At 42.8% G+C, this 143,886-nt stretch overlaps 3 protein-coding genes and 1 long non-coding RNA gene across 7 annotated transcripts; 1 reads left to right on the forward strand and 3 right to left on the reverse strand.

Moving 5' to 3' along the window:
* Positions 1–23,356: 23,356 nt before the first annotated feature.
* LOC122495631 (cytochrome b-c1 complex subunit 7) lies at positions 23,357–27,796 on the reverse strand. The gene is made up of 4 exons (XM_043601427.1): positions 27,673–27,796; positions 25,450–25,521; positions 24,239–24,405; positions 23,357–23,566 (listed from the first exon to the last, which is right to left on the reverse strand). Exons 1-4 carry the CDS (start codon positions 27,689–27,691, stop codon positions 23,489–23,491), a joined length of 336 nt encoding a protein of 111 aa, XP_043457362.1. The 5' UTR covers positions 27,692–27,796; the 3' UTR covers positions 23,357–23,488.
* Positions 27,797–31,075: 3,279 nt separating this feature from the next.
* Positions 31,076–50,713, reverse strand: MTERF3 (mitochondrial transcription termination factor 3). 3 transcript variants are annotated; one of them, XM_043601424.1, is made up of 9 exons: positions 50,375–50,707; positions 48,465–48,610; positions 47,629–47,976; positions 45,505–45,657; positions 40,436–40,625; positions 36,070–36,217; positions 35,617–35,688; positions 34,263–34,424; positions 31,076–31,364 (listed from the first exon to the last, which is right to left on the reverse strand). In XM_043601424.1, exons 3-9 carry the CDS (start codon positions 47,960–47,962, stop codon positions 31,170–31,172), a joined length of 1,254 nt encoding a protein of 417 aa, XP_043457359.1. In that variant the 5' UTR covers positions 47,963–47,976; positions 48,465–48,610; positions 50,375–50,707; the 3' UTR covers positions 31,076–31,169. The 3 variants fall into 3 exon arrangements, with proteins under 3 accessions (XP_043457359.1, XP_043457360.1, XP_043457361.1); XM_043601425.1 differs by lacking the exon at positions 48,465–48,610 and having other exon boundaries at positions 50,375–50,713; XM_043601426.1 differs by lacking the exons at positions 45,505–45,657; positions 47,629–47,976; positions 48,465–48,610; positions 50,375–50,707 and adding an exon at positions 41,595–44,121.
* A 69-nt stretch (positions 50,714–50,782) lies between these two features.
* On the forward strand, positions 50,783–115,432 carry PTDSS1 (phosphatidylserine synthase 1). 2 transcript variants are annotated; one of them, XM_043601421.1, is made up of 13 exons: positions 50,783–51,101; positions 62,335–62,426; positions 74,274–74,318; positions 77,334–77,458; positions 81,528–81,686; positions 85,161–85,312; positions 89,458–89,599; positions 91,519–91,631; positions 94,460–94,525; positions 102,440–102,539; positions 111,479–111,547; positions 112,284–112,353; positions 114,328–115,432. In XM_043601421.1, exons 1-13 carry the CDS (start codon positions 50,923–50,925, stop codon positions 114,435–114,437), a joined length of 1,422 nt encoding a protein of 473 aa, XP_043457356.1. In that variant the 5' UTR covers positions 50,783–50,922; the 3' UTR covers positions 114,438–115,432. The 2 variants fall into 2 exon arrangements, with proteins under 2 accessions (XP_043457356.1, XP_043457357.1); XM_043601422.1 differs by lacking the exons at positions 111,479–111,547; positions 112,284–112,353; positions 114,328–115,432 and adding an exon at positions 106,999–109,027.
* LOC122495632 lies at positions 68,636–72,923 on the reverse strand. The gene is made up of 2 exons (XR_006300519.1): positions 72,813–72,923; positions 68,636–68,872 (listed from the first exon to the last, which is right to left on the reverse strand). It is a non-coding gene; the product is annotated as an uncharacterized LOC122495632 (long non-coding RNA).
* Positions 115,433–143,886: the final 28,454 nt, after the last annotated feature.

Here is a 143,886-nt window from a genome sequence, read left to right on the forward strand (position 1 = left end):
CTCACCCTCCAACACCAGGTCCTACAGCCAGGTGCCCCATCTCAGCAGCGGTGACTCTGCTCTTAGATCCTGCTGGCTTTACCTTAACATATTCAGAATCTGACCCTTCTCACCACCTTCACTGGCCCACCTGGTCCTAGCCACCATCTTTGCTCACTTGGACCCCAGCAATTGTCTCCTGTCGCCCCTGCTTCTGCCCCTTGTGTCCCACACCCTAACATAGTCCCCAAGCAGATTAAAAAAAAAAAAAAAAAATTCAGATCATGTTGTTCCACGACTCAAAACCCTCCAATGGTCCCTGTATCACTCAAAGGATAAGTCACATTTCTCAGGGTGACCTCACAGGCTTCAGTATGACCTTTCTTAGGCCTCATGTAACAAATTACCACCATCTTAGTGGCTGAAAACAACGGAAGTGTATTCTCTCGCCATTCTGGAGGTCAGAAGTCTGAGGGTGTTGACAGGGCTGCTCTCCCTCCAGAGCTCTAGCAGAGCATGCCTTCCTTGCTTCTTCCAGCTTCTGGTGCCTGTTGGCGCTCTTTGGCTTGTGGTACACCTCTCTGCTCTGTCTTCCCATTACTTCTCTGTGTGTCTATCTTATTTTTTTTTTTAACATTTATTCATTTTTGAGAATGAGACGGAGCCTGAGTGGGGGAGGGGCAGAGAAAGAGGGAGACACAGAATCCGAAGCAGGCTCCAGGCTCCGAGCGGTCAGCACAGAGCCCGACGCGGGGCTTGAACTCACGGACTGCGAGATCATGACCTGAGCCGAAGTCGGACCGAAGTTCAACCGACTGAGCCACCCAGGCGCCCCTCTGTGTGTCTATCTTATAAGGACACGTGTGATTTCATTTAGAAACCACCTGGAGAATCCTAGATAAGCTCCACCCCACCTCTCAAGATCCTTAACCATATTTTTGGCAGATAAAGTAATATTCATCACTTGCCATGTAAGAGAACATTCACAGGTCCCAGGGATTAGGGGATACAATTCAATCACTAAGGCCCCTACATGATCTGTCCCTGTCACCTCTCTGGCCTCGTCTCCTGCTCCTTTTACCCTTGTTCTCTTCGTACTCACTGGCTTCCTTGCTGTACCTTATGTAAACCAAACTCATTCCTGCCACAGGGCCTTTGCATTTGCTGTTTACTCTGCTAGAATTCCGGCTCCTTCACTTCCTTGAGGTCTTAACTCAAAAATTGCCTACTCAGTGAGGTTTCCCCTGGTCACCTTATCTAAAACTTCAATACCCCCTAGCATTTCACTTATTCCTTCCTTGCTTTACTTTTCTCCTTAGCACTTATATTATAGACCTTACCATTTCATCTTATTACAGATTTTATATAATTGCTTATTATCTGTCTTCCCCCACCAGAATAAAGCTACCAGAGGGCAGGGTTTTTTTTGTCTAATTCACTGATATGTCCCCAGAACCTAGAAAAATGCCTAGCACATAGTCTTTCAGTAAGTATTTGTTGAAGGCATAAAGGCACTGGAACACAACTTTTTGCTAGACACTGTGCTGAGGGTCTTACATGCATTGCTTCACTTTAATTCTTACAACAGTATGAGTGAAAACTGTTATTCCTGTTTTGCAGAGGGCTAAATGGAGGCTTCCAGGTTTATCAAATCACCCAAGATCACACAGCCAGGAAGAAGCCCAGCCAGGATTCAAACCCACATTGCCTGACCCTAAAGCTTGTACACACAATGATTACAAATACCCGTTGTATTCGTTAGCTAGAGCTGTCCTAACAAAGCGCCACTGACTGGGGGCTTAAACAATAGAAATTTGTTTTTTCATACTTCTGAAGGCTAGATGCCAGATGCGTTGGTTTCTTTTCTGGGGCCTCTCTCCTTGTCTTGTGGATGGCTGTCTTCTTGCTCATCTTCACATGGTCTTCCTTATGTGCAGGCCTGTGTCCTAACCTTTGCCTATCATGACGCCAGTCGTGTTGAATTAGGGCCCACCCATATGACCTCATTTTACCTTACTTGCCTCTTTAAAGCCCATGTCTACACACACTGTCACGTTCTGGGGTAGTAGGGATTAGGGCTTCAACACAGGGCGTCACACAAAAGAAGGAGAGGGCCCCTATTCTTAAATCTTTGGTTCATAGTTCATCTTTCTATCATTTTTTTTTTGAAAAATTTTTAATGTTTAGTTTTGAAAGACAGAGGGAGATGGAGCGCTAGCAGGGGAGGGGCAGAGAGAGAGGGAGACACAGAATCCAAAGCAGGCTCCAGGCACTGAGTTGTCAGCACAGAGAGGGACGTGGTGCTCGAACCCACGAATGGTGAGATCATGACCTGAGCCAAGGTTGGTAGCTCAACTGACTGAGCCACCCAGGTGCCCCTCATCTTTCCATCTTCGGTGGCTCCTTCTCTTCAGCCCACAAATACACATAAATATACCCAATTAAAAACAATTCATCTGTTTCCATCCCCTTCAGTGAGTATGCCCTCTCCTTCCCTTTGCTTCCAAACTCAACAGAGCTTCTTTTGGTCTTCTTTCATTGCTTGAAATCATCATTCTCCTCCCAGTGTCCATCAGCACCACTTTTCCAGAAGTCGCAAAGCCCAGGCCTGTGGCTTCTTCCCAGTCTTCATCATCTCTCCGCTCTCCATTGCACACCATCCCCCATGCCTTTGGGTTTCACTCCACACCATATGTTTATCTCTAACGCCTGTGATGCTCTTGGCTTGGCAAAGGGGAAAAGGAGGTCGGAGGGTAGTTTTTGGTGGTTGGTGTAAGAACAGAGATGTCTGTTTAGGGCTTAGTATTTAGGGTTGCCAGATAAAATACACATTACTGTGCACTAGTTGGGACATACTTATACTAAAAACTCCTCATTGTTTATTTGAAATTCAAATTTAGTTGAGAGTCTTCTACTTGCTAAATCTAGCAACCATGCTGGTATTCAGTTCGGGGGAATGGATTCTCCTTGCCCTGAACCTTCAGTAAAGTCTGCTACTCCCAACCAGTCATAATTTGGGGAGTAAGGGAACCAAGGGTGTGTTCTAAAGAAGCAAGAGTTTGAGGAAGGGAGAACACTCACAAGAAACTAAATTCAGAGACAGAAGGACAGATATAAGCCCAGAGAGCCCCTCAGATCTAGAAAAGGTATATTGGGTACCCAGCTTATAGGAAAAAAAATGTTCAAGCCAATTGATTTCAACATTAAAGGAAACAATCATTCACATATTGTCTGTAATGTAATTTAGAATACTGCAGCATAGAAAGAGTGATATGTATGTAATCTACACCCTAGGAATATCCTATCAGAAATATAGTTACCATTGGAAGAACCCATTAGGCATCCACACTCTAGAAACAGCTACTACAAGAGTTTTAATGTTACAATTGGTTCTGTAAACTAGCATTAAGAATGTTATAAAAATATCTTACAGTGGAAATGAGTGGTGCTGACGATATGGGGATTGGCTAGAAACATTGTAGAGGCATTTTGCATGAAGAGGGTATCAGATCTGGTGAATCCAACACTTAATGCCTTTGGAGGGGATTATTTTAATCACCTTCTATTCACCCCATTGGTGAAGGAGGCATCCCTGTCCTAGGGTTATGGAGATGACCAAGTGTGTGATACTCGACACTGGACAACATTTTATAAGTCATGTACACTCATAGCCTGAGGGAGGAGGACACAGAATGTCCCACAGGGGTTGTATTCCGGAACAGAGTAGACAACCAGGGACTGTAGGAGGCAGGCTTTGTAGTAACAAGAGGGGGAAGTGGCCCATGGCTCTTTTTTTTTTTTTTTTTTTAATGTTTATTTATTCTTGAAAGAGAGAGAGAGAGCGAGCGGGGGAGGAGCAGAGAGACAGAGGGACACAGAATCCGAAGCAGGCTCCAGGCTCTGAGCTGTCAGCACAGAGCCCTGTATGGGGCTCAAACTCACGAGCCATGAGAGCATGACCTGAGCCAAAGTCAGATGCTTAACCAACTGACCCATCCAGGCATCCCGCCCTTGGCTCTTTTGACACGATGTGCTTGGCTTGTTTGAATAATTCCACAGACTGGCAGGGAACAGAAGACTGCTACTGGGAGGCAGGAACAGTGCCTGGTCCTTGTGATAAGGTTTGTTTGGCCAGAGGACCTTATCCGCAGGAGTAGAGTGGGGAGTGGAATTTGTGGCTAGGCCATTTGTGGCGTTCCTGATTTTACAATATGTCAAGGCAGCATAAACTATTGGGCCTTGATGTTAGTCCACATGGCCCTTGGCTTTCAAGCTCCACTTGGTCGTATGTGTCCTTACTTCAGGGAGGATTCATCCCATCAGCCTAGAAGAAAAGATGATCCCACCACCGTTCTCACATCTGCTGCAGAATCAGACCTATAAATACAGACAACAAACCGATGGTTGCCAGAGTGGGGGGCGAGGGTGGGAAATAGACAAAATGGGTCAAGACCAATGGGCAGTACAGGCTTCTAGTTATGAAATGAATAAGTCATGGGAGTAAAAGGCACAGCATAAAGAATACAGTCAGTGATAATTGTAATAGCATTGCAGGTGACAGACAGTAGCTCCAATCACGATGTTGTATACCTGAAACTAATGCCATATTGTATGTCAACTATACTTAAATTAAAAAAAATTTTTCTAAAAAGAGAACATTACATGCAAAGTATTGTTGGAGAGCTAGGACTTCACCAAACCTGAAAGAAAAGGTTGGGTGAATGTCTTTCGCTGTGCCTGCTGATAAATGTGTGTAGTCTAATTCCTCCAAGACTTGCTTTTTCCATTGCAACATACCTGCTGATGGAGACATTTTGTAGGAGAGACCATATATTTCTCATGTATGTCTAATCCTCAGATTTCTCTTCAAACCAGCCTGGCATTTGTGAAAGGACAACAGGGGCCCTGGGGGTCTGGAAGGCTGGGGGACGCCTAGGGGATGACACAAATGTGTGTTTAGTACCTTCTCTTCTCACTCATACTCTCCAATGTATCCACTCCCAGGGCTTTAATTATAATCTCTGCAGGTTTTCCTGGGACCGTTAGATCCTGGCCTCCTCTGGAACACCAGATCTACTTTCCCAACAGTATGGTGGACATCTCCACGTGCTGCCATTGATTCATTGGTTCCAGCATTTACAGACAGTTACTGAAAGTAAGTGTTCTAGATACAAACACACAGTAGGTCTTGCTGTCTTCCTGGGGTTTATGGTTGGGTAGAGGATGTCATGCAGACCCATAAACTCAACACATCCAAAATATTATTACCATCTTCTATCCCTAAATCGACTCCTTTTTCAGTTAAAGACATCGCCACCTCACCACCTGCTAAAATTTACAACTCAAGTCATGCCTGTTTCCTGTCTCCCTCTCTCATCCCCACGATTCCCTGTTACCTTTCTGCCTGTGACCCCACTCACTTACCATTTGCTAGGCAAGCTCATAGCAATATAATCGCAATAAAGGTTTGTTGGGTCGAGCCTGAACCTTCACCTTCAAAGTCGCCACTTTAATATTTTACTAAGTTACCCTCCTTCGGGTCCCCCTTAACACCAATTGTCACCTACAAAGGGTAGGGCTTTGTACTTTAACATCTGCCTCACATCTTTAACACATATTTTAAAATCAAGGTTCTCATTATTTTTAAGGTAAAATTTCTAAGACTTCAAGATGTCTGAAAACTCCATTGTCTGCAAGACCAAAACAAGCCAGTGGCCACGGTCTGGTTTTTTAAGGCCAGAGCTGAGGTAGGGAAAGCAACATCTTTGCTGTTTAGAAACATGCTGATGGTGCTATTCAAAAAAAGGACCCCAAGGGTTCCAGTTTTAAACAGACTCTAATAACAGAAAACTTCCAGCCAAAAGAGAAAGCTGATCTCCCGACCCAAAAGGTGCCAGCAGTAGCTCCTTCCTCCCTCCACGAGGCTGCTGACGCGCGGTGACGCATCCTCTACCCCATTTGTGGGAGAGCCAATCAGTTGTCTTTGAATGAAATCTTTATTCCACTGTTTAAACACTCCTGGGGGAAGGAAGGGAGAGGACAAGGGAAGCATTTCAGAAACAAATGGAGACCCAAACGCCAAGTTTCTGTTCTTGTTACTGTTCGGGTTTTGGCCCCGTAAAGACGGTCTCATTTCCATGTTTTTCGTTCAGCTGGTTTGTTTGGCAAAATTCACTGATAAATACAGAACTCTGAGGTCAGTCTCACCTTACTCGGAAAGCTCGAGCTGGGGAGTTCAGCTTTCTGTGGTCGGGGAAACTTTGGAAGCCGCTGATCTGCTGTTTTGACAAGGGCAGGCAAAGATATGGGCCAGATAATTTTTTTTTCTTTACAAATGTATGAATCTGGGACTTTTCCCTCTCAAAGACCCAACATACAAGCAACCCTTTGTTGATAGTTCAGTGCTAGTTGCCGGGTCGGGGAGGAGGAGGCAGGGTGGATGTTCAGGTGGAGGGAACACGTGGAATTCACAGATAGGCCAGGGCCTGTGCCTCTTCCCCCGTTTTCCTTGTCCTCAGCTACTCATAGGCAATCACACCCCAAAAAGGGCAAGACATTGAGGGTAGATGGGAGGGAGCAGGGGCCTGGGTATTGAGAGACCAGATGGTCAATCTGCAAGAAGCGATGCTGATTTCTAGGACCCAGATCTGCTTCCCTGGCATTTCCCTCCAGGTTATGTGTCCCCAGAGCAGCTTTCCTCCAGGTCAGTTAAATAAGCCCTTTTTAAATTCCTGCCCTGTCAACTCCTCTCCCTTAAAAACAGAGTCTAAACCTGAATCTGTTCTAGTGCAGGAAATAGGAACACCAAGGTGAACGTTGAGTTTCGTTCAAACCTATGAAATCCTAATGGGCAACAGGTACTGAGTGCTTACTAAGTGCCGGGCACTGTTCTTCGTGCTTACCTAGTTAATCAAGCAATCTTATGAGGTGAGTAATATCATCATCCCGTTTTTTTACAGATGAGGAGACAGAGGCACAGAGAGACTAAGTAACTGGCCTAAGGTCCGACAGCTGGGATTTGAACCCAGGGGGTCTGACTTCAGTGCCCTTGCTCTTAACCTCCACCCCACCCCCACACAGACCTGACCTGTCCCCTAAGTAAGGTTATGTGACCAATGGCCAAGTGGGCAGACAACACTTCTCTCCTGCATTTATTTCCATGGGTAAAGGGCAGCAAATGAAGGCAGCTGGGAAGGGCAGAGAGAAGGAGAGGGCAGCTGCACTGGTGACTCCTTGGACCGGGTCCTGCTAAGAGTACAGATCTCACTGTGCTGAGCCTGGCATGGGGCTCCTATGTGCCAGCGTGCCAACCTACCAAGCAGAGAGTGTTGCAGGATTTTTTAACCTCAATACCTAGGATTCATGGTCTTGTTGCTTCAAAGAATGGAGAGGTGGACACAAAATGAGCAGCAGGCATTAGTTAATTAGAGTAGAAGGTTAGAAAGTAAGAGTAGTAGGAAAGATCTCTTTGCAGAGAGGGGGCGTTCGAAAGTGAATGTCTGAGGACTATAGGCAAGGGTCCTTGTTTTATAAAGTTCTGGTTGCCCTCCCCCCACCCTTCCCCCTGGTTCCTTCTCAGGTTCTACCCTTATTGGCTGGATAACTAGGTGTTGGGTTGTCCATTCCTGACTGGTTCGTTTCCATTGTACGAGGGTCTGTGGCCACACCGTTCCTTGTGGGTCATAAGGTTTTATGGTCGACTACTAATTTTAGTCAGGCCTTTTGTGAAATTCCTGAGGGAAACCTGAGGGGGAGTAGGTGGGGTCTGTTATATTCTCATGAGGAATCTTATTCCTGAGGGGGCTTGCTGTGGTCAGACACTCCCAGCATTGTTCCAAAATACTTGTTTTTTTTCCGCACCCAGGGACCTCAGGTCCTAACCTTTCCCTCTCTGCCTATTTCATCCTATCTTTTCCTATTATAAGAGGACTAAGAGGTGCTTTCACGCTGCATTGTTGTTGGTGGGTGCCCACCCTGATGGGACAGAAAACAAAGCTAGCACACTGGCCTCAAATGTGGATGATATTGAAGGGCCAGTGCTGGGCATTTTATATGTACACACACACACACACACATGTATTATTATATTATATTATATTATATTATATTATATCATATCATATCATATTATATTATACTATACTATATTGTATTAGTCATTCAGTGACCCACTGAAGACATGAAACTTGGGTTCAGTTTGTGGACCAGAAAATAAACACCTTGATGATCATAATACAACCAAAAGATCTCTTAGCTGTTACCTTAGTCACTTTGGGTGACTATCACAGAATACCATAACACAGACTCTGTGCCTTAAACAACAAACATGTATTTCCCTCAGTTCTAAAGGATGGGATGTCCAAGATCAAGGGGCCGGCAGGATGGTGTTTGATGAGGGATGACTTCCTGGTTTATGGGCAGTTGTTTTCTCATATCCTGAGCAGAGGAAGAGGAAGCAAGCTCTCTCCTGTATTTTCTTACGAGTTCCCAAACCCACCGTGATGGCTCCACCCTCATTACACAATTACCTTCCTAAAGCTCCATCTCCAAATACCATTACACTAGGGTTTCAACATATGAATTTGGAGGGACACAAATATTCAGTTTCTATAAGGCTTCACAGGCACCACAAAAAATTACACACACACACACACACACACACACACACACACACACACACTATGCAGGCCCAGACCAAGCTTAGAGATTCAATTACCCCATTGTTCCCAAATGGCTTACTTAATGTCACTGTGTCACTAAGGCAGACAGCTTATCTGTTTTGTTCACCATGTACACCCAAGTTCATGGCCTGGAACTCAGGAACTGAATCATTGAATTCAGTTACTCGGATTTTTCCATTCCTCCATGATATCATAGTCTGTCTTTCTGTACCTTTGTATCTTCTTCCCAAAGCCTCCAGTGTGTCCAAACCTCACACAGCGTCTCTAGATTCTGACGAGACTAATCTACCTCTGTTGACTCACAGCAGAGACGGACACAGTTTTTAGTCATGGCCAATATTTTCATAATTAAAAGAAAGTAAAGGTTTTTAGAGTAAAAGTAATTCTGGGTCAAGATTAATTCAAAGATTTCCCAACCTATCAGAGAGAAACCTAAATGCGCTAGACCTCTATTTTTGTTTAACACTGGCACAACCCCTATACTTAAAAAAATAATCTTGTTTGTCCAGTGACAGATTCTCTTCAAACGTTCCAACAGCTGCCTTCATCCATCCCTACACTCTCAGACCCTTATCTTAAATCTCTGAACCAAAGTCCCCAGACCCTTTTCTCCCAGGAATGACGAAGTTGTGGAATTGAGGTTATAAATTCAGTCAAGCCCCAAGACCAAATTCCAAGTTGGAGTGTTAAGGTCTAATGTTGATATTTTGCTTTTTAAAGTCAAAGTCATAATTTGAAACAGTTGTTCATCAGCAAATCAGTTTTCTTACTTTTTCCTGATCTTCAGATAACAGTCTCAACAGTTAAAAGATTGTAATGTGGGTTAGTGAGCTAAGCTATGTTTTTAGTTCTCAATACTCAAGTTAGTTAACTTATAGCATCTTATACCAAAATTTCAGTGTGGATTAGAAAGAAAAGCAATTTGGGGAGAAAAAAGAAAAATGAACTACTGCCCAAAAATGTCTGTTCCTTATTTCGCCTCACCCATTTGTGCTGTAAATATTTGAGGAAGGTAAAGATATCAGGCACTTTCTCTAATCCAAGGGACAAATTCCAGCAAATGGTTGAGCATGTTCTTTGCCTTCTCATTCAGTTTCCAGTAGGAAGCTCATCCCTGCAAAAAAAAAAAAAAGGCATGTGACTGTTGCTTTTATATAAAGTTTTGCTCACTGAGTTAAGTGAGCCTTGCAATTTTCCAATTAAGGACATTATGATTTGATCCTTGCTGTGGAAGGCAGTATAGGACTTATTCTTTCTGCCATCCACAAACTACTGCCAGACTTCCAAGGATGGGCTGGTAGTTGGGTATTTAACATAATTTAAATGGTGGCAGGTGTGCCTGGGTGGCTCAGTCAGTTGAGTGTCCAACTCGGGCTCAGATCATGATCTCATGACTTGTGAGTTCCAGCCCTGCGCTGGGCTCTGTGCTGACAGCTCAGATTTTGTGTCTCCTTCTCTCTCTGCCCCTCTGCCACTCATGCTCTCTCTCTCTCTCAAGAATAAATAAACATTAAAATAAAAGTAAATAAATAAATGGTGGCAAAACAGCAGTGGCTTGCTATATTGGAGGACTCTGCCAGCAAGTTCAATCCACAACACTTTATATGTGATCACAGTGACACATGACTTATTAAAGGGCAGGAGATTTCCAAGGTATAGGTTAGAATAGTGCTTTCTGGCAGATGCACGCTATTAAGAAGAGAAAGAGGGGTAAAGAAGTGACAAGAAAGAGGGTAAAGGACCAGCAGATATATCAGGAAGAAATGAAGAGAGATAAGGCATTAGCGTCCAGGGAGGTTAGAGTTTGTTTTTCCATATGAGAAGTACATACATGTTTGGAATTAGTAATCCTTAACCAGGGGCACCCAGATGGTTCTGATGTTTTTTGGTTGTTGTTGTTTTGTTTTGTTTTTTTCTGCATACTGAATCAGGATCTCTGGGTGGGAGTACATTGTGGAAAAGGCCCCCTCAGGTGGTTCTAACGTATACCGTGGCCAAGAAAATGTGTGCTGCAAATATATTTTTCCTTATTTATTTTCTCCTAATATCACAGTTTAATTTTTCCAATGCTGTTATTTTTTAGTATTCAAATTATAAAAACAGTTCATTGAAAATCTGGAAAACATGAAAAAGTACATAGAAAAAGGCTAAAATAATCTCTAAACTGATTAGCCAGACATATCTTTTTTAGTCCAGGGGTCTAAATCTGGAACTCTGGATGGATTTCAGAGGGCCCATGGCCTAAACTTCTGAAAACTTACAGAACATTACTATTTTCTTTTTCTTACCCAAGCATATATATGGCTTTTATAATATCAACATCACATGTTTTGTTTTGAAACTGTTTTGTTTTTAGTTAACAAGACCCATCCTTAATATCCCCATAGCCTTAAGTACCCTTTCAGAATACCACTTTTAAAGGGTGAATAATATTCCAACTCCCAGCTCCCCCTTCTTGACAGTAATATCATCAGTGTGTGCCACAATAAACAATGCTGGAATAAACATCCATGGACATAAATCTCTGCATCAAAAAAATTAATGTTTACTTATTTTTGACAGAGAGAGCATGAGCGGGGGAGGTGCAGAGAAAGAGGGAGAGAGAGAATCCCAAGCAGGGTCTGCCCTGTCAGCATAGAGCCTGACGTGGGGCTTGATCTCATGAATTGTGAGATCATGACCTGAGCTGAAATCAAGAGTCGGATCCTTAACTGAACCACCCAAGCACCTCTACATGTTATGTCCTTTTAAAGGCTCTTGGCATCTATTTCTTTTGAGAAAGATCTTATCAACTGCACACCCACTAGGAATGTATTAAAGCGAGGGACCCTAGTGTTTTATCTGTATGCTTTTAGAACATATTGTGTCTGATTTCTTTTCAGATCCCCTTTATTAGTATTAGTCCCTTTTCTTTGGGAAAATGATGACCTGATAAAGGGCCAAGTGTCCTTAAATGAGCCACCTGAGGAAGGACAGAAGAACTCACCGGAGTTACTCTAACATCCTTCTTCGGGCCAGCAGCCCACGCATCTCCCTCAGGAAGTCGCACCTGGTGATTGGTTCCTTCCTGGGGTATAGATGTGTTAGTGTGTCCACACCATAGCCACTAGCATCTGGACATGCTCCTGGCAGGCTGTGGGAAGGAACACTCTAGTATGAGTCCTGGAAGGCAAACCCAGGCCTCAGGTTACCAGAGCTTCAGGAGCAATACGCCTTCTCCCCACAGTCAGCATGGGGTGCCTGAGCCAGTCTCCACCACCTGGAATGTTCCACCTCACGATACTGTCTTGTGGGAGCAACACAGATGTGGAGATAGCTGAGAAATTATGCAGGCCAGCAGCCCAGAGGCCAGCAGCTGCAGTGGCCAGTACAGAGCTTCAGTCTGTCCTGGGACAGGAACTTGGCTGTGCTTGAGTCCATCCACTCTTTCTGGAGGTTTCTCTTTTGCCTTCTGTGGTAGGCTGAATAACGACCTCTATCCCCAAAGAGGTCCTTGCTTTAATCCTTGGCACCTGTGAGTACGTTACCTTATCTAGCAAAAGGGACTTTGCAGATGTGACTTAGTTAAGAATCTTGAGTTGGAGAGATTATCCTGGATCATCCAGGTGGGTCCAATGTACTCACAAGGGTTCTTACGAGAGAGGAGCAGGGAGGTCAAAGATAGCAGAAAGCCATGTGCTAATAGCATCATAAATTGAAGTGATGTGGCCATGAGCCAGGCAATGCTGGCAGCCTCTAGAAGCTGGAAGAGCAAAGGACAGATTCTCCCCCGGAGCCTCCAGAAGGGACCAGCCCTGAGGACACCTTGATTTTAGTTTCATGAGACTTATTATGGGCTTCTGACCTCCAGAACTGTCAGACAGTACATTTGTGTGGTTTTATGCTAAGTCTATGGTGATTTGTTACAGCAGCAATAGGACATTAAAACAACTTCCACTGATTCCATGATATTCTCCCAATACAAATGTCTGCTTAATTTAACCACAATCTATCCCATTGCTTATTACCAACCAAATGTCACCCACCTGCAGCTCCCCCAGGGTTGGGTGAGTCCTATCCTCCATGACCCCTCCCCATCCCCTGCTTTCCCCAGAGAAGCCCTACTCAACCAAAGTTGTGACTGTTCCTGTACCGGGCTACATCCCCTCCAGACCTCAGACACAATGAGGACAAGGATTCAGTGGTTCATCTTTGGACCCCAGCAGCCAGCACGATGTAAGGAGTAAATATTAGTTAAAGGAACACATTAAAACTTATTTGTACACAGACGTGTACACAAAAGGTGGAAATGCCCTAAGTAATAAAAAAAAAATTGTTTTTTGAATGGATGGAGAAACACTCACCTTAGGCACCTTTTCTTTAGACAATGGGAAATCTAAAAACTAGTATGCTTATCTACCAAAAAGGAAAATTCTGTCCTGATTTACGACAGGATTTCAAAAAGCTGACTTTTATGTGAACATAAAATACTAAACATACAATATGTTAGCTAAATCACTTGGATAGAACTGAAAGCAGAGCAAATGTAATCAATTTATGATATTATTAAAACCTAAGGGGAAATGAAATGTTCGTTTCAGTAACGCTGGGTGTGTCCTTGTTTCTCACACTTCGGTGTTATTGTAGGACACTCCAGCGGCTAGTTGCAAAATCTTGATGGTCTGCTAAACCTGGCTATATCCTGGCTGGTGTGGAACACGCATCTGAGACACTTGGGCTTAAAAGATCTCTCTTGCTTGCATGACAGGGAGTTTTAAAGGATTTTCTCCCCTCCTCACCAAACATGTCCCCTGTCTAAATTTTTTAAGCCTTTGGACCCTATCCTATAAAAATGCAAAAAGGCACAAGTGCAGAAGGATATTCACTGAGGCTCTATTTGTAATAGCATTCCGTTGGAAGCAACCCAAATGTCAATCAATGAGAAAGTGGTTGAATACATTATTGGACACCCATAACCTGGAGAGCTCTGCTTTCCTTAAAAAGAATGAGGTTGTTTTATACATACCACTTGCTTTAAAATCATAGTTCACTGCTCTGCTTAAAAACCCCCGGGGCCTCCAGTTGCATTTACACAAAATTCGAATTCTTTCCCCTGGTCTAAAATGTCCTCCACCGGATGGCTGTGCCTGCCTCTCTGACTTCAGGTTTGCACTCTCTACTCCTCTGCTCAGATTCAGCGCAATGGCCTCCATCAGCTTCCCCTCAGCTGCCCCCAGCTAGCTACCACCACAGGTCCTTTGTACTTGCTGTTTTCGCTGCTGGGAATGTTCTTTGCTAAACCAGTGTTTCTCAGCCATAGTGACTTATTAAAACCACCTGCATTACAGGCTGCATCCAAATCCGGTCAATTAGAATCTCCAAGGTGGTTCCCAGGCATTGGGTCGTTTTGGTTTGGGTTACGTGTTTGCTTTTAAACTTCCCTGGTGATTCTCTGCACAGTTCAACTTGAGAATCAGGGTGGCTTCACAGGGTGGTTCCTCTCTGATATTTAGGGTGTAGTTCAAATGACACCTCCCCAGAGAAGGCGTGATTACACTACTTTTAAAACTAAAGTTCTATCATTCGGCTGATAGAATTTAAAAAGAAAAATATAGGCAAAGGATGAGTATGAAATGGAATTGAATTTGTAAATGTAAAGATGATAAATATGAGATGGCATATATGGAAAAGACAGCATGGCAATTTCAAGGCAGACAGAATTTAAATTTCAGTTTGCTCACTTGTGATCTTGTACAGTTACCTAACATCTCGGAGTACATATGAAAAGTTTAAAGAGTTTTTTAAGGAGGGGCACCTGGGTGGCTCCGTAGGTGAAGCGGCCAACTTCTGGGATTCTCTGTCTCCCTCTCTTTCTCTCTCTCAAAAGTAAACAAACATTAAAAAAAGAGTTTTTTAAGGAATAACAAGACTGCTAATAGCACATAGTGAACACTAGGTAAATGGTTTTAGCTAATTTTATTTTTAAAATATTTTTTCATGTTTATTTTAGAGAGAGAGAGAGAGAGAGAGAGAGAGAAAATGAGTAAGGGAGGGGGAGAGAGAGAGGGAGAGAGAGAATCTCAAGCAGGCTCCGCACTGTCAGTGCAGAACCTGAAGTGGGGCTCAAACCCATGAACCCTGAGATCAGGACCTGAGCCAAAACCAAGATTCAGACACTTAACAGATTGAGCCACCCAGGCGCCCCAAATTTTAAATAACAAATGATTGGTTGAAGCAGTCAGTGCTTCAGAAATTCCAAGAAAATAGAAATGTCAGGTGTTTTGGGATCTGGGAGGGCTACTTTGAGTAGGTAGAATTTAATTTTTGTCTGAAAGTAAAGCTAGAACTTGGGCAGAGGGGATGGTGAGGTTTGTGAGTGGCATCCCAGGAGACAGGGAGCAGGGGAGACAAAGACTAGAGATAGAATTTTGCAGTGTGTTTGGGGAAGAGGGAGTTAAACAAGAAGAAAGAGCTTGCCCAGAAAGACAGTGCAGCAGTATGTCAGGATGGGTGAACCTTCTGTTTTCTGTCATACAGCATCTTTTTAGCACTGGCATTTCCCTGAATTAAATTGTGTAGAAGAGTAAGTCTCTGATTGGAAGCAGATCCATCAGGCATAGAGGCAGAGAGGTGAGAGTAGTAGGAGACAGGCTTTGGAAGGTCATTCCCTTCGACAGGAACTTGTGTGGTCCCTTAGAGGCTGACACTGGGCCATGAGTTGGCCAACCTCAAAGAAGCAAGCTTGTAAACTTTTCCGGGGATGGACCACAACCCAGTTCCAGTGGTGGCACTTGGTGCTCCCACAGGAAAACCCAACCATTCTTGAGAGGAGCCCAGCTCTGAGTCAGGGTCCTTGGTTCCCAGTCAAATTCCTGCAACCAAGGACTATTCAGTGAAGAGACTACTAACAAAGGGCAGGCAGGGTTAAGGGGAACCAACAAAGGACAGGAGTGGGGAGGCAGAGAGCTGTAGGAATCCTGAGAGGCACTGACAAACCTAGCCCAGCAGGTCGTGGGCCAGGTAAGTAAACCCCAGTGTCTCTTATCTGCCCTCTCCTGCAGGTGACTTTCCATTGGCCAACCTTAAGCCAGAGGGCAAGGATGTCTATTGATGCAGTCCATATAGGTCAGCCTCCCAAGTGCAAAACAAGATGGAGAAGTACAGAGAGTGGATCTGGAATATCCAGCACAGCAAACAGTCTTACAGAATGACAAGCTCACAGAATGGGCTGATTACCAGCCTGCATTCCCCCCTAGAGCATTCCCTTCAGTGGATCCCCTCCCTCTCTACCTCCTACCTTCACCTTCTGCACATGTAATCGATCATCCAGTCTTGCCAGTTGGACCTCCTAGTATCTCTCAAAAATATGCTCTGCTCATACCATATACCTAAATTCCTTAGAGATTAAAGATTTATGGTTGTACTTCTTACAGCTAAAAGCACTGGATGAAAACCTCACTAGATATTTATATAACCTTGGAGTAAAGGGAGGACTTCTCAAAGTATGACCTCAAAGGCAAAACCACAGAGGAGAAGACTGATAGATTGTACTACATAAAAATTGGAAACTTCCATTTGACAAAAACCACCATGAACAAAGTTGAAACGGCATCAAAAATAACCCAAACAAAATTCAAACAATGAAATAAGAAAACATCATCTCAACAAACTTAAGTAAAAGGAGTACTGTATAAATACATAAAGGTCTCACACAAATAGATAAGAACTGACCCAAATTGGGGGGTGGGGGGGGGGGAACAAAGAAGAAAACTAAACAAATAAGGAAAAAGCTATAAAAATAAAAATAGAGGCATAGGCAAAGGACATGAACAAGATTGATTAAGGAGGAAAAACAACTTGATAACAGCATATGGAAAAATGTTTAACTACTCAATCCAAGAAATGCAAATTTAAACAAGAAACTCTCCAACCAAGTTCACAAAGATTGTTCTTAAGGGGAGCATTCAGTGCAAGCAGGGGTGCTAATGGATTGCTTAGAGAAGTATAAATCATTACAAAGTTTCAAAAAGCAAATTGGGGGGCGCCTGGGTGGCACAGTCGGTTAAGCGTCCGACTTCAGCCAGGTCACGATCTCGCGGTCCGTGAGTTTGAGCCCTGTGTCGGGCTCTGGGCTGATGGCTCAGAGCCTGGAGCCTGCTTCCGATTCTATGTCTCCCTCTCTCTCTGCCCCTCCCCCGTTCATGCTCTGTCTCTCTCTGTCCCAAAAATAAATAAAAAACGTTGGGAAAAAAAAAAAGCAAATTGGCAGTTCAATATTGAGAAACTAAAATTCATCCCTCTTGACCCAACTTGAAAATTCTGGGAATTTTCACTTCTCAGAATTTTTTCAAATACTTTCCTGCTCACAAAGTCCAAGCATGTCGATAGGGAATTACCTTCCAAGTTTCATCTCACCTCTTCCAGCTGACATTTGCCACTTCATTAATGCAAAACTGCCTGTTCTTCCCTAGACATACACCTTGCACTTCAGTGTCTCTGAGCATGTCCTTTTTATTTCCCTCTTCTTGGAAAGTCTCCACCACCTTCTTGGCCTGCCTGGCTGTGCTTACTCTTCTGGAACCAGCTAAGCTGTCAGAGGGTCTTCCCTGATTACCCTCCTGGTTGAGTAAGTTTCCCCTCTTCCATGTTTCCATAATACCTGATACATATATTTTTGCTGATAATTTACACATTTACATATCTGTTTACATATTTATATATCTATTTACATATCGGTCTCCACCATTTTGGTTTCTCTCTTTGTATCCCTATACTGATGGTTTTCAACTGGGGACACTTCTGTCTCCCAGGGGATATTTGGCAAGTTCTGGAGACATTTTTGGTAGCCACACTGGGGGGATGGGGGAACAGGGGTGCTACTAAACGTCCTAAAATGTATAGGAAAGCCCACACAGCAAGGAACTATTAAACCCCAAATGTCAATAGTACTAATTTTGAGAAATCCTGTCCTATCCCTAGCTCCCACCTAGTATAAAACATATAAAAAGCACACACTAAACAAAAAATTTTTAGGGCCACCTGGGTGGCTCAGTAGGTTGGGCATCTGACTTCAGCTCAGGTCATGATCTCGCAGTTCATGGGTTCAAGCCCCATGTCGGGCTCTGTGCTGACAGCTCAGAGCCTGGAGCCTGCTTCAGATTCTGTGTCTCCTTCTCTCTCTGCCCTTCCCCTGCTTGTGCTCTCTCTCTCAAAAATGAATAAACATTTAAAACAATTTTTAACTATATAATGAACAATAGTAAAATGACTTTTCAAGCCCAATTTCTTTATCTATACGGTAGATGTAATAATATCTATGTCAAAGGGTTGCAGAGAGGATGCAAAGAGACAAATATGAACAATGCCTGGTACAAAGCTGATGCTCCATCAAGAGTACTTTTTCTTAACTATAACGTGCATAAGTTAAATCACAGACCCAGATTGTTTTGGTGCTGAAATGTCTTAAAGCCTTTGCAGTTAAGCCCCTTCATTTTATAGCTGGGAAACCCCAATCTATATAGGCTAATGACTTGCCTAAATTGTTGGCATCAGATCTGAGTTTCCAGTTTAGTGGCAAACCACATTTTAAATGCATGCATAAGAAAGGAATTATAAAGTGACTCTTCTGTAAGCCAAAGAAATTACCTTTCTTGGTGGGGGGATGGCTTGTAAATATAATTTTCATATGTATGTATAAAATTTTCTTTAAAATAGTTAGAATATTAACAGAGCAATGACTCAATTGAATAGTGTTACCAGAATTTTCACAGGGATTTATTTTGAAATTAGATTTTTGGCATTTATGCAAAAATAGTCAAATGTATTAAAATACAAAGTAAAACAAATAATACATTCTTTTGACTGTAGGAGAGATATAGTCAGAATCCAGAATAACAATTTAAATAGTTTGTCATAATACATAAGCCCCTCAAATATTAACAGACTTTCTGGAATCTATGCTAAAAATTAACTGCCTTGTAACGATTCCATTCTTCTTCCCTGCTCAATTGCTAATACATACAATGACATTTCTTAGCAAAATATAATTCGGAGGCACCATCCAATCTGAGATCTCAGATTCTAACATGTTATGACTTTTAATATGAACAGTATAACCAGAATTTAAACAAATTATGGCAAATAAATTAAAACATTCATATTTTAACATCTATAGACTTTATTAGGTGTTCCTTATACAGTCATCTGGTATGTTTAAAGAGTGAGCAATCATATAAAAGGAAATATGGTCATAACTGATTGAAGTAATAAAATCCTGAAACTAAATAACATCTCATAATTCATTGCACAGCATATATTAGATTTCATTACATCAGTATATAGCTTAGTTGTAAATTCTCCTGATGGTCATAAACCTCTAAGGTGTTGTCATCCTGAAAAATGAAGGGGAGGGAGTTGGGGCACAGAATGGATAAATCTTCAATTGCACTGGTGTAGTGGACCTTGAAGTTGTAAAGTTGTAGTGTATTGCCACCTAGTGGCAGAATTTAGTACCTATTCCAACAAGGGACCCTTTCCCTGTATTTTCTAGAGTTCTGTGTTTCATTCGCCCTTCAACTGTGTTCATCTCTGATACCGGTAGTTCCTAAAATTCATGTTACTCATTCAGTGTAAACTCAATTCCCTTCATCCATCAGGTTGTCACGGCTTTGCTTAGTACAGTTTTTATGTTCACCTAACTTAAAAATTCCAAGTACTTTGGGTATTTTCAACACTACACACAGGATGTCTATATTAACAAAACCCCATCATGTTTGTGAATATAGAAGGATTATTATGGCTATAGGAACTTTGGGCTTTGGCCCAGTTTTTATTTTTATTAATGAATCTTTTAGAAAGTCAGAATTAGTGCAGAATTAATGCCTTAAAAGGGAACATTATCAAAATCTACACTTGGGACTTTATTAAGATTCTAGAGTTTTAAAATATGCAATGGTGCTACCTGTGAACATTCCTTCACTAACATGTTGGTTCTGGAACGCCTGGGTGGCTCAGTTGGTTAAGTGTGGGACTCTTGATTTCAGCCTAGGTCGTGATCTCATGGTTCTTGAGATGGAACCCCATCTCAGGCTCTGCCCTGACAGTGCAGAGCCTGCTTGGGATTCTCTCTCCTTCTCTCTCTGCCTCTCCTCTTCCCTGTGCGTGTGCCCCCTTCTCTCTCCCAAAATAAATAAATAAACATAAAAAAAATACAACAAGAAAAAAAAATATGTTGGTACCATTCATAGAGCATCACATAGATGTTCAAGCCATGAGAACGCCATTTGGGAACATTACCAAACATTGCTGTGCAGTTTGGGATTCGAATCAGAGTCAGTATTTGGGGACCTGAGGCCCCACCATTCCTTACTCTGCTTCCTACACCTCAGCAACATGAAGGTTGACTGATGTACTACAACAATGAACATAAGCCAGGTGTTGGATGGAATTGCAAAGAACAGAAAGATAAAGTAAACCACTTCAGAGTAAGGAATCTTTCTTCAAGGTCTAGGAAATTATACATTTAAAACTTAAATCAACCTCAAACTTTGATCGATAAAAAATACCAAACATTTTACGCTGTACAACACAAACTAGCAGGATGTGAAATTTTGAAAGTTTAAAAAAAACAAGCTCAACTCAAAAGGCAAAACAAGGAGACAGCAAAGTCTTAGCTGGGCTCCATCCCAGTGAAGCTGTCATACAGGACCAATTCCATCTGTCCTCATCTCGGCTTATGGGTACCTTCATTCAAGGTCAGACAGCCAAAGGAGGCAGATGGACCAGAAATGAGAGTGCCACAGGGGAGATTGAGGAGACGTGCCCAGGACCTGGACCTCAAGTCAGCTAACCAGACTTGATGGCTGAGTGCATCTCCCCAGAATATTTATTCTTTCTATTCACCTAAAGGAGCACAGAAGCTAAGCCTCCTAGTGCTAGCCATGTGCCAGGAAGTAGTCTAAGTGCTTGACATGTAAGGAAGTCAGGTAATTTTCACAATATCCTTGTAAAGTAGGTTCCATCATTAGCCTCATTGTAGAGTTGAGGAAACTGAGGCACAAGGAGGTTAAATCATATTTCTGAAGTTACACAATGAGTCATGGACTCATCTCTGGGCAGTCTAACCCACAATCATTTCTGAATCACTCTATTCTGTCTATAGGATGATAAGCCTCTGTATTTCAGATACGCCCATGCTGATTTTTCAAACACTACAGCTTTTGGTAGCAAAAAGGCCCTCTCTTCAAATGAAAGGATTTCATTGACCAATTAACAAAATTCTCACCCCTTCAACTATTCTTTCAATGGCCAAATACTCCTTCTACTGTCTTATTCCTCATAACAAGCAGAACAATACTAATAATTATAATTAACAGTAAAAACTTTGATATAGCGTTCATGGTTTTCTAAGAACTTTTGCATACCTTTTCTATTTAGAAGAATCAGGTAATTGACATAGAAAAGCCTTACAGTTTGGCTATAGAGCTCTCACAAAGTCACAGATCACCCTACTGTCATGCCTCATTTTCTACCTTGAGCAGGTGGATGACCCAGCTGTTTGTTACACCTTAACCTTGGCCAATTGTTTGCCCCCATCTTTCAGGGGAGCCTTTAGGCTTGCTTTAAATATCAACAGCATTTGCAAACATAGTTCCTAAGCTTAGTACCTCAGCCTCCCTCCACTCCATCCTTCTCCGCACATACCATTGTAGAGGTCCAGTTTGAGATGCTTCAGCTCTGGTCTCCTTGCAAAGGTACACATTGGCTGCCTAGTTGAATAATTATATATAGACTCCTGCAAAAGTGATCTTTAACTTAAAGGAGCCTCTGGAGAGTCCTAGTCAAGGAAAATCCAAATGGTTTTAAAAACAGGGGTTCAGGACAGTCTGTTTTCTTAGTCTTTTTCTGTGAAGCAGGACTATGTTGAAACCTCCTCCAAGTGTGGCCTGATCTTTAAAAGCCCCCAGGGAATCTTGATCTTGCCTGAGTGGTTTTCAATCCTCGCTTGTACTAGGAATTCACCGGTGACAAAGGAATACAAGGGCACAACCTGCCTGCTGTTCTTCAGTCCAGTCTTCCCTATTCAGCCTGAACATGTTTTAGAAAAATTGTTCAGTCTTATTGTTAGCTACCATTTCACCCATAAGAGCCCCTGGGGCAGGGGGCTCAAGCAAGTCAAGAGATCCTATGACCTACAGCTTTTGTGCCAAGAACACAAATATCTGCGATTTCCTTTTCTACTGTAAAAGTGACTGCTGTTCAGTTATAAAAAATTGACTATTAGAGAAAATGAAAAATATAAATGCTACCTTTATTCAGTAAAAGATAACCACTGTTGCCATCTCAGTGTTTCCCCAGTCTTTCCTTAACCAAGAGTCGGGGATTTTGTTTCACCTGGTTACATCTTTCTTCATTTAATATCGTAAGAAGTTTCCAAGTTTTTACTTTTTTTTTTTTTTAATGTTTATTTTGGAGAGAGAGAGAGACAGAGCGCAAGTGTGGGAGGGGCACAGACAGGGAGACACAGAATCTGAAGCAGGCTCTAGGCTCTAGGCTGTCAGCACAGAGCCCGACACGGGGCTTGAACCAAGGAACTGTGAGATCATGACCTGAGCTGAAGTCAGACGCTTAACCGACTGAGCCACCCAGGTACCCCGAAGTTTCTAAATTTTAAAACTCTCTTAATATACTTTTTCCACTTAGCACAGCTTAGTCATGTCCTATTACTGAAAACTTTCATTGCTCAGTTTTTCACTCTGATAAGCAGTGCTGCAAAAACATCCTTTTCATAAAGTATCATTCCATCACGGTTTTGGAGTCCTACACTATTTCTGTGGATGCATGACCTTGGACAAGTTGCTTGATCTCTGTAAGCCTTTCTCAATTTGTAAAGGAGTAATAATCCTATCTCACTGCATTGCGGTAAGATCAATGATCACAAAGTGCACAGTGTCTAATGTAAAATAATCACAATCACTCAATATAATGGTGGCCACTACTGGAATTATTTAGAAAAAGTTTGCGGTTCTTGATACATATTGCCAAAATGTTATCCAAATGGGTTATATCCATAGAACACCCATCAGCAACGTATGAGATTCAAATTAATTTGCAAAGGTGTGAGAGAGGAACGAAACTGAATCACTGAAAACAATGGTCCTTGGTTGTGAGAATTTGTCTTAGTTGCTTCATTGGGCCTGATAGGGAAGCACCTTGACACAAAAATCTTTACTAATCTCATATAGTCCTTCACTAAACCACATCCCAATACTAGCATCTGTCAACATCCTCAACCATTTCTCTGTGATCTGTGATACTGTACCAATAACAGAACTCAAATGGATTGCAAAATCAAATCATAAATCTTACAAAATATTAAGTATGTTAAAGGAGAACTGCTTTGCCATGACCAAATCCATGATCAAAGGAGGATCTAGGCAAATTGCTCTATACCATCCCTGCGAGTTAGGCGCTGAGGGGGCGTCTAAGTATACTGCTAATCTACAAAGGCAATACAAAGGTGACTGTTCTACTTGGAAGAATGTTATATCCTTCAGTACATTAAGAAGTTATCCACTCAGTGAGGAAAACTGATTAAAGTAGCTTTTTTAAGCTCCAGGAAGGAGTAAAATGCTAACTAAAAAGTATCTTAGAATTGTAACAGGGAAGTAAATTCGGTAGTTGCTCAGAATAGGGTTTAGAATTCAAACATCCCAACAATAATTACAATAGACATTTATTTAAAGTTAATACATTTGCAGCTCAAATAGTTCCAAATTGTATATTTTGGGTTTACCCAATCTCTTAAAAATATCTGAGGGCAGCTGCAACCACAGATTTCAACTCCATGATTATTTCTTTGCCCATTCTTCTCTTTCTTTTCTTTCCCGAATAACTTCTTTCAGATATGGTTCAAGGTAGAACTTATCCTAAAGAATGAATAAAAGAAAAATATTATATGCCAATATCACACACTGATATATCCCTAACACTCAACAGGTCTTCGACAAAAGAAATCCATCAAAATTAATTTTTATTTCTAACTTAAAAATATATATATATTGAAGCAGGCTAAAAACGGTCTGCTTTTCTAACATGTAAAAGCCCACAAAGATACTGTAATAAGTTGCTTTGATAGGTTATGAGAGGAAAGTCTGCCAGAGAAGAAGAGATGAGAGTACAAGCCTTTGCCTAGTTTCAATGCAGTTCAAGAGGAGGGGTACTTCGGAGTCCTTCCTGGGAGCTAGAGGGCCACTCCATGGGCTGATCACATGCATATCACCAATTTTTTCATCTGAGCAGAAAGCAGAGTGCAGAGGGAGAACAATGGGCTGGAAGAGACACGATCTGGATTCCAGCCCTGGATCTCTACATTAGAGACTTGCTTAGGGATTTTGGAACAGTCACATCACCTCTAAGTCTCAAAGTGTTTATCTCTAAAATGGAGCTAACATTTGCCCTACTAACCTCACTGGACTGCCATGAGGATATTTCTTTGACATCACCTTGAGAACCCTAACTGTACAAATGAATGTGTTTCTCTGTTTCTAATGCTCAATCCTTGGAGGCCAACATTGTCAGATACATAAAAACTGTGCTACCTCCTCATATTTTGTCCACTGCTCTTTAGGCAAGATCTGGTGCCTCATGGTCAGGTCCAGTGCTCTCTTAATGCGAAACATCCTGTCATTATAAAGGTTCTCAGGAAGCCTTCTTATGGCCTCTTTCACATCATCATTCTCATATATTGTATCATCTCGCATTAGTCCTATGATAAAAAACAAGAGAGTCAGATTGAACACACATCTCAAAAATCAGACATTTAAAAAAAAAAAAACGGGTAAATATGTTTATGACTTATAACTTAAGACTCAGGTGAAATATGTATGTATTTCATACATAATAATGGGTTATTTCTTAAACATACTATAGAAACAAAATAAGAGCCTTTTAAAATACACTGCGACAAAACTCACATTTCCTCTGAAACAATTTTAAAAATATTTAAAATATTTACTTTATTTTTAAACACACATCAATAAACCACATGTCTATTTTCTTATACTTTACATCTGAGATCAAGGTATTAAAGAATCTTAAGATGACAGTGTACTAAAGAACCAGTAACATTTTTTTTTTTTATTTTTTTTTTTTTAACGTTTATTTATTTTTGAGACAGACAGAGACAGAGCATGAACAGGGGAGGGGCAGAGAGAGGGAGACACAGAATCTGAAACAGGCTCCAGGCTCTGAGCGGTCAGCACAGAGCCCGACGCGGGGCTCGAACTCACGGACCGTGAGATCATGACCTGAGCTGAAGTCGGACGCTTAACCGACCGAGCCACCCAGGCGCCCCAAGAACCAGTAACATTTAATGACACTTCCATCAAGCTTCAATTAATAAAAAGATGAAGTTCATGGCAAATTATAAAATTTTTAAAAATTTCAGGTATCAGATGATTGTAAAAATGCCAGACAATTTTAACATTGAAAAATCTCTTTCGAAGTTCCTATAACTTAAATTTTCAAATGCTAAGTGGAGGAGTTGGGAGAGGGAGTGTATAAGGAAAATGTACTGTTACCATATTTCAAGAACATAATTTATTTCCATCTCAAACATCTGAGATGATTCTATTACTCTCTTCTCAAAATAATAAAAAGGAAATGACTTAACAATAAAATGTGGCTTAATTTTAAAATTCTCTAATGTACACAGGTACAGTTAAACTGTTTTTGGGAATCTTAACTCTTGCAAAAGCACTACTCTCAGATAAAGCAAAACAAGAAAACCGAAGAAAACTCAGATACTCACCCAGTTTATTGAACCCTGCAGCATTGTAATACCATTTTCGAATACCCTCCAGCCACCGACTTGATGCTGCAACTGATATTGTCACACTGTTAGTTGCTATGATTCACTTATTATACTATATGAACATGTAGACAGGCAAGCAACCAGTACTTTTATTACCTTGTTAGAGAATGCAAACATTGGGAGGAATTTCCTTTTAAAATCGCATATCCTATATAGATAAAAACTGCTTATTGTATCTATGAGCAAAAGTGATCACAGGTTAAAAAAAGGTGGGCAGCAAGTCATGGGAAAAAGGGTAAACTCAAGTATCTGATGTACAAAAGATCTATATAGAGGTACTTATTACCACTCCAGCCTCTCCATGTCAAGTGTCCCATCCTTTTATGTACCTGTTACCATCAGAACTGAAGGGGTAGGATGTGGGAATGGTACTTGGAACTCCTACACCTTTTGTAGTTTCAGAAATTACAGGAAGGAAGTATAAACTTTTCAAAGGAGTTGGAGTTATATGAAAAGAAGATAAGACTTCAGGATAGGCCGGCAGGTCTCAATGACCCTCTTCCTCCAAAATCTTTATTCCACATTACCTTTACTTCACTTGGCTACCCTCTCTCTCTATATATCTATATATCTATATCTATATCTCCCGAATATATATATATATATTTCTGGGAGGATTTTGATACCATTAGCCTGTCATTTAATATAGATTATGGTAGAAGCAGCCCACTTTCCTCCTCCCAAGTAGCTAATTTTCCAACAAGGAAATGGATGAGAAGAAATAGGTAGTGTTAAAGCCTAGCAGGACTGAGCCTGATGGGATAACCCAGTAGAGGCTAAGGGCAACATGATAGTGCCTGACGTATTCGTAGGAGAGAGGTGGTAAGAAGGGGAGGAAGAGCATGTTTAAATTTTCTTTTAAAGTTTTGTCTGGGGCTAGCCCCTCACTAAGGGACGAAAGCAAACTTCCCTTTTATTTCAATCCCTCCTTATCCCTACTCCTTAGTATATCACAGATTACACAACTTTGGTTAAGTCTCCTTGAAAATTAAGCACCATGTATAAAATTGCTTCTAGAAAAACAAGTGCCAAAGAGTCAACAATCTACAAACATACTTGTAGAGGACAAATTATCTGTAAACATATTTACCATTGATGGTGGTAATGATTAATATCCATTGAACACCTACCTGCATGCTAGGCACTATACTATCTGCTTTACCCACATTAGCTCTGTTTATTTACAACACACCTGTAGGTCTATCTAGTTCTCAAACACAGGATAGAGTGGAGTGCTTTCTACGTTTGTCAAACTATGAAACAATGAGTTCTTAAATGTCTCCCCGCCACCAAAAAGTTCAGTGTCATTTAAATTAATGGATTTTTCGGGCAACCTTATGTTTCCTAACAGCTTCGACCACTGCTGGGGGCGAGGAGAAAGGGATCAATAGTTTTTAAAAGCTACTCCAATGTATACCTCCAGAGGGCAGAGACTGGCAAAAAATAGTGCTGGGGAGGGAAAATCCTACTTGGTCCTCACGATCTGTTTTAAATACTCTGGTAATTTCTGTATTCTATTCCATTAGGTATGTTTGCGCCAGTGCCTACAGTAAATACAAATTTATCCAAACCTACAGATCGAGCTGCCGTCCCAAATAAGCCAAGGTTAATCTGAAGTTTGGCTGTAACCTTAGCTCAGCTGCCCCTAATTTCCGTTTGAGAAGCGTGAGGTTGGGAACCGAGTTTGCAGACCTATTTCCTCCGGCCACTCTGCCTTGGTTACCTGATCTGCAGAAAAGGGAAACTAGTACTAATCTCTCACGTCTCACTGGCAGGAGAATTTATCACACATGATAGGGCTTGACTCACGGCAAGCACTCGGTTCATTCTGGTTGAAAATCCTGCACTAATTATCTCCTTGTGCCCTTGAACTTTTTTAAGGTCGAGCGGAAGGACTGCCGAGCACGGGCAGCTGGAATGGCAGGGCTGTGGAGCCACCGCGGGCACCTTCACCAGCAGCAGATCCACCTCCCGACCCTCCAGGTGAGCCCGGGGACAGCAAGGGGATGAGGGAAAAGGTGTCCTTTAGGCTAGAGCAGAGCCGCCACCTTCTCATCGCCGCACACCTGGCCCCTTAGAGCAGAAGAAGTGGAGCAAATTGCTGCAAGAATAAAAGGTTGAGTGTGGCGATGCCTGGCAGGGTGGTCGCCAATAACTTACCCGCAGGCCGGCTCGCCATTTTGACCCGATACTGGAGCGTTGCCTGCTGGGTAAGTCCTGAAGGACGCGCTGGACACAATGCGCAGGCGCCACCTGTCGCGTCACCAGGCGAGGAAGGACGCCCGCGCAGGCGCAGTTTTGGCGCCGACTTCGGGCGCCTGCTGGCGGCGCTCTTCCCCTTGGGTCAGGGCGCTGTAGTAAGTTTGGCGTTTTGCGCACCCTGTTCCATTAAACATTTCATGTGACCTGGTGGGAAGAACATTAGGCAAGGAATAAGGACACTGGGGCTTTAGCCTGGATTCTATAATGGACAAGCTGTGAGAATTTACGGAGTATTAATTGAGCCCTTTGTACATAGTAATGCGCTAAGCCTTTTACCTGCATATTCTCATTTTCTTTCATTTAGTTGTAAATCTAAGGTAGGTACTGTCATTATCCCCATTGTAGAGAGGAAACTGAGGTTCAGAAAAGTTGGATAAATTGTCCAAGACCACAGAGCTAGAAAGAATCCAGATCATCTTCTGGTATCAGAGTATCTAGGTAAAACTTTGGGACTCCTTAACTCTAGGACCATGTACTTAACTACACTACTAATCCAGGCACCCTAACCTTCTCTGGACTTCCGTTTCTCCAGTTTAAGATCTACACCAAGCCATTTTAGTGGAAGGGAAGGCTAGATAAGAACAACAACAACAAAAATTGATGCTAAAACTAAGAGATAGAGCAGAGTTTGTGTACAATTTTAAGATAGAAATATACTCTTAAGAGCTCAGCTCCAACATGTTAAGTCTAAGGGATTAAAATCTTGGGACAGAAAGCAATTAGAATTAGTGTGACTGATTCAGTTGCTAGTGAACCTCTAGCAGCATTACTGTCATGGTCAACTTGAACTGCTGTAACAAAACACCAGAGACTGGATAGCTTAAAAAACAAAAGTATTTCTCACAGTTCTGAAGGCTAGAAGCCCAAGATCAAGGTGGCAGCACAGTTTCAGTTGAATGGTCTTCCTGTGGGTGGTGCAGGACTGCAGTCTCACTGTGTCCTCACATGGCAGAGAGAAAGCAAGCTCTTTTGTGCCTATATTATAAGGGCATTAAATCCCATTATGAAGGCCCCACCCATATTACTTCATCTAAACGTAATTATTTTCCAAAAGCTCTATCTCCAAATGCCATCACCTTGGGAGTTAGGGTTTCAACATATGAATTCTGGAGAGACAATTCAATCCATAGCAAGTACCCACAAATATCTACTTTTGTTTTCTTCAGGCTTAAGCTGAGAACTGGAACCATATAGAAAGCCATCTCATTGTAAATTCAAAAGGTTAGATTTAATGGTCTTGGTCACATTCCAGTCCTAAAATTTTACTGCCTTCCCCTTTTTTCTTTTGTGCCACCAGATTCTCAACACTACTCAGTCCTTATGCAGCACTAAAAACTGACGAGGGCTGCTCCCAGACTACACTAGCCAAAGTGAAGTCTGAAAGATGTGAAGAAATGCAATACATTTTACACTGGCACATTACTTTACCAGTGCTCTACTAAACTCTTTTTCCTTCCTCATTACCCTGAAGTTTCAGCTTGCTGGTTATAGGGTGAAGGCAGTAAGAGAAGGAAGACCTTGTCAAGAGGTCAGATATCCAAGACTGTTGCAAAATCCAGCTCCTAAAGGTATTGAGCCTAGAGATCCTGGATGTTTGCTGGCAGTCATTAGTATTGATTCAAAAAATATGTTTGATTTCCTCCAGGCACATGGGTAGGATTGCACTTCTCTACTCCCTTAAAGGTAGGCATGGCCATGTGACACTTTGGCCAAGAAAAATGTGAGAAGTTTTTAAGAACAATTCACATTCCTTTCCCCTTTCATGGATTGGGCTATAGTTAAGACACAGTGGAGGTTCCATCAACTTCTATTGCTAAAGATGATATGGAGCACAGCTCTTTTGGTCCCAAGTTGGACATGTAGGAGACAAATTTTTCTGTGGTTCTAAACCATTTAAGGCTTTAGGACTATTCATGAGAGCCTATTCTGACTGATATGAGTGGTTTTTTAATAAGGGCAAAATGAGGTTCTGAGCCATAGACCAGTTGTTGTTTAGCTGAACCTTCTTGTTTTCTTTGTATTGATCTCATTCATTAGAGAATTCCATGAAGGCATGTATCTATGCCACACTCACCACTGCATTTTATGAACTCAAAAATCTGTTGGGCAAATGAATAAAATACCTAACAGGAAGGCTACTATACTTAGCCCCGATCAATTACAAATCTAGTTGCTCATGAGGTTGCGGGACATACATACAGCACATCACAGAACCCTGGAGCACAACAAACTACCCCCAAAGTTAGTGGTTTAAAACACTTTATTATTTCTTCAAATTTTGAATTCAGCTGGGTAGTTCTGCTCCATGTGGTATCTGCTGAGGTGAAATATCGGAGATAGTTTCATCCCTCAAACATGTGGTGCTCTGTTGGCATGGCTGGAACAGCTGAGGTTTGACCAGGCACGTCTTTCTCTCCACCTCCTTTCTCTAATAGGGTCACCCGACCTCCTTCCATAGTGGCTCAGGGTTCCAAGAGGACAAGCCCCAATGTGCAAATACTTGTCTAGCTTCTGCTTGAGAATGCCTCAGGGACCAAATCTCATTGGCCCAGGGTCAGTGTGGAAGGGGACAAGGAGTGCAAATACCAGGGTGGTTCACTGGGAACCACCAGTGTTACCTAGCCTGTGATCCCAAAGCAGATAGCTAAAGTCACAACACCTTGTTTTTTACAAATAAGAACTAGACCCAGAGGTTAAATTATTGGCCCAGGATTACATGTCTAAATGACAAATGGGGGAAAAAAGTATCCGCTCATGCTGTAAATCTTTGCATACTGGCAAGAAGTCAAAGGTTTGTTATAGCCTTTTTCTATGTCTCATTGCCTTCCACTTCCCTTCAAACTACTTTCCGCTCCTTTTTCCTTTCCTGATTCTCAGTAGCCAATTGTGGGCAACTTTGAATATCTATGCTCAGGAAGATAACAGTGCAGATAATCCAAAATAGAATGTGTCTTGTAGCATTATCTAAATGAATAATAGATATTAGGTGAATAATAATATAGCATGCTCCAGAAACTCATTATATTTCAAAGAAAATAAAGATGTCTTGTGACAAAACCACTTTAAAAGACCCGTAAACATCAGAGGAAAACCTCTGTTCTCATCTTCACCAGAATGACAATGTGCCAGCCTATAGTAAAGTGACTCTCTCTCTCGAAGCTTGCTGTATTTTAAGTTCTGTTCTCCCTGAGAAGGAAGGAAATGGTTGAGTTAAAGAAAAATTATGTCACTAGGAACTTGTAAGAAAGATGTACTGTAAGTGTAACCAAATTCACAATATCAAGAAATTGCGCCAGTATCAATCGAGGGCTGGGCATTTATTTAAAACTAAATATATATCATCCATTCATATACACGTTCATTTTACATTATTACATCTTAACATTCATCACACACTAGAGAGTTTTTAAGAATTTTTCAAAGTCCTGTACTGAGGCTTTGGCAACCTCTTCACAAAATATTTCATCAGGCACAGACACTAATTTGTCCAAAGAAATGTACTTAAGTTTTGTTGGATCATACTGTGCTCTTCCTAAATAGGTAAGAAACAAATGTCTTTCCTTGATTTTAAACAACCTTGTATTAAATACCTAGAAAAGAAAAAAAAAAAGGTTAAAAAAAACATTGTGCACTGAAAGATGAACTATTAAAAATGTCTATTTCACTAAAAATTAAAAAAATTTTTAATGTTTATTTTATTTTTAAGAGAGAGGCAGAGCGTGAACAGGGGAGAGGCAGAGAGAGGAGACACAGAATCAGAAGCAGGCCCCAGGCTCTGAGCTGTCAGCACAGAGCCCGACATGGGGCTCGAACCCACAAACCATGAGATCATGACCTGAGCTGAAGTCGGATGCTTAACTGACTGAGCCACCCAGGCGCCCCTTCACTAAAAACTTTAATTAGGCTAACAACTATAAAGTACTGACTACATACTCAATAACTATGATAAATGCCACAGGGTTTAAACCATATAGCTTCTGCTAAGAAATTATGATTAAAAAGGGACTCAAAACTAATAAACAGAACAACTATAAAGTAATTAAGGGCTATATTGTAGGCAAAGAACATTGACTAATCCAGATAGAGGACATGTTGTTAAAACAGCAAATCCTCAGGCCTTGCCCTAAAAGTACTTAATCAGAAACTTTGAATGGGGTTCACAGGTTCTCCAGGTGAGTCTGATGACTGCCAAGTTTGAGAACCGAGGTTAGAAATCAAGGTCAATGGTACCAAAAAATTTGTAAGATTTCACAATCTGTGAAGCTTCCTTATTATTCTTGTAAAATTCCTGCTTGCTCCCTCTCTCTGATTAGCATCAGAATGAAATGAACCTGGCCTCTAGGAGAGCAACTTGGGAAAGCATGTCTTACCCATCTTGGGTTAAAACTCCTAAGAAGTAGCATAAGTGGCAGCAACTTTAAAAGGGAATCAGAAATAGACCAACCAGAACTGTTTTTTTCCAGAGAAAATTTGCTTCACACCACTGGTTTTAAAGCACCAGCCAAAACTTTAAGGTCTGTATCAGTTCCCTCACAGCCCTGTGAGTTAATGTATTTTTCCATTATTATTATTATTTTTAAACAATATTAGCCAGACCCCTAGGACTCTGAGAATCCCAAGAAGGAAGTCACAGTTTTATAACTGGGCTTCCCAGAAGTTAGGGGTCAGCATGCCTAAAAGTCTGTGTTTTTAAATAAGTGATTCTGATGCATCTGGTCAAGTTTATAGTTTCCTCAGAAAGCTTCTGTCCATCTTTGAGACCCCACTCATTCTACGGACAGTGTCAGTTCTTAGAGTGATAGCATATCCTAGTTAAGAGGATGGGTTTTTAAACTCGACTGCCAGAGTTGTAATCTTGGCTCTGTCCCTTGTTACCTAGGTAGCCTTTGGACAATTCTTTTATGCTTACTTGCTCCACTTGTAAAATGGGGATAACAGTACCCATCTCATATGGTTGCTGTGAGGGCTAAATGAATCAATACAAGCAAAACAGTGAAGACAGAGCTGGCACACAGTGAGCACTTAGTAGCTATCATTATTTCTATGATTTTCCTACTTCTTCTAAATTAAATTAATAGCTCTACAAGGTATCTGGTTAAGACTCTAACATTATGTAAATTAATTACATTTTAGAAGCTTGTCTTCCACACTAGATTACAAATTCCACAAGACTACAGACCGTGTCTGATTGATTTTTGTATCCCCAAATCAGATTATTTATCATGCTCTATCACTGAATTATTTAACCACTCAGGGGAAAACTAATTGTCATTGCTTTTTAGTTGAAGATCACTTACTTTATAATTGTTCCAATGAGCCAAATTTGTAACACCACTGCAGGCTTCTGACACTTTTAATAATGAATAGATACGCATTTGATGAAACAGAAAAATTCTCTATTAAAGGCCCATTCATAGTGAAGTATGATAGGTAAATAAACATTGCTATTTGTGAAGGAATTGTACCAAATGCAATCTAGTTCTGAACTGTATTAAAGTCATGTTTCTTTTGCCTATCTTTGTATCAAGAACATATATAGCAAATAGGGTACGGGGATCACTTTAATGAAATTCAATCATTCATTTGTTCAGCAAATATTTATCTAGTGCCTACTAAATGTCCTGGTTTAGTTCCAGGCACTGGGAATCCAGTAGTATATAAATCAGACAGGATCTCTACTTTCAAAAAGTTAACATTCTTGTGAACAAGCAGATAATGTCACTTACTAAAGACCAGGAAGTCTGATTAGATTAGAAAATAGAAATACGGCTTTGGCACAATGGCAAACTAGAACTGTTTCATGCTTTGGGAGGTGATCATTACAATATGGCTTAGCTAGTGGATTTAGATAGATTGTGAAATAAAAGTATACATAGAATAGAAAGGACCTTTAAGGGAAGTAATCTATTTCAGATTTAAATGGAGAAAAACACAATAGGGAATACCTTAGATTCCAACAGGCAGAATGACCAATATATAAAAACTATAGGGAAATAGATTCATCATTTGTGTCTCCTCTGGAGATGTCCATGTGTGTTCCAGAAGTTGTAAACATTTTTTTTTTAACATTCATTTATTTTTTTTTGGGGGGGGGGAAGGGGCAGAGAGAGGGAGACACAGAATCCGAAGCAAGCTCCACACTATGAGTGCAGAGCCTGATGAGAGGCTCAAACCCATGAACCATGAGATCATGACCTGAGCTGAAATCAAGAGTTGGCCACTTAACCGACTGAGCCACCCAGGTGTCCCAGACATTGTTAACTTTTCACAAGTGATCCCTCAACTTTGTTTGCTAGATGTGTTCTTGATTAAAAAGATGGGCAGAAGAAATATGATCTTACTACAATGGTCAGTCTCAGAAGCAGACTATATTTGGTCCGATTCCTTTCCAAACAGCAAGTCATTTTTGCAGTGGAACAGCACTATGCACACAGACAGCAGTTCTGGATGAAGGGCAAGGACAGCTCTTCGAGTTGTGCGCTTGTTACCTGTGGGAACCTGACAATGAGGTGGTGGGGAATGCTCATCACATTGTGCACATAGTCGAAAATCTCTGTAAGTTTCCTTTTATTTGCAGTTAACATCTTTGGGACTTGGGTGATCATATGTTGAATTTCATTATGTTTAAAACCTAGTTCAAGACGATAAACCTAAAAGAAAGTAGAGTTGCTATGAATCATGAATGGAAATAGTTTTTTGGTAATAGGCCAGAGGACACACGGATTCCTTCAAAATTTGAAATGAGGACCTTAGAATCTGGAGACGGCTATGCCAATGCCCTCAAGGGTTCATAACTTCCTGCTTCTGGGGTCACCTGAATTTCAAGCCCCTCTCCTGAGGATGAACTGCTCATGCCATGGTGATCATCATGAAGATCATAACTATGGTATAACTATCATAGCTATGAATAGAATACTGGTTGGATGTGGAAGGCCTGGTCAGGCTATCTGGATGGGCCCTATAACACAGACCAGCAGTTAAGATTTTCAAAGTGTTTTTTGAGCCTCTGCTCCCAAACACTCATATACATGTTATCTGGAAAACCTACATCTCAAAATTCCAGACAGAGATGATAAAACTAAATACCCAAATGTAGGTTATTGTACGCACTTATAGTATCCTATGCTCCCCCACCAATCGACTGCTCTTATTACTCTGTTTATTATGCCCCCACTAGACTATAAGCTCCATGTGAGCAGGGACTATCTCCCCTAGCACAGTGCACAGGCAGGTGCTCAATAAAAGTTTCCTCAACAACTGGACATGAAACACTTTTAGCACCTCAGAAAAAGAGGCCTTATATCATAATTTCAAATACTACTATAGCTTTGCTTACTTGTCAGCTGCCTTTGGCTTTATACTATCCTCTTGAAGGAAGGACAGTAAAGAGTGTCTGGTATGTTCTGTGATAGAACTGGCAATTGGCACAGTTCTAAGAAGAGCAATGTGCTGGCTACTAGTTTCTTCACAGAAGTCTTTTGGATCCAGCCTCCAAAACTCATCCCCCACCGAGATGACATAAACCTGGGCAACAGACGCCCTCAAGTCTCACACTGGGCAACAGATGCAGTTTCCAGGCATCAGCCAGGTACCTAATTCATTACTCCAGGGTTACGTTTCAATGTCTACAAGGGGATTCACTCCCATAACACCTGGTAAACATGTGAACAAGTTATTAACTAAAATAAACTGCTTGCTAGATACTTATTGTATCATTTCCTATATCCATCTTTTTAGAAATAACTTCTTTCACAATCTAGTTTTCTTTTAAAATGACAGTACAAAATCCATCCTCTTCTTAAGCAACAAAGCTGATTTCTGAAAAGCTTAAAGTCATCCTACCTTCATGTTTTCTTTCACAGGTTCCAGACTTCCAGTTAGTAGCCTTGGGAGACGAACTATCAGATCTCTAGTCTATAGTTGTAAAACAATCTATTATTACTATGTATGCATATTTAACTAGTTTGGAAAAACAAGGCATTACTAGGAACTAGGAAGGAACACAAAACTAATTTAAAAATATGACCCATTAAAAAAAATGCTAGGAAGCCTGATAACACATAAACTTAATACTGTTTGAGGAGAAAACAAACACTGAAACCAAACTTAAGGCACCACCTTGATGGAATATTATAAAATGATATGGCTATATATTTAACATAGCAGGGTAATTCATTCTGGTACAAAAATACCAGGCATTTATAGAATTCATATGGGCTAGGTATCTGTTAGAAACATGAGAGATTTAAGTTACTAAATGAAGCTGACACGGAAGTATACAAATTCTCCCCTTACCTTCTTCACGCTAAGTTCAAGTTCTTTCTGAAAAAATCCCAATCTGTTATCCAATCTTTCCACTGAAAAACTCAGCAAAAATGGTGCATTTCTGACCATCTGTGCAATATGTGCCTTACTGAAATTTTTTGACTGTAGATAAGCCACTCTAGAGAAACAAACAAAAAACACACGTACACATGATCAACATTTACTAATGTCATGCTACTTCCCAAAGTAACAAACCAAAAAAGGAATAAGTAAAAACATTCTATAGTAATGGCCCAAATATGGTTAAAGCAAAACAAGCATCCATCCAACTCTAGAATGGTTCCCATTTATACTTAGAAACCAAATAATTCTGAAATCTACTAACAGACTGATTCTCTTTTCAGTTAATCTGACTTATTTTATTACTTGATAGAAGAAAATCAAATAGTTTCTGTTTAAGAACAGAAAATCCATAAATTAAGAAACTAAGAGATTCCAAACTCTTTTTGTAAAGACCCTCAAGCATGGCTAAAATCGGGAGTTGTTTCAGTTAGTCAATTTCCTGAGTATTTATTTTCATAAATAATTTTTACCATGGTTTCCATTGTGCATTTTGTTAACAACTGAGAAATTCCTGTTCAGTTTCTGGGAACAAAAGTAAGGTAGTAAAATATAGAAAATATGACTATGAAATAACATTATTGATTTTAAAAACTTATAAGCACAGTAAGAAGCAGTTTTATTAAATGCCTAAAATATAGGAGGGCATGTTTAATTCTCACCAGAAAAAACAAAAAACAAAAAACATGTGAACCAGGTAAGTTTTCCACATTGCATTTGAAGAAACACAGATTCAGAGAAGTTAAATACCTTCTTTAGACCACAAACTGATTAATGACCAAGCTGAGATTTGAACTTGGGCATGCCTACATTGAATGCCACCATATGGCATGGTATATTCTATACCGTATGCCACCAGAGCTTATATTTTAAAGTGACTACTACTCCTTTAAAGGACTCCTTAGAGTTCATGAGAAAAAAGACCAATAAATTTAAGTATATAAATATTTTAAATGCAAGGCAAAAAACAACAACAACAAAACCACCATCGACAAAGTCAAATGACAAATATTTACAATATGTCATAGAGAAACAACTACTTTTATTAAAATATAGAAGAATGCTTACAAAAGACAGAAAAAGTCCTAATTTTAAAATGGCAAAGGTGGGGCGCCTGGGTGGCGCAGTCGGTTAAGCGTCCGACTGCAGCCAGGTCACGATCTCGCGGTCCGGGAGTTCGAGCCCCGTGTCAGGCTCTGGGCTGATGGCTCAGAGCCTGGAGCCTGTTTCCGATTCTGTGTCTCCCTCTCTCTCTGCCCCTCCCCCGTTCATGCTCTGTCTCTCTCTGTCCCAAAAATAAATAAACGTTGAAAAAATAAAATAAAATGGCAAAGGACGTATGTGATTTATGAAAAAGGAAATGTAAATGGAAATTTCGCATACGAAAAGATACTCCAAACATTTCTGGAACAACACTGAGGCAGTTTTTATGTACAAAATGAACTGAAACCATAAAGTTAGATGTCACAGTATTAGTGAGGGTACTAGAGAAACTGGCGCTTCTGTAAGATGTTGGTGGAAGTGTAAACTGGAAAACAACCTGACAAAGGACCACCTGTCAATACCTATTAAAATTATAAATGCACATACCCTTTGACCTAGCAATTCCCTTCTAGAAATCTGTCGTACACTTATATACCACTATGTGTGAAATGATACATATGATAACGAGAGTCACTGCAGCCTTGTGATTACTAGTAGAGATTGGAAACAACCGCCATGTTTATCATAAGGGACTAGATGATCCTCAGTATGAACTATACTAGCATTAAAAAGATAGGAAGTGCCAATACAAAACTATCTCTAACATATAGTTAAGGTAAGAAAGTGGAGTGCAGAATAGTATGCATAAAAATGCTGTCAATTGTATGTATGGAGATTCATGTATATTTGTACACACAGATCTACACATATGCTTGCATATGATAAAACATTCTTAGCACGCTGAACACAAAATTGGTAATAGTACTGCCTCCACAGATAGGTCTCAGAAGGTTGATGAGGGATAGGAAATAAGTGGGTGGAAAGTAGGGTTACTTCCATGCCCCCCCCCATTTTTTTTTGGTCATAGCAGAAATCAGTATCTGACTAAAACATTATCAAAACCTTTGTCTACATGGTGATAAGTTTTCTAATAAAAAATTCAGATATAAGGCCCAGCCAAAAAAATTTTTTAAATGATTTAAATGCAGATTATTCACTTGAAAATTCTTATGAAGAATCAAATAACTTTTTTATACATTTGAAATTTTCCGCATTCAAAAGACAAAAAATATATGAAACCAATGCTATTACAGAAATCCTAGAAAATAAGACTGCTGTACATACCAGAGACAAAAGCTAGTAAGTTCAATTAAATAAAGATTATCTTACTCTCGACTCTTACAGCAGAAGCTTATTTGTTGTCGTATGTGGATAAACTACCTATTAAAAAATTCCAAGTAATTAAAACAAATGCTCCAGAGTTTTGAGTCAGCTAGGTTTAGGGATCATTAGACCATGCTGTCTACAGGAGAATATCCCTTAGTTGTTAGGAGCATGCATGATCTACAGCAAGTAACGTCAGCTTCTTTTAAACTTAGGTTTCCTTCACAGAATTAGGAATGGGGAGACAACATGGTGTAGTAGCCAGGACTCTGCAGTTAGACTAAGTGGGCCTGAATCCCAGCTCTGCCACTTATACTACCTGCGTAATCTTGGGCAAATCATTAAACCTCTCTGTGCCTCCTCTGTAAAATGGGGTTATTAGTAATATGGTGTAATAGTTAATGGTACTGAAATAGTGTTGTATGGTGATGGATGGTAGCTACACTTGAGGGGAGCACAGCATAACAGACAGCCTTATACAGACTTGTTGAGTTACTCTGTTGTACACCTGGAACTAATGTAGCATTGCACATCAACTATACTTCAATTAAAAAAAATAATATCAGTGCAGTAGGCAGCATCTGAAATGGCTCCCAATCCCCACCTCCTAGTATACACACTTCTTTTGAATACATCTTGAACAATAGGGCAAACTGGTGTTGGAATGGGGAGAGATCAGTGTTCCAGAATCAGAAGCAGAGCTGGATACATCAGACTGCGTTTCCTTCGTTCTCTCTCCTGTATTCTAATAGCCTATTTATATTATACCAGACTGTAAGTCCCATGAAGAGACAGTGTGCATGTATATCTTTTGTGGCTCAAGTCTAGCTAGGTGCCTTACATATTTAACCGCTCAAATTGTTCAATGTAAGGAATCCAGTTTTTTGTTTAGATTTTTCCTATTCCAGAGACAAGACACTGGACTCTGAAGCTTCAAGGAACTGCACAGTTCTCTGAAATGCATCAGTGTAAGAATAATCTGGAGGTGAAGACTAGAGGTGGACCAGTTAGGAGACTACTGCAGTAATCTTCATGTGAAATGATGGGGACCCGAGGTAACCTTCACAGTGAAGATTAAGAGAAATGTGTTGACTGATTTGAGAGAGATAAAAATGGAATTCATAGGTGATTTATTAGATGTGGATACTAAAAGAAGAAAAGTCAAAGTCAATACCAATATTTCTAATTTGGGCAACAAGGTGAGCAGTGCTTTATCTAGGAATACAGGGAAGAACTGACTCTTGGGTGAGAAGTGGGGATGAGGGTAAATTCAAAACATGAATTTAGGGACAGGGGCTCTGTCTTGTTCTCTGTGGTGTTCCCAATGCCTAGCAGGATTCTTATCTCACAGATCAATACTGTCTCATTTCACTGTATTGATTCTCACAGATTTTTCTTTGAATGTTGAATGAAGTACAAAGATGTTTATAGAAGTGCTTTTTAAAGAAGAAAAAAGGAACAACCAAAATAGCCAATGTACGGAAATGATTAAGCGAATTATACAATAATGTGCCAAGAGGATGCCAAATGTCTACCATCAAAAATTGGCCAGAAAAATTAAAAAAAAAAACACAAAAAAGTTCAGGCTTTCATAATTTAAGTGCACTCTCAGAAAATTCAGCCATCTGCTAATGGATTAAAAATTTTTTTTTATTCTGGTCTCCAAAGAGATACAGTTAAGTATTGACTCAGCAATAAGCTTAACACATAAAAGTATGAAGTTGAATAGTAAACTGTCTTAGATACTTAATATTGATCAAAGAAAATCTATAACAACAACAAAATAACATTCATGTTCGTTATCAGTCAATCCTTACGCAGCTGAGACTTAAAAATAACTTACATATACATTTCCTTCATAACCATAACCACTTGTTGGGTTATGTGAAAATCATTGTAACAGCCCTACCTGGTCTTAAGATTTTCAAGGTCTTCAGAGAAAATAGCATAGTTTTTAGTCAGGTATGTTCCCAGTTGGTTATCCTCTATACCCAAATCTTTAAGAAACACGAGTATTTGCTTAATGTCTTTTTCAAAATCTAGTCTCAGAAGGAGGTTGGCTGCATCTGGATGTTTTTCTATCTTTGAGAGATCCACTCCTATAATAAATTGCAAATACTGTTTGAGGAAAACAGTTTAGGTAGGTCATTAAACTTCATACACAAAAACACAAAAAATTACTGATGAAGACCAACAACCTGTCCAAAGGAGAACTGAGATAGGCCAATAGCAATTTCTAAATATATTTCTAAATATATTTCTAAATTTCTAAATATATTTAAACTAATCTGGTTGCAGAAATAAAAATAAATTAAAATGAAATATAGTACTTATTTCAAAGTCATCTATAGAGGAAAACAGTGCATTTGGGGCTAAATGTCTACCCAAAACAAATTTACCAAGTCATACTGACCTAGCTAGGATCATCACCTTTATCTATGCTTTCTTGAATATTGTTTGAAGGATGCTTATCAATCCCTGGTGATCTCCACAGTAACTGCTTAACTGGTAATTCTGCAGTGTAACAAACCCTATAAATGATTGTCACTTTCTTCGAAGTTTGTCATTTTCTTAGTTATAATCATTATTTTAAAAATATACTTCTGATGGGGCATTTGGGTGGCTCAGCTGGTTAAGTGTCCAAATCTTTAATTTTTTTTTAACATTCATTTATTTTTGAGAGACACAGACAGAGAACAAGCAGGGGAGGGACAGAGAGAGAGGGAGACACAGAATTTGAGGCAGGTTCCAGGCTCTGAGCTGTCAGCACAGAGCCTGATGCGGGGCTTGAGCCCACGAGCCATGAGATGTTGACCTAAGTCAAAGTCAGACACCTAACCTACTGAGCCACCCAGGTGTCCCTAGTGTCCAACTCTTGATTTTGGCCTGGGTCATGATCTCTAGGTTCATGAGTTCCCACCCCGCATCAGGTTTTACACTGGCAGCATGGCTCCTGCTTAGGATCCTGTCTCTCCCTCTCTCTCTCTCAAAATAAATAAATAAACTTAAAAAAATATATATACTTATGATCCCCTCCAGAGGGGAATAAAAATAACCTGATGTCTTACTCATTGTAATCTCCAGGTCTTCAGCATAAAGACAAGTACCTTGAAGGAGCTCAAGAAATATCTGTGTGAGAACAGGTGAGCATATACAGCCCTCAAATATGCAACACAGCAGGAAGTATACAACCCATAACCCTCACATATCCTTATAATCTTAGGTAGTCTAAGAAAATGAGACAAAGGGCAGGAGAAAGGAAGAAGGAGAAAGCAAGTTGTTATTTTAAAGTATTCTCTGGTTATGGATATAATTAGATGTCAACATTAATTAGGCAGGGAATCAAAGTAACCTGTAATTCAAAATTCTCATTAAAACTGAGTGTTTTATTCTCTCATTTTTTTCCTTTTATCTGGTTAAAAAAAAAAAAACAAGAATAGGAAAGGCCTATTTCTTACCTTTAGAATAAACCTTTGAAGATAATGTAAAATTTCAAGGTTAGACTTAAATTTTATATTCTTAAAAATATTTCTTCAGGTTAAAAATACTCTAAAAACTAATTTCCAGAAGCAACTGTATAATCTTAAATATAAAAGCAAAGAAATAAAAACATTCTTTCTTTAATGGTATACACAACCAGAAAAATAAATTATTATATCCACACATATTTGTAAACCCATATTTATTGATACTAAACAGGCATTGATATAAGATGATCATGAACAGAAAAACAGATTACACAAACACGCACACAGAACGAAAACCAGAAACAGATCCAGGATGAGCTAAATAAATAAAAAATTAGCATAAATGACATTTCAAATTAATGATGAAAAGATGGACAATTCATTAAAATATAATGGGATCACTAGCTATACATTTGAAAAGTAATTGTTTTCATAACTACACTTATCATGGTGAATATGATATAATGTACAGAACTGTTGAATCACTATGTTGTATATCTGAACTACATAACGTATGTCAATTATACTTAAATTTAAAAAGTTCCTTCTACATCTGATATAAAATTTCAGAAAGATTAAGAATCTAAATGTGTACTAACTCTACAACTACTAGAAGAACACAGAGTTTTAACTACATAAAAATATAAAACCCTTGTATGGTTTTCTGTAATAAATTGCAGAGAAAAAGGTGGGGAAAGCTATTAACAAATTGGTGATAGGGTTACCTTTGGAAAGTGGAAATGGATATGCAGAGAAGGTGAGAGTTCTTTCTCTTATGATACTTGCATTATTAACAACTAGATGTAATTATTTTATAATTTAAAAATAACATTACTGGAAAAATAAATTAAAATTGTTAGATGAAAAGATAAGACAGAAACTAGTTCTAAAAATCTGTGATAAATGTGGGAAGAGGTGCTTTAAAAACAACATAAAGGGTTCAGACTTCAAATTTAATTTAATATTACAGGTGACATGTGCTGAAGTGCCTTGCTCAGCGTGAGCCGTCACACCCTGACTGTGCTGAAACAGAAATCCTGAAAAGCTGCTTTTTAACAGCAATAGGAGAGCAGAATCTCATCAGGAGAGCACGCTGCTGTCAGCACAAATCACTTGGGCTTACTCAAGATTTCATTAACTTGAAAAAATAATCACTGAATGCGTACTATGGACCAGGCACTCCTGTTAGGCTCTGGGGATATAAAAAATGAATAATACACGACGCTAACATCTAAGTGACCACAGTCTAAGTTGGTTTTATCTGTTCAGTAACTAAAAATATTACCACTGTATTCAGTTATGGTTATACATATTTAGTGTATCCACCAAGGTCTGGCAGGATTGCCCTAGAAAGTGCAAACAAAAAGAACTTTAATCAAGAGACTGTACAGTGTGGTGTCACAGAGTTGAGGGAACCGACAAGGGCACCCCTAGTGCTAACGAGACAGGCAACAAAAAGTATTACCCAAACCCACAGGGAGCTGCAAGCTATTGAGAAAGGGCTGCTCAGTTGGAGCTGTTGTCATGGAGCAAGGCAGTTATAGGACCCAAAGCTGGGAGGGAACAGGGAAGACAGTACTCCCACCTGCCCTCCCTCTCCTCCTGCAAGTGCCTCCCACTGGCTGAAGCTGCCCAGAAGCCAGCTGGCAAAGGAGCTCTAGTGCACAGAGGTTAGCCTCCTAGGATACAGACAGAATGGACAGAGAAAGGCAAAAAATAGATCTGAGAAGCAGAGAGGCACCAGGACACTAGGGTCCTTAAAAATACTGTTTGACCATGTAATCATGGGTCCTCTGTTCTGTCATTTAAATTACTTCCAAGATGTGCTGTCCACAAATCAACATACAGATGAACAGCTGAAACATATTCTAAAACTGTTAAGTATGCTGTAAATTATTTAAAGGCAGGGCAACGTCTTCTGTTTATCTTGTGTTACCCATAGTACTTCTCATAAGGTTGGAGGAAGCTGTTCCAAAAGGAAGGGGGCTGACTCTTCTGTTTGCAGTAGATGTCATCTTTCTCTCCCCTTTGACCCCACGAAACACTTTATTCATATGTCTTCTGTGGCACTTACCACTTTACCTTTCATCCTTGTAGGCTGGTTATTCTTATAGATGTATATTTAGATGCTTCTAAAGACTTGAAGCTTAGTGAGAACAAAGGCCATTCCCTGTACATTTGGGTCACTTGCATAGGAACAGGTAAGTAAGCAACTGTAATACTGTTATTAGCACAAGAAAGGCAGTAAGCTGCGGGTGATAGGAACGCCCAGCGAGCGGAGGGTCACTGAAGACATTTTAGAAGTTACTTGAACTTGAATTAAGTTTTCCAGTTGTCAGAGCTGGCCAACCAAAAGGATGGAAGGGGCAAGCAGTGAGCAGGGGCCAGACCAGACAGAGCTCTGATATCTTGGGAAGGCTTTGAAGGACTTCAAGTAGCTCACTGATGTAGTCAGATCTGCATTTTAGAAAGAGAACTGATATTAGGGATCATCAGGGTAATGGTGCTGATAAGACGAATATCAAGTTAGAAAACTCCTCATTTTCCAGTGAAAAATAAGGATCTAAACTATAGCAGCGACTGGAGAATGAGAGTAGCACATGGATTTGACAGAGAATCCCTCACCTACCCTGCTCCTCTCAATCCCCTAGGAGAAAGGTTTGTCATATGGGAAAACGAAGCCTGAGAAGTGCCAGACCCAGAGATAATGAGAAAAGCAGAAGGCTGAAATAAGATGCTGGACTGAAAATGAGAGGACCAAGTAAAAAAGCCTGTGGTGGGGTCCCTTGGCTGCCTTCAACTCTCCAGGCCCAAGTATGTCCTCCCAACCAACAAGCTGAAATACTCTGGAGTAGGCCTAGAGAGAAACCATCGAAATTAGGGGGGCAGTGGGCTTCAGGAGGAAGGCTGTTGGGGGGGTGGGGAATGGAAGTAATTCCTCACCTGATAGGGTTTACTGTAGGAAAAACTGTCCTGAGAGGCTATTGGAAGGTGTGGGAAAATCTGGCTCTAGAAATAAAGAAAACGAATCAAAGGAAAAACAAGAATTATCATTAACTATGGAAAAATGAAAAGTTGTACAGGAAGGGAAACAATCCCAGGACAGCAAGCAATATTGATAGTCATAATGTTAATTGATGACTGATGATTCATCTAAAATTTGTTACCATAAACATACTGGGCAAATTGAGTAGGGGAAAGGTATGTGTGTACATACAAGAGATCAACTAACGTCTAAAGCTGATGAACCAAGAAATAACAGTATAAACAATTATATAAACAAAGGTTAACTGCAAACAGAGCCGTAAAAGTTGAGTGGATACCTCTGGGGAAAGGCATGAAGGTCAGGAAGGATGAAGCAGAGAATATGGGTTTCCACTAGAGGGCTTTTCACACTATTTGACTTTTGTTCATCTTGATAAAGATTAAGAATGCTGATTTGAACAAAGTAAGGCAAAATAACACAAATGAAGACTACACCAAGAAGTACTTGTAGGTTATTCAGACTTACCTAGAAGCACTAATTTCTGCAGAGTCTCAGAATGATCCACATAGTCTCGAAGTGTGAATGTATCTGGGGGCAATGGAGGGTCTGCAATAATCTGAATGGCCTCCTCCTCAGAAACTGGCTGCAACGGAGACAATGGAGGCAAATCGTCCAGTGCTTTGAAGCCAGCCATGTAGAAAGAAAGAAGCAGTTAGCTATCCAGTCTGTACAGCTAAAGCTAAACCCCTTCTTTTTAAATCTTGGAACCATTTCAGAATTAAAGATCTGAGTTCAAATATTTTCCACTTTCAGAGAGGTAAGGTTAAGACTATTTATAGAGAAATCAACTGCTGTTCCTCCAAGATAAGAAATCTGTTGGTAAGTTTCTATTCATAAAGAGGTCCTATACAAAATTTGTTTCCTTTGTTTTACTTTTTTTATTTTTTATTTAAAAAAAAATTTTTTTTAACGTTTATTTATTTTTGGGACAGAGAGAGACAGAGCATGAACGGGGGAGGGGCAGAGAGAGAGGGAGACACAGAATCGGAAACAGGCTCCAGGCTCTGAGCCATCAGCCCAGAGCCCGACGCGGGGCTCGAACTCATGGACCGCGAGATCGTGACCTGGCTGAAGTCGGACGCTTAACCGACTGCGCCACCCAGGCGCCCCTCCTTTGTTTTACTTTTAATCAACAGGTAAGAATGCTAAAGGTCAACTGACCTTCAAGTATATTTTGAGATAGATTCTACCATAGCTTGTTAAACTGGACCAAAATACAACATATTCTACCAGCCTGATTTGTATGAGTTAAAATCATTATCTCCTGAAATATCTTTTTTTTTAATGTTTATTTATTTATTTTGAGAGAGAGCAAGAGGGGGAAAGAAAGAAAGAGAGAGGGGGAGAGAAAGAAAGAGAGAGAGAGAGAATCCCAAGCAGACTCTACACTGTCAGTGCAGAACCCAACATGGGGCTCAATCTCATGAACCATGAGATCATAACCTGAGCCGAAATCAAGAGTCAGATGCCTAACCAACTAAGCCACCCAGGTGCTCCCTGAAATGTCTTTTGATGCAATCCCCTTTCCTCCAAGTTATTCTCAAGTATGTTGGTTAAGCGTCTGACTTCAGCTTAGGTCATGACCTCACGGCTCGTGAATTCGAGTCCTGTGTTGGGCTCTGTGCCGACAGACAGCTCAGAGCCTGGAGCCTGCTTCGGATTCTGTGTCTCCTCTCTCTGCCTTTCCCCTGCTCATGCTCTGTCTCTCAAAAATAAATAAACATTAAAAAAAAATTTAAAGAACTTCTGATAGAAAATCACCTGTAGTCCTTCCCTAAGGACATGACCCTCTCTGGTATAGTCTTGATTCTGATATTTTCTTTAAACCAAACAAGGTATGGAAGACACTGGGAACTGTCACCAACCTTAAGCTAAAGAATCAAGACTATGATTTTTTTGTTCTATTTTTTGCTTCATAACACTACCCTTTCTTATTTCGTATAGCCAGTCTTTCCTCCCTGCCCTCCTCAACCCAGCTATCTTTCTTTCATATTCTGCTTAACCTAATATTACCTCATTGTGATGAAATATTCCTTTTACAGAAATATTCCTAAAATAGAAAACATAGAAGGGAGAGGACTGACTAAAAAATGACACAACGGTGCTTTCAGGGGTGTCCCATTTGTGCTCTTTTTGGTTTGTTGATTATGGGAGCTGTTATATAACTAAATGTGTATGTCAAAATTCGTAAAACTGTATATTCAAAAGCAATGAATTTTACTTGGATAAAATTATATCCTAATCAGGCATATAAAATTAGGATAAATTATTCCCTAATAAACCTAATTACCACCTGAAAATTTTTTTATAAAGATTCTAAATAATAAAGTTTTTAGAAAGCAACTGTTATACATATAGATAGCTATAATGATATATATACATATATATGTGTATATATACACAAATTTATGAACTTGTTTTTTTAGTTAAATAAAGATATAATAGAAATAAATGAACAGAACCAGCATTGTTCTTTTCCTTGTGTGGTACAAAGTTATAACTTGAAATGGGCTAACAGACTATAAACAGTTAACTTGTTCAAACTAACAAAGTGGGGCAAAGGGGACTTTTTTGGAAGTTCAGAATTACCTTCTAGAGACAGCTCAGAATCAAAGCTGGGTATCTTTTGTGTCTTCTGTGTCTGCTCATTGACGGAAGGAAGCAGAGCACTCTGGGCAGAACTAATCTCTTGCCTACTTGAGTTCGTAGACTGGGAACTATTCCACAAGGAGGAAGTCCTATAAGTCTTAAATCCCCACGGGAGAAAGCAATTGTCAGAGGACATCTGTGGCTGAGCAGAAAAGCCATGCGACAATGTTCTTCCTCGTCTCTGAAACTGTTTTCCGAGTTGTGTAGCTGTAATGAAGCTACTCAACTTAACTGAATTGAACCATCTGGGTATCTGTTGGGCTGACAAAGCCATCTTTTTTAAGTAGGCTACAAAGGAAATATGTAACAGTCAAAAGAGAGAAACTTACTTTACTTAAATGTTTAAAACAGTATTCAAACAACAAAATGATAAACTGGAGAATCTTTTTTCTAACTGAAAGATGTTTAATAAATCTAGATGATTAGTCAGATGTTTCCTAAGCACAAGAAAAGGCATAAGCAAAGCAGTCCCAGGTATAAACCAAAAGACAGGAACTTCTGAACTGGAAAAATAAAGATTGCTTTACAATTAAAAAAAAAAAAAATCATTGGTATAAGAAAAACACTTAAAACAAAAATCTGTAAATGTTTAAATTACAGCTGAACCCAATAATCTGTTTATTTAATATTTAGAGGAAATAAGGTGATATTAAGTGTTCTTGAAATTTGGTTTGAAAGACATTTAAGAAGCAGATTGTTAATCAAAACACTGACTTATTCAAATGCATTTTATGTATGTACATTAGTCACAAAATAAAAAACAATAAAAAAACTACCTTGTCCTAAATGAATTATCAAAATATTATCACTGTTATCTAGAAGATTGTTTCTTGCTTTATTCTCAGGGCTGAACACTGTTAAGATAAAGCTGTTCCTCAAAAGGGAATTAAACAAAATCAGTTTTGTCAAATTTTGTTTTTGGCTGTAGAAAAAGAAAAAGAAAAGCTTTGAAAAACAAAAGGTCAAAACTAGCAAGCAAAATGAAGTGACAGAAATACATATGCAACCAGCAATGAATACATGAATATTTTTACTGAAAAAGCAGTGGTTTTTAAAAAAGATTTTTATAAGGAAATTATGAAGAAATCTTGTCTACATCCAGCTTCATTAGAAGAGTAGACTTGCTGCATATAATTTTATGTTAAATAAGATAATCCACATAAAACACAGCCTGGAGTCCAGCATATGGAAAATGCTCAACAAATGTTAGCCATTATCACTATTATTGATTACACATCCAAACAGAAATGAATTCTGAATTAATTGCAGCATACAATTTCTTGTTTTTCTACATATTGGAATTCAGCTTGTTTTATGATCTGAATTAGAGCAGATATTGAAGGTCTAGCCTCCATCTGGAGATTTGTAGTTTAGGGAAATTTCCTGAAAGAGATTTACAAATGTCAAAGTCTGTCATTCTGAAATGATTTTAGAAAGGAAATAAGTATGCACAACAACCTTGCGGGATTGGTGCTTTTTGTTAAATTCTGGTAGGAAATGATCCTGCAAATCTGTCAAGTTTCCACTAAAACCTACAACATTGATTCTCTGCACAAAGTCATAAGGGAACTAAACTGGAAGCCAGAAGGCCTCAGTTGTACTAGTTGACAAGACTATTTCTTGTGGTGCTGGGCAAATTGGCCCATGAAGGGGGTTCAGTAACTATTCTTTAAATAACATGTTTTTTAAAGGTTATAGGTACAGTAAGATGATTCTTAAAGTCCCTAGCAGCTCTAAAATGTTTTTTGACTTCTAAGTTTGTCGAAGCATTTCATACTACTTTGATTTCAAAGCAAACTCCTTAAATCCCACATTCACTGTAAAGACTTTCCAGCCTCACATATCGCGCAGATGAGCTTTTGAATTCCACCCATATTCATTAAAAGACCTTTTGCGTACAACTAATGTTTATCCCATTTGTATTTACAAGTGCACTAACCTCTCTTCCTCAACATTTCATTGCTGTAGATACCTTTTAACAATTGATGAATTATTCGGTCATGGGAGCTGGGATGGGTCCCCTCTCTCCACCCACCCTCCCATTAGCCCCAGGGCCTTGCACTGCTCCAATGTGTGTTGGATGGAAGTGAATCAGTTCCAACTGTGGCTAACTCATTTGTCTAGCTTGGTATTCAAAAGAGGATAAGGCGCTTGCAGACGTGCATAAAATTCAGCGTACTGGTAACAGTAAATATAACACAACTTAAGGAAGATCAAAGAAAAAAGCCTTAAAGAATTCTGTAAAGTCCATTAAAATATCACACACTACTTCTTGCTCTAGTTCCTCGCTAGGAATAGTAATTGGGACTGAAGTACTGTTTTTCCAGGGTTCAAGATTTCTACCTCTGTAAGGCTAATTAGCGAAATCAGGAGGTGAAAAAGGGGTGAATGGGAGAAAGGCTTCGTTATAAGGGGCCTCTCCTAACAAGCCTCCATAGCGAACTTCCGCAGGAAGCCAGCTGACAAGCTAGGCTTCCTTCCGCAAAACACGCTAATAGACAAGCATGGTTGAGATTTCGCGTCGTCGACCAGGGAAAAAAACAAAACAAAACAAGACTAATTGCCCCCGATAGGGTCGCGGAGACCCGAGAGCCCTGAGGCCCCGGGTGCGGCCTAGACGTGGGCAGATCCGGACCGGAACCCCACCAGGAGCGCGCCCCTCGCGCTCCGGCGGCTCCCGCTTTACCTGTGGCGAGGCCCAAGCTCGCGGTTTATTTTGGGGTGGCCTCCAGGCTGGCCCGGCGGACCGTCCCGCAGTACCCCACGCCAGCCGGTCAGCCAGCCCCGCCACCCCTGCCGGCCACCACCGCCGCGCACCCTAGCCCACGTGGACTGCGGCCGGAGTGGGCGAGACTATCTGCGAGGCTGCGCGGGGGGAGAGCGGGCGGCAGGCGGTGGGAAAAGAGCCGGCCAGGGGCCACAGCTTCTCTTCTCTCGCACGCCACTTCCCTTAGGCCTTGGCCACTGGGCATCTGAAATACCACGAGTCCGTAGAGATGCTTCTGCTGGAACGCCAGCGCGGGCACGGCCGGCGCCGCCCCCCGCCTGAGTCCGCGTTGGCGGCGCCTCGACCCCGCCCTCCCGCGCCTGTCCTTCCCTCGGCTCCCAGCTTGTGCTCCGCGCCAGACTCGGCCCCGCCGTCCGGCTGCCCGCTCGCTGCGGCTCGTCACCTCCCGGGTCCCAGCCTTCACGGGCCGGGGCCGCCGCCGCCGCCGCAGGACGGGGAGGCGGGCCATGGCGTCCTGCGTGGGGAGCCGGACCCTGAGCAAAGATGATGTGAACTACAAGATGCATTTCCGGATGATCAACGAGCAGCAAGTGGAGGACATCACCATCGACTTCTTCTACCGGCCTCACACCATCACCCTGCTCAGCTTCACCATCGTCAGCCTCATGTACTTCGCCTTCACCCGGTGAGGCGGGCCGAACCGCGCGGAGGGAGCGCCCGTGGGCGAAGGGAAGGGGCCCGCGGGAGGCGGTGGTGAGGAGCATGGGCCAGTGTAGCTCTGCGTGAGGAATCCGTCTGGCTGTTCCACGTACACCCTCGCAGACCCTCCACCCGTCAGTTCCTCCACCGGCCCGGTGTCTCACTGCACACGCAGCTAGTTCTGCCCTACAGCTCCTCTGGACTGGCGTTGGCCCTACCCTCCAACCCCCACCCTCACCCCCCACCCTATACCACCTCCTCCTGTACAGCGCTTTGGGCCGTATCAGGCGTACTCGCGAGTCACCTAGAGCGATCCCCATCTCTCCTATCGCACCGAGCATCCTCCCCGCACACATCACGACACGGCCCCTTCCTCTCCAGCCCCCGTCCCTACCCAGCACACCGCATGAATCATCTCCTATGCACCACTTTCAGCACATACCGCTACATGGCTGAAAGCACACCTGTCCACAGCGTCTCCACGTACCATACACGGGCCCAGGGCACAACCTGGATCCCTTCCCTTGGATCGCCTCCAGTTTTCAGCACTACGGGCCATGCACAAAATGCACATGTGAGTTGCACTACACAGCCTTTCCCATGCAGCACCTCCTGTAAGTGTGGCACACAGACCATCTAGCATAACCCTTCCCCCAGCCTGAAACAGGACTATCTATATACCACAACACAAATGATGTAGACACCTATCAAAGCTGACCTTTCCCCTTCCAGCGCAGCCAGTACCTGTCACCTCTTGTGCACATTGCTATACAAACACCAGCCCACTGCGTATCACACAGTGCACACTCTGCCTGGTTCATCATCTAACACATATGCTGAAATGAGATATCCTCAAGCAATTGTAGCAGCGTCTGGTGCATAGTAAATACTGTGGAAGTGATACGTAAAACACATAAACCTCAATATAGCACAACTCTCCTTTCTCCCTAAACACACACACACATCCCCATACGGTCAAAGCTCTTCTAATATATACTTGTGCATAGGAACTACCCAGCCCAACTCTTTTTTTTTTTTTTTTAATTTTTTTTTTCAACGTTTATTTATTTTTGGGACAGAGAGAGACAGAGCATGAACGGGGGAGGGGCAGAGAGAGAGGGAGACACAGAATCAGAAACAGGCTCCAGGCTCTGAGCCATCAGCCCAGAGCCTGACGCGGGGCTCGAACTCCCAGGACCGCGAGATCGTGACCTGGCTGAAGTCGGACGCTTAACCGACTGCGCCTCCCAGGCGCCCCCCAACTCTTGATACCTACATCATATAACTGTCCCTCAACTGAACATATGGCCCCTCACCCCCAAGCAAGGGAACCATTCTATCCCTTGTTCATAATGACATGCGCACCATGGGTCGTACTTACAAGGACTTGTATTTTCTGAATGAACCTCTTTAAAGAAAGGAAAGGCATGCCTATCACGCTGCTATGTTTTAAAAGATCAACCCAGGGAAGTGTAGTTTTGGAGCCAGATTGTTGGCTTCAGAAGTGTCTGTGTGTCCTTAGTTGAGTTACTTAACCTTTCTCTGATCCACATTTGTAAAGTGGGGATAAAATATGTACTTACCTCATACAGGTTTATGAGTATTAAGTGAATATGTGTGAATGCACTTAAGAGTATCTCCTACACGATGCGCAATTAATGTCAATTACTTCTCTTAGTATTTTTGTCTGACAATCAGTGGTTCTCAGTCCAAGTCAGCAGACAATGTGCAGAGGTATATTGAGTGGTCACAAGCATTGGAACTTCTGGTGTTTTGTGGGTGGGGATTAAGGATGCTAGATGTGTTATGACGCATGGGACAGCACTGTACAGCAAAGAATGAATTGTCCCCTATATAAATGCATGTGTGTGCATGTACACATACAAGATAAACACACATGCACACATGTTAAGTGCCAGTGGTGCCTCCACTAAGAATCACTGAAATTTTTCACATTTTCATAAAACTAATAATATTCTTCCACATCACACTTGTTTCTTACCTCCAGAATCCAGTTGACTCTTCATTCCTATTTTGTGTTCATCTATTTGCATAAATCTACCTAAAGCAATAAGGAATACATAACAATAATTACTCTTAATGATTACTCTTAATGATTGAGGGATACAGTTACTATTATTGTAAAGTCTTCTGCTAATGCTATGCAGTGTGTTAAGACCAGATATTTCCATAGTATCCAACCAAGAACTTATTTCTAGCCTTGGAGAATACTCATTCTTGTCCCTAATTGTGGTTCCCTTCAAATACTTCATTCGTCATGTCATCTGATTTACCACTTAATAGTAATGTGGCCACTTAGTTTTGCTAAGCCATAGTTTACTTATTTATATGTAAAATGAAAATATCTAATAGTACTCCATAGGATTGTCTAGCATGAGGGTTTAATTCATTTTTTTAGGTAATCTGTGTTTAGCTCAGTTCATGACAAATAGTGCTTAGTAAACATTATCTATTACTATTACATCATTTCATTGTATGCTAATGCCTTCTAGATTATATTTCTCATTGAATGAGGATGAAGTATGCTCTGTTATTGACAAAAGGGATGAAGGCATTGGAATAGTGGACGTTGCTTTGCTTGGATAACATACATGCCTGTTTAGTATTAGCTTTGGTTTAACTCATCTCCTGTGTGGATTGGCAATGATGTAATTAGTGCGGGAGTTTCTTTGGAAATAAGAAAAGTAGTTACGGTATTTTATTCTAAATGAGAAGCAAGAATGAGCAGTTTGTTTCCACCTTTTATCTTTAATGTTACTCTAGGCCCCCTAAGAATAGATCTCTCTTCCTTTTTTCTAATACAGAAAGTTGCAGTCTTCTGTAACTTCCCCTTTACAGCATATTCTGCCAAAGCAGTCGATAAATTGCAGCAGAGAATATGAATTTTGACAGCTTGTCAAAAGTAATGGAAAAGGCATAATCTAAACCTCAGGCTATGGTCTTTTCCAAAAATCCTCATCATTTTATTTCTTTGAATAATTTCATAAAGAGAAGTCGTATATTGAAGAACTCATTAATAACCAGTTTCTCCTTATATAAAATCATAAGCACCATTAATGTAGTTGGTACTTATTATCTCTTATTCATTTTTTGTGTGATTTGTGATCCTTTAAAGTGGGACCTTACAGTGATCGCTCTTTCTCCATAAAGATTGAAAGTAATGACTTAAATGAAAATTATTCATTCTGTGCTCTTTTGTAATGATTGTCTCTAGTACCTTGTACTTATTTTACAACAGGATTTTAGTTGGATGACTGTTCACTGCAATTCTTTCAGTAAAACTTTCAAAATATGCCTTAGCGTTTGCTTTTCAAAGACTAGTGATCTAGAATACTTTCAGGGTGCCATAGCAGCAGTCGGTGAGAAACAGTACTGGATCACGTCACATGCTGTAGAGACACAGCAAGAATTTAGGGTCGTGAAGAATTAGATACCATGCACAGAAGTCGGAGACAGGGTTGGATTTGTCAAGTAGTTCTTTTGTTAAATAGCAACTAGGTCAACTCACTCTTAAATCGTAGCGTTTAAATCTCCTGTCTCTTTCACTGTCATTAAAAATGAAGCCGGGTACCATTGAATCATTCTCCCTAACCTCATTTTGCCACATTTTAGGATAAGTATTTTTATAAGATAAATGCTTTGGCACGTATTTTGGAAGTTTGTTCAGCCACAATGGGGTCAGGAGAACCTTTGCCTTGAGCTCAGAGTATAATTGCTAAGGTGCCTCATATTTGCTCTGCTTTCAGAGGTTGGCGAACTTGGAAATAGTGAATGGCTTTAGGTTCAAAAACTCGAAACGTTAGATTTGAAAACACCCAAGTCTACTTACACGTTCATAGCAGCCCACCCCCTCCTTAAGAGGCACTTGGCAATGAACCAGTGGCATCCACCTGTCCAGGAGCGCTCGTCCGACAACCATGCCGGTCGTCCCTTACGCAGAGGAGATTGCCCTCCTACAGCTTGCTGTACCTAAGCGCTTCGCTGTCCGTCTGTGCTAGCTTTCTCCTTGATAGGAGGCTGAGGACGCAGGTGAGGGCAGGGAAGTGGACAGACGTTTGATTTATTTATTCTTATTTGCTTGTTAATAATGGTTTTTACCTTATTTCCCTTCGGTGGATTTGGAGGAACTATAGTTCTGCCTTCTTTGTCAGCTTCCCTCATGGATATCTGCCAGTCTTCCCTGTTCTTTCCCTTTTAGACCATATAAATCCCATCAGAAAACATCTCCTGGTACTGCTGACTCAGTTGTCTTGGTTCTGTTTCCTTTATGTACATCATGTTCTTTCTCTCTCATTAACGGAAGGCCTGGATGTCCTTGTTCCCTGACACCAGCTCTATGAAGTGATGGTCCACAGGGCTGTGTGCTGGGGTTCAACCAACCCTGAGGTCACCAACCATTGTTGGGTGGTGCCCTCTGAAGAGGTTCACCTAACAGTGATCTTAATATTTCTCTTTTCCACTTCCTATTTGGATTTTATTTTGTGATGGATTTAAGTAAGCATCTTCTATATCCTTTCTTATATTTATGTCTAGTGTTTTAGGTCCCCAATAAGATTACAAGGTCCTTGGAGGGGAAGATGTATCCTATATTTCTTTGGGGTCTTCTGTAGGAAATAGGTTCCTGGGTGACTTCACATGTTCATTTGGTTTTGATGCTGCCTTACCTCAGAGAGATTCCATGCCTAGGGATTGCTACGTGGTGTTTAGCATTTGAGCTGTAATTCTGTTAATTAAGTATAATACAGTTAGTCTTGTGATATAATCCCTGTAGCCTCAGATTTCTCTGAGTGAAGTTAGCAGGTTTTCAGCCTCCCTGAATTCAGAAACCAGACATTGTCCAGTCAGCCAGGACTGCTTCCTGAGCCTTTGGCCCTGGCATCCTGTTTAATTCAGTTCAACAATTCAGTAGTCCAGGTCTCTGCTCACCTGGAGTACACCTAGTTTATCTTCACCAGGTCTCACAGGGTCTTCACGCCTTTCAGAGCTGTGTTCCCTCCCAGGCCCAGGCCAGGGCTCGGCAATCCTCTTATCCTTTGGGATAGTATGCTCCCAGACCTTTACTCCATCTCCCTCCCACTCAGCCTCCACACTGCTGCCTTCATGACCTTCTAAGACAAAGGGGAGACCCGATCTGTCCCCTGCTTACTGTCTGTCACTACGTCCCCATCACCTGTAGGAAATGCTGGCTGGACTCAAGCCTTCCGTCACGAAGTATCCCTGCCTCTCCAGCCTTGCCTCCCCTACAACACCTGCACACAGGGCACACGGCAGGCCCGGACGGCTCACCAGCCCCACAGCCAGTGCCAGGCTGGCAGCTCTTTCCCAGGGGAGAGCGCCTCCCGGCACCTCCTGCCTGCCCATGGCGTCCTGAGCTCCTTCCTGAGCACCTTTCTTGATTGTTTCAGGAAGCACAGGGAAGACATGTTTATATACTTCCAAATACCTTTTATTATTGTGTGTCTCTTATTGGTGTTGTAATAGTTGTTAACTGCATCAGTTTCTTGAGCCCAAATATCTTAATCACCCCAAGATACACACCCAGAAAATGCTAAATGAATAAAAATGCAAGAAGTCATTTATCCAATAAGAACTTAAAAATCACTCTTCTCCTTTAGTTGTTATCTAAGTTATAATTCTTGACAAGGACTGTAACTTACTGTAAAATGAAATGAATATAGTCTTTAAAGGTAATACCAAAGCTAGTTAACCTCGATCCACCATGTAACCGAGGACTAAGTTCTCCATCCGGAGAGAGGATCCTTAACAGTGACCAACCTTATAAACATGACCCTACCTGTGTGTCTCAATTTCAAGGACTCCTATTAGAGGGAAGGGAAGGAGAAGATGTGGGGAGGGAGGACAACCCACTTAGCAGCCTTAGGAGTCATGATAAAGGGTTCCTGTCTGCCCGGCCCCCGGGAGGAAGCCTTGTCTAGATGGTCTGTGAGTACGTGGAGTTTGTTTCGCTTTCCTGAAGTCTTCCTCGCCCACTGCCTATGGTCAGATATTAAACTGACACAATCTGAGTCCAAAACTTTTCTGAGTGCAAACTTTTTTAAAGTTCAGGGCTTGTCTTAAACCTTTCCTGCTTTTAGGACATTCTCTCCTCTCTGGGTAGAAACAGCATTCTGCAGAAGGAGTTGAGGTGTTTGAATATTTGGCCCTTCAGCACTGGGACAGTAAAGTCACTGTTAGTGGACTCTATGGCCTCAGGCTGTGCTTCACTCCTTCGTGACTTGAGTCGCTGGGCCCACTCAGCCATAGCGTCTCTTTCATTCTGGCACCCACCATATTGAGAATGCCTGCCGTGTGCTAAAGCATTGTGCTGGGCATGGGAGGTACCTCAGAGGAATGAGATGGGACCTGTGCCCACTGGCACTTAAATTACAATTTTATTATAATCTGCCCATTCAGTAGTTTTACTGTATGTGGTTGGGGCTACCCCCCCCCCACTTCTGGAGCACCTCCTAAATTTAGCAGAGAGAAAAGGACTTTGTCCCCCCTCCCCAGCTTGTCTGTTTGTATCATTTTGGTAAATGTAGCAATCTTGACCTAGAGCCAGCATTCCAGAAGCCCTGGCTCCTACTTCCACTCTGCCTCCTATTTGTGTGTAACTGTGGGCAAGATAAAGAAAGAGCTTTATCTTCTTCATCCTTCGAGTAAAGATAATACTTCCCCACAAAACTGTGAAGCAGTTAAAAGAAAATGCCAGCTGAGGAAGTTCTTTGGAAAGTTCAGAGCACCAGAGATTGAGACATTTGTCGTTGATGGCTGCACTAGACCTTGGGAAGAAGTCAGGGCTGTGGTCAAGGTTGTCAGGGCAGGGAGAGTTGACGGGGCAGGGGTTGGGGGTGCTGGGCAATGCCTTCATTCATGCATTCAGTTCTTTCTGTGCACCCACCTCTTGTAAGGGGCTGTTCTAGGTGTGGTGGGAACACCCTCTCCACTCTCCAGAAGCTGCTTGTGAGGCTGAGCTCAGATGGGGCTCACATTCCTTCTGAAGATCACCTGCTTACGCTTCAATCATTGGTCACAGAAGTCTGATCTTCCTGTACTGTACATTTTCAGTTTATCTAACAACCCTGCTGTCTATCTTTGCTATGCTTTTTTCCCCCTCATTAGATATAAGGCTGCCAACTTTCAGACCCACTGCTACTTTTTTTCAGATTTAATCAGCCTTTTTTTTTCCTTCTGAAACAACTAAGCCATCCCTTTGATCCTTTCTAATATAGCTGCTCAAAATTTACAAAATTGCAGTTTCATTTTATAAGTGTTTATTTATTTACTTTGAGAGAGACTGAGAGAGAGAGAGAGAGAGAGAGAGAGAGAGAGAGCACAGGAGGAGCAGAGAAAGAGAATCCCAAGCAGGCTCTGTACTGTCAGCGCAGAGCCTGATGCTGGGCTTGAACTCACCAACCATGAGATCATGACCTGAGCTGAAACCAAGTCAGACTCTTAACCTACTGAGCCAGGTGGGCACCCTGGTTTTATATCCTTAGTTACTACTGATCTTAAGTTTTTATGAATTTCATGTTGATGTATATTTTCAAGCATTCTGACTAGCAAGTAATTTCAAATAGAGACTGATTTTCTGGTTTGCTGTAGCCGTTTGTTTAGGGAAAATTTTAATTACCTTTTTTTTGGTAAAGAATAATGGATACACGTTGCCTGAAATCCATTAACCAAAGAGTATGTGGAGAAAAGTCTCCCTCCCTCCTTTTTTCTTGGAGGAAACAGTGTTGCCATTTCTTGGGTAGATTTCTGAGACCTGCAGCTATCTGTACAAGTTGCAAGTTAACATGCACATAGTGCCCCCTTTTTTGAACAGAGAATATTTGCTTCCTAAACTCACTGTTCTACAACTTGCTTTATTTATCTCATGATGTCTCTTATTCTGTAGTAGTTAACTTACAGGAAGCTTCTTCAGTCTTTTTTTGGTTGCCCAGTATTTCATTATGAGATGGGACCATAATTGATGTTATCAGTTCCCTTTCAGTGGACACTTATTTAGCTTGTTTCCATTCTTTTGCTAATGCAAATAATGCCACAGTGAACAACCTTGTACATATGTCATTTTTGCATAAATGAAGGTATAGCTGTGGGATAAATTCTCATTCATGGAGTTGCTGAGTCACAGGGTATATGCATTTATAAAGTTAATATGTTGCCAAATTGCCCTACTTTAAAGTGGTTTCAATCTATACTACTACTGGCAATGTGAGAGAGACTTCCTGTTTATCCTCTCCAGCTCAGTCATTCAATTTTTACCTTTGTCCATAGGTTAATAGAGACCGGTCTCTGGGGGTTGTTTTAGTTTGTCCACCTCTTAACCATGAGTGAGACTCGGCATCTTTTCACTTGCCTGAGAACCACTGGATTTCTCACTCTGAACGGTCTCTTCATATCCTTTGACCATTTTTCTATTTGTTTTTCTTTGTCCATTTGTTGTTCTTTCTGTTAATTGATTTGGGGAGGAGTGCTTTGTGTATTAGGGAAGTTAACTCTTTGCCTTGATAGAAGTCCAAAGTTTATCATTTTTCCTTTGTTGATTCTTTGTTGTGCAGATTGACCGGTTTTTTTCCTTTATGATTTCTGGGTTGTGTCATATTTTAGAAGGGTCTTCCCTGCTCTGAGATGGTTGTGTTTTGGTTTTGGTTTTTTAATTTGCCCATTGTTTCTTCCAGAACTTTTTTCCATTCTTGTTTGTTTTTAGTTTTTTTATTCTATGAATGTCCGGAGTATATTTTGGTATAAAGTATGAGTTACAATTCACCTTTTCCCAAGCAACAGTTATTTATTTCAGCCTTGCTTTTATTTTATCTGGAACTTACAAACGTTATGTCCTGTCAAACTCTCTTCTACCATCCTGGTACATCTAACATGAATCAGATTGATTTAGGATGACAGATAATTTTTTTAGGAGGCAATTTGGCATTGTCTTCAGAGTCTAAAAGACCTGGTTTCAAATGCAAACTCTGTATCTTCTTATCTGTGTAGCCTTGGGCAAATTAAAATTGCATAACCTTTCTGAGCCTTTGTTACGTCATTTGTAAAATATGGTTGATAGTACTCCATTTTGCAGAGGGGGGCGGTGACAATTAGCAATAATGTTTAGAAACTGCCTGTTCAGTCCCTGGCACACAGTAAATACTTGATAAACAGGAGCTGTTATTATGGTCGTTATTGTTGCCAATATCAGTAGTGTGATGTTGGTCTGAATGAAAACATTGTGCCCCCCCCAATCCCTGTATGTATTTGTTCTTCAGTACAAGCTGGTATTCCTGGAAATTGGATGTGGGGCTTCCCTGCCTAGGCCAAAAGGCATTGCAAATACCCTAGTAATAATTGGGCTAGCATTTTTTAAGGCCATACTCATAACTTCTGGGCAGATGTTAAATTGTTACGGTGTACTTTAAAATAAGATTGCGCCTTGCTGCAAGAGAAAATCTGTCTGATTGTGTAGTTTGGTTTTATAAGCAGATCTGTGAAGTTAACAGTTAAGCATTGTTTGTCCAACATTAACATGAGTGCTGTTTGGCCAGATGATGGTTTAAGAAATGGAATCTGTATGATCTCTTACCTCAGAGCCTTATGTTCAGTCGTCTCACGAATCTGGAAATCACTTAATTGGGTGCCTGAACAGAAGTTCATAGTAATTCATTATTGTTTTATTCTATACCTCTCATGTATCCCGATGCTCTAGATTTTTTTTTGTATGTTAACTTGATTTTCTTATAAAGTTTTTATCTTCTTTTTTCAGTAATGTTTAATCTTTGTCTTTTGAAAGCTCTTTCACTGCAGTCCTTCCACTGATAAACTCAGCCTTCAAAAATCCGTTTTAAATTTATTGCTCGTAGTCTTATTATGTCTAAGTATCTCCTTCTGTTCCGTTTTCTTATTTTCTGTCTACTCATCCTGCATCCTTTTAAACTGAAACCCTGGACTTTCCTCTCTCAAGCTTCTTAATAATGATCAACAATTCACAAAATCTTGCTGTCTTATACTTCTGTTTTCCCTCTTTTGTTGGTTTCTCTTGAACCCCAAATATGTTACTAGACTCTCCTTTTTTTTTTTTTTGATTTTTTTTTTAACGTTTATTTATTTTTGAGACAGAGAGAGACAGAGCGTGAACAGGGGAGGGGCAGAGGGAGAGGGAGACACAGAATCTGAAACAGGCTCCAGGCTCTGAGCTGTCAGCACAGAGCCTGACGTGGGGCTCGAACTCACAGACCGTGAGATCATGACATGAGCCGAAGTCGGACGCTTAACCGACTGAGCCACCCAGGCGCCCCTCCTTTTTTTTTTTTTTTTTTTAATGCAGTGAGAACCTTAATTTTTTTCTGCCATCAGATTTCCCAAAGGGAATTTTACTTGGTTTTATACAATAGATTTTCTTCCTAATAAATAATCAGTCCACAAACATCTATTAAAGGTTTACCATGTGCCAGCCTTTAAGGATACAATGAGAGAATAATCCCCTGCTTTCACGAGTTTACTTTCTATATTGAAGACAGACAACATATCAACCAACAAGTGGAATCATTTCAGTTACTAGGGTTATGGAGGAGATAAACACAGCAATAGATTAGAAATGACCAAGCGCAGAGGGAAGAAACTCATTCCCTTTCTTCATAGTTCTTTTGCTTCTGGTCTGACTTTAAGTCTTATATTCTGTTTTTAATGATTTTTCTTTTAATAAGTATTATTTTCTGGTGTTTTCTTATTGCCCAGAATTTTTGCCCTTTTTGTTCATCCCTTAGGTAGTCAACTGCCTGTTTTTAAGAATTGATACATAATCTCATTGCATTATGTTTTCTTCTTTATAATATTATGCTTTCTTTCTGACTTCTAAAAGATTTCTTTGCACAGTCTATATCATAAAGGTCATCTTTAGTGATTCCTGAAATCAAAAAGCATTTACCTTTTGACATCCTGGGCATTAAAAAAAAAAAAAAAAAAAAGAACAGTGATTCTCAAATGTTTGTCTGAAGAGAATGTATGTTGGTGTGCAAGGTTGCCAATGGCATTTTTTGTAAGAACTGGACTTTATTATAAGATGGTATTATTTTAGGAATTGATAGTGAATCATAAGTAGTATTTGTAATGACTTTGCTCATCAAAATGAAGTTAACAATCCCAATCATGTCGTCTGTTTAGATCTGAAAATGAATACTCAGTGTTTTCTTTTCTGCTTTCAGGGATGACTCTGTCCCAGAAGACAACATCTGGAGGGGTATCCTTTCTGTTGTTTTCTTCTTTCTTATCATCAGTGTGTTAGCTTTTCCCAATGGTAAGTGACGTATTTCTCCTGTGCATGGTATCCTTTTGGTGTTTTTGAGATGCATGCCACCTAAAAGGTGAAACTGGAAAGTGGAGTAAAAACTTAATCTGTGGTGGTTAGGGCACAGGCCCTGGAGGCAAACTGCCCCTTCTGCCAGTTGCTAGAAGTGGTCCTGGGGAAGTCCCCTAGCATTTTCACCATGCTTGAGTTTCTCTTTTGTACGTTGGAAATAACAGGTAGGTACTGTTGAAAGGGTTAAATAAACTAATACATGTTATATTCTCTGAGTAGTGACTGACCAATCGTAAGCTCTTAATAAGTATCCACTGTTGTTCTTGTTGCTATTTTTGCTGTATCAGCTGAGTCATAAAAATACACAATTATTATTTAGTCCTTTTTGCTAATGACAGGGTCAGTACTGTGATGAGTATTACTTAAATAACGTGTTGTTCCAGATGATCTTTTTATCACAGTAAACTTTGCTGATCATGCATTTGGGATATGAATTTTCATCATCGGATTAAAAAAAAGACAATTATTACAGTGAATTTTATCTCCCATCATGATTATAGAGTGAGGCAAAGTCTGTTAAAAAAAAAAAAAATCTGCCATACTCAGGATTCATCCCTTTCCTCTGAATTATCCCTTGCTTTACTTTTTCTTATTTCTCTTTTGTACCTTCTCCCTGGAATATGCTTACTTATTTTCTGTAACCATTTATAAATGCTTCCTTTTTGTAGCCTATTTCTTTTACACTTTAGATATTTTGAAATTGTTCAGTCTTAACCTATGAATTATGCTCCATGGGCCGTACTCAAACATCATACTTTAGGGTGTGTTTCTTCTCTATCCTCCTGTCTCTTCAGTAGATGTAATGTATAATATAAGAAGCTCATTGTGAATGTTACTCATTGCTGCTTGCAAATGTACCATGGTAATTACGTTCTAATGCCAATTCCAAAATATGTGTGTTGGGGGATAGTAGCAGGCCTGGGGCGGGGGGAGGTGTTCCCCCATCAGTAAGCAATTTTCAGACACCAGCTGGTTGCCCTACAGTTCAACTCAGTTCTGACACTGTCTACCCAGAGTTAGCATCAGATCCCACAGGTTAAGGGCTCAAGCTTAAGGCTGTCCCCAATGTCAGATGCCAATTGCAAGTCCAGAGTGTCACCTGTGCTTCTGACCGAATGGTTATAAATCAGAGGTTCCCATGACCCCTCCTTGGGTTCAATTAATTTGCTAGAGTGTCTCACAGGATTCAAGAAATAAGTTTACTCGCTAGATTACAGTACCAGTTTATTACAAAGGATATTTACCAACAGCCAAATAAAGAGATGCATAGGATAAGACATGGGGGAAGGGGCAAGGAGCTTCCATGCCCTCTCTCCGTGTACCACTTTTCTGGCATCAGAAAAGTGTTCACCAACCCAGAAGCTCCCCAGACCCCATCCTTTTGGATTTTTATGGAGGCCTAATTTACATAGGCATAATTGATCCAATCATTGGCCATTGGGGATCCAACTCAATCTCTAGCCTCTCACCCTTCCCTGGAGGTCTGGGGGTGGGACTGAAAGTTCCAACCCTCTAATCACATGGTTGGCTCTACTGGCAACCAGCCCCATCTTTAGGTGCTTTTGAGTTCTCATTAACACAGCAAAAAACATTCATTACCCTCATCACTTAGAAGATACCAATGGTTTTAGGAGATCTGTGCCAGAAAAGGACACAAAGACCAAATATATATTTCTTATAAATCACAGTATCACACATGGCAAGGCCTTCAGTCTTTTCAAGATCGTGGCAATAGTGTTTCGTTCTGTATGTTTGCTTAATCTTACATAACACTACGTGGTTTTTGCTGATAACATAATCCAACCAGTAAAACCATGACTGAATTCTTAAGAGAATGAGTTGTTTTAGATAACTAAGTTATTTGACAGCTGAGTTGAACTCTCCAACCACTCACGCTTCTAGATTAAATTTTATTTTTAGTGGAAACCTTTCAAGATATGAAAGCCTGCTGTCTCAGTCAGTGCAGGCTGCTATAACAGAATGCCCTAGACTGGATGGCTTAAACAACACAAGATTCATCTTGTGGCAGAATTCCCCTCCAGCTGTAAACCTATGAAACCAAGCACATGCTTACAAAATATAGCAGTGGGACAAGCTCTTTTCTTCCAAAAGGGAGAAATAGGAAGGAAGGAAGGGTGACAAGTCCCAAGCAAGTTCAAAATCAGGAAGGCAAACTCTGTGAGATTTTAAAGCTCAAGAATCATCAATCCTGGGAGCACCTGACTGGTTCAGGTTGGTGGAGCGTGTGACTCTTGATCTTGGTGTTGTGAGTTCTAGTCCCATGTTGGGAGTAGAGTTTTCTTAAAAAAAAAAAAAAAAAAGAAGAAGAAGAAGAATCAATCCTTTTTGGATCAGTGCTCTGCCTTCCAGACCTACTGGGGTAATAATAGTCCGCTTCCATAGCTCTGCCCAGCAAGGAGTCTAGCCTGCCCCCATGGGTCTGCTGGGTGTTTATCTTGCCTTTAGAAACCAAGGTGGAGCTTCCCTTCCCCCCGCCCCTGCCCCCCCCCACCCCCCACCCAGTGGCCCATGCACTCTGAAGCCTGTGGTGGAAGTGACAGCCCAGATAATCTCCCAATTACCTTTGAGGTCTTCTTCCTGTGTCTTAAAAAATAGCAAATTTTCACAGCCAGGTAGCCTTATGGTCTGGTCCTGTAGGGTCCAAGAGTCCCAAGAGTACAAGAGTCCAACAGAAATCTTCACTTTAGGGGTTAGGATTATAACATAATGCATTTTGCCGAGAGTCTGTAACACCTGCACACCCTATGCAGATATGACAGACATAGTTTGGCCTTTCCATGATGATTGAGAGTTCTGGTAATGCACAATTATTGGAGTATGACAATAAGATATCCATGACATTGGCTGGGAAAAGTCCCCGTTGTCAAACAGCGTTTTGGCTATTTGCCAACTTTCTTTTCCCTTCCTCTTCAAACACACAAAACCTCAGAATTTTTGGTTTAGAGGAGAGCTTGGACATTATGCAACCCATCCCCTCTTTCACGGGTCCTATGTTGTAGGATAGCTAAGTGATCACTTGCAACATGAAGCATTTTACATACATGAACCACCTAAGTCTGTGGTTGGTCTCCTTGAGCTCTGAAACCTGGCCTTTTCGTGCAAAGGTGACATGAGAACACAGCCCAAAGCAGGGAGATGGTGAGCCCCAAAGGAGGGTATATAGGTGACAGTTCAGGTGGGGTGACTGCCATTCCTCCCCTTAGCCATTCTACCTCTCCTGTCCCGTGAGGGCCCACTGCTTACTTCTACGTCATTAGTCAGTGCCATGACCATTATTGCTGTGTACCCTTTGTTCTTATTTCTTTCTTATCTAGTCTTTCCCTGTCCTACTTTTTAAATATCAGTCAAGGCATGATAGGTGCTCAGAGAACTGATCAAAGGTGTCAGGTCTGTTCTTCAAGTCTTCAGCTTTTCTTGGCTGGGTGCTAATTGTTGCTTAGTTCTCAACAGTAACTTCTTCATGGCTTTGACGGTTTCTTTTCTGCCTTTTTTTTTTTTTTTCTTTTACACTTACTTTTTCTGAGTCCAGTGTCATTTTAGAAGTCTGAGGATTCTCAAAGATTAGTCTCTCAATAACCATGATTTTATAGCCATCCCTTCAATGAGGCTTCAGCAAGAGCTGAATTTGGGGCTTCATTAGCAGATGGTTTTCTTCAGGTACCAAAGGCCCTGAGGACTAGGGGATTAAGTCTATTGCAAGGAACATTTTATATGATTTCTGCTCTTTTTTTCTTCTGTTCCTAATGAAGTCCTCTAATCTTCAGAGTCCACCTACTCAGGCTCATTGTGAGACTGTGCTATTGTTTTCCTTCTGGGAAGATAAAAGTGAAGTTTGTTTTATGCTTTTCTTATCCTGGCTTGTGGACTTTGTGGGGAGGACCCATAAGGCTCATCTCATTCAGCCTGCTCAGTTTACAGCTGTGAAAGCTGAAACGTGTTCATCCATGAAAGGTCACCCAGCCATTTGATGTCAGCTTGCTGGTAGGGCCTTGGCTCCTGTGTTTTCCTTTAGTCTCTGTTGTCCTTGTCATTTCTCCCTATTAGATCCACTGGCATGTGTTTTTATCTCTGTCTTCCTATGTGGTTTTGTCTTCTTTTTCTTCTGTTCCTCTCTGTTAGTGTCTAGCTTTTCTTTTGCCCAGGTAAAAGGGTCTTATGGTATTAATTGGTCTGTACTTAGTCGGTCTTAGGGTCTTAGTTGGTCTGTACGCAGTGGCTTTCGATCCTGCGGAAGTTGGTTGGTGGTGGTGTCCACGTTCCTGTGTTGCCCAGATGTCATCTGTGACCAGCCGGAGTTAGCAGATCAATCGGAACCTTCCTTCTTTTTCTTTTTCTCATCACTTCCTGCCTTATCCTTCCCCTTCCATGTCTGTGTGTGCCTGCAGAACATGTAGGCAGAGCATGCCAAAAGAGAAGGTTTTAGGTGGATACAGAAAGGGGCAATGGCAGTTTAATCTTCTATGTAAGAAGGATTAGGACGCTAGTGTAGCATGTTTTTAGAGGGATTCTCTTGAAGCCCTGTGTGCATAGCAAACACGTGTCTGCCTTGTTTTCTAAAGATCCACTTATCCACACTTTCCAAAAGATTAGTGAAACTAGAAGTTTTCCGCATTGAAGAATGTTGTTGTTGAACAACAAGTGCAGGCTGGCTTTAGGGGGTGCTGGTGTTGATGGTGGGGGAACTACAAGGCCATTGGGAAAGGGTGGTCTGGGCTATGTGGTCACTTAGACGTCAGGCCTTCCTGGGAGCCTCGATGCCGGGTGACCGCTTCCTGAGCTGAGTGCACACGCCCCCTCTTGCTCCAGTCCAGTCACCTTATTTTCCGTTCTCCTCCCCCTTGGCACGAATTGTTAGATTAAGTAATGAAAATGAATGGGAGAAACAGAGCCCAACGTTAGCCTTCTCCTTGAAAGGCAGTTTTGGGGCAGTGCCTGCAGTGGATGGCATTCCCAGAATGACTCTGTTTTGGCAACTTCAGATGCATTTATCCTTGACCTAGCAGAGGCTGCCCTGCATGTTTGACTGCAGGCCTGAGTTTGATGCTATCCATATGTCTCATTTGTGTGAGTCCAAATGTACTACCTGTGTGGTAGCATCAGGCAGCTCCTTCAGGAAGGGGGGCCCCGTGATTCTTTTTGTAGAGTCTCAATAAGAAAGAAAGCCCTTGACTTTCTCCATAGAGTTCTATAACAGGATGCTTTGGGCCACCAAGTAATAGGAAGCCCATTTCAAAATAGCTTGAAGAATAAAGAGAATGTTTACTGGAAGTTGTGAGATAGAGTGGTTCCAGGGTTGACTAATTCAGCTGCTCGGCAGCATGTGAAGACCCAGGCTTTCTGCCTTCTTCTGCTCCCCTGTCGTCATGTTGGTGCTGCTCTCTGCTGTGCTAATGATCCTGAGATAGCTGTTGAGTGCTGAACATATGGTCACGGTCAACATCCAAAGGAAGAGGAGGGCACCTCTTCTGTAGATCTTTTTTTTTTTAAATTTTAAAAAAAATTTTTTTTTTTTAACGTTTATTTTTGAGACGGAGAGAGAGCATGAACAGGGGAGGGGCAGAAAGAGAGGGAGACACAGAATCTGAAACAGGCTCTAGGCTCTGAGCTGTCAGCACAGAGCCCGACGCTGGGCTCGAACTCATGGACCGTGAGATCGTGACCTGAGCCTAAGTCGGATGCTTAACCGACCCAGCCACCCAGGCGCCCCATTTTTTAAAATTTTTTTTAATGTTTATTTATTTTTGAGACAGAGAGAGACAGAGCATGAACGGGGGAGGGGCAGAGAGAGAGGGAGACACAGAATCTGAAGCAGGCTCCAGGCTCTGAGCTGTCAGCACAGAGCCCGACACGGGGCTCGAACTCACGGACCGTGAGATCATGACCTGAGCTGAAGTCGGACGCTTAACTGACTGAGCCACCCAGGCACCCCACCTGTAGATCTTTTTAAAAGTAAAGAAACCTTTTCTAGAAACTCTCCAGCACACTAGTCCTCACTTCTCTTTGACTAGAATTGAGCCCTGTGCCTCTTCCCCAAGCAGACCTCAGGACAGGAATTCGTATTGTCCAAAGGAGTAGGCACTGATAGATCTTCAGTGACCAAAGGAATAAAAGGGAAACAGGATTACTTCCATCGGCTTAGACTTTACCACTGAGTCATCTGGGAGAGGTGTGGACACTCAAAACAGAATTTCACTTGGCGTCAACAGGGTGAGTGGCTGGGGTGGGTTCTCGAGTTCCTTCCTTCAGGCCTGGGAACAGATGTGGAGGGAAAGACCCTGAGGCGAGGCCAGGGAAGGAGGATCTGATATTGACTTCATGCTGCTGCTTTCCTGCCATCTTCTCTCATGTTCTCTTTCAGTTCTCTTAAAAAAAAAAAAAAAGTTTCTTAAATGCTGCTTTCATCTCATTATAGCAACTGACACTCAGGTAGAAGTGAGCTTTTAACTCCACCCCTGTATCATTAGAGCGTGATTATAACTGTATCACTCTGTCAGTGCAGTGAAATCTAGAAACCTGTTTGGCTGTGAGGTTTCTTTCAACAGGTGACCTTCAGGGGTACTTTTCCAGTGTCTGAGGGCTTCCTTGAACTGTTTCTCCCCCTTGCACCCCCACCACCACCCTACCCAAACTGCGCAAGCCTTATCCTCACCCACAGCTCCTGGCCCACAGGGGCCTCTCAGTAGGTAAATGTGGGATTAAGTCATGAGTCTGCTGGGAAGAAAGCTCACAGAATCAGCCCTGTCTTCCCCATTCCTTGTCTGCAAGAGGAATGCCATTCAGCACTTCTTTAAGGTATTTTGAGAAGAGTGAAATACTAGTATGTCTTGATTTTCCCGAGTTTATCCTTTTGTCTGTCCTTTGGCCTCATTCGACTTCTCTGAGCTAAGATGGTGTTAACCACATCTCCTTGAGGTTTGAAGGGGATCCAGAAGGCTCCCTGTCCCCTAAATTTAAAACAAAAGCCTAGTCTTCTCCCCCCTCCTCCCACCATTCTGTTCCCTGCTCCACTACTCCTGCTTTAAAAAATGCTTAGGTTTGGGGCGCCTGGGTGGCGCAGTCGGTTGAGCGTCCGACTTCAGCCAGGTCACGATCTCGCGGTCCGGGAGTTCGAGCCCCGCATCAGGCTCTGGGCTGATGGCTCAGAGCCTGGAGCCTGTTTCCGATTCTGTGTCTCCCTCTCTCTCTGCCCCTCCCCCGTTCATGCTCTGTCTCTCTCTGTCCCAAAAATAAATAAACGTTGGAAAAAAAAAAAAAAAATTTAAAAAAAAATGCTTAGGTTTGAAATTTGCTTAAAGATAATTTTATTCACCTTTTCTAGGTTTTTCTTAGAGGAATTTAAACTTTTCAAGTAATACTCCTTGTCAGTTATACCTCATTAAAGCTGAGAAACAGTGGTAATGAAGAGAAGATGTGGTTGAAGAGGCCCAAGGACACAGGTGTACAGATTTTGGAGAGGCAGCTCCTGAATTTGATTAAAGGAATTATTCTTCCCTGAGGTTCGGTCCCTTAAACCTAGTTTTTCCCTGGGACTAACAGGCTGCTGGCAAGTCAAACTGTGATCTTCTTTTCTTTTCTTTTTTTTTTTGTGTGTGTGATTTTCTGATTTCTAATTTTCTAATTTCTTTTTTTTTTAAATTTTTTTTATTAGTTTTCTTTATTTTTGAGAGGCAGAGAGAGACAGAGCACGTGTCTGAAGGGCAGAGAGAGAGGGAGACACAGAATCGGAAGCAGGCTCCAGGCTCTGAGCTGTCAGCACGGAACCCGATGCGGGGCCCCAACTCACGAACTGTGAGATCATGACCTGAGCCGAATTCGGACGCTCAACCTACTGAGCCACCCGGGTGGCCCTCTAATTTTCTAATTTCTGAGGTCGGATCTTTTAAATGCTAGCTCTTCTCATGACAAAGACATTTGATTTCTGTTTCTTTTGGAATCAAACTCACTCCTAATATCTGATTGAAAATTCACATGTTCTAGATGGAGGGACTGATAAAAGAGAAGCAACCATGCCATGTTTAAATGCACCCCGTAAGAACACAGTCCAAAACAAAACAGCACGTCTTTTTCCCTTGCGACCTGGCCAGGCCTTCCCCACTTCTCCCACATAATCAAGAAGAGTAACTCTTGCAGGCAGCTTTTGTCAAATCAGAAATGAAGTATAGACAGATACACACACCAGGATATGGAGCGCCCCTAACTTCTTGACCATGCGGAGGAACACGGGGGACCCTGCCTGTACATGCCCACTGAGAAAACAGTCTGTCGGGAAAGAAGATAGAGATAAAGTGAACGTTGCGGGAAGGCTGTAGGCAGTGTTAACATGTCTGGGCAGATGAACACTGTGAGAAGCATGGCTTTAAAGGTGACCTGACTGGATTAGCCAAATGTGAGTAATCTGGTGAGCATAAGTGTCAGGGTTTATAATAAAATATAGAAAGACACCAGCCTCATCCTCCATTTTTAAAAAAGCAAAATAATGTTTTCAGCAATATTAACATCCTTGATGATAAAGTTGGTAATCTTAGTAATGCTCCTAGTGTACTTCTTAAAATATGACATCAAAATATTGAAAGTGTCTTCTCTGAAAGAAGTGGGCAGATTTGATCATTGAAATAAAGCCTGGATTTGGTTTTGCAGTTAGCTGCTGAAGGTGTCACCTTACTTTCCAGGGCCACATCTCACCTTTTGGAGGCAAAAGATACCACTACTCCCCACCTACTTGGTTCAGGGCAGAGCAACATCTTTTCTGAAATCTACCACACCAGATTTCTTAAGCCTTTCTCAGATCCCTTCAGTGCATTTCGATTCGCAAAACTGAAAGGCCATTTTAAAAATTAGCATTTTTTTCCGGAAATATTGTGATGTGATATTACAATGTGTAAGTGGGAAATCTGGAGAAAATGGGGAAAGATTCAATAGGGAGGAGTCAAGACAAGACTTAAAAAAAAAAAAACAAAAAAACCCAAAAACAACAACAACACCAACCAACTGCAGTAAGATGAAAATTCTCATCCTGATTCTGGAACAACATGTGCCTGTCACAGGAATCACAGACTGGTGGAGAGAAACACCCTGGAGCTGGAGCAGGTCCTGGTTGGGTTAAGGAGAGCTGCAAAGCCCCGTCAACCCCAAATTCCTCCACCACCCCCTCCTCTTATTTACCCTGGACACACTGCATAGGGTGAGGTAAGAGAGGGCCAAGTTCTGTTTTCAGAAGACTACTCTTCAAGTGATCATGGGCTGAAGATGACCTTGGATGGACTTACGAGGGAACTTACATCAGTTCCCCATCCTGTCCCTTGTCCTTCCTGACCTTGTGTTTCCTGACCTTGCTTATCAGTTCCACGTAGCAGCACCTCCAAACACCACTCACTAGCTTGCTTCTCTCCCCTCACTCTCCTGGCCTTGAGACAGTCCTGCTTCAAACCTTAAATGCCCCACCACCCCCACTCTGTCCTCTTCAGCTGGCCCAGCCTGACAGAGCTGATCAGAAAGCACAGAAAGTGCTCTCAGGCCAAAAGTGGAGTCCTGTGAGCGGTGTGACCTTGGGAAAGTGCCTATGCCTCAGTGTCCTCATCTGTAAAGTGGGAGTGACCATACACTCTCATCAGCCAGTTGTCAACTGAGGGGACACCTGAGAGACAATGGCGGTGTGGGGTGGGGGGTCTCTTACCCTCCAAACTGCTCCCCATTATGTGCTCAGCAAAGTACTATTATGAATGCTCTTGAGAGTAACCCTTCTTTTATGATTTTGAGTGTTGATTGGGCATGGAATTCTGTTTGCAAGCCAAATAATCATACCATTTTTGACTTTCACCTTGCAAGAGGAAACTGTGGAGAAAGCTGGGATCCCATGTTATGTCTAAAAGGTTAATTCAGTGGTTTGGATGAAGTAATACTTGCAAAGCAGACAGCCACCATAATACAAAATTCATTCATGGTGACAAGTTGAGCTGTCACCTAACAGCAGTGAAGAAGAGAATTTGGAAGAGAAAATAACTTAAATGATGACCATTTTAGCCATCATTTTTCCAGTGACTTGAAGAAGGGTAACCATGTTAAGTTACCTGGAAACGGATCCTGGTTTCTGTGCCTCACTGTGCCTTTCTGAGAAGAAAGTGGTCAATTAAAAAGAATGCAGGTGTTCCTTGCTATCTGAGCCTTTGCTATAAGAACTCAGAAATGGATCAGATTTTGAGACATCTTATTTAAATCCCTCACTCTGAGCCCTCACTACTTGCCATCTGAAACTCAGACATCATATTTCTGGATAAAGAAGGGTCCTGCACGAACCTAACTCACCTTCTGAGCTCCCACTGTGTAAGCTCCAGAACTGACTAGATTTGGATGGTAGGGGATCCTTGTAACTCACTGCTTTTCCTAACATGAACTTGATCCATCAAAAGAAAGCAGTTACAATATGTTTCAAAGCCATCTTTTAAAAATGAGGTGGATAATTCAGGATGAGTTCCAGAATAAAAATTACAATGTCATGTTTCCTTCAGACAGGATTCCAGGTTGCCAGCAACAGAAGCCGACTGCTGATTAAAAAGACTTCTAGGATGTTGGCTGGAGGATTCCTGGGAGGGCTAGGAGGCTGGGTCCCAGGCTAAGCTCCTAGAAACTGGCACATCACCCAGAGCTGGTCTCATGAGGAAACCCCAGTGTGCACCCTGCAGTGATTTGCCACCATCATGAGTGTCCATGCCAGCCCCGGCAGAGGGACAGGTTGGGGAGAGAGCTCAGCATACTTAACATCTGTATCACCAGCTCCTGAGATCAAGTCTGGCTCAGGGGCAACTGAAAAACTAAGCCCCAGTTATGAAGAGGGCAAGGCAGCGAGTTCTGGCATCTCCCTGGGAGATGTGGGATTCATAACATTGGAAGTGCGCCCAGAGTCTGTAGGAAGGCCGTTCCAACGGGGTGGGCAGCCCCAAGTAGGTCAGGTGCCCATGAGAGCAGTGTTTTCAGCATTTGCGAACTATGTAACCTTTCAGTGGATGGTAACTCAGTTTAGTGGATCAAGGCCCAACTTGCTTGCTTCTCTTTTTCTTTTCTTTTCTTTTCTTTTCTTTTCTTTTCTTTTCTTTTCTTTTCTTTTTATTGAAGGAATAAAGTAGAAGAGAAAGTATTGGTGTGTCACTTATAGTAAGAGTAAGTTTCATCCTGTAAAACTTGTTTTCGTGGTGCCAGAGTTGCATCTGTGTGTCTGCACTGGGTTGCTGTGTCCAAAGTATTTTGTTACCATGGCTCATGATCAGAAGCCACAGCACTAGTGTGTTCCAGTGCTCCAAGGATTTGTTTTCCATTTCAAACCCCACCTCACTTGTTTTCAAAGCAGTGTTTCTCCTGTTTAATTTTTAGAACCTACCCCCTGCCCTGTGTCAGGCTACACACATGGGCACGCAGGAGATTTCGCTTGTGAAACTGTAGTATTTTCCAAACCCTTACAGGGCATCCTGGTAACCTGCTCACTGTGGTAACGTTGTTTCCGTGGGAAATTATGGTCTGAGTTCTAAAGACAAAGCTTTAAAAACAGAAACCTCTGTTGTGGAGACTGGTACCTGTTAACAGTTGTAGTGACAGTTGCTACAATGCGAATAAAAACATTTCAACCTAGACTTCAACCTAAAAGTATTTATGTGGAAAAAAAAAATTAACAGTAGAGAGCCTTTTTTTTTTTTAAATCTCTGTAGAGAGCACTTTGCTTTTAGTTTTTGTTTAAAACCAGTTCGCTTTAACCCAATGTTTTTCCATCTGCAGGTCCATTTACTCGACCTCATCCAGCCTTGTGGCGAATGGTTTTCGGTGAGTTACCCATTGGTAGATTTAGAGATATATCCTACTTAAAATCCTTTTTCTGTGTATCATTATAGCAGTTTTACTTACTGCTGTACAGTAGAACTTTATGACCTTTTACTTTTTGGTGTTCTTAATATAAATTTTTATGAAAATTCCTTGCCATGAAGCAGACGTGCCGGTGGTAATTTCAGATTCTCATACGTGTGAACTGTCTCAGATCTCCTCGCCACCCCCCCCCCCCCCCCCCCCCGCGCGCATGCTGTCGTGTCTTACTGTGCACAGGTCTGACGTAAGGGGATGCGGCTTGTTTTTCTTTATGCACCTTTACGTTGCTCTTGGCTGGTACAAGCTCCGGTGTGTGCTGTGAGCCCATTTGTCCTGTCAGCAGCCAGGAGGTACTGAAAACGGGAAAGATCCTAGAGAGGGAGAAGTTCTAGACAGAGAGTCCTGATTTGAAATGAGGATTAGTGATAAACATCTGTAAATATTGCGTGTCTTATTTTTACTTGATTTCTAGTCCACAAATAGATCCCCTAAATGGACTTAAAACAGTCTTTCAAATGTTGGCTGTTGGCTTCGTCCTGCCTAAATAAGACATCAAATAAATTATTTTAGGCTCAGAAAATGTAGTGTTACAAAAAGGACCCTAAAAATGGATATTTTGCTCAAGGTCACCTATTTTTCTTTGAACTTTCAGACATCATAAGTAAGTCTGTGTGTGGAGCGGGGCGTTATTCATAACCACAGTAGGTGTTTATTCTGTGTGGCAGGGATGCTGTGGTCCTGAGGCTGAAGGGGAGGGCCACACAGACAGGGGACTCCCCTCAGGAGCGGCCCTTCCTCACAAGGAGGGAGGACAGCTGTCGCAAACTATTAAACAAATCAACAACCAAAAAATATCAGATGCCACTAAGTGTTAGGAAGTTAATTAAAACCATGTGAGGTGACGATGACTCAGTGGCTGGTTTCACTTGAATGTGCAAGGAGGCTTTGAAGGAAGGATGCTTAGTGGAAACCTGAATGCCAAGAAGGATCTAGCATGCAAGGATTGAGGTCAGGGGAAGCCCGGCCAAGGGAAGGGCTACTGCAATGGTCCCCAGCCAGAAAAAGTATGGTGTGTTCCAGGGCACTGTGGCCACAGCAGAGCAGACCCTAGGGCTGCAGTAAGAGGCCAGAGCTGGGCATGAATGGAATCCTGCAGGGCTCGTGGGCCAGTAAACAGTGCAGATAGGAAGGGCAGTGGGAAGTTCTAGGAGGATTTTTTGCAGAAAAGTGACCATTTACATTAAAAAACGTTTATTTATTTTTGAGAGAGAGACAGACAGACAGACAGAATGCAAGCAGGGGAGGGGCAGAGAGAGAGGGAGACAGAATCCAAAACAGGCTCCAGGCTCTAAGCTGTCAGCACAGCCCGATGCGGGGCTCGAACCCACGAACTGTGAGATCATGGCCTGAGCCCAAGTCAGACGCTTAACCGACGGAGCCACCCAGGTGCCTCCATTTACATTTTTAAATAGATTATTCTGGTTGCATCATATTTACATCTCATGAGCTTAATATTGCTGTGTGAAATTATAAGTTTTCAGCTGGCTGGTTACATTTGAATTTTTTCTACTTCAAATGATCCATTATAGGTAATTAGCAGTATAATTCTTACCTGAGATCTTTTTGGGATCATGGAGCCCTTTGATAATCTGATGAGGACTATAGACCCTTCCCAGCGTGTGTGTGCGCGCGCACGCACACACACACACACACACACACACACACACACACACACACATTACATCTGGGGCTTCATGGACCTTGAAGCTCAACCATGAATTCCAGTTTAAGAAGCCCTGCTCTACCCAGATGGTTTTTTTCTGTCTTAGAATAATTGTTTTGAAAGGATTATTACAAAAGGGTATAGTGGGGGGCATTTGAGGTGAACAATTTTAAAAACAGCTGGTGATAAACCTGAGGAGATCCTCATACTAACATGCCTAATGGGTGTGCCCCTGGGGCCCTGGGATGTGCAACCAGGTCAGCCATGCTCTGCTCAAGTCCCCTGAACTCCCTGAGGGTTGAGAGAGGCCCTGTCGGAGGACCTGGTGAGTAGATGTTCCAGGGTACTTCATTCCAGCCCTGGACACTGTCTCCTCTGGAACAGCTCATTGGAGATTAGCGCTGAGCCAAGTTCACATGATCCAAGGTCGTTTGTATCACCGTGTCTGGGTGTCCTACACAAATGTTTCAGTTCCAACAGGTTCAGGAGAAAGAAGTGATAAAGCCACTGATGGGGTTTTTCAGATATTTCTAAAAGGCTCTTGCTGTTTTAAAAGTAGGTTATTGTAATATGGGGCGGTTATTAGGGTACCAGTTATGATATGATGTGACGGGAACCCCAGAAGGGCCCACATGGGGTCTAAACCGTGGATGTGTGGCCACGGGCCACCTCTTGGCACGTCCCACTTGTCTCTACTGATGTTGCCCCTTGGCTGGGCTGTCCACACCCAGCCTTGCCCACCTCCACGCACTCTGCACACAGCAGCCAGAGGCCACCTTGTAAAACGTTACCCAGATCAACTTCTTGCCCCCATGTAAAACCTGTCATGTGTTCCTAGTTTCACTGAAGGTAGAATCTGAAATTCTTGCCGCGGCCCCCAAGCCCCCTCACTTCAGTGCTGCCTTGCTCTCTCGTGTTTGCCAGCACCCCAGCCACAGGCTGGCCCCTGAATGGTTCTCCTTCCGAGGGCCTGCCTGGATGCCTTTTCTCTGCCTGAATATTGCCGGTCCTTGGTCCTTCAAGACTCAACCTGAGCATCATTTTCTGAGAATATTACCGAGCCTCTCAGCCTGAATTAAGACTGTGTATCAGACTCACTCATCAAAGGAAATACTGGATTGTAGTGAGGATCTCCAGACGCTACGTCACAATTTCACTGTCTGCTTTGGCCATAAGTGACTTGAGTCTAATGTGTGTCATGCATCTGACCCCCAGATCTTTCCTAAACATAAGAATATTTTTGTTTCCCTTAGGACTCAGTGTGCTCTACTTCCTGTTCCTGGTATTCCTCCTCTTCCTGAACTTTGATCAGGTTAAATCCCTAATGTACTGGCTAGATCCAAATCTCCGGTATGCCACGAGGGAAGCAGATGTCATGGTAGGTACTTGTCAGTCCTCTCTTAGAGAAATTGGTAGACTGTTGGGTATAGGAGATAGTTAACTTCACGTTCTAAGTTGTTCCTTCTCCATATCTCCTGTGTAGATATCTAAAAGCCAGGCCTCTGGGAAGGTGAAGCATGTGGTTTCCACGAGTGATAACAGTCCAGGGAAATGGTATCTTCTCTTGGAGCAAAGGGGGATGGTAGGAGGAGTGTGACTGTTATCGTCAGACAGCCTTGGGTGTGAATTCTGCCCCTGTCACTTGTTAGCTGTAGGATTTTGGGCAATGTACTTGCTAGCCTGATCATTTCTTTGTAAAGTGAAATAATAGTACTTATTTGGGGATTTTATTGTGAACTCAACAAAGTAGCACTATCTATGAGGCCCAGCATGGTGCCTTGCACACACCAGGTCCTCAGTGATGGTGGTGGTGGCTACTCTTATCAGTGTCACCCTCAGCAGCTCTGCTCCCCGCTCTGGCCCTGATGCCATGAACTTTCCACCTGCTCGCCATGAAGGGGCCAATTGTAATGATCTAGGCCATTTCGGTCATTATTTTTTTTAAACCCACAAAAATAATTTTATTCTTGGCAAAAGCTACTCTGTATTTTGGCTTTTAGTGAAGAGACCATTTTATGCTCCAAGGCCATTCCTTTTTTGAAAATTTTTATTAATTTATTTTTAAATAATACATAACATTTTGTAGACTGAAGGAAAAACCTAGTGATGCTCAGAAAAGGAGAGCAGGCATTTGGGCTATAGGCGGGTCCTTGTTTAAGAAACAAGACAAATGGACTTAATAAACGGTCCAAGAAGTGATCATTTCTATTGGAGTTAAGATAGGTCAGACCCTTCTCGAATGGTGTATTAGGATTTTCTCTTTAATTCTTATAAAGGACATGCTAAAGGCAGAAGTAAGAATGCCAAAAATTATTTAAAAGTCTCAGGAAGAAAAGTATGTTTGGGGGGTTTCTTAGTTTATGGAAGAGAATGGCATGGGTGACTTCAAGCTTCTGCTGATGGAGAGGGTGGTGGCAGTTACCAACTATGGGCTGTCTATTCTGCCAGACATTTAACATATAATCTAGGTAAGCCTCCCACATGCATGCTAGGCATTAATATCCCCATTTTATCAAGGAGGAAATGGAAACTTAAACAGGATAAATATCTCATTGAAAGCAGAAGCTGGTAAGATCTCTCTGACTTCAGAACCTATACTTTTCCTTTGCTCTATGCCTTAAGTATGTAGTTATAATAATGACAGTGCTTTGACACTCACTGGAGCCTCATGAAACAGAGATTGGGAGGAACGTATTCCAGATACGATATTTTCCCCTGAGAATTTTCTTGGGTTTTTGAGCAAGATTGGTTATATCACAAAGTAAACTGACCTGCAAAATGGATAAGACTTGGTATTTGGTGAAGCGTTAAGCAATTGGGGGAGAGGATGGAGCCACCAAGATCAGCCCTGCGAGCATTTGGGAGGTGGGCACAGTCTATCTTTACCTACCATTTACTCGTGTGCACACACCTTCCCTTTCTGGACTCCCTGGCTCCGGGATGTCCTCATTTAATGCCTCTTCCCCCTGCTTCCCAGGGTTGTGCTGCATCTGGCTCCCTGGCAGCCCTTAAGCATCATGTCCTGCATCCCTCCCACAACCAGGACCTCGAGATCTTCCTGATGTGATCATTGGCAAATCTGCTCATTAATAATTACAATGCTAGGGGCGCCTGGCTGGCTCAGTCGGTGGAGCGTGGGACTCTTGGTCTTGGGGTTGTGAGTTCCAGCCCCACATTGGGTGTAGAGATTACTTACAAATAAAAAAATCTTAAGAAAAAAACCAGTAACTATAATGCTAATAGTTACATTTGGCTCTTTATGATTTTCAAAGTGACTTTCCATCTGTTGAAGCACAAAAATATCCTCACGGAGAGTAAAAAGGCCTCCAAAGTCATCTTTAACCCATGATCACTTGAAGAGTAGCCTTCTGGAAACAGAATTTGGCCCTCTCTTACCTCACCCTATGCAGTGTGTCCAGGGTAAATAAGAGGAGGGGGTGGTGGAGGAATTTGGGGTTGACGGGGCTTTGCAGCTCTCCTTAACCCAACCGGGACCTGCTCCGGCTCCAGGGTATTTCTCTCCACCAGTCTGTGATTCCTGTGACAGGCACATGTTGTTCCAGAATCAGGATGAGAATTTTCATCTTACTGCAGTTGGTTGGTGTTGTTGTTTTTTAAGTCTTGTTTTGACTTCTCCCTATTGAATCTTTCCCTGTTTTCTCCAGATTTCCCACTTATACATTGTAATATCACATCACAATTGTTTCTGGAAAAATGCAATGTTTTAAAATGTTTACTTATTTATTTTGGGGGGAGAGGGGTAGAGAGAGGATTCGAAGCAGGCTCTGCACTGACAGCAGAGAGCCCAAGTTGGGGCTCAAACTCTTGAAACCGTGAGATCATGACCTGAGCTGAAACCAAGAGTCAGACACTTAACCAACTGAGCCACCCAGGTGCCCCAAAATGCAGTTTTTTAAAAATCAGCTTTGCAAATTGAAATGCACTGAATAGATCTGAGAAAGGCTTGAGAAATCTGATGTGGTGGGGTTTGGAAGAGATAGAGGAGAATCTAATTGCTCTTTTGCTCCCTTAGGAGGCATCATTTCTAGAATTTGAAAATATTAATACCTTGTTCCAGGAATTTCTTCAGCTGGCTGCTAATAGGTGGCTATTTTCTGAATCTTATTTCATCCTATCAGATTACTTTTGGGAAGGAAGAATTCAAATGTAGAAATTCCTGAGAAATCTTATATTGTCATATGATAACTACTTTACTAATATGTACAGAAACAGAAGGATGTTGACTTAAAATATCTTTAAAATGTGCCAGTTAGGGGCACCTGGGTGGCTCAGTCGGTTAAGTGCCCAGCTTCAGCTCAGGTCATGATCTCACTGTTAGGGAGTTTGAGCCCTATGTTGGGCTCTGTGCTGACAGCTCGGAGCCTGGAGCCTGTTTTGGATTCCGTGTCTCCCTCTCTCTCTCCCCTTCCCCCACTCATGCTCTGCCTCTCTCAAAAGTAAATAAATAAATTTTAAAAAAGGTAAACTCCTATGTCCTAATAAAAACAAAAAGATAGTAGAAACAAAACCAAAAGTCTCCAAAGCTTTGTAATTTTTAAATACTTAAATTACGTAGCATCTGAAAGTGTTAACTTTGGGATGGGAGGTTGATTCCGTTTCCTTCTAATTTTTGAAATTGGATGCTTCAGCTTTTCCTCTCTGCTAACAAATTTTTCAGGCTTTGGATCTTCTGTAAATTCTACTTACCTTCATCCCATCGTTCTGACACATAGTGTTTTCATTACCATTAATACTGACTATAGTTTACATTTCTGTTGTGATTCCTTTTTTACACCATGATATTTAGATGTGTTTTCAAATTTTCAAACCTATTGGGAATCTACTTATTTTTTTGTTAATTGAGATTCTATTTATGTTTTTATCGCTGGCTTTAACATAGTTGTCCTGTGGTCAGGTGACCTGAGCTGTGTGATTCCACTTCTTTAAGACATGCTCAACTTGTGTAAAATTATCTTGCTTCCCATTAAAAAAAATTTTTTTTAATGTTTATTTTTGAGAGAGAGAGAGAGAGCACGGGTGGGGGAAGGGCAGAGAGAGAGAGGGAGACACAGAGTCTGAGGCAGGCTCCAGGCTCCTAGCTGTCAGCACAGAGCCCGATGTGGGGCTAGATCGAACTCACAAACTGTGAGATCATGACCTGAGCCGAAGTGGGATGCTTAACCAACTGAGCCACCCAGGCGTCCTGCTTCCTATTTTAACCAAACTTTTGCAATTCAGAGCAAAGCAATTCTGAGTCACCAACTTTAATATTTGTCTGTTTTTCCTAAAGGATCTTCAGTTAGTAAAACTGTCGGGGGCAGGCGGGCAGGACGGGTGTCAGTTGTCATATCAAGGTCGTATCAGTTCTTTTCATTTGTTGTCAGCATCCTAGAAGTAGGTTGATTTTGAGAATACCCATTAATTACTTCCTTGTTTACTTTGAATAGGAGTATGCTGTGAACTGCCATGTTATCACCTGGGAGAGGATTATCAGCCATTTTGATATATTTGCATTTGGACATTTCTGGGGCTGGGCTATGAAGGCCTTGTTGATCCGTAGTTATGGCCTCTGCTGGACAATCAGTATTACCTGGGAGCTAACTGAGGTAAGAAGGGGTAGCGATCAGATAGTTAACATGTAGGAGGAAGGTTGTCTGTCCATTAATAGTCAGTTAATCCATTCTCCAGCCCCTGTGGTACAAACTATGTTTAAACCATCCCCTAGAAATATTTGATGCCTTTGTGGCAGTTGGGGGTGGGGTGTGATTCCTTATTAACTTAAAATGTGTGTCTTGTCTCACAAGTCTTAAAAAGAAACCAATGAAATGAAGCAAAAAAGAACGATAATAAAATCCTCAGTGAGACTGAGACAGGTACATAGTGATGAGGACATCTGCTTAGGGGTAAATAGGTGGGTTACCCACTAGTTAGTTTCTGGTTTGGGACAAATAGAATTGTGTTTATGAATTACAAGGGCACCCAGGATATTTTGTAGGTGAAAAATGGATTCCTGATATAGCTCTTTTGTCTCAGGAGTCAAGTTTGTCTCATTTCATGAATGAAAGAGATATAGTCTTTTAAAACTATTAGGAAAATGATTTTGGGGGAACTTATTTATTGTTCAGTTATGATATCATTCTTCCTCAGTCCCAGGGAACAAAATTTGGCCATGTGTGCAGTATATTTCTTGATGCCAACTATTGTCTTGACCCCAACTTAGGGAACCACGCCAGCCAGATCTAGCTTCCGTTAATGTGCCTCTCACAGCCCAGGAGGCCAGAAGTCTGAGTTCAAGATGTTGATTGGTGCCCTTTCAGGGCTGTGAGGGAGAATCTGGCGTAGGCGTCTCTTAGCTTCTTATGGGTTGCTGGCCATCATTGGTGTTTCTTGGCTTGTAGATGCATCACCCCAATTTCTGCCTTCGTCTTCGAGCCAGGTTCTCCTTGTGTGCATTCATGTGGTGTTCTTTTTATAAGGACACCAGTCACACTGGATTAGAGGCCCACCCTATTCCAGGATGACCTCATCTTTACTAATTACATCTGCAACAACTCTCTTTCCAAATAAGTTCATGTCATGAGGAACTGGATGTTAGGGGCTCGGCAGGAGGATTTTGAGGGGACACGATTCAACCCACAGCGGTACCCAACACTGTACATGTATTGTCTCCTAAATCCTCACCATAAACATATTCCCGGTGGACAGATGAAGGGACCAGAGCCTAGAGTCTTGCCTCCTGAGGTGAGCCAGTAGGATTCCACATGTGCTGGACTCCAGGTGCACAGCCCACGTTCCTGCTCTCATGCCACGTTCCTCCGAGTTCCAGGCATCTTCCTGACCGTACTGCCGTGTGACCCTGTGCAAAGCCCTGGGCTTTTCTCAGCCTGCCTGCTTCTCTCCCCTCATACTACAGATGGCCTCTGGGCCTTCCTTCTCTGTTCCTCTGTGTCCTCTAGACTCTTGCAAGCACCTCTGCTCCGTCTGAGTCTTTCACGACCCTGCTTTGCTCGCATCTACCCTCCTGTCCTCTCTTGTGTGAACTACTCGCTTCCTCCCTTCACTGTCTTTTGCCAAAGTGATCTTTTTCACACCTCGATCCAGTTGCGTCCTTCCCCAGCTTAAAACTATAGTTTTGTCCATTGCTTTTAAGACAAAATCCAAACTTCTGGACCAGCCTTTGAGGCGTGATGTTAACTGGCCCCAGCCCACCTGCTTGTGACCCTCTCCACCCTGCCATCTTGCTCCAGCCATCTTTGCTTTCTTCTTGTCAAAGAGTCCATGTCTTTTCTATCCCAGAGCCCCCCCGCAGGCTGGTCCCTCTTCTCCCTGCTCCCGCTGTGCTCCATGTTTGTACACCTGGAAAGAGAGTACCTGGGCCTTCTCCTTTGAAATGCCCATCATATTATAGGTACTTATAGTGTCTCTTTTCTGCTAAGTGTTCAGCCTCAAGAGGGCAGGGCCCATATCTGCATAGTCCCAGATACTCTGCCCCACAAGTAGTAGGTTCTCCCCAGATTACTCATGAGTGAATGAGTCCAGCCCTCTCCAGTTCCTCCTGCTCAGTTCTGGACAGATGAGGGAACAGGAGCCCAGCACCTTGCTTCGTTAGGTGAGCCAGGATTGGGTTCCAGATGTGCTCCTGCTAAGATGTGCAGCCCATGTTCTTGCTGCCCTACCACGTTCCCCTCTGTGAGTTCCAGGCATTCATCTGGACGGCCCATCTCACCCCCAGAATCTGGTCCTTTCCAGGAAAGCTCTTCAGGCTGAAGCATGTCCTCCACACCCCACCTCCCTGCATAGTCTTGTTTCAGCAAATATGTGTTATCAATTTCTGTTGAAGTTTCTCTCTTCCCCTTGTGCACACCACAGTTAATGCTGCATCTCACGGCTGGGGACCAGAGAATACACTTCGGGGGTCGGGTCGCACCTGGCTCACCTGAGGGAGGAAAGCAACTGCAAGCCTTCACATGCAGTAGCTGTGCTGGGTCTTCTTGGCAGCAGGCACATTAAGAAGGCAAACTCCATGTATGTGCCTTGTCTTACAGTCTACCAAATGCTTTTGTGAACAGGTTTATTTTGTAGTATTTATTGTGTTACTTCAGAGGTTTGTGATTATGGGGTTGCCTCTTTCCAGAGGATTTCCAGGTACCGTCTTTGTCATTTCAGACCTTCTAGAAATGGGCCTTCACACAGCAACATGTGCTGCTCTAGACACAGCTGATAGGCTGTTTGTTTTGGACGAAAGGATTTCCATAAGAGATTTTTATTCCACCCTTGATCCTGCTGTTTCTGGAATGCCCTCAGTCTTCATCTCCGTCTTGAAACCAGTCATCCCTGTCCTTAACGACCTCTGTCCCAATAGGTCTTGCCCCAGTTGCCGTCTGTCAGAATGAATCTCTCTTTTGTCCTCACCGTGCTCCATTTATGTCGCCATGGTAACATTTGCTACAGCCTACCTTATTTTGTGGTTCTGCATAAACATCTGACTCCGTCCTGCCCTTGGGATCGAGAACCGTGACTTTATTTTGCCTCACCCCTAGCACATCATAAGCACTTAATAAGATGACGATTGTGAACCAGTTGTCATAGGGTTTCCTGTTAAGCTATCCGTTTCCCACCTCATGTCATCAAAACCTAACCTTTCTCCTTTTACAGCTTCCTTGCTGTTTTACCTAGATATCTATGGGATAGTTCTAAAACACACAGCTTGAACTCTCAAGCTGCTAATTTTGAGGACTATGCCAGTGATCTGTTGGCAGGTATGAAGACTTTCCTCCCTTTCCTTTCTTAGATCCTTGTCTCGCTGTCGTTAGCCAAGGTAATTCATCAGTAGTATTTTTCAGGAGGGGTTACCTTGTCTTTAAAGCCGTATGTCAAGAAAAGAGCTGTTTGGATTCATAAAATGTGTAAACTTACCCACAGCATAAAAAACAAACCCGATTACAGGCCTTGTTTTGATTTATGTGTTTCATACATTGGGAAAACCTGTAAGGTCAACGACTTCTCCTAAAAGAATGTATTAAAAGGATATATATCTTTCTGCAGTTTTGTTTTTAAAACCGTGGTCTCGTGTGTCTCAGCTCTTCTTCATGCACCTTCTGCCCAATTTCGCTGAGTGCTGGTGGGATCAAGTCATCCTGGACATCCTGCTGTGCAACGGCGGTGGCATCTGGTTGGGCATGGTCGTTTGCCGGTTTTTAGAGATGAGGACCTACCACTGGGCCAGCTTCAAGTGAGTCGCCTCCCCTCTGGACATTAGTCACAGTCTCGCACAACGAGGACTGAGCTGCTTTAGTAGCAAGCACCTTCAGTATGGTCTTTGACGATAAGAAGTAAATGACACATTAGTAGTCGAAACGCATGAATGATTATAGACCGTGTTGCAGGCATTCACCCAGATGATGCTAAACCATTTATGGTTTCATTTCTCTCACATCCATTTTGTTTTCATTCTCCTGCCTCAGCCTGCATTCATACTGCCCTCACTGGATTAGTTCGTCCCCTGTTCCCTGGTTACCCCCTGCAAACCATCTCACCCCACTGCTTGAGGGATCTTTTTAAGCATGTCAGATTCATCATGTCATTCCCCTGTGATGGCTCCTCCTGGTCTTTGGGACAAAGTGCACATTGTGGGCTGGGCAGGTCCAGTCATTCCCTCCATGCCCCCTGGGGCTCCCAAGGTTCTGAGCACATGCTCCTCTATACCTGGGTTTGACCCATGTCCCCATGTGCCAGGCTGACAGGTCCTCTCCTTTCCTACCTCGACTACCTTGACACCTCTTCAGGTAGCTGTCTCTGACTTTCTGATGCAAGTTGCGCGTCCCTCCTCTGTGCCTCCAGGGGGGACAGCACCCACTTCTATCATTCCTTGTCCTGCCTCCCTGAGCTCTCTCCTCAATTTGACTGAAACAGGAACTGTGCCATTGAAAAGGAGGAAAAGAACAGCAGTGGGATTATGAAAGTAGTTGTCTTTATTGTGTTTACACCTTCATTTATTTATCAAACAAAATATGAACATTTTCCCACATCATTAAATATTCTAAAACATGATTTCAAAGGGCTTCTTTATATCCCAACATATGGATAAATCATGAGGTATTTAACCAGCTCCCTTTGTGGTCATTTAGATGTGTTTCAGAGTTTTCAGTTTTATGAAGGAAGCTAGAGTGAACATTCTTGAACATGTATCTTTGTAGATCTTTTTTTTCCTCTATAAATAACTTTTTTTTTGTTAAATGAGGGGCACTTGGGTGGCTCAGTTGGTTAAGCATCTAACTTAAGCTGAGGTCATGATCTCAACAGTTGGTGAGTTAGAGCCCCATGTTGGGCTCTGTGCTGACAGCTCAGAGCCTGGAGCCTGCTTTGGATTCTGTGTCTCCCTCTCTCTCTGCCCACCCTGTCTCATGTTCTCCCTCCTTCTCTCTCTCTCTCTCTCTCTCTCTCTCAAAAGTAAGTAAACATTAAAAAATTAAAAAAAATAAATAAGGGAAAATGAGTATAAGTCACAAAGAAAATGTCTCAGCGCAGAGCTGAGGCTCAATCTCACAAACCATCAGGCTCACAGGGCTCAATCTCACAAACCATCAGATCATGACCTGAGACCAGAGCTGAAATCAAGAGGTGCATGTTTAACCCACTGAACCACCAGGGTGCCCCTACAAATAAATTCTTAAAAGTGTAGTGCACTAATTTATATTCTCACCCTCATTCACTAATGTATGTATGTGTCTATTTCACTATTTCTTTGAATTTTACTTTTAAGCCTTTTTTAATGTTGTCACATATAATTATGTGATACTGAATTTCTAGTCCGTTTCTATTGTATTTTCCCTCTTCTTATTAGTGCTTTTTATAGGTTAAGGACATTAACACTTTGTCATAAATGTGACTTTATTTTCTGTTTTGTCATCCACTTGTAATTTTCTTTATGGTAGGTACACCATTTAAACTTTAAAAGCTTTTCATCTTTTTGTTTAGGTAAATGTTAACCTGTATTTTCTTCCAGTTCTTTAATGGTTTGGTCTTTTATTATGAGTAACTTATTTAGTCTCTCTCACATTTAATGTGCTAGATGGTATGAGGGAGAGATTTCAAAATGTTTTTTGCAATTGATTAAGCCATGTTCCCTATTCCTCTTTAAATCATCCTTTCTCTGGGTGCTGACTTGAAAGCACACTTTTAATATATTTAAGACAGTAGATAATGGAACAAAAACTGGAGCTGTGCTAGATGTTGCTGTAAGTCAGCTTTATAAGCAGTATCTCATTTGAGCCTTACATCAGTCCTAGGGGTTGACACTCCTTTTCTCTTCATTCTAGGGATGGTGACAGTAAGAGCTAGGTTCAGTACTTTGCCTAAGGACACACAGCTAGCAAGCTGCTGCGTGTGAATTTATCTCAGGTTGTCTGGCTCTTTACACACTGCCATAATGCTTCCCTATTTTCATACATTTATGCTTTTAGACTCAACTTGAGAGTTGTTTTGTCAGGTTCCCAACACACAAGCCCAACTAAAAAGCAGAAATCCCATTGGTGCTTTTTTCTTTTAAGTGACGTCAAATATACAAATGAATATAAAGCTGAATTAACCTGTTGGCTGTACAGACAATTCTGACTTACAGTGGTTTGACTTAATGATTTTTTGATTTTACAATGGTATGAAAGTGGTACACATTCATCAGAAATCATACTTTGGGTCTTGAATTTGGATCTTTTCTCGGGCTGGTGACATGTGTAGGGTAGGATCCTCTCTTGTCATGCTGGGCAGGGGACAGCCGCGGCTCCCAGTCAGCCAGGCGATGGTGAGGGTCAACCACTGATGCACTCACAGCCATTCTGCACCCAGACACACACTGTTTTTCACTTTCAGTACTGTATTCCACAAATTACATGAGGTAGTCAACACTCTATTATAAAATAGGCTGTGTGTTAGAGGATTTTGCCCACCTGTAGACAAAGGTAAGTGTTCAGAACAAGCGTAAGGTGGGCTAGACTAAGCTATGGTGTTTGGTAGGTTAGGTGTATTAAATACATTTTCATCTTATGATATTTCCAATTTATGATGGGCTTGTCCGGGCGAAACCCATCTAAGGTAACGGAGATCTGTAGTAAGTATTCCAATACTTGATCACGCTCTGTCCTCCTATTTATTCCCATATTCCTCTACCTCTTACCTTATAGTTTGCTATTGTTTTCTTTTAAGTACAGGTCCTTCATAGTTCTTGTTTCTTTTTGGAGAATCTCTATTTTTTGTTGCTCTTGTGCCTCATATCTTTTTGCTGCAAGATTTTCTCAGTACGTGCCTGTTGATGGGTAGGCGAGTGGATCCTCCTCTGCCGCAAAAATAAAAGACCTGACTTGTTCGCTCTTGTGCCTTCAGCACTTAGCACAATGTCCAAGACTAAAGGCACTTGATAAAAATCTTTGTCGAAATAAAGAATCTTTACCAGTTACTAAATGTTATTTACCTTGGATTTCGGCTCCTGGTCTAGCAGGAGAAGCTAGAATACACAGCCAACTGTGGTGCTCATGACGGGAGCTTTCCTCTGGCAGGTGCCCTGAGCCTGACTGTTCTCACGTGTAACACGTAGGAATCTTCGTTCCTGTCATGGGAGTGTGAAGTTTTTAACTGAGTGATTTTGTAGGATTAAAATGAAGGAGGCTTAGAAATTGCTGTTTGTCATCCCAAACTGTTCATTTATCTTAGGAAGAAATAGGATGAAGAAATGGTGTGGGTGACCTCTCTGTTTAACTAAAATGCCCTGGCTTGGGAGGGTCCCCAGGTGGCTCAGTCTGTAAAGCATCCGACTTCAGCTCACGGTTCATGGGTTCAAGCTCTGTGTTGATCTCTGTGCTGATAGCTCAGAACCTGGAGCCTCCCTCTGTGTCTCCCTCTCCTTCTGCTCCTCTCCTGTTTGTGCTCGCTCTCTCTCTCTCTCTCTCTCTCTCTCTCAAAAAATAAATAAATGTTAAAAAAACAACAACAAAAAAAAATGCCCTGCCTTGGGAAATACAGAGTGGGTGGGATCATGTCCTTGTGGGCATCCTCATTCTCACTGGCCTGGTTCCAGGGGGCTGTTATTATGCCTCAGCTTCTTTTGTCACCTGTTCACAAGTTAAGGCCTCTCCTGGCTCTTTAGTGACCTGACCCCTGCCCTGAAATTTCCTGAAATTTCACTGAAATTTCCTATCGAGGATACAGCTCTCCGCACTCCATATAAATAGAGAGATCATTGTTGGGGAGATGGTTCACCCAGAAAGGAATCTTTTTGTCTTGAGCATTTCTTGTAAGATTGTCAGTGCAGTTTTTTTGGTTTGTTTTTCTTCTTCCCCTTCCTTATCTCTTTGGATTTTCACTGGAGCCATTCTCTTCTTACAGAGACATCCACACCACCACTGGTAAAATCAAAAGAGCCGTGCTCCAGTTTACTCCTGCTAGTTGGACCTACGTTCGATGGTTTGACCCCAAATCTTCATTTCAGAGAGTGGCTGGAATATACCTTTTCATGATCATCTGGCAGGTATTTTTTCAGATGCCCAGAAATGGGGGGCGGGGGAGGGGGGCGGGGCGGGGAACAAAAGAAAAGCAAAAGCAAAATAAAAACCATTCAGGAATTTAGAGTTAACATTAGTTGACGCTGCTTACCAGCTGGGTGGTTTGGAAGATAGAAAATCCTGCAGCTTACATACAAAAAATAATTAAACAGAGCAGTGTTATTATGCCCAAGGCCTTGCTTCATCATAAAGACATTTTCAAATATCTTTCTTGGAGTTGGAAGTTAGAAAATGTTTACAGTTCCCCCAAAAGAAGCTTTTGGTCACAGCATCTGTCACCCAAGTTGTTAGGCATCGGATAGATTTTCAGAGGGATCATTTTCAGGACCAAAGGAACAAATGCAAAGGGTTTTTCTTATATTCTAAGTTTAACGTTTACTTTTTAAAATTGGGCCGCAGCTGTTACCACCTCAGGTAATTTGTAGAGAGCTTAGTAAAGAAGGCTCTACTATGTGTGGGGCCCTGGGTCCTCCAAGAAAGTGTTGTCAGTGGAGAGAAGGTCTCCTTCCAAGCAGCCCACTACGTGATTCAGGCAGCCAAGGGTCTTGGAAAAGGATTACTAAACATCTCTGTTTTCTAGAGATAGCCTTTTGTGTTGATCCTCCTGTGCCCAAGTTAATCATTTTACAACTTTGGGAGACCAGCTTTTGCTTGACGAGTGTTTCGGAATCATAAGAAATTATATTTTGAACACAGGCACGAAATGCTCCCAACATAAAAAATGAGCATGAGTCACCTTTAAGACAATTATCCTTGTCCACATGTGGAGAATAATATTGCTCATCTCAGCAGGTGGAGTTCACGGATTCAGAAGTGGATGTGAATAAGTAGTCACCATGGTTTGGGGAAGTCAGTCTGATGAAAATGGGAGTTTAAATGGGTAGGGACTAAGTTTTTCCTTATCAGAGCGATGTCTGGGAAGGTGTAGGTGTTCCATTAGTGTGCGAACTGAGGAGGAGGTTGGATTGGTCCAGGAGAGACCGGGTGTGCTCCTAGAATGGCAGCATTACACGGAGCACACTTCTCACACTCACTGAGCTGGGACCAGCTTTCCATGTGTGGCATTAATTAGTGGACCATTTTTTAAATTTTATATCCTTGAAATCAATGCTGTGGGAAAAGACACGTCTCACGTCACTGAAATGAACCTGCTGGTCCGTGTGTTCTCCTTTCCTAATCTCTGCTCCTTGCTGAATCTGGAGGGGAAATGCAGGAGATGGGCTCAGCACAGACCACATCCTGGCTGGTCTCTCCTGTGCTGCCACGGGTTCTTCGTGTGATGAGCTGCACCAGGATGCTAACCTCAGGGAAAGTACCACTGGCCATAGGTGAAACTTGAACTGACCCTTCGCACCCACTTTTAAGAGCTGCTTTTGATCAAGGCGTGTGCTAGATAGGTTCCCAGTCATTTCTCGTTGACGTATTATCTCAAGCTTCTTTTGGTTATCAAAGAGCTCACTTTCCTACAGTGAGACTTCTTTTAGATCTGGCCTGATTTCTGTAAGGCTGCAGAGGTGTTCCATGGTGTATATTTGTTTTCATGATTTCTGCTGTTCTCAGAACATCTGTCTCCCAACTATCCCAGCAGATCACACGGGTGACCCAAATGAGAGCCACGCACCAGGAAACCTGACAAATAGCTGATTCCACCATATACCCCTTCCCTATGCCAGCACCCATGATCCCCCAGCTGGTTGGTGCCCATATTGTACTGGCTGTTACTTAATTTAAATACAGCCATTCCAGTAGCAACTTGGAGGACCGCATAAATTTTCTGAAAATGCTTTAAACATACTAATTATTTTTTAGAATGTCCATAACAAGGAATTTGTTGTTATGACTTAGCATGCAGTATCAGGTTGACTAATGCATCCTTCTTTTTCAGCTAACTGAGTTGAATACCTTCTTCTTGAAACATATCTTTGTGTTCCAAGCCAGTCATCCATTAAGTTGGTGTAGAATTCTCTTTATTGGTGGCATCACGGCTCCCACAGTGAGGTAATTCTATACAAGCCTGACTGTCATTTGAGCGCATTAACTTGCTGTGCATTCTCCTGTTCAGCATAAGGAAAGTCACATATGTTAGATTTTCCAGGAAAATATTAAAGAATTATACATCTGAATATGAAGAAAATGTTTTGCTCTCAGACCTCAGTAACATGAAGTGAGAACACCACACACACCATTATCTTCAAACCTTTTTAATCTTTCACTGCTGTTCTTTTTCCCCCCTTTAACATCCTTTAAAAAAAAATGAGTAGCAGTGGTGCTGACTTTTTTTTTGTTTTTAATGAGGTGATCGAAAAATACAGAAGTTTTAATGTTGGATCTGAAGTCATAAATGATGCTATTTTAGAGCCAGTTACTTTCCTTTTATCAGCATCCTTCCTGTCATCTTCCAGGACAAGTGAGATAAGCTTAGATATTCATGCTGTTATGCTTCTGACCTGGGTAGGGCCCCAGAGGTGAGGTGTGATTTGGTGACTGTCGCTCATGCAGACTGATCCCAGTGCACATCAGAGACCAACAGTCATTTGTTTCATTCCTCCTCTCTAGAACTAACAGCATTGGGGTTTGACAATTCATGTGAAGCACCACCATTGATTCACTAACAACACCAGAGGTATCTGCAAAGTTACAAAGATACAAATAGATACTAAGCAGCTACCAGAGTTAGTTTCAGAAGCTGTAGCTGTAGAATAACTTAAGTCATCAGTTTCAATGTGCATGCAAACCACACAAGCAGAGGGCCTCACTTGCCAAGAAGAGTCGGTATTCTCCTTGGTCAAACCTCTTCTGTCTTTGTTAATTATTACAAAGAGGAAACATAGATATAGATAACCATCTGTATCTATATGTATCTCCTCCCCTTGCCTCCCTCCTCCTGTGGCACAAATCCCGGATTGAACAAACCAAATAAGATAGAGCTGAGTCCTGGGAAGTTAAGACCTAAAATTCCATCTCTTGTTTTCTTTAAGGACCAAACAGGAAACCCACTAGTTGGTAGGCAGGCAGAGTTTTGACACGTTACAGACCAATGGTCTGTTGAAGTGGTTTTCTCGTAAATGCTATTTTCCCTTGGTGGATTGGAGCCTCCCTTTCTCATTTAAAATTTAATTTAATTTGAGGCTCACAGTTATTTTCAAGAAAGATTAGCAGCAGCTTTTTCATTAATTTAGGAGTGATCAACAAAGTCAGTAAGTGGGGAAAGAAATCGCTTATATATAAAACAGAATCACAAATCACATCTGATTTATCATGAAATTTCAATATTGCTAAACATTTCAAAACAAAAACCAGAGGCTACATGTCCAGTGTTTTAAGTTTTTGAGAGCTCCTTAAAATTTCTGCCCAACACTGTGGATTTCTACATGATTTCTTTTTTGTTTAAAAGTCGGCCCCTTTTCTGTGCTCTCATACCAACTTGAGGCATTTCCTATGTAAGAAGATGCTTTGGCAAGCTACTTGGGAAGATGGAAGTGTTCTAATGGGTTCTAACACGGCCACCCCAGGTAGCAAATGGCAGTCCCTAAAAGGAGAGAAAGCTTACAGGCTTTCGGATAAATAAATCATACGGACCACATCTCCATTTCCTTCCCTTTTGATTCGACTCTCCTGCTTTGCGAAGAAGCTTGACTGAACCTTCTCTTACTCTGATAATATCAAGTACAGTGTAAAGGGATGTCTACAGTTGGAGGGGAGAGAAGCTGAAGTGGTAAAAACATACTAGGCCGTGAAAATGTGAAGTGAGAGGTAGACCTGAATTCTTTGTGACTAGAATTCTTCACTCAGGCCTTTGGAGTGAAGAGATGATAGTTTGTGGATGACCTTCAGGTATCCATGAGTCCCCTGCAACTTAATGCAACATTTTGTGTGTTCGTGCCCCTTATTATAGGTTTCATTAAATCCTCAAAAAAGTCTGTGACCTCCAAAAAGATGATGAGCTCCTGCTTCAGATGCTACTTCTGAAGGGACGAATTGGGTTTTGGGGGTGGTCATGAGGGTCTAAACGTGCACTGTCCTAACAGCAGCCACTTACCCTATCATATGTGGCGGCTGAGCACAGGAAGTGTGGCCAGTCTGTGTTGAAATGTTGTACATGTAAAATACACACCGGATTTTGTGCAAAAACTTAGTGCAGAAACCTTATAAACTACTTCATTATAGTTGTTTTCAATATACTGGGTTAAATAACATGTTACTAAAACATCTATTATCTTGTTTCTTTTTGCTTTAACACGGCAGCCGGAAGATTTGAAACTGCATTTGTGGCTTGTATTATATTTACGTAGGACAGTGCTGCTCTAAGCTTTTCAACTCCATTTCATTGCCTCATTTTTCTGAGCTCGTCAGTAACATTCAAAGTCATTGGTATTAAGTGAACAGTGACCTGCATGTGGGATCCCATTCCAGTTTCTGAGAGCCAAAAGTGTGTGTCTGCCCTGCCCAGTTACAATCGGCAACCTTTGTCCTGGAGAGTGCCAGAGGAGACAATTCATGACAGTGTAGGTGACCCTCTGGAATCACTTCCCTGCAGAGAGACTGAAGCACCCATTCTGTCCCTGAATCAAAACTGCCTTTGTGAATACTCAGCTCTTTAAGCCATGCTCTCTCCACTCCAACCCAGCCCAAACTCTTCACCTTTTATAGGAATGTTCCAGCAGCCACTGGCTTCTCATTCCCTTGACTAGAAGTAGACCACTTAGCCGGAGTATGTAGAACAAGGCGGAACATCTTTTATATTTATCCTGTCAAAGTGATTTAATTTTATGCGGACCCATTGATCTTCCAGAAGCTTTCATTGAATTCCATCTTTGTTCTTTCAGGCAGTACTATGCTTACCTCACTGACACACAGTGCAAACGCGTAGGAACACAGTGCTGGGTGTTTGGGTGAGTAATCTATTATTGTGGAGGCTTAAAAACCACTTAAGCCTCTAAATTTCCTTGGTTATTTCTTGACCCTGTATTAAGTGCCTTTCAGTACAATCTTCCTATGAAGGCTTGCTATTGTTTTGTTATATGTCTTTTCATTTTTAACATTCTCTTTTCTGATTTAAGTTTAGAATATTGTAGTTAATTGGCAAATTATAGAAAGAGGACATACAAACTTTTTTTTTTTTTTTTTTTTACAAAAAAAAGGAAATCAAAAGATAATTGCTGCATGGAACTCAGAGACCTTATTTTATGAAATAAATTAGACAACGGATTGTTTGAATTCCCTCTAAATTTGATGACAAATTTGGGACATCATTTCATGATAGGCTTAGGGATGCTTTATGTTACTTTTACATCAAAAAGCCTGCTCAAAACAGCTGCTTGCTGCCTACCAAGGTATAATTTTATTGTTCCAAGGAGAACTAACATACAGCCACACAGTCACAATTTATTGTCTTGTTACAGATACAAATGCTATCTTAAAGTATTATTATTTAAATGATTTGAAAGAGACCATAGGCTAACTAGTCTAACCCTGCAGTGTTAAATGTGAGGCCATCTTCAGTGTCTCAGGTAAGTGGTTCTTTTGCTTAAATTCGGCCAACAATTTACCATTCCATTTAGCAGCCGAGGTTCTGTAGTTGTGTAGCACATCTGTGTGAAGTTAAGTCCCTGAGGTAGCTTAGACTCAAGACCTAATTTAGGTTCTAAATTGAGTGTGACAACATAAAAATGAATACCCATAGTAGGCAAGAAGTTACTACTTTCAGCAGATTTTTAAGCAGAGTAACTTTTTTTTTTTTCCCCAGTGAGAAGGTAATTCATATGTTTAGATTAGAAAAAGTGGCAAAAGAAGAAACTAAAGATCATCCAAAGAAGTTAGCCCATCAGGGATCACTGTCCTTAACCTTTCTGTGTTACTCTTTCTAAACATTTTCCTGTGTGGGTGTGTGTCAGCTCTCATTTCAGATTCTGAGGGCTTGCTCAAGTTAAAGATGTAGGCAGGCTTCCCCCTCCCACCTAAAACACAAAGGGCCATTGTCCTTATTTCTCATACATTCTGTGATGTAAGCTGATTTTCATACCCAGAGTAGCTTATGGGGTGATAACGTGGGTTGGCTTTCCATTGTTTAGTAATCTAGCAGGAGAGAGAATTTACACGTTTACCAGATTTCCGATATACAGAGCAAAGGCCATGCGACCGCACTGTTGTAGTCACAAAAAGGAGGTAGACGGGCTCTCCTTACTGCCCCATCCAAGGAGGACAGGAAGCGTTGTTCTCGCACCTTGTCCACAGAGCGTCTGAGCCCTCCTCCACTGCCTATGCCTTCTTTCCACACTTAGTTTCCTCTTCAGACTCAGAAGTCCTTGCCAAAGCCTTATTCTGCTGTGAGTGCACGTATGCTCCACATGACTTGTCTCTGTTTTACCTGTTGAGGAAAAGGAGACGCTGATCAGAGAAAGTGGCAGTGTGGCAGCAAATTTGGTTTCTAATCAGGCAGCCGAAAAATACAATCCCTAGTGGTGGGAGAAATGGCAAAGATAAACGGGGCTGGAGCGGCACAAAACGCTGCTGCAGAAAGTCACACGTTGTTGAAAAGGGCTCAAGTAAAGTAAAATGCAAAGGAGACATCATTTGGCTTATTGAGTATGCTCTCCGCGAATCGCGAGCTCCCAGAATGGTGGTATCAGGACACGCACCTTGAGAACTAGCGGGCCATGCCGGAAAGAACATTCCTGTCCATAAACCTCACACAGCCATCCGCCTGGGGGTGTGAGCACACGCAAGAGCCACCTCTCGTCAGCCAGCGGCCGGGAAACACGGGGCCCCAGCTGTCTTCTCTCTGCAGGTTTGCCCCTTGGAGGCCACCACCTCCCCTCTTCTGCCCCGTCCCTGTTGCCCTCATTTTGTCTTTTTTCCATCTCCTAGTAGCTGTTTTATAGCTCCTTTTCACTAGTTTTGGAGTAATTTCAGGCTTCATTTAGCAAGGTGTGGAGAGGTGGGGGAATAGGAGCGCCCCACATAGCCACAGTCAAAGTTTTGCCTTTGCGGAGGTGGGCGGGGGAAGGGAAAGGGCAAACAGGACCCCCTGAGGTGTCTGACCCACCATTCCATCTTTTTCTCCTGAAGAGAGCACTTTTCTCTTCTGTAAATGTTATACCCTGAAAGGGTTTGTATTAATTACTCGTGATGTAACTAAATACGGACTTACAATGTGGTCTCCCACAGTTGTACCATAAAACTGAGCTTTTAAGCTTTTTATACCCAAACCTGCCGTGCCCAGCGGAGAGATGGGACTCCATCCAGCTAGGGAATGGGAACCCCACCAAGGAGAAAGCAGTAGTGTGTAAAAGCTGGCCTCTTCTGTCTTTAGAAAGTCCCATTACACTACTCCAGCTCTGTGGGGGTGTTAGGCCCAGACCGATATGAACAGATTCCCCAGGGGAGCACTTTATACTATGTTTATCTTCGTCTTTCTCCCCACTCTGCCCTCATCATAACTGTTTCTGAACAAGAGGGAAGTAGCCTGATTTATAAAGAAAGGATTTTGATCGCATGGCCCTGAAGGAAGGTGTCCACGCTTTGGCCATAGCAGGAGTGAGTAATCACTTTTCCTTCCCCTGAAAGTACTTGGGTGGGGCCTTCAGGGGCTGGGTTGGGTAAGAGTCCACTGTTCCCCAGGGGCTCCAGGACCACGTCCACCTCACTCTCAGAACTGTCCTTTGCTCCATGTTGTCCTAACCCAGCTGGTGCCCCTTTGATGATAAGCCTCCGTCTCCAGTGCTCTGCTGCACTGTTCTCGCCAAGGTCAGTCCCAAGTTAGCAGGCCCTTCCTCCACCCGCATCTCCCCTGTCTTCCCTGCGGCATCTGCCATCTTGAAACTGTTCCTTCTCGGTTTCCTCTGCGGGCTGTCCATTCCACGTCACTCCTTTCCACAGTTTCTTGCAATGGTACTTGTTCTTCCAGGCTTTTCCCCCTGTGCTCCCCTACCCCCGGAAGGATAGACAACAGCTGTGAGGCATAGAGTCCTTCCAGGAGGCGGGTGCATGCAAGGGGAATAGACTTCTGTGGGAGGTGTCATCCCACTCTGACCTTTTCCCAGCACAGCCCTCACCTTCCTGCTGTTGACCTTTGTTCACAGCCTCCTGCCCTCCTCACCTTCTCTCCCCATCTGCCCACCTCTGTGTCGTGCCCTCCGTGCTCACACTGCTGGGGTAGCATTCTAGTTTCCCTTTTCCCGTGTCTTCCCCTTCATCCTGTCCTCCTCACGATCGATAGTCCGTCCTTCCTTTATCCTGCCACCCATGCTTCCTTCCTCAAAAACCCCTCCAGTCTTAGCCCCAAACCTCGGTGGTAGGCACAGAAGTTTTTTTTAGCAGTTGAATCCCTTTCCCCAAATGACATCTTGCCCCAAATCCTAATAGAGAGCAAAACAATTGACTAAGCCTGGGTGGCTTAGTTGAGTGTCTGACTGTTGATTTCGGCTCAGGTCGTGATCTCATGGTTCGTGGGTTTGAGTCCCACCTCAGGCTCTCTGCACTGATGGTGCAGAGCCTGCTTGGGATTCTCTCTCCACCCCTCTCTCTGTCCCCCTCCCTCGCTCACGTTCTCACTCTCTGTCCCCTCCCTCCCCTCAAAGTAAATAAATAAACTTTAAAAGAAAGAAACAATTGAGCAGAACTGTCAAGGTGAGGACCCTTTTGCCCCTGTCCCCAACCACCCCACCCTGCCCCTGGGGTTCTTGGGAAGTCAGAAAGTTCCATGGAACAAGGTTGAACCTTTTTTTTTTCTAGCTGGTAAAGCCTAGCCCATCTATGACTGTCTCTACAAAGGTGCGTCTACTCCCCCTAATCTGAACCGGAGCCTGACTCCTGAACCGCAGGAGCAGTTCCTGGCTGCCTGTGTGACTGTGCGGTAGGTGTGTCACAGATTTGCACGTCTCGTTTCCACTGCTGGAGGGTCAGCTCCTGGCTGGCCAGACAGAGCGGCTCACCCACCCCCTGAGCCATCCCAGCAGTGTATTCTGGCACAGCCATGGGGCAGTATATGCAGTATATGCGAGGTGCACGGAGGCCGTGGCATCCTCAGAATCCAAAAGCAGGTCTTGTTGGCGAACTGAAAACTTTTTCCACTTGTCAGGGTTGGCTCGGGCACCCAGTTTATACATGTGGAGCCTAGTGCTTTTGTGCCCCAAGTTTCTGCAGTGACTCTGCTTACATTCTTATCCCATTCACTGAAGAGCTCCTTACTCTGGACCCCACGTTCCTGTCATCTTTATTTCTACCATGTCTGGAAAGAGCAGGCTCCGCAGGGCTGGGAAGCTGAGAAGGTGCCAGTCAGCTGACCAGCCTCGGCCCCAGGCAGGAGCGCCTCAGGCTGCCCCAGCGTGCTTGTCTGTCTTATAACCTTGCTAATTAAAGATAAGGATGGGCGGAGGCATCTAAGGAAGTAGCAGCCCCAACTGAATTCCACCAAACCACAGTTTGGCCACCTAGTTCAGTCTGGTAAAGATCAGATAGATTTAAATTTGCGCCCCCCACCCCCTTGGTGAGGAGGTTGTGCTTTCGCAGGTGACAGGCTCAATAATATGGGCTCCCAGTGCTCCTGAGCCTTTGGACTCAGCCCTAAAGGGGCAGCCATTGGGTCTTATACAAAAGCGATGTTAGCCTTCCTTAAGGACTTTATTTATTGGGATTTCCTCCAGGGGCCAGGGATAACGGCGGAGGGGCAATGACTGGTGGTGAAAGGGTCCATGTGATTGCTGGGTTTAATGTATCCCAGTTCCCACCGCTTCTCACAACTCTGCAGCTACTCCCTGGGTCCCCTCCCTAGATTAGAAGGCTCCCTGTTCCTGCCGTCAGAATGAGCAAATTAAAATGTAAATTGAATCATGTGAAAAAACCTTTTGCTCAAAACCTCCCTCAGACTAAAAGCCAAGCCCTAGTGTGGCCCTCACGACCCGCCCGCGTTGCCCTGTGACTCAACTATGCCCCGTCCCCTCACTTCCCCCCACCCTGCTTTGCTCAGTGGTCACGTTCTCACTGAGAAGTCCACGCACATGGACAGCAGCTTACGTAAGATTTCCTCAGCACAGATGAGCAAATCCTAACCCTAAAGTTGCTGACTGAAATGCTCTGTGGTCTTTAACTTCAGGTCATTGTGAAGTCAGTTGAGTGGGTCCTACCAGCATTTTCTTAACGTGAAATAGAATACAAAAAAATGTCAAAGTAAAGGAACAGATTGTTTTGCAAAACTTTTGTTTCAGGTGTGTGTGTGTGTGTCTACTAGCTCACAAAAAATGTGTTTCTTGCTGTGGGTCTCAGATCATAAAAGTTTGAGAATCATGGCCCTAGTTACTGTGTTTTTGAAAGGTGAGTTGATCAAGTTGAATACCCCAAATTCTCACAGGAAACTCTGTGACATTTCAGTCTGGCTTAAGAGCAGATAAGCACACTGACTTTCTGGTCTGAGCATTTGCTGTTCTTCAACAAGTCCCAGCCAAAAGTTAAACTAAATATTCTTTCTGAGTCTCCTCCACAGGCACCACTTTGCACTGTGCTGCCATCTAGTGTGGGCTCACAGCCCGGACTTGAGGATTCTAGGGACACTCAGCCCTACACTTAAAAGCCTGTCGTGTATTGCAGCTAGAATGATGCTTTCTCACACATGTACTTTGTTGGGGGGGGGGGGGGTGGTGCGTGGGTTGGGGAAGGTCTTTAAAGATTCAGGCCAGCCACTCCTAAACATTGTTTGGTTGGGGCTAGGGGAAAAGAGTCCCAAACTCTCGAAAGATAAATTAAGGAGATTTTCTGCTTTGGTTCAGATTTGGGATGTTCAGTTGTTTAGAGTCATCTGTACATTTGATGCTGGGAGTGATCTTTGGGTCTTCCCATGGGTAGGGGGACCAAGGACCTTCTGGGCCTCTTCTTGCCTTTTGAGAGAATATCTGTGTGACTACACCAACCCTGATTGACCAGATTCCATCTGGAGTAAGGAACCCCTGAAGTGGAGTTATCTGAAATCAATATTCTTGGGTCATCTTTGGGATCACGTGGCCAGCTCATGCTCACCTCATCCGTTCTTAACTACGAGCTTGGAACCTTAATAAAGGCCTGATCTTTTTAAACCTTTTAAAAATTTTATTTAAATCCAAGTTAGTTAACATATAATGTAATAATGGTTTCAGGAGTAGAATTTAGTGACTCATCACTTACATATAACACTCAGTGCTCATCCCAACAAGTGACCTCCTTAATGTCCATCCCCCATTTAGCCCACCCCCCCCCCCACCTACCCTCCAGCAACTTGCCCTCAGTTTGTTCTCTGTATTTAGGAGTCTCTCATGGTTTACCTCCCTCTCTGTTTTTATCTTATTTTTCCTCCCCTTCTCCTATGTTCACCTGTTTTGTTTCTTAAATTCTACATATGAGTGAAATCATATTTGTCTTTCTCTGACTGACTTACTTTGCTTAGCATAATATATCCTAGTTCCATCCGTGTTGTTGCAAATGACAAGATTTCATTCTTTTTGATTACCAAGTAGTATTCCATTGTGTGTATATATATCGTATCTATCCATTCATCAATCCATGGACATTTGGGCTCTTTCCATAATTTGGCTATTGTTGATAGTGCTGCTGTAAACATTGGGGTGCACATGCCTCTTTGAACCAGCATTTTTGTATCCTTTGGATAAATACCTAGTAGTACAATTTCTGGGTCATAGGGTAGCTCTGTTTTTAATTAAAAAAAAATTTTTTTTTAACATTTATTTATTATTGAGAGACAGAGAGAGATAGAGCATGAGTGGGGGTGGGGGGCAGAGAGAGAGGGAGACACAGAATCCGAAGCAGGCTCCAGGCTTTGAGCTGTCAGCACAGAGCCCTACACGGGGCTCAAACTCACAAACCGTGAGATCATGACCTGAGCTAAAGTCGGACACTTAACTGACGGAGCCAACCAGGCGCCCCTGTTTTTAATTTTTTGAGGAACCTCCATACTGTTCTCCAGAGTAGCTGTGCCAGTTTGCATTCCCACCAGCAGTGCAAAAGTGTTCCTCTTTCTCCACGTTCTCACCAACATCTGTTGTTTTCTGAGTTTTTAATTTTAAGGTTTGATTTTAATATTCATAAATGAAGGTGCAGAACATAAAAGTGTTTTTCTTTGCTCTTTTAATTAAAAAGTGAAGGTGCAGAACATAAAAGTGTTTTTCTTTGCTCTTTTAATTAAAAAGTAAAACAAAGTTGTTGTTGTTGTAGTTTTTTAACATTTTTATATTTAGAGGATAAAGGCTTACTTTATTGTCATCCAGAATGGGGAATATTGAACCTGGAAATGCTTGGAAGTCTGGGAGGGAATGTGATTGCTGCCTTCAAATTACTGAAAAACTTGGCTTGGAAGGCTCAGACTCACCCTGTAGGACAGGAGGGCAGAGTTAGGACCCACGGGCAGGCGGAGGCAGATACCAGCCTGAGACAAGGAGAACTTCCCCACAGCTAAAGAGATTGAGTGGCGGAATAAGCCCACCTGCCAAGGTAGTAGGTTCTCTGTCACTTGAGAGGGTGCCAACAGAGGTGGTAACAGTTCATCTCGAACGTGATATGCACTCATCTGGATGCTTGCAGCTATTAAAATGTATGAGTGGAGGTTCTGTTCTGGGAGGAGGGAAGAAGTGAGTAACAGTAAAAGAAGCTAAGTACTAAATATAAATATATATGTTATTTCTGAAGAAATTGCAATGGAAGAGAACAAGTGTCATTTTGTGGGGAACCCGCTATCAGTGTGTCATGATGGCATAAGGCATATTTATGTAGAATGTATATGCTCTGATAAGACGAATTAATATTTAACCTCTTGTTCTAACTAGGGTCATTGGTTTCCTGGAAGCTATCGTGTGCATAAAATTTGGACAAGATCTCTTCTCTAAGACCCAAATACTCTATGTTGTGCTTTGGCTTCTTTGTGTGGTAAGTTTATTTTTTTTTTAAAAACATCACTTTTTTACCCAAAAGTGTTAGTGAAACTCCTCATGGTGTCTCTTTAAAAAAACCAACAACAACAGCAAAAATTCTTGTGCACCTAGTTTTTTTAGAAATTCATAGACCGGACCTTCTGCTTGTAATCACCCAAAATTGGCCACTAGTCTGAAGGTCAAGATTAAATACATGGGACCACCCAGCATCCAAAGCGGGTCACCTTGGTAAGTTCTGGTCAAATGCCCTCAGCAGGTACACCATACATGCATAAATTTCACTTGTGAGAATTCACCTACATGCAGGCCTCCATGAAGGAGCAAGGGTGTTACAGTGTTACATATTGCTGTACAAGTGTTTATGGACAAAATGATGGACTGTGGTTTATAGGTCTTGAGAGATGTTCTTGAAGGTAATCAGACCATGCAGTTTCTGCCCCACAGGCTGACTTAATGGGCCAAACCCTATGAGCTGATCTTCCTGTCTGAAGGGAAGAGCCCTTGGGGGCCTCTAGCTCCACTGTCCTGGGACTTTTCCTTCATCTATCTTTCTTTCTTTCTTTCTTTCTTTCTTTCTTTCTTTCTTTCTTTCTTTCTTTCTTTTATTTAAAAAAAATTTTTTTAACGTTTGTTTATTTTTGAGACAGAGAGAGACAGAGCATGAATGGGGGAAGGTCAGAGAGAGAGGGAGACACAGAATCTGAAACAGGCTCCAGGCTCTGAGCTATCAGCACAGAGCCCGACATGGGGCTCGAACTCATGGACTGCGAGATCATGACCTGAGCTGAAGTCGGACGCTTAACTGACTGAGCCACCCAGGAGCCCCATCTTTCTTTATTTTTCTCATGTTTATTTATTTATTTTGAGAGAGAAAGAGAGAACGAGCAGGGGAGGGGCAGAGAGAGAGGGAGACAGAGAATCCCAATTAGGCTCTGCACCGATGTAGGGCTCAATCATGGCTCAGTTGGTTGGGCGTCTGACTCGTGTTTTCGGCTCAGGTCATGATTTTACGGTTCATGAGATAGAGCCCTGAGTCAGGCTCTGCACTGACAGTGCAGAACCTGCTTGGCATTCTCTCTCTCTCCCTCTCTCTCTCTCTCTCTCTCTCTCCCTTTCTCTCTCTAAAATAAATAATCTTAAAAAAAAAAAAATTAAGTAGGATCTTAACCTACCTTAAGCATTCTGTGTCTGCCCTTCTTAATTTTTTTTTTATTATTTTGGACAGAAGTCTTATGTTAAGCTTAAGATTCTTCACTTTTACTTGGTTGGTCCAGAAAATTAGTTTGGGTTTTCTTGGTAATCATAGAAAATTTCAAACATATGTGGAAGTAGAGTAGATGACCCCTCATGTACCCATCTATCTTCCAGTTTCTTTTTTTTTTTTAATGTTTATTTATTATTGAGAGACAGAGCATGAGCAGGGGAGGGGCAGAAATAGGGGGAGACACAGAATCCAAAGCAGGCTCCAGGCTCTGAGCTGTCAGCACAGAGCCCAACTTGGGGCTTGAACTCACAAACCGCGAGATCATGACCTGAGCCAAAGTCGGACACTAAACTGACTGAGCCACCCAGGTGCCCCTCCATCCTCCAGTTTCAACAATGCTCACCTCGTGCACAGTCTTGTTTCCTTGTATTCCCTACTCTCTATCCCCATGCTGAATTATTTTGGAACAGATCCACCTTTAATATTTCAGGATGTATCTCTAAAAGAAGGTAAGAATGCTTTCTTGTTTAATGCAACCACCATACCGTTATCACATCTGAAAAAGAATAATTTCATAATACTATTAAATATCTAATCAGTGTTCAGACTTTTAATATTTTTTAAAATTATATATTTTTTGAACAGTCTATTTGAATCAACATCCACTTGTTGCAATTGGTTGGCTTGCCCTTTAAGTCTCTTAATGTATAGTTTTCCCTCTGTCTCTGGCTCTCTCTCCCTCACGATTTATTTGTTGAAGGATCCAGCTCTTTGTCCCATAGATTTTCCCACAGTCTGGATTTTACTGATTTTGTAGTGTACTGTAATTTAACAGATTTCTTTGTCCTTTGTATTTTCTGCAAATTAGTAGCTGAATCTAGAGGCTTAATCAGATTCAGGTCTACTTTTTTTTTTTTTTTTTTGGCAAGACTTTGTGTTTTTAAGGTGTTTTTTATTGCCTTTCACGGCGTCTATTTTTAGGGTTACTTGTTAGAAATCTTAACTGCACCAGAGAACCTTGAGCCTGTTCTGTCCCATTTTGTCTTGAACAGCAAAAGGGAATAATGATTTCCTTTGTACCTACAGTCCAGAATTAACGTTCGAGTGGTGTTTTTCCAGCCCAGTGAAATTAGATGTAAGAATTGGTTAGGGGAGTGTGTTTACATGTGCCCGGAGATTTTAACTGTGTGCTCTCCCACTTTTCTCTGGCACATGCACCTCAGGTGTATGAATAGTATTGTGACCGAGTGTGGAGGGCAGGCAGAGGTCGGTGTGGCCCTCTCCTGGTGCCAGAGCCTTGGGGACCACAGAGAGGCTGAGGCAGGTGGGACTCCTGGGACATGGGCAGCAGCTGTTCTCACAACACCCACATACAACCCCACCCTGGGGTGTCTGTGGCCAGAAGGGTCTTCTCAAGGCCATGTCCAAGAAGCCCTGTCTGGTCACCTGCCCTGCAGGGGCTCCTCTAGTCTCTCAGTTCTCGAGACTTTTCTCCATTTTACTTATTTGACACTTAGCATACGCTCCCTTATGTTGGTGACTTTTGGTTTGCCTTGGTGCCTGTGTAATTGTCACTTCATTGAGGACACGAATCACTTCTTGTCTCCTTATTGGTCTCTCCTTCCCCTGGCATGGTCCCTGTAAGTCTGTCATTTGTTCACAGAACATTTACTGAGTGTTCATCAAAACTGCACCCGATGCTGGACCCACGCAGATAGATGATGGTCAAGATAAGATTTATTAATGGTCACTACATGCCAGGCTCTCTTCTAAGCAATTCTCATGAATTACATATTTGATTGTTGCTTTGAGGGCAGATACTTTATTAGCCCTCTTTTATAGATGAAATAAAGGCAAAGAGAGGTTCACTAACTGGCTTCAAGGTCACACAGGTAGTAGGTGGCAGAGCCAGGGCCTACATCCAGATAGTCTGACAGGAGAGTTTGTGTTCCCCCACCCACCCCCCTGCAAAAGGTGTCCCCTTCCCAGGCTGTCCAAGTCCAGACGGGAATTGTCCATGCAATCTCATCATGTTCATGTGTGATAACCATTGTGAAGGGTGTGAACGTAGTGCTAAACGGGCACTAGAGAGCACCAGACAAGCCGGGGAGCTGCTGAGGGCTCCCTGGATGTAACATGTGAGCAGGATTTTGAAGGGTTGCCACGGATGCTCTCCCAGCTGAAAACCTTACAGGCTGCTTCCTCTCCTCTGTCACTCTTGAAATCAGCAGGTCACAGGTTCTGTCCATCCCAACCAACTATGTAGCCCATCTCTGTCCCCTCCTCTCTGTTCCCACTGTCTGGACATACATGTTCCTCCCCATTCAGCCCTTCAGACCCACTCTCTACGCTACTGCCAGGCTGTCTTCTAGAACTCATATCTGAATTTCTTTCCCTGCTCAGAACCATTCCCTGCCGTCGGGGGTGTAGAGGAGTCAATAATACAACACTTTTCAGTTCAGAATAGTTAAAAGATAGGGTAAAAGAAGGATGTAGAGATCAGAATAGCATCTTTATCACTGAGGATACACATTTTTCAATCTCAGCTTTAGATGCATGGCAACAAGGGGTTTGTGAACAGTGAACCCTCGAATGAGACACTCTCCCACCCCAGGAAGCAGGCCTCCCTGTGTTGTGTAAGTGGCCTTGCACCCAAGGAAGACAGGAAATGTCCAGCTTCCTTATTTTACATTCGCCAGTTGGTTAAGAGAGAACTCGTTCTCCCTGGGGCGGAAAGGAGCAGGGGTATTATACCAGCAAAACTCTGTGTAGAAAGAAACATCAAGAAGGAAGAAGGATCCCTACCACACATCCTGCCAGCTGAAATATGTTGCTTGTGTGTTTAGGACGGTCATTATCTGGAGCATTCATCATACCCGCCCTCTTGTACTTTCTTCTTGGGCCACCCCAAACTGGACGTAGCCACCTCAACAAATCATCCTTCCAGACTTCTCTTGTCCTCACCCAGGGCATCTTCTTTGCCTGGGCTGAGTGCTTTTCCCTTCTTTTTCTACCTAGTGACTCTTATGCCAAGATCAAACTAAATTCACACCCTCCATGAAGTGCACCCTGATCTGCCAGGTGGCCTGGATAGCTCCCCTTGGGGGACCAGTCACACTTGGTACATATTTCATTGAGTTCTAACCTCAGTGTAATGTAACTTGCAGTGTTTACATCTGTGTCCCCAGCATTGTACTTCTTGCTCACGAAGACTAAGTTTTTGTTGTCTTTTTGTCCCCACTGATTCTAGTGCGGTCCCTGATGCATAGGACTCACTCGGCAAATGCATGGAGAATAAAGGAATGAGTTCAAGAGGCAGAGACCAGGAGACAGACGTACAGGCAGGCTGAGAGACAGGCATGTATGAAAACATGCAGCTGTGCCCATGCCCAGCTTCTCAGGAAGACGGCAAGCTGTTTGGGGAACGAGAGTGAGGAGAGTGAGGGGGGGGAGGGGACATGGGACATCTGCTCAGGAAAGACCCTATGTGTCTGTAGTTGGAGATCCAGAGGCAATAATTCAGTGGGAAGACACCTGTTTGCAGAGAAGGGCTGCATGGGTGGAAGAGTCCCGAGGGAGGAGAGGTGCTGTCTGAGGGGGTTGAGGATCTCAGAAAGAAATAACTGAGGCTTACCCAAGGGTGGTGGCGTGGAAGATGCAGAGAGAGGGCTGGATTTGAGAGCTGTTCAAGAGGGTCAGCTCAACAGGACGCCAACCCCTTGTGATAGTGTGAGTGACTCCACAGTTTCTAGTTTGTGCCACTGGGTGGCAGTGTTGGTGGTAGTAACAGATTGGGGGATATCACAGAAGCCGGTTGAGTGAAAGGAGATGAATTGGGTTGGAGTGCTGGGATTTGAGGGACCCTTAGAACTAATAGCTGAAGGTGTCCCGTATCGTGGGAAATGCCAGTCTGTCCAGTAACACTGGAAAGACTTGGTCAGCAATAGAGGTGAAAGAGTTGAGGGCCACTGGTGCACAGGGCATGGTGGGAGCTGCTGGATTCGGGTAGGGGAACACCGAGTGGGCAGGAGAAGCTGGCCGAGGATGGTCTGTGGAGCAGCCACATTTAAGAGGCCAGGCCTGAGAAACAGACTCAGGAGAGCAGGCCTTTGAAGAAGCAGAATCCCCTAATGAGCATTATTGGTGCCATGGAGGGGGACCTGGCCCAAAAAGAGACCATTGGCCGGGATAATTAGATGTCTCCACTGCCCATATTCATGGCCTTTACTAAACATCAAGATTGGAGTGAGGTGAACATTATTCAGTAGGAGAGTTAGGTTTGACCATGCCTCCCTTACTCCTCAGAGAAACAAAGCCCCTAATTATTTCCCTTGCTTGGTAAGAGAATATCTCCAGACCTCGAGATTAATGCAGAAGCAGAGATTCCCGCATGCCGGTTAGTTAAGTTTCTCCTCAGCGGTTGTGTGATCAGTCATCGGCAATTTGCATGCTCATTACTCTGACTGGAAGCCAGGGGAGATCTTCCGCCCTCATTGCCACCACACATGATGCTGTCGTGTGCTGCCTTGGCTCTCATCCCACATATTTTTCTTCTTTCTCTTTTTTTTTTCTTCTCTTTCTTTAAACAAAATCTGTACAATTGCTATTTTAAATCCAGGCCCTGACATTTTAAGTGGATGCGTGCCTAGGTTTTCACAGGTGTGCTTGCGAACCCATAAATTACAAGCTTTTGTCTCCTGGGACAAGTGTGACCTGGGCCTCTAAGTACCCAGGTGAAGTGGTAAATTTGGCAACCACAGCGGCCCCTTTGTGTGGCGATTGTGATGATAAGCACCTGTTGCTCCTGACCTGCCAGTGTTTGCCTGCCTGCAAGCTGCAAAGCCCATTCTGTCCTCGCAGGGACAGGGCTGGAGAAGGCAGAGCACCGCACTCCTGCCCTCCAGTGGGCAGAATCCGCAATGACGGGCAGCTCTGCGCTCACCGCCCCTTTGTCCTGTGGAGTAGCAGCTGCCTGCCAGCCTCCCCACCTCCATCGCACCGCAATGACTGGTCGCGATGACTGGTCTGGGGACGTGGGACCTGCCTCCCACGCTCCACTCCCTCAAACCTAGGACAGTCTGTTTTGCCCTTCGTAAAGGAGCAAACACGTACATAAGCTTACACACTGCAAATGCTCTAGTCTTCCCCACTCTTTCCATGCCATGAAGATGGTACATTTAATGGTGGTGTATATTAGAAATCTGAGCAAGTATTACAATATGTTAAAGGGTAGAAGTTACTTTCACTTTATAATCTTAATGTATTCATTCATTGCCTAATTAAAAAAAATTTTTTTTAAGTGTTTATTTCCTTTTAGGAGAGAGAGAGAGCACAAGCAGGGGAGGGGCAGAGAGAGAGGGAGGCACAGAATCTGAAGCAGGCTCCAGGCTCTGAGCTGTCGGCACAGAGCTCCATGTGGGGCTCGAACCCATGAACTGTGAGATCATGACCTGAGACAAAGTCAGACACTCAACCGACTGAGCCACCCAGGTGCCCCCGCTGCCTAATTTTTTTTTTTCCAATATATGAAATCTATTGTCAAATTGGTTTCCATACAACACCCAGTGCTCACCCCAAAAGGTGCCCTCCTCAATACCCATCACCCACCCTCCCCTCCCTTCTACCCCCCATCAACCCTCAGTTTGGTCTCAGTTTTTAAGAGTCTCTTATGCTTTACCGCTGCCTAATTTTTTGATGGGGGAGGATATGAGCTTCCTTTTCTTTAAATCCCTCATCTGCATATGTATGTCCACTTGCATATGGATTTAAAATAAAATGAAGCAGTGGGCCTTATATTTTATGTTCTGTCTCCACCATGCCGGCATTCCCACTTCACTGACCTAGAAGGAGAAGGCCCGCCAGAGCACTCATACTCCTGTCTTTCTGCACTTAAGATGACACTGCACATCCAACAGACGCTTAACAAATGTTGACTGACAGAAACGGGGCCAGAGCTAGACTGCACGCTGCAGTGATGAGAGTTCACAGCCCTGCCTTGCCTGCAGGCTCGGCTCCACCCTTGCATCTGGGGGCTGTGCACAGGGATGCTGCTGGTCCTGGCTATTCCCGGCATGCTTTTCTTTCTCCGGAGGTGGGTGAGTGGATGGATGGATGGATGGATGGATGGAAAGAGATATAAAGATGTGTAGACATAAAACCAGTATTTGTTTATCTCTACAGCCATCCCTAAAACTTGGATCCAGGAAAATCAAGAGACCTGTGTTCAGGCTCCAGTTTTGCCACATACTAAATGTGTGCCTTTGAATAGACACCTCTCCAAACATTCATTCCCCTTCTGTGAAATGAGAGGAGTTGAAATGAATGATATCTTTTGGATCTGGAATTAGTTTTCGGGTGCCTGAGTGGCTCAGTCAGTTAAGTATCTGACTCTTGATTTTGGCTCAGGTCATGATCTCATGGTTGTGGATTGAGCCCCACATCAGGTTCTGTGCTGAGCATGGAACCTGCTTGGGATATTCTGTCTCTCTCTCTCTCTCTCTCCCTCTCTTTCTCTCTCAAAATTAATACAAACTTTTAAAAATTAAAAAGTTATGATTCTCGGAGAGAATTAAAATTATTCCAGAAGAGAAGGTTCTACCATGATTTCACGACTGTTCACATAGTTGGTTTAAGGTGACAGCCTCAACAGGAAATGCAGGAGAAGAACCAGAGACCAGATAGGGAGAGTGCTTTGGTGTCAGTGAGTTCCTAAGGCAAGGAATCCTAAAGATTGGAGGGACAGACAGTCATTTTGTTTTGTTTTGGTGATTCATTTACGGTTGGGAAAGTCAGGCCTGGCCGGAGGGCCTGGCGGAGGTTCATCTGTCCTTAACAATGCTGAGGCACACCCTCCCTCTCTCCTTTAGTGCTCTGGCAAGGCACCCAGAAACTTCTCCCGGATTTTCAGTGTTTTGGCACATGTTAAAACTTCGGACTCTTGTAGATGCTATTCTTTGCTTAAATTGGAGTATAATTTAGGGTGTGGTGCAAGGTGGGTGGGGAGTCTCGGGGAAGTAGAGGTTATCCCTGCCTCTGGGTACCCACAGGCCATGCCCCTCTCATTTCACTCAGGGGTTTACAGAGCGGTTTTGTTTTCTCTGACTTCCTATGTACTTACAGAAGAAAAACAAAAGCAACCAGAACTGGGGTTGGGGTGGGGCCACAGAGACAAAACAGCAGTGAGAGAGCAGTGCAGAGCCACCCACTCAGACACAGTGGGCCTCGGTCCTAAATGCCCTCCAGCGCCACTGTGCTCCCAGACTGAATGAAGCTCCTTTTTCATTCAGAACTCGTCTTCCCCACGGAAGCTCACAAACTGAGAGTCCTTGTAACTTTCCAGTGATGGGGGCAGAGGATGGGCCGTGAGAACCAGAAATAAAGCATATACAATCCTATGGATCCTCTCTAGGAAGACCTGCAAAACTGCAGAAAATACATCCCACCTTATCCTACATCTAAAAGTGATCTTGCGTTCTGATTATTAGCGTCATGAGTAATAATCACGGTCTGGTCATAACTCTTGTCAAAAGCTCTGGGGGGAACACTCTCCCCAACCCTACTAGCTCTGCCATTTTGTAACCAGTGTCCTCAGAGAGACAGTAGAACCACATCAAGCCGTCCTCTGTGCATTACTGTTGAGACCCTGAAAGTCTGGGAAATGGGATTTCTTTTTTTTTTTTTTTTTTTGGTGCAACATTGTTTTATGAAATATGCTTGGTTTTCTCTGCCAGGCCTTCACCACCTTCCTGTGTCTGTACGGCATGGTTTGGTACGCAGAGCACTATGGTCACCGAGAAAAGGTATGGAAGGAAGGGCAGAAATGGTCTCTGTAAAATAATCACATCCTGCTTGGAGCTTTAGCAGGGAAGCACATTCCTGTGAGAATGTGGTGTAGCCAACTGTGTGAGCACGCAGGTTCAGTCCTGCCGCTGTAGAAACGTAACCGGTTCAGGACCCGTTCCCTATCGGTTGCTGTCCTTGCTTGTGAGTGCCCTGTTCAGTAGGTCAGTGTTTTTATCCTCCCTTTTATAAGGGGGCTTAAAACCTAATTATGCCTCTGCTTAAAAATAAAATTGCGGGGAGAGCCCGGGACTGGGTTTTGAAAGGCTGGGTTTTATTCCCGGCTCTTGTACTTTGCGCAGGCCTCTTTGTGACCCAGCCTGGGGCTCTCCCCCATTGTAAATGGCCCGCCCTGCCCACCGTGTAGTGGATACAAGGATTAAAGCAGAAAATGGATGTGAGTGAGCTTAAAATGCTATAGCAGTCTTGCAAAGTATAATATCTTTTTAAGTAAAATAATAGCTTTCATACTCGATTCATACTTAATTCATATTAAGTCTGAGGAACTAAAGGTTCTTTCTAGACAATTGATTCTGTATCACCTGGAAGACAGTCCTGGCTTTATAGCCAAGGAACCTACGAATGGGGAGGTTCTGTCACTTGCTGGTGGTATAGGGGCGGAGTGACCTCCCTTGCTTGTCCTGCAGCCCCAGGGAGTCCTTGAAACTCCATCACTAAGTCTGCTTCTCTCTCTAGACATACTCCGAGTGTGAAGATGGCACCTACAGTCCAGATATCTCCTGGTCTCATGGGAAAGGTACAAAAGGTATTTCTTCCTCACTGCTTAAAACTTGACTGGGTTCTTGGGCGCCTGGGTGGCTCAGTCAGTTGAGTGTCTGACTTCGGCTCAGGTCATATACTTGCGGTTCATGGATTCGAGCCCCACATCGGGCCCTGTGCTGACAGCTCAGAGCCTGGAGCCTGCTTCAGTCTCTCTGCCCCTCCCCCGCTATCTCTTTTCTCTCTCTCTCTCTCTCTCTCTCTCTCTCACTCAAAAACAAACAAACACTAAACAAACAACTTTCCTGGGTTTTCTTCCTCCCAAGGCCCAGTGAGCAGATTTGGAATCAAGATTTATCCTCAGAATGGTGATAAGTGTATGCCCTGAAGGGTCTCATGTTTACTTATCCCATGTCGTCTGTTACTTATTAATGAAAACTGCAAAGTGCTGTCAGGATCTGCCCAAGAAACTTGCTTCTAAAGAAGAGGCACCATGTGGTTCTGCCTCTTCTGACACAGGAAAACATAACGAGGCGAGGCCCGTACCGTCCCAAGCACCCTATTGGGAATGTTCTTCCTCTTGGCTTTCATCCTGAGTGAAAAGGGTTAGGAAGAATTGTGCACTGGGAGGAGGAGCTTTCAGAAGAGGTGGGTTGATTTCATCGTATTTATTCAGGAGGCAGGCCAGAATAAAATTCTGGTAGTATAGCCGGGGATCTCCCGTTGGCCTCTCCAAGGAGCCTTTTGGAAAGATTTGGGGCTACCTGGGTATTTTAAAGAATTAAGGCTTATGGAATGATACCAAGGAGGCTCCACTGGCCAGTAATCTCTGGGCAATGCTCGTGAGCCCATTGGAAGGCTGCCTGAGGGGAGAGAGTTATGAACACTGGAGATGGTGAAATTTAGCTCACAGAATTGCCCGGAGAAACCGTGGGCCCAGGGAGAGAAAAGCACTACTGTTGCGGTTGCTTTCCTGAGTTCTTTTGGGGTTGAGCTTTTTAGAGCTCTTTCTGGGGAAAATGCTAGCATGCTCTCTGCTGAGTTGCCAGTCACCCTTTTTGAGACTCTTGAATCAAGGAGTCTATAGGCGCCCTATGTTGGAACGCTGATAGAAGTGGACGGAGGGGTTCCCTGGGGTTCCGCCCTTCAGAACCATCCCCTCACAGATCTGTTCTTGGCACTTGCAGGCCCTTCTCCATTGAAAAGACTACACGAAGCAAGCAGTGGTAGAGATCTAAATGAAAGGTAGACAAAGAGTAAACTAAAAAAGAGAATCTTCAGAGCAGTAAAAGAATCTCTTGGACAAAGCCAAATGGCCTTTGCAATGAAGACAAATTCTGAGAAGTTTTTTCTTTGTTTGTTTGTTTGTTTGTTTGAATGGCCGTCTTGGGTGGAGATTTCCTCTGGGGCTGGTTCTGAGCCCTGAAGCAGAGAACTCTCTGGCTTGACTCCTGGGCCAGAGGTTGGCCACACGCTCAGTCTTTAGGCACAGCCAGTTCAATGCCAGGAAGTTTTGCTCACCTCCCAGGCCTTCCTTACACATGGTTACCTGGAAGGCCCACCCTCTCCCTGCTCCCCCACTTCTACCCTCCACCTTGCCTGATGCCTCCTGGTGGCTCAGCGTCCGGTTGACAGGGAAGTTTTTCTCTGAGGTCGCAAACAAATAATGGTGTGACAAATACTGCCAACTGTGAGTTGGTTTCATTTTTACGGTCACTTCTTGACCCCATTGCCATGAACATAATCCGCCTTACACAGTGAGAGTGTAAACACTCGTCGGGATGCCCTTGCTCCCCACGCCCCCAGCTCTGTGGGGCCATCCCCTTGCATACACAGGCTCGGCTGCTGCACTAGCTCAGGGCTGGGGTTTCAGGGCCTTGCCTTCATGGATTCATGAGGCCACTAGGTGGAGCACATGTATCAGAAGAGGGCGGCCTGAGCAGGCCGAGCTGCCCATCTGAGGAGCGAGCCCGCAAACCCCACGCTCAGGGTGACAGCGTGTTCTCATTCCTTTGGCCAGGTTCTGAAGACAGCCCACCCAAGCATCCGGGCAACAACGAAAGCCACTCTTCCAGAAGAAGGAATCGACATTCCAAGTCAAAAGTCACCAACGGAGTTGGAAAGAAATGAAGGAGCCCGGTTAATCGCAGACGTCCCAGAGAGTGCCTAGAACCGAGAGGGAGACAGAAAGGCTTGGACCTCCCTGTCGGGAGGGCAAACATGCGGTGCCATTGGGACGAGGAGAGGGGACTTGGGGGTCATTATTTGAGAGCGCGTGAGTCTTGTTTCCCACAGACCCAGCCACGTGAGGCAGGTCAGTGCCTGGGATCCTTCACCAGCTCGGGGTCTCCTCCAACTTCAGCACTTGGCGTGCGGTCACTGGTAGCCGTACGGAGCATCTGCAGGAAGGGCGGCCTCTCACTCACAGCTGCCCGGAGCAGCACCGCTTGCGTGTATTGTGGTTGCAGTTAGTTGAAACACCTTCATTCAGACAGGGCATTAACGGTACGTTAACACTGGTGACCAGTTTTTATTTTTATAAATCTGCCTTTCCCATTTGACTGATTGGTTTAAGTTCAGGCCACTCTTCTGTCTTTTATTGTTGGTATCTTATTTGTTGTTAAGTTAGGATGCTTAAAAGCCTTCAGAAGCCACTGCTGAAATTGAGTTGGGGGAAAGCTCTTCTCTCTCCTAAAGAAGAAAATGGGGAGAGCATTTGTGTTACTGTCTGGCAAACTCATCCCCCTTTTAGGACCTGAAACCACACAGTGGTGTAAACCAGTCTGAGGAAAGACTGGCTACCTACATAGGATCCTGGGCTTCAGATCAGAACCTTTTTTATTTGTTCTGAATGTCATTTGTCCAGAGTTATCCACAGTGCACAGAAGTGAGCCTGCTTGAGAGGCGGTGCACATCGCAGCTTCTCTCCCAGCCAGGTGCCTTTTACATTTTATTTGTTTTCCTTCCATGGTGTGTTGCTGACCTTGTCTTTTAGTCCCATGTGAGGTGCTGGTGAGTATTACCTTTCATCTGTGTGCCATGCTCTAGAACATTTACCCTGGTAGTTCACCACCTCTGATGGATCCCTGTTTTAAATAAAATAATACACGTTAAAGCCCATCAAAGATTAGTCTCTAAAAATGCTCGTTTCTTTGCATCCTATTGGTATGTTTCACCACTTGTAAGCAATTGCTGTGTTTTTTCAAGTGACTTTAAGGATAATATGAATGTGTATGTGTGTTTATATAGTGAAAAGAGAAAAGAAGAAAAATATGTATTGTAGAGGACTTACAGATACATGTTACATTTCCTGAGCTCCCAAAGTAATCAATGGGAAATGAACAAGATAGTCATTGTGTTTTCACATGGTAATGGTTACATCAACCAAGTTGGATTTTTCTCTCTACCAAGTGATCAGCGCTCAGCCGATTGGCTTATAGATCTAAACTTGCCCAAGGAAATCCTTCTGTTCCTCATTTACAGAGCAGAGTTTTTCATGTCTTCTCCCCCTTTAAGGAAATCTTTCACCACAGAAGTGTCATGTTTTCCTTTTTCTGCAAAGGAATTCTGGGGTGAAGGGGTTAAATGAATCATGCAAAGCCGGGGTCACATCCTGTGCTCTGGGCCTCTGGTGATCACTTGGTCGAGAGCCTCACACAGACTTGCCGTGGCAGCCAGGCGTCTTGCCAGTGGAGGAGTGCCTGTATTCGTTCAGCTGGCACGGTGGCCGGGGTGGGGGGCTGGCCATGAGGGGCCGTGGCTGTGCGCCTTCACGTGCGGTCCAAACTGCAGCCCCGTCCTTCCCAGCAAGGACTGAGAGAGCCGAGGTCCCCTTTCATAAACCCACTCACGCTTCCGTAGCCCATCTAAGGGCCTTTTTAAAATATCGGTACACCATAAACTCTCTTTGCAAGTAGGCGGGTTCATCTTGTTTCCTCATGCATTCTGCTTTCCTGAGCACTGAGCTCCTGAGTACACCATAATATCATATACATGGTCCGCCTCAACTCTCCTTCCTGTACCTGGCCCACGTCACTGAGCGTTTCCAAGTTTGTTATCTGGGAGAGCCTGGTCTGGCACTTGAACGCTCCTCTAACTCCTCGTCAGGTCAGACTGATGCAATGTGTTTCCTTTCTCCGAGGCCGGCACAGAGGGAGGTACCTGTTTAGCACCCGGTGGCTGACTTTCCTGTGGGATATTTGAAAAGCAAAGTGCACACGAGACCATTTTTCCTCTACGGCTTTGTGTGAAATCCCAACAAAGCCCTCCGATGCTGTCTGTGCCTGTTCTTTGAGTTTACACTTTCTCTTTTCCCTTTCAGTAAAAGTTCTGGGCACAGTAGGTACAAAACCAGTGCTTTCTGTGACCAGCCAGAACCTCGGCTGCCATTCCTCCTGGACACCATACTGCTGGGTTTGGCCTACTTTTTCACTCGTGTCTATGGAAATGGACCTCACGTTGATGGAAATAGATCAGAGGCATCATTTAATATCAGAAATGATTCTCTTGCAAATCATCTCACGTTGGCGATTTGCAAACTGCCCTCTTAAAAGCCACCATTGTTTTTGGACATAATGCTCAAAGAATGTCTTATGTGTTTTTCTCCATAAGTAGCATTGTACTGAGTATTAGCTACTTTTCCCTTTTTGTCATTCTTGGGCTTTCCATGGCCCTTCCCCACTTTTCTTGTGTCTGTTTTAACCATTTGTAAAAGACTTGGCCAAACTGCTCCCACAGCAATGCTAGGACATTTCATTGACCCGTTAAGCATTTTGATGATAAAAGACATCCCATAAATGCCAGCCTTATTTTCACTAGAACTTCTATAGTGGACTTGTGTATAAAGTACTCACCCAGGAGAAATAAAATAAAATTCTTTACCAAACACATCAGGTTCAGCCCTGTTGGTCTTCCCCATGAAGCTGCATCTCTAAGTGACATCTCTTTCTGTCAGAGCTCTCCCTTTGGATACTGGATTGTTTCATTCATCTATAAGCGTGCACTTGGTCAGGCCCTTACAGGGGGGGAGGCTAAATGCAGGGTGGAATAGAACTACCTGTTACCCATTGAAAACCAGACTGAAGTGAGCACTTTAAACACAGGGGATTTGACTTACATGCTCTTTGAATTATGCTCAGCGACTCCTGCAGAATTCCTGGGCCCGCCACAGTGTTCACCAGGTTTCTTGTTGTTAGAGAAACTAGAAATCCCACAGGCAGGCTATTGTGATCCTCAATATATTCCCACTTACAGGATTGAAATCAAGATGTAAGGAGAGCCAAGACTTCTGTCCATCAGTGTTTCATCATAAAGGCATCTCTCCTTCATACATGTGTGTGCCTTTTGCAAGGGTTATATTTTGAGATTTGGTTCTTTGCAAGGGTCAGCATTAGTACCGGCTAAGACCAATGGGCTGTAGAGTCTCACTGCTAGCCCATAATTCAATTTTTACATTTCCCTTGATCACATTTTATTCTAAACCTGATGCATGGACTATCATAAGCGAAAGTCACAAAAATTTTTAATTGGAACTTTTTTTTTATCTTTGATGCAATAAATACTTAACGGCTTTTTTTTTTTTTAACTTTTGCTATCTTCTGTGAGTTTAGAAGGATTATTTTATTAATGTCTACCAAAGAATGGGAAAAATAGTTGCACGTTGATTTTTTTGTTTTTTAGTTTGTTGGAATGCCGAATTGTAAAAATCTTCCTTGTCTCCTATGTTCACTAAAGAGTACCTTTAATCCATTTCAGAAATTCATCTGTGACTTTGTCTATCTTGACATTCCCTTTCTTGCAGCTTTTTTGGGTAGATTTTGAAGCTGCCTGCCCTATAAGAAAATATTTGTTGTTATAGTTTCACACTGGTAAGGATTTGTAACAGGTCCAAGTAGCTCCAAGGCCTCCCATGGCGAAGCTCGGTTTTTATTATACATCATGATACTCTGACTGAAGACAGCACACATGGCTGGCCAGAGGGGTGGGTGACAGGCAAGCTTCCTGCCTGCAGTGCTGGCAAAAGGGACTCCTGGTCCCCAGCCTTCCTGTCCTGTTGGAGCAAGGAGAAGCGTATTGGCAAATCCATTATAAACCCAGTGAGGACAAGAACATCATTCAGAAAAGAGAATTTGTCCAAGAGGTTTGCTTTCACAGCTGATGCAGCCAGCCACCAGCCTCCTTAGCCATTCTGGGCTCACACTTGAACCTCTTGTGCCCCGGGTATTAATTATTTTTTTCTTTGTTATTGGAAGGCTCTGGAAACATGCTCTGAGGGCCTGCAAGTTGTGGGTGCCGATAATGTCCCACAATGTCTTGAAGGTTTTCTTCCATCTGCCTGGCCTCCTGCCCCCCACTCCCCACGCAGTCTCCCCAGGGCCTCAGATACTGGTGTTTCTACACAGGCTGTGTTCCCGTTCTGGATGCTCAGAAAAGGTAACTAACTGTGGTTTTAAAAACCACAGGAAATAAGAACTGTTTGCCTTTAAAAGAAGAGTAGAAAAATCTGAGACTAAAGAACCAAAATCCTGCATTTTCATGTCTGAAGTATACATACAATAGCCTTAATTATGGTGTCAAATTGCAGGCAGGGTTTATGTAATAATCCATACTGGAAAATCTTGACTGTAAACCTTAACTATTCCCTCTTGTCTGACAAAGTGCTGCTTTGGCTCATTTTCGTCAGTCTGACTGCAGACGTCATGGACTGATTAGGTATTTTACGGGTGCAACCCAGAAAAGACTTAAGAAAGATCTCCAGCTTTCAAAATGTTTAGAATCCTATGCCTTCTCTTGGAGTGGACAAAATCCAGACCAGGAGCGGGGGCATGTGTTTAATGGGCCACTGCTAACCTATCTTCCAGACAGGCTTTCAGAGGACTTAGAACCTTGGAAAGACCTCTGGGTGGGGCTCCGGGGACCCCCTTGCTCCCATGATTCTTCCCAGGGTGACAGTAACACTCAGCTGGTTTTGCTAGTGAGCCAAGAACCAGGATGGCATTTTCAGTTCCAGGGGAAAAGGGTGTCCCTGAAACCACCCTTCCCCTGCTCCATGGGTCCAGCACTGTGTGTGTGTGTGCGTGCTTTTTGAATCCTGTGAGTTTGGTGGTGTGATCCCCATTTTCCGGGGTCATGAAGCTTAGGGAGGAGAAGTCCTTGACCCAAGAGCACATAGCCATTAGAGGCTGTCGTATCAACCAGAGCCTAATGCTCTTTCTTCCACTTGAGGCTCCTTGACTTGATTCTTGTACACAGCTCTTATGCCTCATTGCCAAACTAGAGCCTTCATGTACCCGCCCCAACCTTGCTTCCAGCCAGCATCAGTGGCCGACACGTGGACAGTGAGAAGCCTGTTCCGATGGAGGCGCCCAGGCCTTTGTCTCCCCTCCTCCCCCTGGAAGGAGGCTTGGTGTGAGTCAGCTCTCAGGTGCTCACTTTGTGAGGGAAGGCCAAACCTCCAAGCCTCTCCCCAGACATTGGCTCCCCATGTGATTTTGGCTGGTCGTGTGCTGGATGGAACAATAACTAGTGTTTATGAGTGCATGGACTGTGGCCCCATCAGTCCTGTTTCTGTGGCTTCAAATGAGTCAAGCTGTCATTCCTTGAAGCAGGTCCCGTCTCCATTTGGGTACTTTTCCTGATGTTTTGACGCATTCTGCAAACTGTCAGAAGACAGTTCCTCAGCCTACGGCAGCTCCCTCTACCTTCAGGAATCTGATTTATGATCTGGTGAGGCCATAAACCTCTGCTCTTCACTTCTGAAAAACAGTGAAGTATGGGAAAGAATGTAAATTATAAATACTGAATTCCTATGGTCAGCAATAATGGAATGGCCTGGGTTGGGTTATTTTTTTTTTTAATATGGTATGCATATGGCTTTAATTTCTAAGGGGCTGGGTTCCCCACTCCCCCAACCACCACCATATTTCCAGGGAGAACAGATAGCAGTAAAATATCTCGCTGAGATATGAATAAGAGATAACATTTTTCTGATGACTCACCAGCCAAATACTTTGGAAGCTACGCTTCACAGCATAGGGTAATAGGTGACTGTCACATAGCCACATTCTTCCCACTGACCTGGTGCCACTCCAGACGAACCCCCGGTGTTCTCACTTAGCAAGCCCCCTCCCACCCCAATTTTAACTCTCTAGGAGGAGGTTTTCCTGTGAGATTTGTGAAATTCTCTTCCCATCTTATCAGTCAAGGTTCTGCGCTCTAATCGGGAACAGACTTCTTTTTTTTTTTTAATTAATTAATTAATTAATTAATTATATATATAATTTATTGTCAAATTGGTTTCCATACAACACCCAGTGCTCATCCCAACAGGTAACTTCTTAACTGCTGTCACGAGCAGTGAGGACAGCCACAAAGTCATAATGAAGACCACACAGTGGCAGTGGGTTTGAATTTTCATTCTAGGGGTGGGGTCACCTCCAGCTTAGATTTCACAAGCTGGGCAGAAGCAGCCCCCCCCCCCCCCCCCCCCCCCGGCTCTGCTGAGGCAAGAAGGAACCACCTGGTCACCGTGTGAGTTTCCGTTGTGGGTCTCACACCGCAGAACACAACGCCTGGGATTGCTGTGCTGGCGTTCAGCACTTTTCCCCTTAAACCCGACCTCATCCCAGTTCACAAGGAGGGGCAAAAGCTGAAAAAACACCCAGAGCCGCAGAGTTCCCAAGCCATTGTTCTAACAGCCCAAAAGTCGATAGGATTGTGGTCTGTGTGCGGTCAGTAAGTGTGCTGACAGCAGAGCCGTGAGTGTGAGAATATGGCGCTTATAATCACAGTCATTTCCACCCACAGAAACACGTAACCTCACAAGCACCTGTTCACCCCCACACCGGCCCTTCATGTCTTCCTGTCATTTTCTTTGGACCACATCTGATTCACAAAATGCCAGGCTCAGCTCGAGTGTGGGACGAGCCAGACCACACATAGGGCATAGGACCTGGAGGAGAGGGCCAAGGTTCTCACAGACATCCACGCAGAAATGCACATTTTGGTCCCCAAGGTAACCTCCGCTGCAGGTCTCCCTATTGTGTCTCTCCCAGAAGTTTCTGTTCATGTACATCTGAGTGATTTCAGCAGAAAGTGAAGATAAACCCAGCAGTGGCGGGCAAAGAAAATGTCTGTTGGAAGGGTGGGTAATTTTACGTGTCAACCTGACTGGGCTGAGGGAGGCACCAGACAGCTAGTAAAAAGTTCTTTCTGGGTGTGGCAGTGAGGGGGTCTGTGGAAGAGATTAGCATTTGAATCAGTACACTGAGTAAAGCAGATGGCCCTCACTAACGTGGGTGGGCATCCTCCAATCCATTGAAGGCCTAAATAGAACAAAAAGGTGAAGGAAGGGTGAATTTGCTCTCCCTGCTTGAGCTGAGACATCCATCTTCTCGGACATTATTGCTCCTGGTTCTTGGGCTTTCAAACTCAGACCATGGCTTAGCCCCTCCCCCACACCACATGCATAATTCTCAGGCCTTTAGATTCAGACTGGGTTACACCATCCACCAGCTTTCCTGGTTCTCTAGCTTGTGGACAGCAGGTCATGGGACTCCTCGGCCTCCATACCCTCCTGAGCCAATTCGTATGTAGGACATTTATATACATATCTCCTATTGGTTCTGTTTCTCTGGAGAGCCTTTAATACAGTCAGCCTTGTGGTTAGACTGAGGTTTGTAAGTTAAACTTATGAAAGGAAATGAGAAAGTCGAAGTGGAGCCCAGTTCACCAGCCAGGTGCCGCCTTCCTTCAGGATCAGTCTTCCTTTGGGGCCTCAGGATCCATCGCTGCCTGGGACCAGCTAATCCATCCAGGAGATTCCCATAAGCACCACCCCAAAAGGGGAGAGTTAAGTTCTCAGCTCCTCTCGTGCCCTTTGGCCTCTTGGCAGCTCTGTTCTCTCCGCAAGCCTGGAACAGCTTGCTTGTGGTGCATACAGCAAGTGGGTGCCAGGTTACAAACTAAAAAGTTCTGTTTTGCAGTGTTATGGTTGTTCCCCTGTGAGGAGCTGGCTGGGTCTGTTTCATCGGACCTGACCGAGGAGCTCCTGCTCCTATGTAAGCTGTTTCCTTCCTGACGAGACCCACAGCCCTTCCGTTTTTCAGATGGTGACAGCAGTGTTCTTGAGGGTTCTTTACGGAGCCACAGGGGCTGGGCTGCCAGGGGCTGTGTCTGCTGGGCGTCTAGGGAAGATGTTCGTTCCATACCTTGTAAGGCCTGATTACTGCTTCAGTGAGAAAAGGGTCCCAAAGAAAAGGCACTTCTTATTGGTGGTTCTCCCCAAACTGAAATAATTATCTTTCATCCTGCTAACTTTATCCTGCTGTGACCGGTTTGGTTCGGGGAATTATTTTTGCTTTTGAAGGCAAATGTTCTTTCCTCTCGCATCTGCTCACCACCAGCTTTCCAAACAGGCAATGACAGACCATCGAGTAAAATGTTATATCCCCTGGATAAAGCACTTATGTGTTTCCTCAAGAAAGCCATGTGCAACATCCCCCCCTTCCGAGCAAGTGTCTGTGTGAATCTGACTTCTCTCTGGGGTTAACTGAGCCAAAAATAAATCACTCCCTTGGCTGCAAGGAGAGGCTGACCTGCCATTCTGCAAGATTACAATCCGTAATCAGCCTACCGATCCCTTCTGCTGATTGAAGCCAGAAGACTGGGCTGTATTAAAAGATAGCTGAGGAAATGACACAGAATAGCACATTTTCACCTCTTTTCCAAAGCAAAGAGAGTTGCTCCCAGATGCTGTTTCTGCAGTCCAACTTCTGACTCGCAAACTGTTCAAGAAGGAGGTTGTGGATGGCAAAGAGCCCGCGTGACCTAACCTTCATGTTGTAACACGCACACATGCAGATGGTGGAAACCAGGAGACATTGGGAAGAAGGGGCTCAGGCTCAGCCTGTGGCTAAACCCCTACAGTTCACAGGTCAAAACATCAAGATGCCCTCACACCCACTGGGATGGCTGCTTTCCAAAACAACGAACAAAAGAGCAAGTGTTGGTGAGGATATGGAGAAATTGGAACCTTTGTGCCACGTTGGTGGGAATGTAAAATGGTGTCACTTATATGGAAAACAAGTATGGTGGTTCTTCAAAAAGTTAAAAATAGAGCTACCATATGATCCAGCAATTCTACTTCTGAGTATATGTCCAAAAGAATTCAAAGCAGAGTCTTGAAGAGAGATTTGCACACCCATGTTCACGACAGCCTTATTCCCAATAGCTGAAATGTGGAAACTACCCAAGTGTCTATTGATAGACGAATGGAGCAGGAAGGAAATTCTGCAGTATGCTGCAATATGGAAGAACCTTGAGGACATTATGCTGAGTGAAATATGCCAGTCAAGGAAGGACGAATTCTGTGAGATTCCACGGATATGAGGCTCTCAGAGTGGTCAGAATCACAAAGACGGAAAGTGTAATGGTGGTGGCCAGAGGCTGAGGGAAGGGTAGAAATGGACAGTTGTCATTTAATGGGTATACAGTTTCGGTTTCATGAGGTGAAAAGAGTCCTGGAAATGGATGGTGATGATGGTAGCACAACATTATGAGTATATTTAAAACCACTTAATGGTACTCTTAAAATGGTTAAAATGGCAAGTTTTTATGTGTATTTTACAATTACGAAAAAATTGGAAGAAAAAAAAGACACAAAGGCCCAGAGTAGTCAAGTAACTTGGCCCAGAGTCACACAGCTGGCTTCCCCAGGGCTAAGCTTTTGGTTGCCCCCGGATCCATGCACCAGCGTTCCCGCCCTCGCCCGCCACGTCCTCCCGCCCACGCCCGCCACGTCCTCCCGCCCACGCCCGCCACGTCCTCCCGCCCACGCCCGTCAGGACCTCCCGCCCACACCCACCACGTCGTCCCGCCCACGTCCGCCACGTCGTCCCGCCCTCGCCCACCGAGACCTCCCGCACACGCCTGCCGCAACCTCCTGCAAGTTACGGACGCCAGTGAACTGTGTGTTGGTTAAACAGCCCCGGAGGGTGCATGTGTTTAAGGTATTTGTCCTTTCAACCAAATTTCTTTTTTCCTTCCCTATAACCATGTATTTGTCATATTCAGAGCCTGCTCCAGCCTCAGAAGCCTTCTATCACTAACAAGTTCAGAATTTTAAAAGGCATATATAAAACCAGAGCGCTCGTAGCCCAACTTGCTTATAAAAGGACAAACCCGTGTAAAAGAGTAACATAAGTGGCCAAAGCCTGGGTTGATCTGAGCTATTTGGAAAGTGCTAAGGATAATTTTTTAAAAGGAGGTAGGGAGAGATTTTGAAAGTCACCTATAGGACAAGAAAGCAAAACAAAAGATTGGTGTCCCTTATTTGAAGAAAACAAGAAACAGTTCAATCTTATTATGTTTTATTGTTTGTTATTTCCATGCTGCAGATCTTCTGTGATTTCTCTTTGCTCCTTACTATGGCTTGTTAAGTCAAGTTCTGGCCCCTCTGTGTTCCATCTCCCACTCTTCTCTGTGCTCCAGCCATTCTGGCCTGTTTTTATTGAATACTCACTAGCGTCTTTCCCATCACATCCTGCCCCCCACCTACCATCTCCCGTAAACTCATCCATATCCTTTCACTCTCAGTCAGAACATTGCTTTTGTAGGAAGACCCTCCTCGGGGCCCATACTAGCTTACCACCCCCAGAGTACCATCCTTCTCCTCTTGTAACTCTTAGTTCCTGTACAACACCTGTCTTTCCTGCCAGATTATTAACTCTAAGACTGTTTTTGGCTTGTGGGCTCTCAGATACCCAACACCCAACACAGTAAGTACTTAGTAAACATTTGTTGGGTGAATGAATTCTTGAATGAATAGTTGATAGAGCAAAGGAAACAATACATGCATGACAAAGGAATATAGGAAGGGAGAGATGTGATTAGTCAGGAAAGACTTAAATGAAGTGAGAGATCATCCAGCTGGTTCTAGAAGGGATGAATATGAATTAGCAAAGAGGAGGCAGGAAGTCCATGGGGAGCAGTGGGAGAAGCAAGAAAGTCTGAGGCAGAGTCCAGTCCTCATGGACTCTGCCTTGACCATGAGTGAGTTATTTTGATTTCCTTTATATGTTCCCCATCAACAGTATGATTAAAGTATGATGTAACAGTATGATACAACCCAGAAAAAGGCAGAACATGCATTTCGTAGAAGAGAATTGGAATCCAAGATAGTACCTGCGTTAAAAATGTCAGCTCCAGGTAAATATTATATAAACATAGTGCTGAATTTTAGAGCTGTTGTTGGTTAAACCCTGAGACACAAAGTGTCATTAGAAGAGAGGAGGAAAGAGGTAGATTTTGAAAACTACAGATCAACAAGCTTGATATTAATTCACAGTAAAATTCTAGAACCAGTTACAAAAAGTGGTCTGTGACCATCCTTACAGAAGAAAGCATTAATCACTGAGCATTAGCAGAGGTTCACTAAGAACAAACCATGCAAAGCTAATGTGTCCTTTTTTCACAGGATTACCAGACTGGGAGATCAAATCTCAAATCTCAGAGTACAAATCCCATCTAAGCTAAAAAATAATTTTAAAATATTAAAAAAAAAAAACCCATCTCAACTTTGAGAAATCCAGTATGCTATTATACCTCCTCCTAGAGAGTCACAGTGCATATAGCACATTAAAGGTTCTGAGAATTCCAGCATCAAAGAAACCTGTTTAATATTATTTAGCTGAGCAAATGTTCCACAGAACACCCTTGGAGAAAGGATGGATTGGGAAAATTTCAGCGAGGAGTTTTGCAGTCTTTTATTGTATAAACTGTGAAGGAAATGAAAAAATATGGGGTTAAAATAGCCCATTGGAATCACAACTGGATAGACAACTGTACTAAAAACATTGACTAGTCATTAGTAGCCACTCTGTGGGAGGTCTCTAATAGTATGTCTTGAGGCTTTGCCCTTGGTCCTGGCATGTTCAGCATTCTTACAGTGACTTGTCTCACAACATTGAAGACCAAACCTAATTTAAAAATTTTCAGGTGTCCTAAGGTGTGAGAAGCTAATATGCTATATAACACATTGAAATACTGTCTCAAACCAAGAGAGGAATCCAACAGAGTTCCATTAAAAATTTGTTCAAGGGGCGCCTGGGTGGCGCAGTCGGTTAAGCGTCCGACTTCAGCCAGGTCACGATCTCGCGGTCCGTGAGTTCAAGCCCCGCGTCAGGCTCTGGGCTGATGGCTCAGAGCCTGGAGCCTGTTTCCGATTCTGTGTCTCCCTCTCTCACTGCCCCTCCCCCACTCATGCTCTGTCTCTCTCTGTCCCAAAAATAAACGTTGAAAAAAAAAATTTGTTCGAATCAATAGTGAAAGTAAAGGATAGATTACCTCTGACTTTGAACTAGCTCATATGAAAAAGACATGGGGTTGTAGCTGTATCAGGCAAATGTGTGATAGGGCTACCATGCTTCTGACGTCAGTGAAGCCATCCTGGCAGGTAAAATGGCTTGCAAGGCAAGCACGGGAGGCAAGATGGTCTGGCCACTCTAGGAATGGTATTCCAGTCTTATGTTGCATTTTGAGAGTGACATTGACAAATTGGAGCATGTCTAAAGAATGGCCACCATCAGGAAAGTTCTGGAGAACATGTGCTGTAAGGAGGAAAGTGAAGAAACCAGGGACATTTAGGTGGTCTGTAGAAGAGATATTAAGGAACATGTTGATAACTGACTTTGGCGGGCAGTGTAGTCGAGTAGAAATAAATGAGTTTGTGCTCCAATCTCTGCTCTAGTACTTCTAGGCTGTGTGTTCTTGGACAGGTTTCCTAACATCTCTTATCTTCTAAAGCCCTTAGATAAGAAGTCATCATCCCTATTTAGTGGGGTTATTGTGATGTCCTGGAGCAGAATAGGTGGTCAAAATGAGCTTCTCTTTCCTTTCTCCATACAAAGGGCAGTCATAGCAATCAGAAAGGTGATTCATTTGATGTAGATCCACGGGGGAAACTGGGACCAGTAGGAGAATTCCTCTAAGGGAGGTACATTTGGCTGATGAAAAATAGGAACTTTGTAGTAATTAAAACCTGGAAAACAAAGGAACTGACTTAGTTGCCTTTAAGTTGACAGTGGAACTTCCGAAGATTGTTAGAAGAGATCCTTGCTTTGGTAAGAGGTGTGATTAGATGACTCCCAGATCTCTTCCAATTCTGAGATTCCATGATTCATAGATACAGCTAGACTGTATCGTTCTCTTCCATATGTGGTCAACTCATATATATTCAACCTCCACATTCATATATATTGAAGAGATACTTCAAATTGTTCTTGGCCATTTCCTATGTAAATGGGGGCTTTCTCTCCTATTTGGGTGCTCCGTTACAGCCTAGTTCAGGGATTTGTTCTCAATGGGCACTTAATAAATGTTCATGTGTTCAAATCTTGACTCTACATCTTGGCCATGTGACCTTTGGCAAATTGCTCTCTGGGCTTCCATTTCCCCATCTGTAAGATAGAGATAGCAATAACAGCTTTATGAGATAAAATGAATAGAATATTTTAAGTCCTTAGAAAAATAGTAAGTTTACAATCAATGTTAGATATTATTATATTTGTAGTTGTTGTCAGTGAACTAAAATCTGTTTACTGCTTATGTATAAGTTTTCTGACTGCACAGTAAGAGTCTTAGGGATGAATTGGTTCTTCCTGTACCATCTCCCCAGTACCTAATATTTTGTCCTAAAGAGTGTTCTCGGTTATCATGCCCCAAAGCCTACTTAAGTCTATTACCCTGGTTCCCATAGCATTAACGATGGGGACAAAGACGTATCAACTGGAAAAAAAGCAAAAGTGGAAACACTGAAGTGGGGGCAATTTAGCCTTGGCCAGAAAATCGATGACAAGGCCAGAGCTGGTCTGAAACATCGTCTTGGGGGAACGCCCGGCATGCAGTCAGTCCATGCTGGAGACTAAGCCTTAGCTGTGGCCCTGCCTTTTGTTGTCCTCTGCAGAAGGGGGAGTGTTTGTGGGCATGTGCTGGGGGGCCCTGTGAGCATCTGCTGACAGAGTCTGTACCTTGGTTAGTGACTAGTCCAGCGTGGGCCATGGCCTAGACCTAGAGATATTTGACCAGGAAGGGAGACAGGGAGGAAGGAGGAAGGAAGGGAAGGAGAATGAAGGAGAGATCCTTTTCTGAAAAGGATCGCAATTAAAAAAACATATAAAATTTACCATCCTGGCCATTTTTAAATGTATAATTTTGTAATGTTAAGTATATTCACATTGCTGTGCAACAGGTCTCTAAAACTTTTTCATCTTGTAAAACTAAAACGTTCATTAAACAATTCTCCATTTACCCCTCCCTCCACCTCCTGGCAACCACCACTCTATTTTCTGTTTCTGTTAATTTAACTACTTTAGATACCTTGTGTAAATGGACCTATTATTTGTCTTTTTGTGACTGGCTTGTTTCAATTAGCATAATGTCCTCAAAGTTCATCCATGGAAGTCCATGTGACAGGACTTCCTTCCTTTTTAAGGGTGAATAATACTCCATTGAAGATATAGAGATAGATAGATGATAGAGAGATAGATAGACAGATCACATTTCATCTATCCATTCATCCATTGATCACTTGGGTGGCTGGCTTCCACCTCTTGGCTATTGTGAATAATGCCATGTGCATAGCTGTGCAAATACAGAAGTGCTTTTGGCGGGGCGGGGGGGGCCACATAGGTGGCTCAGTCGGTTAAGCATACGACTTAGGTTCAAGTCATGATCTTGCAGCTCCTGAGTTTGAGCCCTGCATTGGCCTCTGTGCTGACAGCTCAGAGCCTGGAGCCTTCTTCCAATTCTGTATCTCCCTCTCTCTGCCCCTCCCCTGCTTGCTTTTTGTGTGTGTGTCTCTCTGTCCCAAAAATAAATAAACATTAAAAAAAATAAACATTAAAAAAACATTAAAAAAAGAAATGCTTTTTAAAAAATGTTTATTTTTGAGAGAGAGAGAGAGAGCATAAGTGAGGAGGGGCAGAGAGAGAGCTGGACAGAGGATCTGAAGTGGGCTCTGCACTGAAAGCAGCAGCAAACCCGATGCAGGGCTTGAACTCACAAACTGTGAGATCATGACCTGAGCTAAAGTCAGATGCCCAACCAACTGAGCCCTCCAGGTGTCCCTAGAAATGCTTTTAAAGGAATAGAGAAGTTAAGTTTTTGGAAATGTGGGAGGGGAGATTTAGGGAAACAAATTTGTAGAGACAAAGAAAAAACTCAAAAAAGCAATCCATGCCCAAAATGGCAATTTTGAAAGAATACCAGTGAACAGTTGGCTAAGAAAAGTCATTAGTCATGGATTATTGAGTTGTAAGGAACAGAACCCGCTCATACTAGCTCAAGAGAAGTGCTTATCAGAACACAGGGGTGTCTCACGGCACCCAAAGTGGGGCGAGGGAAGGAATGGATCCAGAAACTTGAGTTTAAAACCAAGTTCCTCTCTTCATCTTATAGAACCTACAATTGTTCTTTCAATTGCAGACATTGCTGTTCTAGGCTTTGAGGATGCAACTGTAAATAAAACCGACTTTACCCTGGGGAAGGTGAGTAATAAGCAACTAAATAAACAAGAAATTCCAAATTCTGTAAATTGAATGAAGAGAAAAGCAAATTCTGTGAGAAAGAATATCAGGGAGGTGAAGGTGGCAGAGGGACCTAGCAGATCATTGATTGCTGCTCTGAGGAGGTACGCTGAGGCTTCAAGCACAAGGATGAGGAGGTGAAAGCCATATGCCAGGCAGAGGAGATGTTACGTTAAGGAAGTGAGAGAAAGCCATGAGCCTGGAGCAAGGTGGGCGAGGGATGGTATAGCAGATGGAAAGGAAAGGAGTGTAATGGCAGACACCAGATCATTCAGAGCCTTGTTGACTATGGAATGAATTTCTTTTCTAGTGGAATGGAAATCCATTGACAAGTTATAACCTGAGGAGTAACAATATCTGATTTATGTCTCTAGAAGATCTTTTTGGAAGTCAGGTGGAGAGTGGATTGAGAAGGGGAAAGGGCGAGAGAGGGAGCAGGAGTGGGAATGTCATAGACAGTGGCTTAGTCCTCCACCAGGGAGGTGGAGAGAAGGGGGAATAGTCAAGACATACTTGGGGGTACATCAGTGTTCCGAGCAGCTTTATTCATGATAGGCAAAAAGTGAAGACCGCACATGCTTATCAACAGATGAGTGGATAAACAAATTGTGGTATATCCATACAGTAGAATAGTATTCACCCATAAAAAGGAATGAAGGACTGATACATGGTCCATTGTGGATAAGCCTTTAAAAATTGTGCTAATCAAAACAAGCCAGTCACTCAAGCCTCATATGTATATATTTTTTTATCTCATTCTTATGGAAGTCCAGAAGAGAGAAATCGTAAAGACAGAAGGTAGATTAGTGGTTGCCTAGGACAAAGGGGTGGGACTGGTGGGAGGGAAGATGACAGCTAAAGGGTAGGGGGATTTATTTTTGAGGTAATGAAAATCAAAATTGGCTGGGATGATGGTTGCCCATACTGGTGAATATACTGAAACCATTGGATGGTATACTTCAAATGGGTGAATTGTATGCTATGTGAATTATTTCTCAGTAACACTGTTGAAAAAAAGAGAGACCACACCTGGAGCAGGACTGACAGGACAAGCTGTTGGTTTGGAGGAGGAGTGTGTAGCCCGTCGTCTCTCTTCCCTCTCTGTGCTTCCGTTTCATTCCCCTTCTGCTCTGTGGCTGGGCTTTCTCTGTGCACAGGAGAAAAGAGGCTGTCCTAGGATCTACTCTACACTGCATCCAGCCCCCATGCTCTTGCTCGTACGATAGAAATCTCTGTAGTGGTACCTGGGTGGCTCAGTCTGTTAAGCGTCTGACTCTTGATTTCAGCTCAGATCACGATCTCACTGTTCATGAGTTCAAGCCCCACGTTGGGCTCTGCGCTGACAGCACAGAGCCTGCTGAGGATTCTCTCTCCCTCTTTTTCTCAACCCCCCTCCCCACTTACAATCTTACATGTGCTTTCTCTCTCTCAAAATAAATAAATAAACTTAAAAAAAAAAAGAGAGAAGAAAAGAAAAGAAATCTCTGTAGACCAGTTTCAAGCCCCCTGGATGGAGACGTGTTTGCCTAACCAGGCCGCCCCTTAGTAGGTCTGTGTGGGATGAGCAGTCCCCATCCTCAGAGGTAATAGCAGTCTATTTTCGGAGTTTTCTAACAGAACCAACATATAATGAGCACCTTTCATGTGCCACATACAGTGTCAACTGCTCTCACATCCCTAATCCCGTATAATCCTTTATCGACACTGTATGAAAGCATGTGCTGACTCAAAGAAACTGTCTCAGTTGGGTTCAACTTGTGGTGTATGCATAATGTCACGTCAAGGCCACAACTGGTAAACTCTTCTACCCCAGGGTAGGAGGAGGCCTCCTTGAAATGGGATTACCAGCCACAGAGTGTGTTTTGTAGAGAATAGTGTTTTCAGTTCACCAAAACACAGGGCTCAGCGTTCCTTCTGGTTAGTCGCATTGGCCAACAGAGAGATGTTTCTAAAAAATGCTTTAAAACCAGTCTGATGGGGAGAGAAATCTGTTACAAAAACTATTTGGATCTTGAACATTAGCAATCTGTAAATTCTCTGTTTAAAAATCGTCCCTGGCCTTCCTGATCTGACATTGCTCTTTGGAAAGAATGATGGCAAATGCCCGAGGCTGAAGGTGCAGAGCGAGCCACGAGGAAAATCCATATTCTTTAACTTAATCAGTGTTTGTGGAGTAGGCAGAACCCAAATCCAAACCATATTTTCCAAAAAGATTTTCCCTGTTAATTCTTAAATCCATGTGTATTATATGAGAAATCTAATCCATATGTTTCTTACTCATTTACACTTAACTCATCAAAGCACTTCCTCTGAAGAGCTATTTGATGTCCAAGGAGACTTTAGAGACTTTTTTTTTCTTTTTAACAAGCCTTTGTTCTTGGAAATAAAGAAGCTGCTGAAATTGTTATATGCAAAGAGTAAATGAACTTGAACCCCAGAAAGGTTAAACTTTATTTCAAGGAGGTTCTATATTCAGAAGAAACCACTTTAGGAATGAGCTCTTTTCCTTTTAAATTCTTTTTAGGAGGGGCCTCCAGATGGGTGCTTGGATTTTCATGCCAAAACAATTTGCTCTTCAGCTGTTGTTGGTAGGCACCATTAGATAGATAAAGTCCATCTCATTAAGGCATTCCTAGGTGGTCTTCAACTTTTTAGTTAGAAGAAACCACACCTAATTTTGATCTCTTTCTGATAATTTGTGGCAAAATCTGCCCAATTCAAGATGCATCCTTCGAGATTCCCAAGATGTGTGTTAGAAAGAACAAAGCTCTGGGATAAAAGAGGTGCCATGAAACCATAGGGCAGGACCACCTCCCTTCCCCTTTGATCGGGATCATGCCCAAGCCATCTCAGAGAGTATGAACTCATAACCTCTCTCTTCTCCCACTCTGATATTTTTTCTTACTTTGCTAACACTTACCTTTATGCTTCATTCATGTCCAATTTTATTGTGCATCTCTTAGCATAGCTGTCCTGGGGCTGTGAGGGAAGGAAAGAAGTAGAAGGCACTATCCCTACCCCTGAGAGGCTCATCATTTCACTAGGACACAAAGTAATCCAAGTGAGTTTATCAGGCGTGTGCTTGGTGGATATTCCAGGACTTCCAAGAAGGGAAGGACGGTCAAGGACAGACAGAGCATAAAAAACTTCCCAGGGCACATGGACCCTGGGGTCTGGGAATAACAGCCTGAGTATTGATCTGACTGTATCCAGATGAAGATGAAAGCACCCTGGGCTGGCATCATTTGGACACTCCTTCAAATTGATGTGCTAAAAATATTTGCTTGATATTTGCCAGAAGAGAAACTGAGGACTGAATGTGTAAGGCATGCAGGACTGAAGGTGGCAGGACTCACGGTCTCTATCACCTCTACAATTCCACTCTACCCAAACCCATCCACCCCACCCAGAAAACCCAAGCCAGGCAGTCAGCAACTGGCCTATTCGGTGACCATCAGTTGTGACTTTTCATGCCCGTAAGGAATCTTAGAGCGCATTGAAAGTGCTCTCCTTTTGTTCTAGTAAATACAGATTTCTTCACCTTGTAGCATTTCTAATGATACTTTAGCACCCTTATGGTCTAAACCCTTATGGACAACTGCCTACTTGGGATGACGTGAAAAACGGGCAAATATTTGGCTCAGTGCATAGAGACAAGGAATAAAAATGAATAAGAGAAAATAAGGTCTAAGGAGCCAGCATTGTTTATTTTCTCCTATGTTCCAGCCTAGTGCTTGATGTCATACAAGCATGTTATTGTTTGTTCTCTATAACAGCACTACAAGGCAGGCATTGTGATCCCATTTGACAGATGAAGAAGGAGACACGTAGAGGCTAACACACTTGCCCATGGGCAGCTAATAAGTGAAGCTTGGATACAAACCCAATGTAGGGTTAGGATAGATTCGCGGCAGGGGAGAGGGGCGGTTGGGTGAAGATCAAAGTCAGCGCAATGAGGAGCCATTGAGAAACCCAGGGATAAAAGGAAGTAGCAGTGAGCTAGAAACAGGGCATATTAGTGACTGCCACATTTGAGGGTCGGGAGTGGGTTTGGAGGGAGAGGAAAAGAAGTTTCTGGTCATGAGAAAACATTGGTAACATTGGTGACTGAGAAAACATTGGAACCTGGGTGTCAAGGGAGGGCATGGGTTTGAAGAGAAAGATGCTGAATCTGTTGTATTTGAGGTTCTGGAAGAACTTCAGTGTAGGTTTCTGGTCTGTGGAGAGCGGTCAGTGCTGGACCAGAGGACACCAATGGGACACCAGACAAGGAAACAGAGCAGCTCACTGAACACTGAACCTTTGGGACCACCATAATGTGTTTCTCATGATACAGTATCTCTGCTTCTCAGAGGAGACTCTGCTACCTCTGGTGTGGAACCCTGGGAAATGGAGGGCTTGCTTTTGGTTGTCCCAGTGATTGGATGCCCTTGGTCTTCAACAGACCTACAGGGTATACAGGGATACAAGATGTCCCATGATGCACGGGACAGCTCTGCCCAACTCAGAATCACTCTGGGATCCTCTGGATTTCTAAATATCCCATTGGACATTCACTTAGGTGAAAGCTCTATTTATAAGTCTCTGGGCCTAAAATCGAAATTTCTGTATATACATATATATCTTGCTCCACTTAAATTTATACTCTGTTTTGTAAGAATGTAATCATAAAAATAAAAAATTGTACTTCGATTTGTTGGAATTTGAGCTGTCACATTTCAGAAAATCATGTCTCTGATGGCAATGTCATTCCTAGAACTTGAATTATTACTCTTCATAAATAGCTCTCCCACTAATGATGATTCTGCGTATGTGCACAACTGTGATTACTTTGTCTTCAAGTACTCATGCCTAACCATCAGCTGAAATACATTTTCTCCTATGGATTCCTTTCCTTTCATTTATCCTTCATATTATAGTTAGGCCATTATATTGATTTTTTAAATTATGCATGTAGGTGAATTATATGTAACTTTCATTTCAGGAGAGTGAAGGAGGTGTTACAAGTCGATTGTTACAAGGGAGGGTTGAGACTAATGGAGTTGAGAACTACTGGTTCTAGACTAACACCATCCTATAGAAATATAATGCAAGCTACAAATAAAACTTCCAGGCTTCTAACAGCCACCTTAGAAAAATTAAAAGGATAGAGTATTATCATCCAGTCTTAAAAAGGAAAAGAATCCTGTCACATGCTACAGCATGGATGAACCTTGAGGACATTATGCTAAGTAAAATAAGCCAGACACAAAAAGACTAATACTGCATGATTCCAATTATATGAAATAGCTAAAGTAGTCAAATTCTTAAAAACAGAAAATAGAATGGTGATTGCCCAGCATTTGGGGGGAGGAGGAGAAGGGGAGTTGTTATTTAATGGGTCTAAAGTTGCAGGTTTGTAAGATGAAAAGTTCTTGAGATCTGTGTCACACAAATTGAATATACTTAACAGTACTGAACCATACACTTAAACATGGTTAAAGTGAGAAATTTGTGTTATGTGTTTTTTAGAAATTTTTTAAAAAAAGGGACAGGTGAAATGAGTTTTAATACTACATATTTATTTAACCTAACATATCTAAAATGCTATCACTGCAACATATAATCAATGTAACAACTATCAATGAGATATTGTATATTCTTTTTCTTGCACAAAGTCCTTGAAATCTATGTATTTAATACCTATAGCACCTATCAACCCAGACTGGACACATTTCTAGTTCTCCATAGCCACATGTGCTTGGTGGTTACTGTACTGGACAGCCAAGTTCTAGATAATAGAATAATAATGATGGAATACTGGTTGAGCTGACTTTAAGTGCCTATCGCTACTGTGAATCCTTCACATAGAATGACTCATTTAATCCTCCTAATGGCCCAGTGAGATTGGCACAACCATTGTCCCTGTTACACAGAAGACAACTGAAGCTCAGAAAGCTTGAGTAGCTTGCCTGAGGTCACACACCAGTGGGTCTCCAAGTGGAAAGCTGAACCCAGGTGTTCTGGCTCCAGAGCCCTGCCTTAACCACTGTGCTATGGGTGCCTTTGTAGGATTTTTCCCAAGGATTCCTTTTCTGGCCCACTGGGAGTCTGCACAGCCCTGGCAGGTCTTAGGGCAGCGGAGACATGAGTGAGCCATCAGGGAGTCAGTTAGGCTTGTCTTTCCCTGCCGTTCCTGAGGAGCCTGGCAGAGGCACTGGCCAGCCCTTCTGAGAAGCAGAAAGAAAACCCCTGCTCGATTCACGACCCCCTGCAATGTCCTCTGTTCTCTGTATTTCCATTCAAAGAGGTAGTGGGTCTGGGCAAATCAAGATGAAACACAGACAGGACAGAAAGACTGTCCCAATTCATGCATCTAACAAGGACTTGCTACCAGGACCTTGCTCGTTAGTTATCTGCATTCCAATAACATTCTCCTGAGTTCTCCTTAATAAAGACAGATTTCTTCATTTCCTGGGACTCCTGTCAGGATTATGCCGACAACTTCCCCATTAATTATTAAATTATGTACCATCAAAAAATGATTGCATTTGCTTCCTATCTAAACACCACTCCTCACTGATGAAAAATCTCATTTAAACTAATATGCTTTTAACTTGCTTCATTTCAATACCTCCGTGGAGGCTACTAACGAGCTGACTCCTTGCCCAGCTGGTCCCTCAGCCCTTCCTTGGAACAGTCCAAGCCCAATCTTGCTGGGCAGGAAAGGGGAGGACTCACCATTTGAATCAGAGTCTTGGCTAGAGGCTTCCTGAGGAGTGTGTATACTTAAACACACGACTTTGAATCTGAGCTCCCCACAAAAGTGAGACCCCACTTGCTGCTTTCAGAACCATGAAAACTGCTTAAGAGTGTGGCCACAGGAGTAAAACATCCTCCCAGTTTTACCTGGGAAGCTTCATGAGTCAGGTAATTATGCCCAGATTCCCTTTACAGGGGCTTCTTAATTATTATTTAATAGAGAGATGATTCCAGGTTGTGACCCACAAGGCTGGCAGCATTATAACCTTAGAGCTGGAGAAGCACCTTCTCCCAGATGCTGTCCTCCTCCGGCAGGGAGACAAAGTGCTTTGAAAGGACCCCTCATCATTGCTTTTAGAGAATATCATTTGCCAAGCAACTCATCTTCCTGGCACGGTCTTCTCTGGGGTGTCAGATGGGTCACTTCACTGGAGTGCTGTGAATCAGGTCAGTCTGTTCCTCTGATTAACCCTGATCTCATTCTGTTGGCAGCAGGCAGTGTGGCCTGAGGCCCTGCTGCCTTCCAAAGGCTGTCCACTTATGCCAGGGGTACTGGGAACAGGAAGAGCTGACTGAGCTCACACCATGGGCCAGGCTTGGTTCTAAGTACTCTTGAAGCCTGTCTCCTTAAATTCTCACATCGGTATTATTTAACTTCCCTCCCTGTTTTACAGATGTGGAAACTGAGGCTCACTGTGTTATGCCCATTGCCCAAGGCTACATAGCTAATGTAATCGGGAGAGCTAGGATTTGAACCTACATCTCTGTGGCTCGAAAGCCCAAGGGCTTAACTCGTGTGTCATGCTGCTAGGGGTAAGCTGGCTAGAGAGGGAATTATCTGGGCCATGTTCTCATGGCCAGAACTTGGCTAGATTGGAGCACCTGCATGGTTCAGTCAGTTAAGCATCCAGCTTCAGGTCAGGTCATGATCTCATGGTTCATGAATTCGAGCTCCACTTTGGGCTCTCTGCCTTCAGCACAGAGCCCACTTCAGATCTTCTATCTCCCTCTCTCTCTGTCCTTCCCCCGCTTGTGCGCACACACACTCTCTCAAAAATAAATAAGCATTAAAAAAAAAAAAAACTTGGCTAGATTACCAAAGGACAGCCATTTTTTGTCCATATGGATGGTGCATCATGCTCTTGGCCTCTGATCAGGGGCATATACAGTAATCATATTTTCCCTTCTCTATCCCAGCCATATTCATTAGACCAGGGATGGGCTCATGATTCCAGCCAGGCCAATAGGAGGTCTTCCCAAGGAATTTTAACTGGAATTGGAAAAAAAAGGAGCCTGTCCTACTCCAGTGGTACAACTAAGTAGACAAGAGCTCCAAGTGACCATGGGTCATGGTCCAGACTTGTGGAAAAGGGCAAAAAGATGGTTTTTGATTATACACAGAAAAAGAGAAAAAATCCCAATGGCATTTGAGCCCTTGATTCGAATTTCTGGGACACAACCCTTGTATTTCCTATAATTCAGCAATGTAAGCAAATAAATTTCCCCTTTTCACCCAATATAGTCCTACTTAAGTTTCTGTCACTTGTGACAAAACCACGCTAATACACCATGCACTGGAATTTGGTCTAGTAAGGTCAATGCGAAGCCTCTAAAGGGCTTTAATGTGCACTGGAGAGAGGCAGGAGTGGAGAGGGGGATACTGTGAGCAGGAAGACCAGCAAGGAGCCTCTTGCTGTGTGGGCTGCATCAGTGGTCCCACAGAGAGATGATGAGGGCTGGAACCAAGGCAGTTGGGGATGGAGTCAAGTTGGGAGAAGTTTTCTGATTTGGTGATTGATTAAAATTTGGGAGATGATATTGGAGGTGCCCAGGATGATTCTTAAGTAGATGGTGATGCCATTAGCTGAACAGAAAACACAAGGAGGCAGAGCAGACTCAGGGGAAGTGAGTGGAGAAGCAATAGGTAAGAAGCTTGGCCATGGGTGGCTGACTGGTGTTTAGCTGTGTGTGGCTCCTTTAAGCGGACACGATACGTTTTGGCACTACAACAAAGGTGTGTTTTGGCAGTCACCTGCTGGCCACAGCCTCAGTCCTGAGTCATTCACCCTAACCTGTGCCTCACACTTCTTTCCATCCTGCTTTCAGCTCTCCCAGTCGCCAAATGGCCTTCTTGTTTTGTCCTTGCATCACCCTGCAGATTTGTCAGAACTGGTATTGTCTTCCTGGCAGAACTTAGGCTCCTTTCCATGGAATTCTGTCCTTCCTGCTGCTCAGCTGAATTGAGCCACCTTGGATAACTCCCACCCTGGAGTGGTGTGGATAGATGGCTAGCACTGTTAAAAACAAACAAAGGAATCATGCTGTGGAAATCTGACTCCAGCCAATTTGGCTGCTTATAATTATAAGCGTCCTTTGTGCTGGTATCTGTAGCCTACCATAGTTAAAAGATGATGAGGACTGTAGACCTCCTCTGCTATGACTGCTCGACCAGGGGGTGTGGGTAGGTTGCATTGAAAGCAAGACCCAGACCAAATTCTGGTATACATACAAACGTTTATTAATAAGCAGGCATTATAATAATGCCAATCTTTTTTTCTGAGTTTGATGAAATCTCTGCTCTCTGACATACACTTTGCAGGATGAGACAATATTCTAGTGGAATAATTCTAGTCAAAATCAGGCAGTAGCCTCCTCTGTTAGGTGTAGCGCACAGATAAGGTGGAGTCTGGGGCCTGGCAGGACATTATGATGTAGCTGGAAGCTGTTAAGCTGGAAAAACTCTTGCACTCTACTCAGGTAGGCATGGAGGACATGTATTGTTGGCTATCCCTATATCTTTTGCACCGTTTATTTTACCAATGAAAAATAATTTCTAAACCCATTTCACAATGAGCAGACCCTCTAGTGCTGATGGAAGATAAAGATTGCTGAAGCTCTACCCAGCAATAAACCCATGCATATACGCTCAGCTAATTTTTGACAAGAAGGCCTAGAAGACTCAACGGGGAAAGGATAGTCTCTTCAATAAATGGTTTTGGGAAAACTGGATAACTATATGCAGAAGAATAAAATTGGACCCCCTATCAAAACCACTCACAAAAATGGACTCAGAATGGATTAAAGACTTAAATGTAAGACCCAAAATTGCAAAACTACTAGAGGAAAACATAGGGGAAAGCTCCTTGACATTGGTCTTGGAAAAGATTTTTTTTTTTTTTTTTGGATATGACACCAAAAGGACAAGCAACAAAAACAGACATAAACATGTGAGACTATATCAAACTAGAAAACTTTTGGGGGTGCCTGAGTGGCTTGGTTGCTTAGGTGTCCAACCTTTGATTTCGGCTCAGGTCATGATCTCATGGTTCATGAGTTCGGGTCCCATGTCAGGCTCGGCACTGACAGTGTGGAGCCTGCTTGGGATTCTCTCTCTCTCTCTCTCTCTCTCTCTCTCTCTCTCTCTCTCTGCCACCCCTCACCCCCACTTGCTCTCTCTCTCTCAAAATAAATAAATAAACTAAGAAAAAAAAATAGAAAGCTTTTGCGCAGCAAAAGAAACAGCAAAATAGAAAGGCAACCTACCAAGTGGGAGAAAATATTTGCAAAGCATCTATCTGATAAGGTGTTAGTATCCAAATATATAAGGAACTCATACGATTCAGTTGCAAGAAAATCCAAACAATTTAATTAAAAATGGCCAAAGGACTAGAATAAGCATTTTGCCAAAGAAGACACACAAATGGCCAACAGACACAGAAAAAGATGCTCAACATCACTAATCATGAGAGAAATGCAAATCAAATCACACTGAGATACCACCTCACACCTGTTAGAATGGCTTTTATCAAAAACACAAAAGGTAACAAGGGTTGGTGAGGAAATAGAAGAAATGAAATCCATATATGCTCTTGGTGGGAATGCAAATTTGTACAGCCACTATGGAAAACAGTATAGAGGTTCATCAAAAATATAAAAATAGAATTATGATATGATCCAGCAATCTCCCTTCTGGGTACATATCTGAAGGAAATGAAATCACTATCTGGAAGAGATATTTGTATACCCATGTTCACTGCAGCATTATTCACAGTAGTCAAGACGTGGAAATAACCTAAGTTGAATAGATAAAGAAAATTAATATTTATGAATAGATAGAGAAAATGTGGCATACATGTACAATGGAATATTGTTCAGCCATAAAAAAGAAGGCAATCCTGCCTTTGCAACAAATGGATAGACCATGAAGGCATTATGCTAAGTAAAATAAGTCATTCATAGAATGCATAGCAATAGAGTAGAATGGTGGTTGCCAGAGGCTGTGGGGTGGGGAAATGGAAGACGTTGGTCAAAGGGTACAAACTCCCAGCTATAAGATGAATAAATTCCGGGGATCTAATTTACAGCATGGTGACTATAGTTAACAATACTGTATTATATACTTGAAAGTTCTTGATAGAGTGAATTTTAAAATTTAACATCACAAAAAGTAGTAATTATGTGAGGGATGAGGTGTTAGCTAACTTTATTGTGGTAATCATTTTGCAATATATGTGTCTATCAAATCATCATATTGTACATCTTAAACTTACATATAAGTCAGTAATATCCCAATAAAGCTGGGGGTGGAGGCAAAATTGCTGAAGCTCTTATAGAAGCTACCCTGGAGTGTAGATTTCTACTTAGAATCTACCAAAGGTTACAAAACATTCTGGAATGTGTATTGCTGATTAGGGTACTTCAGACATAACAAAATGCTCCTAGGATGTAGGTTAAAACTAACACATACATCTGTCAGTCTAAGCTTAAGTATTTAAAAATAAATTACATGTAAAATGCATATATACATATATATGTGTGTGTGTGTGTGTGTGTGTGTGTGTATAAAATTCATAGCATGTACTTGCCTCAGGACCTTTGCATAAGCTGTTTCCTGCATGCATTGTCTTCATCTCTTTCTCACCCATCTGCCTGAGTAGCTCCTATGCAATCTTCAGGACTTGGAATAGCTGTCACTTCCTTCAGGAAGCCTTCCCTGATCTGCCACCATCCTCACCAAGGCTGAGTTGAGTGACTATCCCATGTCTTATTTATTTTTGTAGCATCTTGTGCTAACTTGTCGTCATTGAAAGAAAGTCAATCGGTCTGTCCCCTCCACTTGACTATAATTCCTAGTCTCTTTCTCTGTAGTATCAGCAGAATACCTGGCCATTAGTAGATGCTCAGTTTGTTTATGGAATTGAGTTTAACTCAAAAGAGAGGCCAATTTTGCTTTCCTTCCTCCCTGCTTTCCATCCATGTATTGGAAAAGGAATCATCCATGATTATTTGCTGACCAATGGTAGATAACCAGTAAGAAAAGGCTGAAGGGGACACTGCCTTCATAAGTCTGGGAATAATTTGGAAGCAACCAAACACAGAAACATTTTTAATTTGTTTTCACTTTAAATGCTCCAAGTGTTCAGTGATTTGCTCTCAGGGTGAGCTCTGGAGCTGGAGTAGTGATGAGTATCTTCTGTGTTGGCTGTTCATTGATATTTATCCTGAGGAGAAGAAAGCCACCAGAGGCCTTATTCATTCAGTGCTTCCCTTTGGGTTGTGCAATTCCTCATGGAGTCAAGGTCAGTGAGGGGCTGTCAGCCAGCCAGACAGCACATCAGGGGGCTGCTGACCTCATTTTTGTCCACCACAGTCCAAATACACAGACTTGGACTTGATATTTGCCAAAGTACAGCTAAACTAACGGCGGTCAAATGATGCTCCACGTATTCAACCCCACATCAAAGTGGCTAAATAGGGTTTTAATGTTAGAAAATAGACTCGGCAGAAATATCGACACATGGGTCATTTATTTGGAGGTACTCTTCCTTTTGCAGCTCTGAATCTGTAATTTTATTTCATTTTTTTAAGCTGAATTTTCTTCTAAAGATTTTTTTAAAGTTTATTTATTTTGAGAGAGAGAGAGAGAGAGCACATATAGGAGGGGCAGAAAGAGAGAGGGGGGAGAGAGAGAATCTTAAGGAGGCTCCGCACTGTCAGCACAGAGCCCAGTGTGGGGCTCGAACTCATGAACTGGGAGATCATGACCTGAGCCCAAAACCAAGAGTCGATGCTTAGCCAACTAAGCCACCCAGGTGCCCCTGAATCTATAATTTTAAATAAGACCAGGCCTATAGCTCGATGGGCATTTTGTCCCATTTGAATAAATATTGAAGAAGGAGAGAGGATGACGTGGAATTTATGCATTCAAAATATGTAAAGTTTATGCTCTCGGATTATGTGGAAAATACTGTGAGCGAATGATTGCTGTCCCCAGAGCTTCCAGGAAAGGAACGGAGGCCAAGGAGGGGCATAACACCTGTGTCTCTTCTGTACCTTTGTCCACAGCCCCAACATTCCCCCCTACCCTCAACCCCCTTGCCCTATAAAATACCACAACACCATAAAATCGTGCCAGGATCAGCATTCTGGGCATGGAAAACGATGCAGGAAAATTCTACGACGCAGAGTTGAAAGCCATAGTTCTAGGAAAAAGACTGGGCAGCAGCTAAGAATCCCTGAGCCTGCCTGGACAGGTAGAGCTGGACAGGTGTGTATGGCCTCCACATTGTGGGAGGCAAGGATTCTTGGAAGAGCTCTTGGATAAAGGCTCTTTCAGTGAAGGTCATTCTGTGAATGAAATCTGGTGTGTTTGTAATTCTTTGATCTGGTGAGCAGCAAAAATGGTCAGGGATAATCTTAAAAGGCTCCAAAGCCCTCATCCAAAATTGAGAATATTTCAGATTTTAGAAAGGGAACCCAGTAGCTGATCACAGACCTGCAGTAACATTTTCCTGAGGGGCTAGTGCATATCTTGAGAAGAGAAACTCTGATTTCCCCTCCCCTACGTAGGAAACCACAAACCAGCACAGAGATTCAGGCTCAAAACCCTGATGCTCTTCAGGCGAACCTGTGGCAACCTGCTCTCACCTGCAGTTTTCTTCCCAGAGATTTTAAGACTCTGTGTGTGTGTTTTCATTTCTTCTTTCTTTCTGCCTTGTGCTTAAGGCAGTGTTGGCTTCACGGCTCCTGTTGATACCCACCGTGGCGAAATAAGACAGAAACATGGTTAAGGGCTAAGACCTGTGGTCAGAAGGAACTTGGTTAACATCCTCCCTCTGGCACTCTTTAGCTGTTTGTTGGAAACTAGGAAGCTGCTTAACCTCTCTGAACCTCAGCTTATTCAGCTATAAACCCTCTTGCAGGGTTGTCATAAGAATTAAAGGAGGTTATGAAGTCACTGAAACTTACAGAATGCT

This window comes from Prionailurus bengalensis, chromosome F2 (genome assembly GCF_016509475.1).
Source record: "Prionailurus bengalensis isolate Pbe53 chromosome F2, Fcat_Pben_1.1_paternal_pri, whole genome shotgun sequence".
NCBI lineage: Eukaryota > Metazoa > Chordata > Mammalia > Carnivora > Felidae > Prionailurus > Prionailurus bengalensis.

Excerpts from the sequence above, each read along its gene's own strand:
- LOC122495631 (XM_043601427.1), bottom strand. Across the intron at positions 24,406-25,449 it reads TGCAGGGTTCAATAAACTGG|GACTAATGCGAGATGATACA; the intron begins GTGAGTATCTGA and ends TTTTTATCATAG. Across the intron at positions 23,567-24,238 it reads AGTGGACAAAATATGAGGAG|GATAAGTTCTACCTTGAACC; the intron begins GTAGCACAGTTT and ends TTCATTCTTTAG.
- MTERF3 (XM_043601425.1), bottom strand. The coding sequence starts at position 47,962 with ATGGCTTTGTCAGCCCAACAGATACCCAGATGGTTCAATTCAGTTAAG. Across the intron at positions 45,658-47,628 it reads TTCTGAGCTGTCTCTAGAAG|CACTGGACGATTTGCCTCCA; the intron begins GTAATTCTGAAC and ends CTGGCTTCAAAG. Across the intron at positions 34,425-35,616 it reads CTGTGAAAGAAAACATGAAG|GTTTATCGTCTTGAACTAGG; the intron begins GTAGGATGACTT and ends ACTTTCTTTTAG.
- PTDSS1 (XM_043601421.1), top strand. The coding sequence starts at position 50,923 with ATGGCGTCCTGCGTGGGGAGCCGGACCCTGAGCAAAGATGATGTGAAC. Across the intron at positions 62,427-74,273 it reads TGTGTTAGCTTTTCCCAATG|GTCCATTTACTCGACCTCAT; the intron begins GTAAGTGACGTA and ends TTCCATCTGCAG. Across the intron at positions 111,548-112,283 it reads ACTATGGTCACCGAGAAAAG|ACATACTCCGAGTGTGAAGA; the intron begins GTATGGAAGGAA and ends TTCTCTCTCTAG.